Genomic DNA, 140,743 nt, shown 5'->3' with positions numbered 1-140,743 from the left:
TGAGAACCGATCTGAAACAAGAAACCGTGAAGGGTAAGCATAAGAGTCGATCTGGAAGAAAGTCGAAACTCCCCCGACTCACCGTCGAGTGGCCAGAAAATCTAGCAAAGAAATGAGCGGAATCGCAAATCAGCCATCTGCTCCCTGCACTTGCATCCAAGGCAATCAGGTTGCTAAGTGTGTGTACTGCCTTAGACTGGATGAAACTTGCAAGAACCCAGCAACACTTTCCTACTCTTCTGCGAATGTAATTGGCCGGGTGGGTGGGTGGGGGGCTGCATGCAGACACACCGTGCTGGTTGTGATTTCACTATCCGTCTGAAACCCGGATAGTTTAGAATTTCTTTACTGCGTTGCGATTGCTCCCGACAATGAGCCAATCAACGCGTATGTCCTGCCTCTAGATTGACGCCGAGTCGCCCACTACATGTACAGTATTCAATTATATTAGCTGGTCGCATTCAGCGGCGAATTATATAAGTGAAGGATCGGACTAGACGACCACAGAGGGTGAACAGGAGCCTTTAAATAATTCTCCAAAACAGCAAGGTTTATTTCAAATTTAATCCGACGACAGGTCTCTCGTCAAACCACCAGATGACACAAGCTAACTCGTGATTTGTATCGTTTGAAATCTTTAGGTTTGTGTGTATGCATGACACTGACAGCATGAGACTGCAAGAACATGCCAATGGCAGGTACGCTTTTGTTTGCTTTTGTTGGTACATGGTGACATGTCAACCGGGCCGATTGTCTCCGAATTAAGGCGTAGCGCGCAGTGCAGTACTTTGTTTGATTCCTAATTAAATTTGTGAGTTGTAACCATGTTAATTACTGAGCTACTAGAAGGTTGCAGATGGAGGGGCGGCAAACTGTCTGAACTGCTCGCACTCCTCGGCGCCGATGTCGACGAACGCCTCGACGAGCTGCGGCATGGTGCCGGCGAGCGCGAGCGCGAACCCCTTGGAGCACCGCCGCTCGCCGCTCCGTTCCGGCGGGGCGCGTGCCTCGCCGTCGAGCGAGCCGACGGGGCACCCTGTCCGCATGTACGCCGCGCAGGCCCGGAGCACCAGCCTCCCGCGGCGGCGGAAGTGGCCCTCGACGAGCGCCTCGAACCCCGCCGGCGGGCGGCGCAGCAGGTGCAGCATGGTCCGGAGCGTGAGGAGGTAGGCGTTCTCGGCGTAGGGGAGCGCGTTGCGCGCGCCCAGGGGCGTGCCGAGCAGCTGCTCGTAGCCGGCCTCGTTGTAGTAGGGCTGCGCCGTGAGCACCAGGCCCTGGATGGAGACCACCACCTGGAGGATGCTGGAGTTGGCCGGCGACCAGACCTCGGGGCCCTCGCCGTCGAAGGTGCCCAGCAGGCTCAGGCACACGGTGCCGGACTCGTCCAGGTTGGGGTTCACGCAGAGGCCGAAGGAGCGGTAGCACACCTGCGGCGGCGCGGCGGGGTACGACGGCGGCAGCTGCAGGTCGAAGAAGAAGAGGCCGTCCTGGTATGGCGTCCCCGCGGCGCACACCATTGCCGCCCGGAGGAGGTCCATGCGGTCCTCGAATGCCCGAACGTAGATAGTTTCTGAATATACACACATGATGAAAAGTTCAGGTATATCCAGCTTAATGCACCGACCACTTTTTGTGTACTGAAAAAAATTAAGAAGGTAGGGAGGAAATGGGCACTCAAAGCATGCTTAATTCATCATCAAAGTAAAACATCGTTAAGCACTCGAGGAAACCGTGGTTGAAATTTGTTTCCATCATGTTGTATTGTACTGTACCTGGTAAGTTGTTCTGCAGAATTTTCCACTCATTCTGCACTCTCTTTGTCCACTTTCTACCGACAGCAGCACCCTGCAGTTGATTGATTTAAAATAAAGAAAAACATCAATAATCAAGCTGTTATATATGTTCCCCAAATATCTATGGTTGGCAATTTGAGGACATATATAGTTAAACCTTTTGTTTTGATATCCTGTTGAGTTCCAAAAGCTTAAAGAGGTGGGCAATTCACTTATACTTTAACATATCACTCTAAGATGTATAGAGAAGATTATATTCTTCATGATATCTGCGTTCACTTTTATAAACTTGTGTCAAACATATTGCAGTAAATTGTAACTGCCGGATTGTGTTTTGTTGAGTTTTAAAGCCAAGACACTGTTTCAACCAAATTTTGTATGTAGTAGCTACCAGTTTTCCAAAATCAGCATCCTGCATATTACATACAAGTATGAATGAACATGCTTGTGTCACTATTAATTTGTCAAGGTGGAAGAAAGCCCCCCCCCCCCCCACCCCCCTAACAATTATTCTGGATCCGCCACAGATTATTTGTAGTGGTGGGTGTGCTGTGTGCATGTATATTTGTGAGCATTAGGGCGATATATTATTTTTCATAAAAAGATACCAACTAACCACGAACCTGCTCTATATCACTTAGGTAATGGTGATCCGAAGGACTTTGCACGACGTCAAACTGTAGGAAGCGAAGTAGGTCCTCGACACCGGAACCGGCGGCGGCATCAACAGCCACCTTTGCCTCCTCAACAGAGTCATGGTCTCCATCGTCCTCTTGTCCTTGGATTCCATCATCAGTAGAATCATGGTCTCCTTCCCGATTATTGTCAGTTTGGCGCTCAATGAGAAGAGTAGTGGTGGCACCGCCATCGGTGGAGGCAAGTTCTTGATCCCCCTTCTCATGTGGCTTGAGAAATTGCTTTTCCAGTTCGTCATGGAGCTCGTCGATATTTTGCCGATGGATGACAGCTATCTCGTGATCGTGAGGTAGAACCTGAAGTTGCACCCATGGAATTTGAATCAGAGGGTCAGTTATTAGTAGCTCATTTAACAATCAAGGAGTTTTTTTAAAAAAAATAGTGGATATATATAACTGAAGATGTAATGTAACCACTAGATATTTGAAACAGAATTTCCTTCGTTGCTAGAGTATTCTTTTTTTGTTGTTAATTGAGAGATGATTCCCTACCTTGGATGTGTTGGCGTCGAACCATGTGACTTGGACGTGTCCATCGCATAGATCACTAACATGCCCAACCCATGAAATATCACTGGCGATGGCGGCATCTCCCTTGCCGTATTGTGCCGGCGCACCACCGTCGTCCCCGCCGCCACCGGCTGATGATCCCGGCGGTGACGCGAGGCGTACGACAACACATCCGTAGAAAACATCGCAACAATCCGTCCTCAGATCGTACGCGCTCACGGTCTCGTCGCACTCGACCTCGCAGCTGGCGGGCTCCTCGCCCGAAGGCTTGAGCCACGACACGCGCACGGTGTGGTCGCGGCAGTCGTGGCTCCTTACGACGCCGACGCGCGCCTCACCGCCGGCATCATCGGCAACGACGACAAGCTCTCCCGGGAAGAAGTCGTGGTCGTTGAGCGCCGCGAATGGCTCCAGCGACACTGAGGGCACGCCACGCCGCCGCGTGCCGTCCTGCCACAGCACGTCGACGGTGGTGCGGACGTCGGCGACGCACATGGACCGCTCGAACACCCGGTCGTCATCTCGGCCATGGGGACGGGGGTTCCGGAAGAAGCAGTGGTCACCAACGCTGCGCTCGGCATCGGGGTAGAAGACGAGGCTGCCGACGTCGCGGTGGAGAGGAGGCGGCGCGGATGCCCGGACGAGGCGGCGGTCAGCGCCTAGGTGCGCCGACGCGAGCCAGTAGACGACCACGGCGGCCACGGTGACCTTGCAGACGGTGCCCTCGACGCGGCTAGGGTTCCAGCACCCATGGAGCCACTGGCAGGGCTCAAAGGTGGACGGCTGGTGGTCGGCGGCGACGACGCGCTGCCCAGGATAGTAGAGGCTGTTCCGGGAAGGGATGTAGAACGACGCCTTGGCTAGTACTAGATCAGCCATGGCGGCGGAGGCGCGGAGCCCCAGTCCACCCTGCAGACGGCGCCGTCGTCGAACAGCACGTCGACGTCGACCAACACCCTGACGACCACGCCGAGCCACGGCCCGAACACGACCCAGTCGCCGTAGCAAAGGTCCTGGACGCGCCGCAGCTCGCCCGGCGACACGCCCCTGGCGACCACCACCGGCGGCCCGGGCTCGGCGGCGGCTTCCTCTTCCCGGACCGCGCCGTTGAGCTGGATAAGGTCGAGCTCCGTGTGGACGCCCGTGACGACCCCGACCTGCCCCTCAGGATCTGACGCCGACGTGACGGTCTGGCCCCGGAACATGGAGCAGCCACGGTCGACGACGGTGAGGTCACGGAGCTCCCAGGTCACCAGGGTGCCGTCGGCGCACAGCACGCGCGCCGACGGCTCGCCGGCCGTGGGAAACGCCAGCCCGCGGTCGCCGTGCGCGCCTGCCGCCGGCTTGAACTTGACGAGGTCCGTTGTGTGAACTACGGACGCGCCGGCGGCGTGGCCTCGCCGCCGTCCATCGTGCCTTGCTTTTAATTTGCTTCTCGCCGAGCAATCGGGATGTTCCGATCCTCCCCCAGTCGTTGCTTTATTACCATAATCGAAGTGTTTCTTAATAAACCATCCAATTAAGCAAACTGCAGAACAATCCCGTTTCCTTTCGTTTTTTATACGGAAGAAAAAAAAAAACACAATCCCGATTCACTACTAGTACCTCGTTAGTATTTTATATTTCTTCCAGGTCCAATCGGATTCTTATTAATCTGGCTGAAGGGGAAGGAAGAGGATGATGTGTAGGACCCACGTGTCGGCATGTGTGGGGGTAGAGTTGGAGGAGCTGTTGGGAGATTTGAAGAACGGAAAATGGAGGGTCTGTTGGAGTAAGCGACTCAATATATATGGAGAGAAATCTTTTTTCACAGGAGAGTCAAATAGAGAGTGAAAATAGTTACTCTCTTGGAGATGTCCTACATTAGCAGTAATACATGCGATAAAATTCCTAAGTGAGGTTGTCTGGCTCAATTCCAAAATATTCCCTCCATTCCAAATTATAGGTTATTTGATCATTTTCTACCTCAAGTTTGACCACTTCTCTTATTCAAAAATTTGTGCAAAATATCACTTCTTTTGTTGTGGCTTTCTTTGTCAATACAAGTTCTTCAAAAATAACTTAAATTTAATTAGCACAAATTTTTTGAATAAGACAAGTGGTCAAACTTAAAGTTAGAAAGTCAAACAACCTATAATTTAGAACGAAGTGAGTAGCTGTTTGGCTTGCCCGGCTGCTGACTTTGCTCATTCACCTGCATTAACTCTGTTCTGCTGGCTGCGGCTGGTACTGGTTTGTTGTGAAAGAAAATTACTGTTGGTTGGTGCTGATTTGATGTGAGAGAAAAATATTATTAGTTGGCTGGAGAAGCAGCCAGCAGAACAGAGTGAATTATCAATTTGTCAGCTCGCTGGTTTTTGCTTGTTGGTTGCTTGGGCTCTCAGGGAGTCACGGTGGTGTTGGTCCATGACGGTGTTGATCAGGGGTAGGGATCAGAGCTGGGGGCGTCTATTTATCGCACGTGCGACTAGAAGCTATACTATCGCACATATCCATCAGAGATATAAAAATAGAAATTATTTCGGAATAAAATAAAATGTTCCAATAAAAATAAGTTCCGAAACAAATAAAAATATTCCAAAAAATATCTAAAGATAAAAATTGTTTTGAAACAAATAAAACTATTTTTAAAAAATATTATCTAAATATAATCAAGTTCGAAAGTATGACTTCTAATCGCACATGCGACGAATAAACGTCACGTCAGAGCCCCCTCCCCGCGCGTGCTCGCGACATATAGGACACCTGGTCGAGTCCAATCCGACTCGGTTTCTCCACGTACGTACGGCGGCCCAGGCTATAAATTAATTAACTAACAATAATAAAGGAGATCCCGATAGCTAGGCAGGCCAGAGTAGTCGGAACTCGGAAGTCGAAACTGTGCGGCGCCGGGATGGGAGGCGAGCAAGAAGCCGGCGGAGTCGTCGCGGAAGAGGCCGTACGAGTACAGCGAGCACGAGATGGACGTGACGATGGAGAAGCTCTACAAGTGCAACTACTGGGAGGACCCGGCACACGCCGCCAGGGTGCAGTACTACGGCCTCAAGCTTGCTCGCGCGGCCGCGCTCGACAACTTCATCGACCGCCTGGACAGGGAGTTTGAAGCATACGTGGCCGGACAACCCTTCAAACCGTAGCTAGCTAGCTAGTAGATGCAACCTTTTTTTTTACCAGATCATTAGGACTTATTACATACTTCCTCTATTTGTTATTGCTATTGCAAATAAGCATGTTGTACTACAATGTTTTCATACGCTCAAATTGCTCCAAAGTTCAAATTGCACGTTACTAGCTCCCATCAACTTGAGCTGTGCCGACTGAACAGCCACCGGTAGCTCTCACCATCACCGTCGCCGAGCTGTGCCGTTGGAGAGCACGTGCACGGCCTCCGACGCGTGCAGGGAGGCGGGGAAGAGCCGCCGTGCCACCGCGGTAGGCGTCGACGTCGAGGACGAGGAGCGGCTCTTGGGCGACGGGGTTGGTGGTGAGGCTGCCAGTGCTGCAGCTGGTGAGCGCTCCCTGGCAAACCTTCCTGATGCAGAGGCGGAGCCGAATGCCCTCCTCGCCGCTGTTGGTTGCTGCTGCTGGTGCTCCGGTGTGGATGGCTCCGACGACACTCCGGGCCTCCTCGGCGACGGCCTGCGCATGCTCCTGTCCGGCGTCTGCATCCCAAGCAGCAGAAACAGACAGTCTGAATATCATGACAGTCATTTGACACATTGCAATGTAATGTAGTACAGTATTACTAGATGTTCATCTGCAATTATAAAACCCTGTTCCAAAACACAGGATCAAACAGAGCAAAAGGGCAGGTTGACTGTCTGATTAGAATGTACGAATTTTATTGAAAACCAATTCAATTTCCTTGTTCTAAATGACGTCGAGTGAACTAGTAGTCGATAAAACAGGCCTAGCCTCTAGTTTTGGTGACAACCCTTTCAGGAGCGCCAGCTTCCTCTCGAATGAGTTACCTACCATCTGCATGTACAAGAACACAAACCAAACGAGTTAGTCAATGAGGAGTTCATGCACTGGTAAACTGGATAGCCCAGCACTTACAGATGATTGCTTTGAACTGTCCCACTTGAAGAAGTCAGTAAAAAATGCTGGTTCATCCCCTTCTGTGATAATATACACTGTTGTCTCAATTGACCTTCTGTCGTGAAGAATGCCATCCTGAAGGAACATCTGCAGAAATGTAGAAACAAACAGAAAACTGAAATTTCACAGGGTATTGTGCTTGAATGCAAAATAAATCAAATTCTGAACCGCTTCTAACCTTGCCAATATTAAGTGCTTGCTCCTTGGATGTAACATCTGAGTGGAGTCCAACCCAAACGTAGATTTCATTCTTGCAGTCCAGTATCAATGTCTCTTCAGTTGCCAGGTCATCCTGACAGAAGCTGAATACCTCCTTGACCTTCAAGATACGAACAAAAAAAAAATACTTGACATTTTCTTTGGATTCTGCAAGCTACTAGTTAGCTGTATGTTTCAGCGATTCGAGTGTTTGTTGCAAGGTAGCACTCACCTTGAGCAAACCTGCAGAGAGATCATACATTAAGCTTAGAGACCCATCTATACAAGTATAAAACAATACTGTATATTATATGAAATGTGCATACCTTGTTCAAATCTGCAAGCATACAGATGTGGATCTGTAGGCCAACTCTTGACACGCTTTTCTTTGGAGTATTCCGATCGTCCACCTAACGCTTTCCAGAAGTCATCCGGTTCAGAGCCTTCTCTGACTAGCAGGGACTGTTTGAATGGCTGCAGAAATAATGCTAGTATAGTTCAAAAGGGGGCATAATACATAATTTTCAATATTCATCACAATGAGAAGAACATAAAGGACTTGCTCGTAGTATTCTCCTTACACACAACTTGTTCATCATCCTGTCAAACATATTATGGTCGCTTGGCGAAGAGAGGCTTCCTAACCAGGTAAAGAAAGAACCGCCATCTTGCAAAATATAACAGTGCGAAGAATTAAGTGAACTCGCAACCTGCAGTTTAATCATGCAATCCATGCACAAGAAAAAGATTTAGAGCAGCACCAAATCAATATATGTATGATTCAGGCTATGAAGCTAATGCTCCTTATTTTTGTGCTCCTTATTTTTGTCAAACTCACCAGATCAACTTCAATGGCTTGCACACAATCATGTCTGAGCACTTGAACACGGAATAGGGCGACCTCATCCTTCTGATGACATCCATTTCTATCGCTTTTCTGTACAACATGATTCTTATGTCCAGCACTCCTGCCCCCCTGGAATGGAAACGAGATAACAAACACAAATATCAATAGCCAAACTATGCATTCACTTCACTCCTTACATTATATTCAAGTACTTGGAATGCAGAACAAAAACTTATGCATGTCTGTGTGTACCACGGTACCTTGAATATGATCAGCGACTTGAAGATTGAGAAGAACAGTTCTGGTTCTCTGCCGTCAAACACTTGTGCCTGCGATTACATTTTGCAAAGGAAGTGACGAAGGGAAGTGTGGTGACATGTGAATTTTTTGAGTGGTGTAGGGCTGAAGCAGCTGACCACAACTGGATGCCCTTTGACTGAATTGGCCAGGCTAGACATCAGTGACGCTGTGGCCACACTATCTTCCTGCAGGTAATGCACAGGCTAAGTTTAGAAACTTGCAAAACACTGAAAAATTGCACATGTATGTGCAAAAGAGCCAAGAAATAGCTCTAGGCCATACAGCTACTAATATGGTTGTTAACAGCCTTTCCTCTTATATATGAATAGGTTCTTTGCACAGAATCACAAAGAATTAACTTCAAAAAACAGAATTACAAAGAACGTACCTTTACACTGTCCTTACCATACCAAGCAAAGAACAAATGGTAGTCTTTTCCATCTTCAACATAGCTGTACTGTACAATATAACAGTCTCCACTGTACAGTTTCTCCTGCTCCTCAGTGCTAAGGAGGCTTGTACAACCACAGTCCACCAGCCAAACCTGCAATGCATTTATTCGTTTTAAGATGCCGCAGACAGATGTATATATATCAACACCTAGGCAGAGAATTTTACATTCAGAGTGCCATTATAACTGATGAGCTGCTGAGGTTTATCCTCTGGAATTTCTGTGACATCGTAGCCCTGATGCTTGAAAATAGCTGCACAATGAGTCAGCATAAGACCTTGTCAAGGTTTGTACCAAGTTCTAGATGGAATCACTTTATGGATAAAATCACCGTGGTCCTGGTCCTCACACCTGCCACTTTCTCTCGCCCAGCATCATATAACTTCATCTCAACAAGTGTGGGCCAATGCTGAAAATGAAGCTTAAAGTCAACAGTTTCATGACCTTCTGTCATTATAACTGTACGAACATTCGATGATCTGCCTTGGGAATGCACATAATCCTAACCAAAATTAAATAGAAATTGATTTTGCGTGGTAATTTGTTGGTAGAACAAGCTCTTCACTGCACTGGCCCCCTTCAGTCCTTCAGAGAGCAGAGGAGAGAGGAGGGAGGTGGAGGAGAAAGGCAGTGGTGGGCCGGGCCCCACCACCCAACGAGGTCACCTCTCCCATTGATGCCGTGTTTAGTTAACGCTCAAAAAAATTTTGCGTTGCAATTTTGCTAATTTTAAGTACTAAATGAAGTATATTTACAAAATTTTTTGTACAGATGACTTGTAAATCGCGAGACAAATCTAATAATGATAATTAATTCATAATTAATTAATAATTAGCGGATAGTTACTGTAGCATTACTGTTGCAAATCATAGATTAAGTAGGCTCATTAGATTCGTCTCACGATTTATAGCCCATCCATACAAAAAATTTTATAAATAGACTTCATTTAGTACTCCATGCATGTATCGAAATAATTGATGTAATTTTTTTGTGTTTACAAGATTTATGAGTAGGAACCCCTGAGTGCTAGAGGACAGAAAGGCCCTTCTTTGCATTCAAGGCTTGAGCGTGCTGGTGTGTGCCCTTTGACTCGTGTCGCCGACGAGCCAACCGATGCAGCGCTCGCCGCCTGTCCGTACGACACGCGCCGCCGCTCCATTGGCGGGGGAAGGTCTCGTGTTGCCATCGCCAGAGGCACCGTGCGCCTACCGAAAAGAAACTTGTTTTGTTTAAGCAGCTAGCGCGCCTACGAGAAAACTCGGGATATATAATTAGGCTCAGATCTCAAATTTTAACTATTAAAAATATCACATCGAATATTTAGACACATGCATGAAGAACTAAATAAAGTCTATTTATAAAACTTTTTGTACGGATGAGTTGTAAATCGCGAGACGAATCTAATGAGCCTACTTCATCCATGATTTCTAACAGTGATGCTACAGTAACAGTTTGCTAATTATGGCTTAATTATAGATTAAGTAGGCTCAGTGATGCTCCAGTAACCGTTTGTTAATTATGGCTTAATTATAGATTAAGTAGGCTCATTAAATTCGTCTCGCGATTTACAACTCATCCATACAAAAAATTTTGTAAATAGACTTTATTTAGTACTTCTAATGGCAAGATTTCATTTCCAAAAATTTTTGGAGGAGGAACTAAACACGGCCTTAGGCCTTCTCCGAAGGCTTAACTAATATTTTAATCAGTGAATAGGAGTAGTATATAACTTGTCTTGCTACCGCTCCATGCATCGCTAGCGGCAAAGCACTTCTCCCCTCACATGCAACATCCGCCCCGAACAACTGCTGTTTACTGTGCTGGCACTCTCTCCTCCGGGTTGCTGGTGATGTCGCTCGTCCCACCGGAGGAGGCATGTTCATCAGATCGAAAGCGAGTTTGGATCATTTCGTTTTGAGAAAAGATTGTCAGTTGGAAAGGATACCATGGCGAAGAATGCAGCAGGAGCAATATAGGCGTACACACACTTTGGTCGCTCGCGAAAGCATCTCGCTCGAGTAGCACACGTCAAACGATTTCGTTTGCATTTGCTTTTGCTAGCTGTAGTACGCACTGTTGGAGAAACGCTTATCGGTACCAGCACGTTAGTGCCGGTCACATGGGAGCCGGCACTAACGTGTATCTACAGTACACCACAGTCACTTTAGTACCGGCTATTCTCTACAGCCGGCACTAAAGTGTCACCCCCAACGGTCAGCAGCCTGCGCCCTAACGGTCAGAGCCAATTTAGTGCCGGCTGGAGCCTCCAGCCGGCACTAACTTGGCACGGTGCAGGTTAGTGCCGGCTGAAGGGTCCAGCCGGCACTAACTGTCTACAGTTTGTGCCGGCTGAATTCACTGGCCGGCACTAAGTTGCCCCGAATATACTGACACCTCCTTTCTTCCCCAGCCCGACCCATCCATGTGGCCGAGCTTCTCCTCTCAACCATGGCGTGTTAGAGGGGAGGTGCTGCCCATTTTCTCCAAAATTTATGAGGATTTCGTCCATCCAAGTGCATTAAAGGTTAGCAGCTTCTTCCACTCTTCTTTCACAGTGTTTATTCTTTTGTTTCATGCTTTCTAGGTAAAGAAAATAGTGATTTTAAGGTTGAGGAACAATGAGCATAATTTTTCAATTTGTTCATTAATTTGAACAAAATAGAATTGATTTATTGTGTTTTAGAGAAGGATTACTATATAGTTTGAGTATGACACATTTAGATTTTTTTTTTGAATTATTTCATGGGGACATGTCTATATGTTATTATGCAAAATTTTAAGGATGAGGGAAAATGAACATGATTTATCAATTTATTCATTAATTTGAGCAAGGTAGAATTATTTGTTGTTTTTTAGAGAAAGTTAACTATATAGTTTGACTATCACATATTTAGAATGATTTTTTCGAATTATTTCATGGTGACATGTGTATATGTTATTGTGTCAATTTATTTTGCTATTTACTTTAGGTTTACTAGATAGGTGGCCTATGACACATTTACAATTTGTTTTCGAAATACTTCATAGTAACTTGTTTTGATATATGTAGAATTGATTTTTGTTTTTATACGGTAATTAATTACAGATGGACCGGCAATGGATGCACGGCAGCCGGAGCACCTCGGCGTGGATTCAGGGTTTAGATTCTTTTCTCAAAGCGGCAATGGCAAATAGGTCGCCAAAGGGTTTAATGTGTTGTCCATGCAGTATTTGCGAAAATAAAAAGGAATTCCGGAAAAGAGATACTCTATGGAATCACCTGGCCTTGAATGGATTCATGAGTAACTATACCCTTTGGACCAAGCACGGCGAAGTTGGAGTTATGATGGAAGATAATGAAGAAAATGACGATGATGATAACAACCTTCCAGATTGGGCATGGGTTCATGAAGCAGGTGGCTTTCAAGATGAACCAATTGACGAGGGTGAAGCAAATGTTGCACAAGAGGAGCCACCTGACGAGCTAGGTCAGGCGTTGCTTGATGCACAGAAAGACAGTGAAACTGTGAAGGAGGCATTAAAGTTCGAGAAGATGTTGGAGGATCACAAAAGGCCGTTGTTCCCTAGTTGCAAACCGGAGCAGAAGAAGTTGGGTACCACGCTAGAAATGCTGAAATGGAAGGCAACTAATGGTGTCACCGATAAGGGATTTGGTGAGCTATTAAAGATTGTAAAGAACATGCTTCCTGAGGGTAATGAACTGCCGTCAACAACATACGAAGCTAAAAAGATGGTTTGCCCTCTTGGATTGGACGTGCAGAAGATTCACGCATGTCCTAACGACTGCATCCTGTATCGCGGCGAATACGAGAACTTGGAAGCTTGTCCTGTTTGTAGCGCATTGCGGTATAAGATCAGGCGAGATGATCCAGGTGATGTTGATGGGCAGCCGGTAAAGAAGAGAGTTCCCGCAAAGTTGGTGTGGTACTTCCCTATAATACCACGTCTGAAGCGCTTTTTCAAAAACAAGGATAACTCTAAGTTGATACGGTGGCACAAAGAAGACCGTAAGGAGGATCACATGATCAGACACCCAGCAGATGGGTCCCAGTGGAGAAACCTTAACCGAGAGTATCCTCAATTTGACAACGACCCAAGGAATATAAGATTTGCTCTAAGTGCGGATGGAATGAATCCGTACGGTGAGTTTGGCAGCGCTCATAGTACATGGCCCGTGACCCTATGTATGTTCAACCTTCCTCCTTGGTTGTGCCTGAAGCGTAAGTTCATCATGATGCCGGTGCTTATAGAAGGGCCAAAAGAACCTGGCAACGATATTGATGTGTTCCTGCAACCCTTGATGGATGATCTCTTACTGCTTTGGAAAGAAGAAGGTGTACATGTGTGGGATGAGTATAAACAGGAGTCTTTCAACCTCCGAGCTTTGCTTTTTGTATGCATCAATGATTGGCCTGCACTTGCAAAACTTTCGGGACAGTCGAACATGGGATACATGGCCTGCACCCACTGTTATGATGAGACCGATAGCATTTATTTGAAACACTGTAAGAAGTGCGTATACATGGGCCATCGCCGATTCCTTCCTACCGATCACCCTCTAAGAACCGAAGGGAAGCATTTCAAAGGAGAACCCGAAACTCGTCCTAAGCCTCTGTTCCGTAACGGAAAGCGTGTGTTCTCGATGATCAAGAATGTGAAGGTAGTATTTGGAAAGGGTCCCGGTAGCCAACCTGTTCCCAAGGATGACCAGGGACATGTTCCAATGTGGAAGAAGAAGTCTATATTGTGGAACCTACCTTATTGGCAAGTCTTACAAGTTCGCAATGCAATTGATGTGATGCATCTGTCGAAGAATCTTTGCGTGAACCTACTAGGCTTTCTGGGAGTGTATGGTAAGTCAAAAGACACATTGGAAGCAAGGCGCGACATGCAGCAGCTAGCTGGGCGACAAGGCTTGCAACCTGAGAAGAGAGACAAAGGAGGCCACTATTTAAAACCTGCCAGCTATAATCTGAGCAAAGAGGAGAAGGAAAGTATATTCGATTGCTTGAACAGTATCAAGGTCCCGTCTGGGTACTCCTCAAATATACAGGGCATAATAAATGTGAAAGAAAAGAAAATCCAAAACTTGAAGTCCCATGACTGCCACGTCCTGATGACACAATTACTTCTGGTTATACTGAGGGGTGTTCTACCAGAAAATGTGAGATTAGCAGTTGTAAAACTTTGTGCGTTCATGAATGAAATTTCGCAGAAAGCAATTAACCCAAATAATCTAATAAAGCTGCAGAAAGATATTGTCGAATGTCTTGTCAGCTTCGAGATGGTCTTCCCACCTTCCTTCTTCAACATTATGACACACCTTCTAGTTCATATTGTGACAGAAATAACTATCCTGGGTCCTGTTTTTCTACACAATATGTTCCCTTTCGAGAGGTTCATGGCAGTATTGAAGAAGTACGTGCGTAAACGTTCTCGTCCAGAAGGATGCATTGCTAAGGGCTATGGAACAGAGGAGGTCATTGAGTTTTGCGTTAACTATCTTCCTGATCTCAATCCGATTGGGCTCCCCGTGTCACACCATGAGGGGCGACTAAAGGGAAAAGGCACACTAGGAAAGAAATGTAATGTGAACATCCCTTGTAGTGAATTCAGCCAAGCGAACTTCACGGTTCTTCAGAATTCATCCAAGGTGGCTCCATATATTGACGAGCACATGAATATTATACGGTCCGAAAATCCACAGAAGAATCTTGCTTGGATTACACGCCAACATATAAAAAATTTTGACGGCTGGTTCAGACGAAAATTATTGGGCAACAACACAGTTGATCAGGAACTTCAATGGCTGGCTAGGGGACCATCAATCACCGTCCAGCAATACCAAGGTTACGAAATCAATGGGTATACATTTTACACGAGAGCTCAAGACAAAAAAAAGCACCAACCAAAACAGTGGTGTCCGTATGTGTATAGTAAACAGTAATGGAGAAAAGAACAACTACTATGGTGTCATAGAGGAGATATGGGAACTTGAATATGGACCCATAGTTGTCCCTCTGTTTCGTTGCGAATGGGTGGCTGGAGGAAGCGTAACGAAGGACCGATATGGGATGACCACAGTCGATTTTAAAAAGATTGGATATAAAGATGAACCATTCGTTCTAGCCAAAGATGTTACACAAGTATTCTATGTCAAGGACATGTCGAGCAAACCGAAGAAGAAGTCGGATAAGACACCTGAAGCAGACAAGGCTGGAAATGAGCCGAAACGGCACATAGTTCTTCCAGGAAAAAGAAAAGTTGTTGGAGTTGATGATATTTCGGACAATTCGGAAGATTATGACCAGATTGATGACCTTCCTCCATTCTCAGTTGACATTGACCCTAGCATCCTCTTATCCAAAGAGGACACACCTTATTTACGCCGTGATCACGCTCAAGGCACTTTCGTCAAAAAGAAGATTATCAATGTACCAGTAGATAATGATAATGAGTAGTAGTTTTATATAAGTTATATATTAATTGAATTCTCTGAATCAGTGATGTAATGTAACGCACCGCATCGTATTTATCTCAATTCTCGATACTATTTGTCCAATTATGACACAATATCATGTTCATATAATATTATATTTTTGCATGGTAGAAATATTTTTTACGCTACCTAATTTTGCATTACTAGAAAAATTGAAACATTAAATTACAAACAAATAATCAAGTAATATGCGAATTGATTAAATCATTGTATAGGGTACTATTGAAAAGCTTTTTGAATATTTTTGCATGGATCAAAATGAAATTTTTTCGATTTATTACGAATTAAAGAAACATATTCACATATAAACCTATAAGCTACACATAATTGATAATGGTTGCATATTCGTTAAATTACTTCGATTACTATTATTAGTGTGTAGATATAATTAACAATATGCTAAAAAAATTAAAGATATCAATTTTTGTTATATTATTGTAATTATTAAGCCTATTATGAATAGATTTTTGTTATATTATTGTAAATATTAAAAAATTAGGGTAAAATGGAATCGGCGCGGGCAATTTTGGTTTGGCGGCAGATTGGAACATGTTAGTGCCGGCTGGTAAATCTAGCCGGCACTAACTTCAGCACGTTAGTGCCGGCTGATATTTCCAGCCGGCACTAAACTACACCATCTGACGTCACGGGGTCAGGTTAGTGCCGGCTGGAAATGTCAGCCGGCACTAACGTGCTGCTCTGCCCCCAAAACAGAGGTCCGGCACCCACACTTAGTTATTTCTTCAGATCGACGTGGAGCGCCGCCGCCGCCCTCGGCTCGTCCTCGCCGCCGCCCCGGCCGCTTCCCCGACCTCGCGTGCCGTCGTCCTTGCGCGCCTGCGCCGCCCCGGCACCTCGTCCCCGGCGGCCTCCCCGACCCGACGCCTGCCCCCGCCGCCCCGGCTCCGCGAGGTCGTCCTCGCGCCCCCCCCTCCGCGCCGGCACCCCGGCCTCGTCGCCACCGTGCCCGGCAGCCCAGCTGCCCCCGTGCCGCCGCGCACCTCGTCGTCGTCCAGGCCCTGCGGCTACACGCCTCCTCGACCTCGTCCAGTCCGCGCTGCTGCCCCTCCTCGTCCCCGTCGACGTCCCGGCCAAGGTCCCCTCCTCATCTGAATAATAGTCCGATCCTAAATTCTGATCCTTTCGATCCCAAAGCACTGAACAATTAACGCTAACACAAGTTAAAGTTTTGCCCTGGTACTGATCCTTTCTTCTTACCGGGTTTGTGGTTGGGGAGCATAACTATTGTGTCCACTAAATATTTAGGGGAAATAGTCAATTCACATATTTATACTTGCATGATCACACGTGTAGTTTTAACTGAAACTTGTGTGAAATTAAATCCATATGTTCAATTTAGCATCTTCTAGCAGAGGTATGCAGAGCTGTACTTCTCTCTTTCCAATAGTTCAAAGTATCTACCTTACTGCTGTGTACCGGAATGCTGTCTTTGTTATTGAAGTACACTCACTGATTGTGGAAACTATGGTGCATATCAGCTCACTCAGACTTCAACCTGGGAATGGTTCGGTCCAAAACCAGTTTGCAAACATATTGTCAACAATTGCTAAATGTATGAGCATAAGCTGATATTTTCTTAGCACAATGTCATGATGACGCCTACTCATTGATTTGTGTAGAGAAACTTCTTTAGCAGCGGTGCTTGCAAGTCATAGCAGTATGGAAATTTGTTGGTGTGGTGCCCATCAATTGGCACAGGGAGACCACATTACCAATGTTTTAGGCAGCCATGGGCTTTGATTAGAGGTTCTGTGTTTATGTAGTACTCTATAGTAGCTCCTTGACAATATCTTGCAAGTGTTGCTGAGAAACTATGGTCAGTGTTTTACTGAAGGACTGAGAAATGTTTTAGATGATTTTTTTTCTGGTCAGCAAACAATATCTTGCACATAAGCCACACTATAACATTAAAGAATGGTAGTTTAATTGTGCAGGAGGCCTTGTGATATTTTTTTTCTCCGAAATTACAGACTCTGTCATTTTAGTTTATGGCTTATAGCTATGTGCAAAATAATATTTATCACAGGTATCAAAGAGTACTAGTACTAGTTGAGTCCGACCAATCGACAAACGTGGCCTGGCTGCTATATATGCTCCACGCTAGCACTGGCTTGCAGGCACTAGTTATTCAAAATCACCTAAACTATTATTAGTTGATTACATGGTGTGCGACGTCTGTCGAAAAAAACATACCTATTTCTAGTTGTTATTTTAATTTAAACTTGAAATGAAGCTCAGATCTGTTGGTAGCTTTGTACGGTATGGAATAAGATGCTTTCACATTTGCAAACCTAAAGGACAAAAAAAACAAGAGGAAAAATTCATGACCTGAACCTTGAAAATTAAGATGTGCAAATATACAAATACTGCTTGACTGAATTGAATCTAACTATCTGAGTGTTTTCTCTCTTATCTCTTCTATAATACAACACGACTATTCATTATATTATTTACTTGCTTTATGCTTAGTTTACTAAAATAGGAATCAAAAGGAAGAAACAGGATAACCTTTGATTCATTATATTATTTACTTGCTGTTTTTTTATTGTTTCAGTTACTGGAAATGAATCCTACGGACAACCAAGACGAGTTAATGCACGACCTCATTCGTGATAGTACTGCGTACGAAGCTCCAGAGTTTGATGAGGACGAGAACGATGGCAGCCAATTTTTAAACTTGCATTATCATGGCGACGAGGAGCAAGATATTAGTGGGGAGGAAGAAGGAAATGTCGAGGAAGCCGAGGTATAAAAGTTTAGTGATTCTTTCAGGCATCAGGATAAATGTTTTGTCAATATATATGTTAGGAGCAAGATATTATTTGTGACACATGCGGCCCAGCTGCGAACTATTTGTGTTATGTTGCTAGCTTTGTTGATGATTTCAGTCCTTGTGTAAGGAGTCGTGCTCCAGCTAAAAATTCTTATGAATGTTTCAGTCAATAAGTTACCTAATATCATGATAATTTTCGATCTGGAACCCTTGCTTGCGGGTTATGAAGGTTACGCATACCTGCCGCGACGTCCACTAGTTGCTAGCAACCAGGGTTAAAAAAACCGCTGGGAACCGGACCGGTTACCGCGGTTACCGGTGTAACCGGTCCGGCCCGGTTCCGGTTCCGGGCGGTTCAAACCGGGGCCAAATTCAAATTTTAAATTTGAATTCCAGGAAATGAAAAAATCCCAAAAAAAATCATAAAAATACTTCAAGTTGCGAGGAATGTAATGGTGTCAAATTTTTTGAAATATTCATTCATTTGATATATTTTGGGGGCATTTGAATTTAAAAAAAAAAAACAGGCGGCCCATTAAGGCCCACCGGCCCGTCACCGACACATAAGGCGCCCCCCCCCCCAGAACCTTCAGACCTGCGCCCCCCACCCCATTTCCGCCTCCCTCTCCCTCCAGGCGGCGCCAGGAGGCCCGACCGCCGGTGACCGCCGGCCAACCGCTCGGTTAGCGCGGCTAGCCGGCCGGCAGAACCGGTCAGCCGGCCTCGGGCCGGATCTAACCGGCCGCGCCGGTTAACCGGCCGGGCGCAGCGGTAAGCCGGCCGGAATAGGCGGTAAGCCGGCCTGGGAGGTAGGTAAGCCGTTTGTTTTTTTCCCTTTGAGTTTTTGCAAGTATTAGATGATTTGTTTTAGGATTTAGATGTATGATCTAGGTGTAGTTAGGATTTAGGTAAGATTTAAGTGTATGACGTAAGGATTTAGGTAGAATTGAATATTAAGGTGCATATATGTTTTTAGGATTTAGGTTGATTTAGGATTTATGTGATTGATATGTCTTTGTTGTCCATTTATGCAGATAGACAATGTCAGGTAGAGATAAAGATATTGTATGGGAACATGGTGAAAATTTTTATCCCGGATGGCGGTGCAAGTATTGTAATACGCAGAAAGCAGGAGGTGGTGCGACTAGATTGAAACAACATTTGGCTCACCGCGGGGCGGAGGTGGTCCATTGCAGGAATGTGCCGCCAGATGTGCGGGAGTATTTTCAGCGTGACATTGAGAAGGCTAGGAAGGCAACTGCTGAACGGGCTCGAGAGAGGTTGAGACGGGAGAAGGCTGCAGCGGAGGGAAACTATCCCGGTGAAGAAGAAGATGAGGAGACTCAGCTGCAGCGTGCCTTGGACCAATCGAGAGCGGAAGCAGTGTACCGACGGGGGGTGGAACAGAGAGGAGGTGTATACGAGCATGGAGGGGATAGTGGTTCGACGAGGGGGAATCCTTTGCAGAGGATGTTGCGTAGGGCAACTTCGCAGAGGGAGAGTCCTGCGGTGGAGGATTATAACGTGGCATCCGGTGGGAGAAGAGGAATGACCCAACAAAGAATTGATACAGGCTCCTGGACGCAGAAGGGTAGAAATGCAAAGGAAGCTATTGGTAAAGCTTGGTCAAAGTTTTTCCATTTTGCGGGAGTACCTGGAAGACAGGCTGACAATCCTTACTTTGTCAGCGCGGTCAGGGAGACACAGAAGTGGGGTATGTTTTCTTTCATTCGTATGACACCTATGAGCTTACATTTCTGTATCTCATGATTTTCATATATTTGTAGGTGAAGGTATCGCATCACCAACTGGACGGGATATTGATGGCAAGTACCTTGATCAGAACGAGCAAGACTTGAAGACGAGGTACGTAAAGTTTCGGAAAGACTGGCCCTTATTTGGCGTCACGTTGATGTGTGATTCATGGACTGGGCCGACGAGGATGAGTGTCATCAACTTTTTGATATACTGCAATGGAGTCATGTGGTTCCACAAGTCTATTGATGCGAGTGGAAGAACTCAAGATAGCACATATTTGCTTAGGGTAGGCCCTAAACATGTCCCATTCACTTTGAGTATATTTTGAAACTTACTAAAAAATCCTACCTATTTTGACAGGAGATTCGAAAGGTGGTGGACGAGATTGGACCGGAGAATGTCGTGCATATAGTCACCGATAATGGCTCGAATTACAAGAAAGCTTGCAAGGCACTAGGAGAGGTGTATGAACACATTCTTTGGACACCTTGTCTAGCACACACCGTCAATTTGATGTTGAAGGATATAGCTCGAAGGCCCGAACATTCTGGTACGATCAAGCAATGCAAGCGAATTTCTAATTGGTTACACAATCATGGTCAGTTGAATACAATGATGAGGAACGCAATCGGTGGTGAGTTGGTCAAGTGGAATGCCACTCGATTTGGAACCAATTACATGTTCTTAGAGAGCATATATCGGAAACGTGATCGTTTCATGCAGTGGATGGCATCTACTGAGTTTTTACAAAGCAAATGGGCAGATACCGAAGATGGTCGATTTACTCATTCCAGGTTTTCAAATTTGGAGTGGTGGGACGGATTGAAATATGTCATCGACACAGTTCAAGCAATATACAAGTTCCTTCGCTTCGCTGATCAGGACAAGCGGCCCAACATGTGCGAAGTCGTGATGTCGTACCAGAATACGAGACAGGAGCTGCAATCTTTCTTTGGAAATAATGTTTCCACTCGGGACGAGTATCTTAAGGTTATGGACGATAGGATGCGTGACCTTTTCATAGGCACGTATGTGGGTCCAGGTAAGACTATACGAGTCATCTATTTTGGAACTCTATGAAACTTATGCTTATTTGAAGTGATTTATATTTTGCAGCTGCTGTCCTAAATCCGAGGTATTCATACACGATGGAACCAACTCAAGAAATGTTCCGTGGACTCAAGGATACTTTTGAGCGCATGACGGATGTCCAGAGCGCCGTGCAGGCATTGCAGGAGCTTGAGGTGTTTCGGCAGAAGGTTGGCGAGTTTGGCAGTGAAATGGCAATGAGAAACTTAACAAGCTGGTCTATGTCAACTACAACCTTCGTCTGCGACTAGAGGAGGTCTCCGGCCCACCGATACGTGAAGAAGGTGATTTTATCGACCAGCTGGCCCATCTTTCATTTTATGATGAGAATAATCCGGTGCGGGAATGGATGGAATATGGTCGATCTAACCGCGCTCCAGTTCTGGACGAGGATGATGATGACGGAGACGTCCCTCTCCCGTCTCATATTGTCAGGGATCAAATAAACCTCTCAGATCTACGTGACACTACGGGGGATGCTTGCATCAGCGATTGGGCACGTAGACATGTGGGTGACACTCACCTAGGGAAGAGGAAATTCCAGAGGGGGCATACGAAGGGTGACTCGAAGCGTCAAAAACAAAAAGGAAAAGCAACAGCAAAATCAGTGAACAGCGACACGTCCACAGATGATGGCGATGGTGAGCGTAGTCCACCGTATCAAGAGACTGGGGATAGCAGCTCCGCTGGTGATGGTGACGGTAGTGACGGTGCAGATGCTGCTGCTGGTGGTGGTGGTGGTGGTAGTGGTGGTGGTATTCCCATTCGTTTCACAGGTATACATTGCACCTATATATGCACACTTGTTTCTGATTATGAGTACTAATTATTATATATGGTTAATTGCAGGGGAGACTCAGTTCACACATGCTACACAGGACCCCGATCATGGAGCACCGGAATCGCCGAGGAGAACGGTTGGACCGACGGACAACGATACTCCACAGTACTCTTCTTCCTCCTATAGCGATTCCAGGCACTCTTTTCACTATCCCATACCTGACATCAGCATGGAGCCACAGACGAGATGGGTGTACGAATGGGAAGACCCCCATTTTTACACTATGTTAGTTCAGGAATGGGAGACAACATCGGCGTGGACAGGGCAATCTTGGCAAGACTACAAGGCTGAACTGCTTAGAGTGCGAGGTTTGAATGTGATGTCCATCGCCGAATACCAAATGGCGTCCAGAATGGGGGTCTTCCCATTCTTACGTTGAACTATTATTAATGTGTATCAGTGAGAGTGACTACTGTATTTGTAGGCACGATTAGGACTATGGTATTTGTATGCACGCGCATTAATATTGTATATCTCTGCATAATTATAAATTGTTACTTTGGTGTGGTATTTTACATTAATATGTGCATAGTTCATACCAAAATTTCCTTTTATTTCACACCACGGAACCAATTTAAAACTGTCGGTTTATTTTGTTAAAAGGCCGGTAACCGGTGCAACCGGTCCGGTTTTACCAACAAACCGGCCGGCTAACCGGTCCTAACCATTAGAACGGCTACGTTTGAATTTGGTTTTGAATTTGGCCGGTCGGAACCGGTAACCGGTCCAACCGGTCCGGTTAACCGGAACCGGTGGCCGGCGGTTCGGGTGTACCGGTCGGATAAAAAAACCTTGCTAGCAACCCGCTTGATAAATTTGCGATTCTTTCAGGCATCAGGATCGACGAAGCCTAAACGGAAACGTGGCTCCAAGAGGAAGATGGTAGGATGTACGACCATCACGGAGATCAACGAAGCAACCGGCGAGCCACTAGCCCCTGGTCAAATTAAGACGACATTTGTAAATCAATTGGGATATCTTGTTAGGGAATCCGTCCCCATAAAGTATAAGCTTTGGAAGAGAAATAAAGTCTCTGATCGACCTGAAGATATCGTGCCAGATTCAGAGAAAGATTTATTATGGAAAGAGGTGTCGTTGCACTTCAACTTTCCCCCAGGCAAAGCTGACAAAATAAAGGGATGGGCATTTAAGAAGATGGCAATTCAGTTCGCCTCGTTCAAGAAAAAATTGGTGGCAAACTTTGTCAACAAGGGCCTCACACCAGATTTTGATAAAGTCTGGAAGAAGCAACGAGAGTGGTGGAATGAATTCGTGAATTACAAGCACAGTGCTGACAGCATGGCAGCCTCGATTCAAGGCAAAATGAATGCTAGCAAAAAGAAAAACTTCCATAGACTTGGGCCCGGAGGTTATAAGGTTGCCATTCCGAAATGGGAAAAGATGGAAAATGATTTAATTGTAAAAGGAATCGTACCGCAAACCTTGAGTTGGCCCAAACGAGCAAGGTATTACTTCTATGCTCATGGAGGCACACTAGACCCCGACACTGGAATGTTTGTGACTAGCGACGTACTAAGAGAGGCTGCCCAAAGACTCGAGGACGCAATGAGGCGTACCGAAGAAGGAACCTTCCAGCCCAACAGAGAGAATGACGAGCTGACTTACGCTCTTGGGAATACGGAACACACTGGACGGACCCGAGGCGTGGGCGTAGTTCCATGGAAATATGGCTTTTCCGGAGATCTCGAAACCTACCGAAGCCGATGCAGAAGCAAGGCAGTAGTGGCTGAGAAGATCCATAGCCTAGAAAACCGGATAATGTCACTTGAGGCAGCAGTTGGGCAACGCTCGGACCAACCAGCTGCCAATGTGGAGATCAGCCCCCCTTCTCAGCGTCGTAGCAGTGTTGCTTCCACGGAGCACCCTAATTTGGGTGCCGACAGGCCGAGGGACCCCATTGACAACATCACCGTTAGGACCCAATGTGAGCTTCTGGTTCTTTATGGGAAAAAGCTCAAAGTTTGTGCTGAGGGTTATGCGGAAGTCCAAGAAGAGGGCGGGACAATACATTGCCAGCCGATTCCTGAAGGATTCGCCAGAGTCTTTGTTGACCGAATTACTGAAGAACGCTGGGAAGACATGGACCTCCCGATCCCTATAAGTTCTGAAGAAACAGAACTACAACATGCCGTACACACATGGATCGCGTGGCCAAAGTGCGATATAAGATTGGTGCAAGCAGACACAGATTCCGCTCGGTGCTCAAGGCAAAGATCACCAACGCCAGCTGACAGGAATCCTAGTGTTGGCCCACCTTCTCCACCGCCTGCACGGGACCCCAGCATGGATCCGCCATCACCAGCCGCACAAAGCGAGCCAATTCCGGCATCATCACCAGCCGCACAACAGAATCAGAGTCAGCGACAGAAGGCTTACACGGTACCTTCGGTCCAGCCATCTCAAAAGCAGCAAAGAAAGAAGAAAAAGAAGGCTCCAGAAGAGGAAGAGGCAGAAGAATCGTTTCAAACCTTCTTGTTGAAGCGCAAGCTACTGAGGGAGGCTGCGAACAAGAAGCCAGAAATAGATCCGGTTGCAAAGGCACACTTTGTTAAACACTTCATTAAAGATCCCACCAAGGAGAAAGAAAGAGAGTCGGATTATGATCGGCAGATCAGAAAGTGCTACAGCAACCCCAAGAATCGGCTGATTAATGCAAAGACCGTTCCCCAGCTCGGAGAGCAGTCCAAACAATCGATCCCTCCGTTGATAGTGCCACATGAAGACTGTCCCGATGAATCAAGAGATCCGTTGACCATGGCTGGGATGATATTGCAAACTGATCTAACAAGGGCTCAATTGCTTGGGGAGGCCCTACAGAATGCCCGCGGCAGGAAAAAGTTTGTACTTGGTGAACCTTTGATATGGCCAGAGTTGCTACCATTCCTACCAACGAGAATGGCCGAGTTACACAAATGGTATGCCGTGCAATCTAAAGCTAGTAAATTAGAGATGTTCCCGGCTCGGATTAAAGATGAGCATTTCTGGCGGGGGGGCAGATGATGTATATATCGAGTTTGCATCACTCTACGATTTATACCATCAAGATGCCCTTCACAAGTCCCTCGTCAGTGTATGGTGCATGTAAGTATTGTCTCTCGTTTCATTATTTTAGCCTTGTGTGTTGACTGATCCCCGTTTTTCTTGTGTCCCGTAGGTCAAAAATTCAAATTTGCCGAAAGAAGAACTTCCATAACGTCGGGTTCTTCGACCCCGATATTATACACGAGAAATCGCTAGCGCTAAATCCTGGAGACATAGTCAATGTTATATACAGGGGGTTGCGTAAGAATAGCATGTGTCCTTTCATTCTCTTGCCATACAACCATCAGTGAGTCGTTCTTTGTTAGCCTTTTTTTTTCAATCCCTTCGTATTAATAATACTGTTTAATAACTATTATAATCAACATTAATTGGTTATGCGTATGTATATGCACAGCTTTCATTGGATATTGCTTTGTATTCGGATTGAGGAGCACAAGGTCTTGGTGTATGACTCGTTAAGGCAAGATAAATCAAAGTACCAAGATATCATCGAGGTGGTAAATACTGCATGGAGTCGTTACCTCCACAAACACATAGGCTTGCCCATAGGTGAAATCGAACCTCTTCATTGGGTGACTGATTTTCCGGTATGAATATACTCTCGCTACTAATGTCATTCGCAATAAACATCAGAGAAATTCTATATCGTAACTCACATTTGTCCATAGTGTTGGAGACAGGGCCAAGGAAACAACTTATGTGGATACTACGTATGCGAGTGGATCAACTCTTTTGCAAGTGAAAAAGGGCAAATGACAGTGGAGGCATTCAATGTACGTGAGCACAATCACATCTGCTCATTATTTTAATTCATTATTTTTTATTCTCATGTTTTTATCGAAAAATGTGACAGCGTTGGCGGATGAAAGAAGAACTCATTGAAATCGCTCGGATCAGGGCAATTCAAGAAGCTATATGCGGATTTCTACTCGATGAAGTCATAAATCCTAAGGGCGAATTTCATGGCGATCTCCGTCTAAGCGTCGCCCAAGAAGATCCGACGACGAGGAAGCTGATACGTTATTATAGTTGATGTGCGCAATAATTTGTAATATCTCATGTACTTTTGAACTCCTAAGTGTTCCATACATGACAAATATATATATATATAATATTAGTGTAATATGTTGTTCTAATAATACTGTGCAATGCAAATAGTACGACTATGTAGTCACATACGGTAGAAATACGCATAGCCATACGTATAAAAACGAAAAGAAAAGAAACATAAAGAAGAAAAAACATTTAGTGCCGGCTAGTTATACCAGCCGGCACTAACCTTGCTGTCAGGACTCAGGTGGGTTCGGGCACGTTAGTGCCGGCTAGTATTACGGACCGGCACTAACATACGCACGTTAGTGCCGGTCAGAGTAGCCGGCACTAACGTCTGTCACGTTAGTGCCGGCCATTTAGTGCCGGCCACAGGGACCGGCACTAACACGTCCTGTGACCGGCACTAATAAGCCGTTCTCCAACAGTGACGACCACAATTTGGATTCTGAGTTGCTGTACGCTCAAGGTTGTACTTGTACGTAGAGCAGTACTCAACTTACATCCTCGAGGCTGAAGTATTTTTGCTATAAAGCGTTAGTTAGTTGATTGTTTGTTGGTTCCAAGATGATGGAGAATCAAGTATAGTATATAGAAAGAAAATAAACAAGACTTTGCACCAAAATAGCTGAGTTGTCTAACAAAATCATAAAACTATCACTGGCAAAAACAATGTGTATAAAAGTCTAGCATGCTATATATTAACACGAGCCACCTTGCTAGTACAAAAGGAAAAGATGGGGAGACTGAACAAAGGGAGGTTAATTAATTAGTCCTCCAAACAAGCACTGTACCGACCGATCAAATTCTCTATTTTCCCTCAATCTACTCCGTTGTTGAAGGTTATAGATACCTATCCCTTCTTTGGCCTTAAACCACATTTTCAATGGTAGTTTCATGGAGAGTTTTATGGCATTAAGTTCTATGCTACATCATCAATATAATTTTACTGACATGCCAAGGAGAAAGAAGAAGGGAGTTTTATAGTATGTGAGAGAAGTTTCATCACTATAAAACTCATCTGGCACAGTTACCTAGTTTCTAGTCTTGGTAACTCGCCATAAAACTGTACAAGACTGACCTTAGGCCAATCTCAATGCACAGTGTCATCGCACAATTACCAAGAGTGCCATATCAACTTTGACACTGAAATGAAACCATCCCCCTTAATGGTGTCATTTAGGATAACGTGTGCTCACTTTCTACCACTATATACTGGCCCTCTTTATATATTGACCATCACAATATATATCTTGTTTGGACTTTACATCTTCATACATAATTATTAGACAAACCTCTTTTCTTTGAATGATTGAATATGATATACTTAGTGAAACTGGCAAATCTGAAAAATCCAACATTGTATTAATTGAAGCAATAATGACCAAACTATTTTTCTTTTGCGGGCCGGGGAATAACAGAGAACTATTTAAAGAAGCACTACCACAGCGAGCAGTGACAAACGACTAAAGCAAACATATAGTAGAATTAAAGACAATAACTTTGACCACCCCAAACCAATTTATTCACCAACACTTGGTGCATGTCGATCTGCATGACGATCGATCTGCTTGGTTACGATGAGTTGATGGCGATAACAACATTGACGTGAAGACCAGCGTCGTCGTGTCCACGAACACTCTTTGGGACGAAGAACTGGAAGGAGGCGCTGGGATCTGGCAGCGCGTCCGAGGGATCCATGGATGGGACCTCGAAGCGGGACATCAGGCAGTGCTCGCGTAGGAAACCCTTGTAGCGCCAGTACATGAGCTCGAGCTCGCATTTCGCGCCACTCGCCTCCGGCGCCGAGGAGCTGCCCGTGGAGGCCACCTGAGGGAGGACCCGTACCACGGAGATGGCGCGGCCGAACGGCGTGCTCGCCACGTTCAGCAGGAGCAGATTCTGGGCGCCGCCGCGGACGGCGGTGAGGAGGTTGAAGCCGTCGCGGAGGTCGACGCCGAAGGAGGCACCGGCGGCGGCCTCGGCGGCGCACGGCCAGCCGTGATCGGCGGCGGCGTGCTCAGCGAGCGCCGGCGCGGGGCCGACGAAGCCGCAGCCGCTGCCGCCGCCGGGGCAGCGGCAGGGCGCGTACGCGCACTCGCGGGCGTGGCGTCCCCGGTCGTGGTACGCCGGCCTGTCGGCGCAGCCGTGCGCGGCGTGCGGGCAAGCGACGCGGACCGAGTCCACCATCTGCTCCATGGCGTGGCACCGCCGGAAGCCGGTCGGGTCCCGGCAGACGTGGCACCGGCCGGCCGCCGCCAGCTTGTCGCGGCACGGCGAGCACACCACGTGCCCCACGTCGCACTGCACGCGTGCACATATAGCAAACAATGTTTAGGTCAGAGGTGGACCCAGATGGATTAATCTAGATCCACTCCACCAAGGGTCCAAGGTCGTCCATGGTGAAGATCGATCGATGGATCCGACGAGTTCAAGAACAGAATTAGGGGAAGAAAATCTAGTAATGTCGTTGATGCAGCATGTACCTGGAAGATGGGAGGCTTCAACGGGAGGAAGCAGATGCCGCAGTCGAGCGCGTGGGTGCGGTCCACCGTCATTTCCCCGACGACGACGACCGATGAACTCTCCGAGCGCAGCGACGGTGCGGGCGATGACGGCCGCGGCGCCGCCGCGAGGTCATCGTCCCCACCAGCAACAGCGACGGCGGCGACGTCCGCGCCATGTGCCTGCGGCGCCTCTTCTTCCTGCTGCTGTTCTTCTCCTACCTGCTGCTCGTCCTCCACGCCATTATCACCACCGGATCCATCACTTCGCTGCTGCTGCTCCTCCTCGCCGTGCGGCTGCGGCTGCGGTAGTTCCTCTTCGTCTTCCTGAATATCATGCGCCTGCTGCTCACCTTCCTCAGATCCATCCGAGTACTCCTGTTCTCCCTCGCTTTCATTCCGGTCCTCCTCCTCCTCCTGCCCATCTTCCGCTCCACCGTAACCGTCAGATCCATCCGAGAACTCCTGTTCCCTCTCGCGGCGAACCGGACCGTCCGAACCGTGCTCCTCATCTCCGGTCATCACATCCTCGTCATGCCGCTGCGGCCAATACTCCGGCGAAGGGGGCAGCGACGACGTCGGCGAGTAGGACGGGCAAGTCGGGGAGTACGACGACGGTGACGACGACGATTGGACTGGCGTCAGCGGCGAGGGCGGACGGTAACGAGACCTCTTCCTCCTCCGGCCGGACGAGGACGATGCTTCCCAATCCCCCGCCACAGACGCCGCCGGCCGTGGCTGTCGTCCATGATGGTACGACGAACGGGCCATGTCTACCATTCCCATGGCTTCTAGGATTTATATATACTATCGGCGCGGGGCTCCGATGAGTTCGCCTTCCAGAAAATAATAAAACCCTAGCTATTGTTGGGCCCAAAATCTTTTGTGTGTTTTTTTGGGTCTTTTTTATTTTTATATTTTTCGAAAACATTTTTTACAGAAATATATTTTCAATATCACAATTTACAATTTTGTACCCCTCCGCCCGGCAGGGGGGTGGCAGGGGGCCTGTCGCCCATCAGCGGGACGGCAGGGACTTATATGTAAATTAAAAAAAATTTATTTGCGCGGACGCCCTTGGCGGGAGCCTGCCGCCCCCCTGCCGGGCGTCAGGCCCCCTGCCGCCACTCCACTGGGCGGCAGGGGGGCGGCAGGCTCCCCCAACAAATTGCTATAGCCATTAGATGTGTTTTAGATATGGATACAAATAAAAACCATTAGTAAAGAATATGAATATGAAAAGTATAAGCTAGCAATTCACACACATACGCAAATGAGAACGAAATATGTGATGTATGAGAACGAAATAAGTATAACATGATGACATGTCTATAACAAAAATACAGAAACAGCTAGAAGCACATCCTAACCACCCCGGTCACCCCGGCCATGTCGACCTCTTTTACGCTGAGCGTGGACGTGGTCTGTAGAGTAGGTGTGTCGCTCTGGAGGCCCTACGTCTCTACCTGGACGTCCGGTGGGCACAGGTGTCTGGAAGGTAGTATCGGCCTGCGGGTTAGGTGTAGAAAATAACCGACTCCAATCTTCGAAGTTCGCCTCAAAGGTATCCTGTGTGGGCCATATACAGTAGCAATTAAGATATCTTAATCATCGTCTTATAAGTCATATATTTTGGTATATATTCATCATACGTACCTAGTGGTGGTGGATACGAGGAATGACCCATATCAGGAAGCTGGTGGTGCGATCCTGTAAACCGTTCAAATTATTTAAAATATTCATAGAGATAAGAAGCACATGATAAATTCGGGCTACAGATTAGGTATTTACCTTGCGTTCCTTCTGCTGTCGCCATAGGGTAATACGAAGAAGGTACAGCATCATATAACTGTTGTGATCCTATATGTAAATACAAAAGGAATTAGACTTGATACCACAATTAATTGAAATTAAGATATTGACTATATGTCTACCGAAAGGTCGTTGTGGTGCCTGTGTTGGTTGAAATGACATCCCTGCAGCTGGTGCCATGGTACTAAACTGAGTTCCTCCGTGAGGTTGGTAAGGTGGGTGTGCATCACCTGTATGGACTGAGAATTAATTGTTGGCTTCAAAGTAGGAAGTTAGTAAGTATCCTCACGTACCTGGATAATGCTGCTGAGACCAATAATGTGCTTGGAAAGACTGCTGCTGTGTGGGACCACAAGGAAACGAGGTCGAGGCTTGAGACGAACCGTACGAGTCATCGTACGATGTCCGGCTACCAAAGGCTTCAAGCATGGAATGAGCTCTTTGTGAAACTCGGGTCCAGGCCGACTCTTGCTCATTCCTATCCATCATAGACCCCCCTCGAATCCTCATCAAATTCGCCCTGTCATCTAAGTCCATCAACCTGCACATTTCAAACTGCAAGCAAGAAAAAAAAGGCATTAACACTATAATCCAAAGTATTTGAAAAGCGATGATAACTTTGACTCACCGCCCCAGCTAATGCTTCATCCCTATGTCGTGCGTACCCATCCTGTGCTGTCGCAACATGCGGCTGTGGTTGCATGTCAGCATATATCAAGCGGCAATGAGTCTGAGGCTGGTACCAGCTCAGGTACGCCCTATACGAAGCCTCCGTGTGTGCAGGGGTCGCAAGCGCCACGTTCTCCTCTGCCTGGTCCCAGCCATCGACCCAAGGCTGCACCCTTGTCACCCACATGTTGGAGAAGAGTTGCCCAGTCCTCGATAAACTAAATATTTAAAACAATTTAGTCAAATATGATTAGTTAACTATACAATGCATAATCACTGAAATAGTATATGAATTGTTACCTGTGGTCATGCCGTTCGACCCGATCCAATGCTGACGGCACAGGATACAACTGCCTTTGACCGAACTGTCTCCTGACTCTGTCCAGGCAGTGAGCCTCAATGTAAACGTCGTACACCAATGCTGTAGTTGTCATCCAAAAGGCCTGGTCCTGAAAGCAAACCGAAGATATCCCGATCGGTGCACGAGTGTTTATAGCCAACTCGGAGTAGGGCTCCCACACGACGTCTTCAGGTGTCAACCGATCAAACTCAGCCACAAAATCAGGATAGGCCCGACGAGACTGTACGTGGGCCCACCTCTTCTGCACAAAATTAATAATAATATGTACAAATAAGAAATAATATGTACAAATAAGAAATAATATGCACAGAATTGCCAACAGAATAGTACGAGTAGCAGTCATTTCTGTACCTGACGAGCGTACCAGAGAGTCCCCATGGTGGGCCTATCGTCCTCGGTGTCACCGTACATATCCAGCTCATACGGTGAGTGGTCGACAAGCGGGCGACCAATTGCTATCCTCTCGTACGACCAAAGCTGTAGCAGAATTGGACATCCTGTAAGAATTGCACTGTGCTTATTTTGCACCGATGCCTTGCAGAGGCCACGGTACGTGGCTGCAAGTACCGCTACACCCCAACTGTATTGAGGCATTTCCTCCACAGCTGCCTCTGCGATCTCCAGTGCGTAAGGCACAAGCACCCTATCCACATAGGCCCCGTGTGAGTTGTTGAACATTATGTATCCAAACAACCACAACAGGTATGCCTCAAGGGATCGAGTGACGCTATCATCATCAGCATCATGTGCCAAATTGTCGTGCTGCATAGAAAAGATGAACATTTATGAGTACGAGATCAATTATAAAATAAAACCATAACTGCACTAGTCAAAAGCATAACTCTAACATTAATCGTAACAAAACAAGATATGTACCTGGAACCGGAGGATCCATGCCTTGGCAGGGCCTGTTGCTTTTGGGTGCTCTTCTACATCAATCGCGATGTCAATATTTGCAAAACGCTCTTCTAGATCGTCCAACCACGTAGGCGGGACAACACGAGGCCCTACGACATCCCCACTGATAGGAAGACCCAGCAGCATCGCAACGTCCTGTAGGGTCGGTGTCATCTCCCCACAAGGGAGGTGGAAGGTGTTTGTCTCAGGCCTCCATCTATCAACTAGAGCCATCAGTAAGGACCTGTCCAGCTGTACTGAACCACTCTCAGCAAGACGACCTATAGTAAGAAGACCAGCCTCACACAACCTGAAAAATAGAACGATCAAAGGTAAGTACATTATGTACGAAACGTATACGAAACAAACGTATTTTTAAAAACATAATCCGATGACATATCACCTGGGCACCCATCGTGGGTCAACAGGAATAAACTCCGCTGGTGGACGTGGACGCAGCACGTTAAGTTTCACGCGCTGAACCACTACAAGAAAGGACCGGTGCGACGAGTCTATGACTCCGTCAAGTAGAGCTGGCGTATCTCCGGCCATACCTAACACAAAAAAAATATAAGTTTTCTGCATTTTCTACAATTTTTCTGCATTTTTCTACAATTTATCTTCAATTTTCATAAACTTTTCTAACATTTTCTTGCATTTCCTACAATTTTTGTACAATATATTTTTATAAATATATTTTACTAATATTTTCTAAAGTTTTCTGCATTTTCTACAATTTATCTTAAATTTTCATAAACTTTTCTAACATTTTCGTGCATTTCCTACAATTTTTTACAATATATTTTTATAAATATATTTTTCTAATATTTTCTAAATTTTTCTGCATTTTCTATAATTTATCTGAATGTTTCATATACTTTTCTAATATTTTCTACAATTTCTGACTATTTCTCGAAATTTTTCTCGTATTAAACAACTAATCAATACCACAAAATTTGTTGGTAAACCTAATTGGTTTTTCTAAAAACTAATCTTAATTCTATCTAAATTATATTAAAAACATTACCTAAATCGCTAAAATATCATTACTGCTGCAGACACTAATTATAGAATTAAACATACAATAAATTTAGATCGAGAAAGTTGAGAAATATTTATTACCTGCGGTTAGGATCCAAAATCCGGCAGGGCTTCGCCGTTACAACTCCCTCCCTCACCCCTCCTCTCTCCCTCCCGCTCTCTGGATGTCGTGGGAAGCAAATGAGGGGGGAGGGGGGAGGGGGAAGGAAACCCTTTTATATAGCATGGGGGAGCCTGCCGCCGCCCGGCACCCCCTGCCGGGCGGCAGGATCCCTGCCGCCCAGTGGAGTGGCGGCAGGGGGCCTGCCGCCCGGCAGGGGGGCGGCAGGCTCCCGCCAAAGGCGTCCGCGCAAATAAATTTTTTTTAATTTACATATAAGTCCCTGCCGCCCCGCTGATGGGCGGCAGGCCCCCTGCCGGGCGGTAGGCAGGGGCGGGCCTACATTGTATCAAAGGTATTCAAGTGAATACCCATTATTTTTTGGCAAAACCTTTTACATATATAGAGTGTAGCATATGTATATGAATTAAAACTATGAATACTGGACAATATAACTGGCTTCCAAACTTCTAGTTTCTGTTTGGTGCTGAAAATCGTAGCACCTCACGTCCCACCCCTCCCCACCCAACGGCCCACTGGCCCATTAGCGATCAGGCAGCCAGTCAGCCAGTTTGACCGACAAGCCAAGCGCATGTGTGTCCCCTCGGTCCCTCGATTCCCCAATGCCCAGCTGCAAGAGCGGAACTCTAGCTCCTCAAGTTGGCGATCTCGGCAGCAAGGGCGCAATCGATGAGGGCCAGACGAATAGACAGGCAGGGACTTGTCGGCCGCGAGGATGGACATTGGTAGGGGCTCTACGGCTGGGTAAATGATCAGCGCCACGGGCGTGGTAGCTAGGCGGGAGACGAGATACGAGTAGCGGCTAGGTCAGCTCCGCAGCCAGGCAGGAGCGCAGGGCTCTGTTGGCGCCTACCAGCGTCACCACCGGGAAGCAGCGATGACACCCGCAGACGCCAATTGGGATTGCAGGTATTTCAATGACTACTAAACTTCTCCTAAACTCCACTAAGCCTATAGACTCCACAAGATGGGCTTAAGAAGAGAGGTGAGTGTGTGTGTTCATTCTCTACCCCTCCCCTTGTAGTTATAGGAGGTGTCGGTACCCCAGGACTGGGGTACCCCCTCTTGCTGTGTCTACGAAAGGATCTTGTAGTTATCCTTAACTACATCCAAACAGCCGGACCCCTGCGGTCCGGAGTCCTGTTCTCCCAGCAACGGCCCGGACCGTTCCACAGTTGGGAAAGGTCCGGTGACACCACGTGTCCCGGAAGAGGCAGGAACTCATGCGCGAGCAGCCGGGGCTCCGGACCTCCCAAGGAGACCGGACCCCCGCAGGGTCCCGGACCCCTCGTGGGGTCCCGGACCCCCTGTATAGTAACCGGACCCCTCACTAAGGGAAGAAATCGGCACCCCGCGTCGGGGTGGTCTGGAGACGCCACGTGTCTGCAAGATATGGCCGTTTGGGTTTCCATACTAACGTTCACCCGCCATTGCATTCATTGCGGTAGGTGGACGTCTGCATTGATATGGCAGAAGCTGAGGCGTTTCATTGACCAGGGGACACTATTGATCGCGTATTACCAAGGCAGTGGAGCCGCTGGCGCCGCCCATACCGCATCTGCCAGCCTGCCGTAACAGATGGATACGACGGCTCGGCTTCGCCCATTATGACGCTACATAATAGCCTCAGCAGGCCACGCCGCAAGCTACGCTACTCCAACGGGCGCCTCGCTGACGGGACAAGAGAAGACCCCCCTGAGTCAGAGGAGCAGCAGTACGCATATCGGAGGAAAGATTCGCTACCACTGTAGCCACAGTCACGTTGGGCCCACCTGTCGGGGCATCAACGTCCTATGTATCCACTCCCCCTTGATCTATAAAAGGAGGGGGCGCCGCTAGAAGACCTCAGGTCGGGCAAGAGCCAAGGCCAGCAGAGGATAGGTTCATACACACCACCAAGAACAATACATCTCCCAGTGGACGTAGGGTATTACGCTCCGGCGGCCCGAACCACTCTAAATCGTGTGTTCTTGAGTCCTTGTCTCAGCGTAGATTCAGCCCCATCGCCTAGTACTTCCCCGAGTACTCCCTCACTGGGAATAGGCGGGTGCGTTCCGCCACCCGGCTGTGGGTACCCCTAGAACCCCCACAACATCCCAGCTGGGGGAGAGTTTGTGGAGCCCTGCTCGGTTCAGGATCCGTCTGAAGACGAGGTCGCCAGCCCGGAGCTCCCTACTGTGCACGAACCGTTGATGATAGCGCCGGAGCGCCTGGTTGTAGCATGCATTTCGGATTGCTGCTCGCCACCTTCGCTCGTCAACGAAGTCCACGTCGTCGCACCGCAGCTGCTCCTGCATGGATTCGTCAAAGGCCTGGACCCGTGGTGAGCCCAGGTGAATTTCTGGGGGAAGGCATGCTTCAGCCCCGTAGACCAGGAAGAACGGAGTCTCCCCGGTGGCTCGGCTGGGTGTGGTCCGGTTGCCCCATAGTACACACGGAAGCTCGTCAACCCATTTGGCACCATGCTTCTTCAAGCAGTTGTAGGTGCGGGTCTTGAGTCCCCTGAGGATCTCTGCATTCGCTCTCTCAACCTGTCCATTGCTGCGGGGATGTGCTACGGACGCAAAGCATAGCTGGATGCCGATGTCCTCACAGTACTCTTGGAAGAGTCTGCTTTTGAATTGGGTCCCGTTGTCCGCGATGATGCGGTTTGGGACGCCAAATTTGCACACAATGGACCTGAGGAATGCGACTGCTGACTTCTTAGTAATATTCACCACAGGAGTAACTTCCGGCCACTTGGTGAACTTGTCGATGGCGACATAGAGGAACCGGTATCCGCCGACAGCCCGGGGGAAAGGCCCCAGGATATCCACACCCCACACAGCGAATGGCCATGAGGGTGGAATCATCTGCAGAGCTTAAGCTGGGGTGTGTATTTGTTTTGCATGGAACTGGCATGCTTTGCAGGACCTTACCAGCTCAGCCGCTTCCTGGAGTGCTGTTGGCCAGTAGAAGCCATGCCGAAAGGCCTTGCCAACAAGCGTGCGAGAGGAGGAATGACTTCCGCACTCGCCTCCATGGATCTCCGCGAGCAACTCACGGCCCTCTCCCTGGGAAATGCATCGCATGAGGACACCGTTGGCGCCACGGCGGTAGAGGTCCCCTTCTACCACCGCGTAACGTTTAGCCAATCGGACTACGCGCTCAGTGGACACATCATCATCAGGGAGGATGTTGTCCTTCAGGTAGTCCCGGATCTCGGAGATCCATGCATCGGGAGCTCGTAGAGCAGGTGGGGTGGCTCTGTGAGGTCACCAGGTTCCTCAACAGAACACACAGCCCTGGCCGGGCACCATAGGTGGAATGCTGCCGGGACCGCTAGCTTCGAGGTGCCAGCTTGATCCCCCTCACCCGGCTCAGCAGGCTGGGCGGTAGGTTTCAGCAGCCGTCTTTCAAAGACACCCTCGGGCACAGATGCCCAGGTAGATGCTCTCGCAGAGAGATCATCTGCTGCTGAGTTGTGCTCGCGGGGAACGTGTTGCAGTTCCAAGGCGTCGAAGTCCTTCTCGAGCTTCCTCACGTGTATGAGGTATGCCGCGAGCTGGGGATTGTTGCAGTTGCAATCCCCTCGGACCTGCTTGATGATTAGCTGGGAGTCCCCCTTCACCAGAAGCTGCCGGACCCCCAATGAGAGGGCTTGCGTCAGGCCGAAGATCAGAGCTTCGTATTCCGCCATGTTGTTGGTGGCCTTGAACTCAAGGTGCACCATGTACTTCAGCTGATCTCCGTTTGGGTCGATGAGGACCACACCAGCCCCGGCCCACTTCTCGCGGGCGGACCCATCAAAGAAGAGTGTCCAGTGAGGCTCGGTGAAGACTGGTGTCCTGATTTCCGGCTCCGGGGGTCCAGCATTTATGACTGGACCCCCAGGGTTGCTTGGGAAAGGAGTCCACTCCGCTATGAAATCAGCCAGGATCTGGCTCTTGACCGCATGGCGTGGCTGGAAATCCAGTTGGAATTCTGCCAGCTCTGCTGCCAACTTGGCGATATTGCCTGTGGCGTTGGAGTTGTGTAGGATCGCTCTTAATGGGTAAGAGGTCACTACAACAACTCGGTGTGCTTGAAAGTAGTGGCGCAGTTTCCTGGACGCAATAAGTATTGCGTAGATAAGCTTATGCGTCTCAAGATACCTGGCCTTTGCCTCGTGGAGGACTTCACTAACGTAGTAGACTGGCTTCTGGACGGTCCGGACCCTAGCTCCCGGGTCCAGCTCGCCCTTGTCCACCACATCTGTCCCTTGGGCCCCCAGTGGTTCTGGGTTCCCACTAGGACGAGGCTCCCCCGGACCTGCCTGTGCAGGATCCGGACCTTCAAGCTGGGGTGAGGCTGACGGGCCCCCGTGTCCGGGGTCCGGCTCACCATCCTTGGCCAACAGGACCTTGGAGCTCCCCTGGCGAGTTTGCTCCATCCTTTCGGCGACCAGCACCATGCTGACCGCCTCCGCAGATGCAGCAAGATACAGAAACAACGGCTCACCGGGTTCTGGAGCCACCAATACTGGCAGCGAGGTGAGGTGCTGCTTCAGCTCCTGGAAGGCCTGTTCAGCCTCTTCGGTCCAAGAAAATGGACCGGACCTCCTTAATAGCTTGAAGAAGGGAAGGGCCCTCTCGGCCAGCCTCGATATGAAGCGGCTAAGAGCAGCGAGAGATCCAGTAAGCTTCTGGACGTCCTTGATGCGGCCAGGAGGCCTCATTGCTTCGATCGCCTTGATCTTGGCTGGGTTTGCCTCGATGCCTCGATGCGAGACCAGGAAACCCAGCAGCTTCCCTGCTGAGACGCCGAAGATGCACTTCTCTGGGTTCAGCTTCGTGCGCGTGGAGCGAAGACGTGGGACAGGTCCTCCACTAGTGTTGACCCTACCTTAGTCTTGACCACAATGTCATCGACATAAACCTCAACAATATCTCTAATTAGATTACAGAAGGTTTTGTTCATAGCTCGCACAAACGTGGGTAAGGCATTCCTTAGACCATACGGCATGACAATGTAGCAATAAAGCCCATCTACTGTTACAAAGGCAGTATGCTTCCTATCCTCTCTAGACATCTGAATCTGGTGGAAACCAGAGTATGCATCTAGGAAAGACAAAAGGTCACACCCTGAGGTGGAGTCCACGATCTGATCGATACGCGGAAGAGGATAGGGGTCTCTTGGACATGCCTTGTTGAGGCTGGTGTAGTCGATGCACATCCGAAGCTTCCCGTTGGCCTTTGGGACGACGACCGGATTGGCCAACCACTCGGGGTGGTGGACCTCCTCGACGAAGCCGGCGTGTAGGAGCTTACGGACTTCTTCGCGGATGAAGTTCTGCCGCTCCACGGACTGCTTCCGAGGCTTCTGGCGCACCGGCGTGGCGTCGGGGTAGATCCTCAATTTGTGCTCGATCACTTCCCTGGGGATCCCGGGCATCTGTGACGGTTCCCAGGCGAACACGTCGACATTTGCCCGGAGGAAAGCGATGAGCGCGTCTTCCTATTTCTCCTCCAGGTTCCCCGCGATGCGGGTGGTCCTGGTGGAGTCTGCTCCAATCTGTACCGTCTTCACGGGAACTTGGTCCGGATCAGATGGTTGGACCTTGGGAGCCTTTGCAGGCGCCCTGGGTTGCGAGGTGGACGGATCCTCCTCGGAGCATGCAGCCTCTGCCGCCAGAGTATGCAGTCTCTCAACTGCAGCGACGGCAGCGGTGCGGTCGCCCTGCACGGTGAGGACTCCGGCAGGGGAAGGCATCTTCAAGACCAAATACCCATAGTGGGCAATGGCCATGAAGCGGTAGAGTGCCGGTCGGCCAATGATGGCGTTGAACGGGAGGTTCACCTCCGCAACATCGAACATGACGCTCTCTGTGCGGAAGTTCTCCTCGGTCCCGAACGTGACCGGCAATGTGATGCTCCCCAGAGGGAACACCGGGTGTGGGTCCACTCCGGAGAATGGGCGAGAGGGAGTCAGCTTGGACTCTGGGATCTGCAGCTGCTTAAACGCTGCATAACTGATGACGTTGAGGCCAGCCCCACCGTCAATCAGCACGTGGTAGAGCCTCACGTTGGATATGACAGGAGCGGTGACTAAAGGTAGCACACCAGCTCTGGCCATATTCTCCGGGCAGTCGGATGGCCCGAAAGAGATGGTGGTGTTCATCCACCTCTGGTGCGGCGCCGCCCTCGGGACCCCCGGCTTCACTGAAAGGACCTCCCGGCGAAGGGTCTTCACGTCCCGCCGGGAGACGAGCTCCCAGCTCCCGCCATACATTACGTACAGCTTCTTGCGGCGGTCGCCGTTGTCGGAACCGGAGTCGTCGTCGTGATAGACGCCCTTCAGCTCTCGAGCGGGGGATTGGTACCCCAGCTCCTTCTCCCCGGCCGCGGCCATGCTGTCAGAGGCCTTCTCCTTGCCGGCCCGCTGGCGAGGAGGGGATGAGCCATCCTTAGAGGACTGCTCATGCTGCCCACTGACCCGCTTCGCGAGCTTTTGGATCTCGCGGCAGTCAGCGGCGCTGTGGCGAGCGGTGGGATGCACTGGGCATGAACCTCCGCTTCCACCTTGCAGGCGAGGGCGTTTGCCGTGTGCATTCTGGCCTCCAGCCGCTGCCGTCGCAGCTGGCGCCGCTGCTGGCGCTGCTGCTGCAACGACTGGTCCGCCAGAATGCGGCTCCCCGCGAACCCGGTTCTTCTTCTTCTTCTTGCCACCGCCCGGAGCGGTAGCACTGGAGCCACCATTCTTGGTGTCTCCGTCTTGGGGGGCTGAGTGCCATGCACGGCCCTCAGCGGCCCTGGCACACTTGTCTGCCAGGGAGAAAAGCGTAGTGACGCTTTCCACCTCGTGCGTCGCCAGCTTCTCTAGCATCTTCTCATCACGTACCCCCTGGCGGAAAGCAGTAATAATAGATGCATCTGAGATACGAGGAATGGTTCCCCGTACCTTGGTGAAGCGCGAGATGAAGGCCCGAAGCGTTTCCCCGGGTTTTTGCCTCACGGCGTGAAGGTGTGCCTCCACACCATGCTGCTGGTAGGCGCTGGCGAAGTTCGCTGTGAACCTCGCACAGAGCTCTTCCCAGGACTGGATCGTCCCAGGTGTGAGATTCATGAGCCAAGTCCGGGCTGGCCCAGACAAGGCTACATGAAAGTAGCTTGCCATTACGGCGCCGTTACCACCAGCCGCTGTGATGGCGGTAACATACACCTGCAGGAATTCTGACGGGTTAGTAGTACCGTCGTACTTTTCCGGCAAGTGGGGGCGGAACTTGGGTGGCCACGCCACGGCGCGGAGGTGCTCCGCAAGTGCAGCACAACCCACCCCGGCCACCGGTGCGCCTGACTGAATCCGGGCGTTCACCGGAGGCCTGGGTGCCGCCGCATCCAGATCAACATTGAGGTTGCGTCCCTCAATGTTGAGACGGCGCTCTCGCGCCCTCTCGACAGCGATGCGGGCATCCTCCCCCGCGCGCCGGCGGTTGAGCTCCGCCCGCAAGTCTTCTGTTCGTGCACCCCTCACGGTAGGGGAGCGCACAGATGCCGACGCACCGCCCTGACGCTGGTGGTAAGGTACCACCGCGTTGCCAGGCGGAGGTCGTTGCCCAGTCTTTGCAGAACTGGGGGAGGCCTGAGCCAGGTGGAGGAGACGGTCGACGTCGTCCCGCCACTGCTTCAGGGCGTCTGGCGAGGCTGCCTCAGCCGGGGGGTTGCGAAGCAACTCCCTAGCCGCTGCCAGCGCCCCGCCGCTCGCAGCCTGTGAGGGGGCCCTTGATGGTTACAGAGGTATGCCGGCCCGGATGCGTTCGCCTCGCCACAGAAGACGGAGAGCCGCTGCCCAACCCATGGAACATAGAGCATCTGCGTAAGTTTTACACCTAGGCAGAGCAGGGAAATAACTTTTCCTTTGTAATAAGATAGAGTTAGCGTGCGGTCCAGAGCGGTTGGGGGCTACCCTCGTAAACCCGACCTCTGGCATCCATCGCACTAGCGGCTAACACGCGGCTCAGAGCGGTAGAGGTCCGACCTCGTAAACCCGGCCTCTGGCATCCATCGCGCAAGCCATGTACATCGAGATTGCAAAGGAAAGATTTTCTCCTAGTTCTGTCTTTGTGTCAAGGTTAAATTACGCATTTCGATTCTCGGAATTTTCGCTTTTTCTAACCCCCGCGGGACCTCTACTCTTGTTGCTGCAACTAAGATCTGCATTGAGCTGCTGGACTGCCGTACAGATCCGGACCCTCTTGCTGCTGGAGAGGGGTCCGGATCCCTAGGGACCTACTCTGGGGAGCGGGTACTTGTTTCCTGGGGTGGTTCGGAGCCCAGTGTAGCCGCTTAGCTGGTTCCGCACCCAAAAGCCTGCACACTCCACCACCCTGTAACGAGTGCTCTAGTACCTGGAGCCGGGTAATTAGGGGCCCGGACCTCGTCCCAGCTCAAGAGCTGGCTTCCTAAATCCAACACGGCATGTCCAGCACTATATCTCAAAGGATCGAGCACAGCAAAGTGACCTCACCCACTGCTGCGAAGGGTCTGGGACGGTGAAGCCAGGTCCGGAAAGATCATGCTGTTTCCTGGAGTGGTCCGGAGCCCTGCGTAGCGCCTTAGCCTGGTTCCGACCCTAAGCCTACGCACTCCTCCACTCTGTAACAAGCACAGAGCTACCCGGACCTGTGCATCTAGAGCCCTGGACCTGGTACCAGCCTGGGATTGGTCAGGAAAGAGCCCCGCGGGTCTGTTACTAAGCTATAACTTTGAAGTGGTACACAGGTTAAAACCTGGCTGGTGGTGGTCAGTCTCAAACCATTGAGCCTACCTACCAAGGGGTCCGAGTATCTGCTTCAAAGCTTTCATGCAGGATAAGAGCCAGTCTCGATGGTAGAAAGACTCATAGCAACCGAGTCTCTCTCCCAGGGGGCCCAGGGCATCCACTTTGTCCCAGACATCATGGATGAATTCTGCATGCGTCAAATAGCTAAGTTGCAGCATCGTTGCCACTATATAAGCAAACTTGATTCTTCTATCTGTACTCCTGTATACTACACAGGGAACAAGGCGCTTGATCGTCTTGCAGGCTATGCAGCCCTATGCCAAGGAGGTCTGGAGTATCTTCTACGGCTCAGATGGCAGACAGGTCGAAGCAACTGAACCTATCTGCCAGGGGGCCAGGGCGCCGGGGTGCTGCATATTGCAAATCAACAACTGACAAACAGCTAAGTTGAAGTTTTTTCTGCTTCAAAAATTTCAGCTAGTACAAGTTTGTTACATAATGCAAAAGAAAAAAGATACAATGCCCAGCTCAAGGGTCTGCAGGCTCTCGCTTGAAGTAGGCGGCGACGAAGTCAACGACCTCCTGCACGCTGTCCCGAGCGGCGGCCTCCGTCTCCGCTACAGGGCCATCCACCACGGGCGCCAGAGAGATGGTCGGATCGTGGCTCCGGAGGCAGGTCAGGATGTGCTCCGCCACCAGCCGGATCAGCTCGCGGCCCTCAGTTTCAAGCTGTCCGGCAAGGACTGGCCCCAGGCGCTGGAGCCTATCCGAAGCAGAACTCAGCACCGGGAGGGCGTCAGCTATTGAAGCTGGCGGCTCCGCCACCTGGATTGGGCTCAGACCAAGTGGCACCAACGCCAGGCTCGCCTCGGTTGCCCAGTCAGCAATCCGCTGGGACTCAGCGCGCTGGTCTTCCTGGTGCTTCCGGACCGCCTCCCGGACCGCCTCTTGCACCCGGGTGTCCAGGGCCGCCTTGGCCACCTCCACCTCGCGGGACCTCTCCTCGAGCTCACGGGACCTCTCCTCGAGTTCGCGGGACCTCTCCTCCAGCTTGGTCTCCCTCTGCTCAGCCCATGCCTTCAGCTTCTTGAGCGAGTCTCGCTGGCGCCCGAGCTCCTTCTCTATGCCGGTGGCGTGAGCCTCCCGCTTGGCGAGGGACTTCCGGTCCTCCTCCAAATCCCCCTCGTCGGCAGTCAGCTGGCGGGCCCTCTCCTGCAGTTGTTCACGCCATCCCTGCAGAGTCGCAGAGAAGACGTCGAGCTCCTGCCTCCGGACCTCGAGGTCCTCGCTGCGAGTATCCAGCTCTGACTGTTGGGCTGCGAGGTGGGCCTCGAGGTCAGACCGTTGAGCAGCAAAGCCAACAACCTCCAGGGTGAAGTCCCGCTCCCGCTGCGCCAGGGATTTTTCTCGGTTTGACACATCGAACTCTCGGTCAAACACCTTTTTAAGGTTGGCTCGGTAGGCCTCTTGGTCCACCTTGAGCTTTGACCGAGTTTCCGCGGCGTGGGAGGCTTCAGCCTTCGTATGCGCCTCCAGACGGGTGTGCCAATCGGAGAGGCGCTGACGCTTGCTCTCCAGAGCAGACCACTCCCGACGGAAGGCCACCTCGGCAGAGGAGGTTGCCTCCTCGATCGAACGCCGAACTCGCAACAGCACCTGAGGAAGCGGAGTCGCATCCTCCTCCGGAAGTTGAAGCTGCAGGAGCCGCCTGCCAAAAACCACCTCCAACTCCTCCTCTGCGGCAGGACCGGAGCTGGAGGTAGGGGCTTCTGCCGCGGCACTTGTCTCCGGCGCCTCTGCTACCACCGAGTCGGGCGCGGCCGGGCTCAGCTCCGGCGCCTCCGCTGTCGCCGAGTCGGGCGCCGCCGGACCCAGCTCCGGCGCCCCCGCTGCCGCCGAGTCGGGCGCGGTCGGGCTCAGCTCCGGCGCCTCCGCTGTCGCCGAGTCGGGCGCCGCCGGGCCCATCTCCGGCGCCCCCGCTGCCGCCGAGTCGGGCGCGGCCGGGCCCAGCTCTGGCGCCCCCGCTGCCGCCGTGGCGGACGCGGCCGCGTCGGGTGCGGCTGCGCCCTGCACCGGCACCTCCACCACCGTGTCGGGTGCGGCTCCGCCCAGCACTCGCGCCTCCGCCGCTGCGGCGTCGGGGGCCGTGGCGCCCAGAGCCGGCTTTTCAGCCACCACGGCATCGGGCGCGGCTGCACTCAGTACCGCCGTTTCCTCCACCGTTGTGTCGGGTGCGGCTGCGTTCAGTATCGGCGCCTCCACCGTCGCCGCGTCGGGCGCGGCTGCACCCAGCACCGGCGCCACCACCGCCGCCGCACTGAGCACTGCGGAGTCTAAAAATGGCACGCTAGTCAGCTCTATGCCACGCACCATGGGGTTGGCACAGGACGCCGTACCTGAAGGTCCCGCACCTGCTGCCATCGTCGCTGTCGACGCCAGGGCCGCCGCCGCCTGGGCACCTGCCAATGTGCCAGCGACGGTAGAGGAACCGCTGGGGCGGGAAGCCCTGGTTGCAAAGCAGAAAAGCCATCAGAAAAAAAAGAGCACCGGCACAAAGGAGGAGAGTAGAATGACACTAACCCGGAAGTACCGGGGACCCAGCGTCCCCGGAGCCCGGGCCTCTTCTCCTGCGGCTGCTCCTGATGCTGCTGCTGCCCCTGCAGCTGCGATGCAGGCGCAACCCGGGCCTGCTCCCGCTGCTGCTGTCCCTGTGGCTGTGGCATGGGCGCAACCCGAGATCGCACCAGTTGCTGCTGTTGCCGCCCGCGTGCCTGCTGCCGCTGCACTTGCGGCTGCTCTTGTTGCTGCTGCTCTTGCTGCCGGCGGGAAGAACCCCTTGGCGGCGATGGTGGTGGTCCAGTTGCGCCAGAGGACCCATGGGGGCCAGCAGCCCGGGAGCTACCTTGGCCAGCGCCCTCAGAAGACCTCTGGCGCTTCGCGGCGGGCTCCGAGACCAGGGTCCCGTCGCCCCGGAGTAGCCTCCGCCGGCCTGCGTCTCCCAACGATGCGCCGGAGCTGCTCTGTGCCCGGCTGGAGCCGGCCGCAACCGCACTGCTAGCCGCGGCCTGCTTCCCCTTCGTGGTGGCACCGGACCCCGCAGCGCTCAGCGTAGCCTGATCCCCGGACGTGCCAGGGATCCGGAGCCCACGGTTCGGGTCACCTCCGGTCTGCCGTGGGGCCAGTCCCCCGTCGTCCAGGGTTGGCAGGGTAGCCAGCACCGCCACCCTCGCCGGGTCCTCGCAGAGGAGGACTATGCTCTGCGGAAGGATCAGGTTCTCCGGGATGAAGGTGTCTCCCGTCACGTTCCGCACCAGGACCTCCAAGGCCTCCTGGGTCAGGTCGCTTCCCTCCCCGCGGTGGGTCCTGCTGCAATCGTTGAGGCCGGTGAAGCTCCACGCCGGTCGCGGCCGCGGCTTCAGGGGGGCGATCCGCCGCTTCACGAAGTCGCCGAGCACGTGCCATGAGGTGAGGCCGCTCTCCGCCAGCGACCTGATCTTGTCCAGCACGGAGTCGAACTCCGGCTGCAGCGATGGCTTGGCCCTCCAGGATGCTTTGTCGGAGGCGGGCCCCGCGGTCGGCAGGGCAAGGCGCTCGTTGGCTTCGGTGGTGGCGATCAACCAATCCCTGCGCCACTCCTCCCACCTTCCGCCAGCAAGGCCGGGAATGTAAGGAGTCGGCAGGTCGCTCCTTATCTGGAAGTTAACCGCCCAGTCCATGACGTGGGGGCCCAGGCCCACCTGTCAGGGAGAGCGGGTAATCAACGGAGGTGTGAAAAGGCGGGATCCGAACCGTCGCCCGCGCGCGTGGAGCAAGGCGGAAGCTGAGCTGACGTGCGCGCATTAATCGCAGGTGTGGCCGAGCTTTTCGGGAGCTGCGCCGGTGGTAAATGATCCGTTTACTCCGGCCGCAACAGTGCCGAACGTCGCGCGTATGACTAGGTGAACCACTGATCGTGGGGCCCAAAGTCAGTAAGCCGTTGCGATGTGATGAGGCAGCAACCAACCCGACGGGTAGTCAAAGCCGGTCAAGACCCCCGCAGAAAGGAACTTCGAGCTATATAGAGCCAAATCGCAGAAGTGGCCCCACCTGTGGGTTCGTACCTCCCCCAAGGTGGGCCCGGGGGCCACTATCGGTACCCTGTAACAGGGATACCCACTCTTACTGCAGCAAGGCAGGACCCGCGTAGTTATCCGTAGCTGCGCGGGAAAGACGGAGTAGCCAGGCCCCACAGGCCAGGCTTTTCCCACACCAGGCCAACGGCCCCGGACCGTTCCCCGCCTGAGGATGGGTCCGGTGACGCCACGTGTCTCTAAGGAAGGGAAGCTCCGAGCTGACCGCCGAGGCCTAGGACCCCCAGAGGGGTCCGGGACCTCCTGCGCCCGTCCGGACTCCCCTCACCGTGTAGGGGTCCGGAGCCGCCACATGTCCCGGAGACGTGGGATCGTGCGCAAGTCTTCCGCAGGAAGACTCGCCCACCTACCGCATTTAATGCGATGGACAAGGCGTGCTCTGCCGCCGCGGTACACGAGACAGCCTTTTGACAGGCCCCGCTGTGCCCCGCGTATTACCAAGGAGCACAGTGGAGCCGCCTGTGCCGCAACCGCGCAGAGCCCGCTTGCAGCATTAAATGGATACGACAGCACGACGCTTTTCCATCATGCCGCCTACGCCGCAAGCTACACCGCCCGCTTAAGCAACGTGGCGGGCGATGCCACTAGCTACGACAGGCCCGACCTGACAAGACAACGCCAGGACATGATGGACGAAGGGCTCCGGGAGCAGGCAAGAGAATCCAAGAGAGAGATCTCCTTTGCCTGCGACGCCATAATGTATGAACAGTACGTTATTTTATACTGCATCGTTGGACCCACCTGTCGGGGATCCAACGGCTGTGTACGCGCCCCCTTGAGATATAAAAGGGAGGCGCTCGCTATGCACAGGACAATCCAGACTGACTCAAGCTCTCGTAACCTTCTCACTCTCGTGGGAAGGCAATACAACACACAGTGGACGTAGGGTATTACGCTCCGGCGGCCCGAACCACTCTAAATCCTGCTGTGTTCCTCGTGTTCTTGAGTGAGATCGATCTAAGACTAGCTACCCCCTGAGTACACACCCTCTGGGCTAGGGCGGGTGCCTTCCGCCACCCGGCTGTGGTTTGCAGCACCACGACAGAAGGGATCCACGGGCTAAAACCCTTGAAACCGACCTAAGGGACCAATGGTGAAGCACCATGTGGCAAAGCAGATGCGGTGGGGCCCATGGGCCTGGTCGGCCGACCAGCCCGGGGCGCCAACAGCCCCCAACTCTCTTCTAGTGGGCTTTTCTGGCCTCCCTTGTCCGATCCATGCTGGTCTCGGCCTGTCTTGAGTGGTTTGAACTGGGTTCTTGGGCTACACTTGGTCCATTTGAGCCTGAATCGGTGCTCTGGTATTTTCTGTAATTTTATACTGGGCCAAAGTGTGCTTGCAACCTGCATATTAGCTCAAAAACACATCTTGCATTTTCTACAAGGTGAAGTGTGGTTTAGGAATTTATTTGGATAAAGATGCGTGTAAGAAATGCAAACTCTCATGATTTTTTGATCAAATTGACACCTAGAAATGGTCGTTAGTGGGCGTCAACAAGCTCGAGCATGCACGGCATGGAGCATCTTGGGGCTGCCGCTTTGCGCAGTGTGGTAGGGCCTCCACTGCTCCGCCGCTCCAACAATTGTGCCCATGTCTTGGGCGAGCAAGTAAAAGCAGGTCTGAGTGAAATTAAGCCTGAGCACAAGGTGAACTGACTAGTGATAAATTTGATCTTTATTTTGAAATTTAGCATTGTAATTTATAAATTTGGAGCTATTAAAAAATTACACCTTTTGAAATTTTGAATACCCAACTCTCAAATCCTGGGCCCGCCCCTGGCGGTAGGGGTACGAAACTGTAAATTGTGATATTGAAAATATATTTCTGTAAAAAATGTTTTCGAAAAATATAAAAATAAAAAAGACGCTGTTTTTTTCCTAAGCGAGGCACTGGCCCACACTCTTGGGCTGTTGGCCCACGTAGACACCCATGCATGTACCCATTTGCAGTCCAAATATGAAATACTCCCAGGTATTTAAGCTCGTGCCATTAGAAAGGAGGAGTATTCTACTTCAAATTTGAAAATGTTTTATGCGTAACTGGCCTGTTCGGTCTAACTTTTGTAGTATGGCACGTTTGATTTGGCAGAGATTTGATCACGGCACAGATAAGTCTCAACAAATGCAATCAGACTACTCCAGGGGGGGGGGGGGGGGGAATTATAGGGAATCGTCAGGGTCCGCTGAAGTGAAATTCAAATTTTAAGACGAATAATTGGTACGAACTGAAATTGGGCTTCAAACATCAACCTTATCATCGCATGTTTTAGCTTTTAGCCAGCACCATGTGATCTGTTCCGCAATTATTAGAACTTATCCATGCAAGTTTTTGCTTTTAAATTGAGTCACATTATGGACATAATTCAGTTAAACACCCCTGCAGCATCTCGGCAAACCCTAAATAAAACCAAAATGGTCATAGTTCAATCATGAAGCCAGGAATCATGGCTGCAGCAAAAGTTAGATGTACTGTTACATCCTTTTAAACTCTGCACTTCAGTATAATTAACAAATAATCTAAAATATCAAATGAAACGCTTGCAACAAAAAAATCAGTTAGCATACCTCCTTATGTGGCAAAACTAGGTAGTTCTAAACATAATGATGATTATATATATTTGGGAAATTTATTAGTATACCAACCAGTTTCCAACAATGCATTATAATTCGTCCACAGACGGAGAGTTACAAGAGTCAAACTTAACTATAAGAAATTAGCACATTGTAATAAATACTTCACATGACTAAATATGCTGATGGTCTACTGGCTGGGTGCTTGAGTGATAACAACATTGACCTTGGTAAACTCCTCGTCATCTCTGCAGGCAGATCTCGGCACGATGAACAGGAAGCACTCACTGGGATCGGGTAGCCCATTGGAGAGATCTGTGCAGGCCACCTTGAATTCCGATGACTGGTGATGCGTGCTGCACGTGTCAAAGCTCCTGTAGCACTCATAGGTAAGCTTGAGCATGGCAGTGGAGGTATGGAAAGGGTGTATGCAGAACGCAGTGATGGTGCGGCCGAACGGCGCCCGCTCCATGTTCAGCAGGAACAGGTGCTGATTCATGGTGACTTGGTCTGTAGCAGCACGGACGGCGGTGATAAAATTGAAACCGTCACGGAGTTCAATGTCGAAGCCAACAGCAGCCTCATCCTCGGTTGTGCAGGGCCATCTGTGCACGGCAGCGAAATGGCGCAGTAGCGCCGCCATGGAGCCAACAAAGCCGCAGGCCTGGCCAGGGCAGCGGCACGGCATGTGGGGGCACACCTGGGCGTGGCCTTCACGGTTGTGATACACCCGGCCTGTCAGTGCAGCCATGGCCAGCGTGCGGGCACGGAACACGGATGGAGTCCACCAGCTGCTCCATGGCGTGGCACCTGTGGTCAGGGTTAAAAAAACCGGCCGGAACCGGTCCGGTTATCGCGGTTACCGGTCTAACCGGCCCGGACCGGTTCCGGCCGGTTTCAAACCGGGCCAAATTCAAATTTTAAATTTGAATTCCAAAAAATGGAAAAATTCCAAAAAAAATCTTAAAAATACTTTAAATTGCGACGAATCTAATGGTGTCAAATTTTTTCAAATATTCATTCATTTAGTATACTTTGCGAGCATTTGAAGTTAAACAAAAAAAACGTGCATACAAAAGTATACAAATACAATGTAAAAATAGTACAAAAAAGGGTTGGAGGGTTCATTTAGGCTAAAACATATTATACAAACATTCATTTAGTATACTTTGCGGGCATTTGAATTTAAACTAAAAAAGAAAAAAAATTTGAATTTAACCTAAACCGACCGGTTACCGGTCAAACCGACCGGTAAACCGGTCTAACCGGACGGTTAGCCGTTCGAAACCGGTATAATTGCAGGTTTTAAATTCAAATTTGAGTTTGACCGGTTTTTACCGGTAACCGGTCAAACCAAACCGGTTAACCGGAACCGGTGGCCGGCGGTTCGGTGGAATCGGTCGGATAAAAAAACATTGCCTGTGGTAGCCACCTGGGGTCCGGGCAGAACAAACGTGGCAGCTGCTCGGCACACCCAGCTTGTCATGGCATGGAGAGCACACCACATGGCCGACGTTGCACTACATATGTGCATGTACATACTTAGCTCAATGAATTATAAACTCAGCGAAGATCTGAGTTTAAGATGAAAAGAGAAAGATAAACATGATTAAATCCATGGATGGATCAAAGCATAAGGTGAGGGTGTACCTGGAAGATGGGAGGCTTGAGCGGTAGGAAGCAGATGCCACAATCAAGGGCACTGGAGTCCGCCGTCACATCCCTGACCACTGAGCTTTCTAAGCAGGACGATGATGACGGCGGAGGCACTGGAGGTGTAGTGGAGCCTTGAATGACAGTGCATTCATCGTCATTATTATCAACCACCACCACCACCTGTGGCTGCGGCGGGTGATCTTCTCCTACCCCATCTTGCTGTGATTGCTGCTCATTGTGCTGATCCTCTGCAATATCACCACCATCAGATCCATCAGAGTACTCATGTTCGCTTTCGCTTTCACTTTGCTCCTCCTCATCCTCTTCCTCCTCTTGTTCTAGCTCCAGCTCCTCCTAATGTATTGGACATCATTGTAGGCCTCAGAAACAAGCTCTTCTTCAGTCTCATCCTCCAGATCTTGCAGCACCGGCAATAAACGAGCCCGCTTCCTGCTGTTGGACGAGGAGTCCCTAGCCTCCCCCACCACCTGCTGTGGCCGCCGGCTGGTCCCTTCGACTTCCATGCCTCCCAATATGTTCTATGCAGTCTTCCAATTCATTTTGACAGCCTTAAAATTCTACATTCACAATTGGACATGTAAACTAATGTTAATGGCAATTGTCATGGTCATGGCTTCTATAGTACGAGTGTACAAAATTCGGGAGGAAAATGCTAATCCTGGAAAAGGACAGTCATTTCAAACTCAAGACGAGCTGCCATGCTGCAGAACAACACATGAAAGAGAACAGAGATCAGCCATAAAAATGACAGAGTACCGGAGCTCGAGTTAAATAAAAATAAGCCAATGGCCACGATTTCCCATCATAGCAAGACCCGCGGCGAAATTGTTGACCCTGAGTCCTCATCAGCTAGAGAAGGCACTAAATAAATGATCTGCGAAAGAACGAGGATCTCCTCGGAACGGACCTCGGAGAAGGCGTTGGGGACGGCGACGAGGAAGGTCGACCGAATGGCGCCTGTACTGTACCCGTGACGGCGCACCTCCGGCCTCTGGCTTGCTCCCGCGCGGCCGCTGCTGGACTCGATCAGGCGCCGCTGGGGTGAGGGATTGGCATTTGGCATGGGGGGATGGGGGATTGGGGAATTTAGGGTTGGTGAAGGGAGGGATTGGGAGGATCAGAGGAGGAGAACACTGTTCCTGCGCGGCGAGGCGCCGGCTGCAGGCCTGGGTGCGGCGGGCAGTGGCGGCCTGGGGGCTGGGGGCCGGCGGGCGCGGCGGCAGCTTGGCCACCTGGACGCCCCTCTGCCTGGGGGCGGCGGCGGCTGAGAGAGGCGAGAGTGAGATGAGAGACGGAGAGACCGAGAGGGAGAGGCTGGATGAGGCTAGGGTTCGGGAGAGCTGGAGTTTGGGGGGGGGGGGGGGGGGGGGGGGGGAGGCGGTGGCGGTGGCGGTGCGGTCTGGGTGTATGCAGAAGACCGTGATGACGCGGCCGAACAGCCGCGCCGGCACCACGTTCAGCAGGAACAGGAACTTGCTCGTGGCGGCGCCATGGCTGGGGGAGGTAGCAGCAGCAGCAGCTCGGGAGGCGGTGACGGTGAGGAAGTTGAAGCCGTCGCGGAGGATGAGGGAGGTGCCGGGCCCGTCCGCGTCCACGGCGGTGCAGGGCCAGCCGTGTTCGGCGGCGACGTGGTCGGCGAGCGCCGCCGCCGGGCCGGCGAAGCCGCAGGCCTCGCCGGGGCAGCGGCACGGCGCGGCGTGCGGGCACGCCAGGGCGTGGGCGTCGCGATCGTGGTACGCCGGCCGGTGCGCGCAGCCGCGGGCGGCGTTCGGGCACGGGACTCGGATGGCGCCCAGCAGGGTCTCCATGTCGTAGCTCCGGCGGTAGCCGCCCGGCGTCGGGGCGCGGCACTTGTGGCACTGGGTCGCCGGCCTCAGCTTGTCGTTGCACCGGCAGCACACCACGTGCCCGACGTGGCACTGCACACACACGCGTGCGTCAACATATTAACCTACCTGATCTCTTGAACAAATCGAATTCGAATCTGAGTTTGAGATCACAAGGAAGAGGAGTAAGCTCCATGGATTATTGATCCATGGCCGGGTACCTGGAAGATTGGAGGCTTGAGCGGGAGGTAGAAGATGCTACAATCAAGGGCGCTGTGGTCCTCCACCGTAGCGTCCCAGATCACCGAGGAGCTATTGTTCGAGCACGATGACGACGGTGACGGTTCTGGTGCCGTCGCCACCGTTGCCGGTGCCTGCGACGGCGGTCCGGCGGTGGAGCCTCGACGACGAACGAAACGTATAGGTCTCTCGTCATCGCTGTCCTCCTCCTCCTCCTCCTCCTCTGCCCTCGGCCGCGGCAGCAGATCTTCTCCTGCTCTTCCTCCACCTCGTCGCGACTGATCCTCCGCCACAGCATCGCCACCGCCATAGTCCATACGACTCCGCTTCCTTCTGAACGAGAACGACGAGGCGTCCCCGGCGTCGAACACAACCGGCGATCGCCGACGACGACGACCATGGTACGAGCTGACCCTCTCGACTTCCATGTTTTTTTTTTCTGACAGCAAATTCGTCGATCTATATGTATCTGTGCCCAGCTGGCTGCGTCGTCCCTAGCTACCTTTTTCCCCCCAAAACTAAAACCCTATTGCTTCCCTTGCACGTATAAGGACGACTATGAGTTCAACCCCTTAACGATTTGAACCGGAAGGAATATAAAATACTAACGAGATAGGTACTAGTCCTGAATCGGGATTGTGTGTCTTTTTCCTCCGTAAAAAACGAAAGGAAACGGGATTATTCTGCAGTTTGCTTTACTTGGATGGTTTATTTATACGAAAAACAAACATCCCTATTGCTCGGCCGGCGAGAAGCAAATTAAAAGCAAGACACGATGGACGGCGGTGAGGCCACGCCGGCGCGTCCTGTAACAGTAGTTCACACAACGGACCTCGTCAAGTTCGAGCCGGCGGCAGGAGCGCACGGCGACCGCGGGCTGGCGTTTCCCACAGCCGGCGAGCCGTCGGCGCTCGTGCTGTGCGCCGACGGCACCCTGGTGACCCGGGAGCTCCGTGACCTCACCGTCGTCACCGGGGCTGCTCCATGTTCCGGGGCCAGAACGTCACGTCGGCGTCGGACCCCGGGGGGCAGGTCGGGGTCGTCACGGCCGTCTACTACACGGAGCTCGACCTTATCCAGCTGAACGGCGCGGTCCGGGAAGAGGAAGCCGCCGCCGCCGAGGCCAGGCCGCCGGTGGTGGTCGCCAGGGGCGTGTCGCCGGGCGAGCTGCGGCGCGTCCGGGAGCTTTGCTACGGCGACTGGGTCGTGTCCGGGCCGTGGCTCGGCGTGGTCGTCACGGTGTTCGTCAACGTCGACGTGCTGTTCGACGACGGCGCCGTCTGCAGGGTGGACTGGGGCTCCGCCGCCATGGCTAATCTAGCAGCCAAGGCGCCTGACCGCGCATACGTCCCGTACCGGAACAGCCGCTACTATCCTGGGAAGCGCGTCGTCGCCGGCGACCACCAGCCGTCCACGTTCGAGCCCTGCCAGTGGCTCAACGGGTGCTGAAACCCTAGCCGCGTCGAGGGCACCGTCTGCAAGGTGACCACGGCCGCCGTGCTCGTATACTGGCTCGCGTCGGCGCACCTGGGCGCCGACCGCGGCCGCGTCCGGGCGTCCGCGCCGCCGCCTGCTGTCCACTACCGCGACGTCGGCAGCCTGGCCCTCTTCCCCGATGCCGAGTGGGGGCGTCGGTGACCACTGCTTCTTCCGGAACCCCCGTCCCCATGGCTGCCGAGACGACGACCAGACGACGCGCGCGGAGTTCGAGCGGTCCGTGTGCGTCGCCGAAGTCCGCACCACCGTCGACGTGCTGTGGCAGGACGGCACGCGGCGGCGCGGCGTGCCCTCGGCGTCGCTGGAGCCATTCGCGGGGCTCAACGACTACGACTTCTTCCCGGGAGAGCGTGTCGTCGTTGCCGGTGCCGGCGAAGCAGGTGACGTCGACGGCGGCGGCGAGGCGCGCGTCGGCGTCGTGAGGAGCCACGACTGCCGTGACCACACCGTGCGCTGGTCGTGGCTCAAGCCTTCGTCGCCGTCGCCCGCCAGCTGCGAGGTCGAGTGCGGCGATGAGACCGTGAGCGCGTACGATATTCTGAGGACGGATAACGATATTTTCTACGGATGTGTTGTCGTGCGCCTCCCGTCGCCGCCGGGATCATCAGCCGCCGCCGGCACAAGACGGCAGCGGAGTTGCTGCTCCCGCCACCGGTGGCGCCGGCGCCATTGCCAGAGATATTTCATGGGTTGGATATGTTAGTGATCTATGTGACGGACACGTCCAAGTCAGATGGCTCGACGGCAACACATCCAAGGTATCACTATCATCTCTCAATTAACGAAAAAAAAAACTCTAGCAACAAAGGAAATTCTGTTTCAAATATCTAGTGGTTACATCTTCAATTATTTCAACTATTTAAAAAAACTCCGTGATTGTTAAATGAGCTAATAATTGGCCCTCTGATTCAAATTCAATGGGTGCCAACTTCAGGTTCTGCCTCACGAGATAGCTGTCATCCAACGGCAAAATATCGACGAGCTCGATGACGAACTGAAGCAGCAATTTATCAAGCCACATGAGAAGGAGGATCATCAAGAACTTGCCACCACCGATGGCGGTGTCACCACTACTCTTCTCATTGAGCGCCAAGCTGACAATAATAGGGAAGGAGACCATGATTCTACTGATGATGGAATCCAAGGACAAGAGGACGATGGAGGTGGTGGAGGTGACCCTGCTGAGGAGGCAAAGGTGGCTGTTGATGCTGCTGGTGCCAGTGTCGAGGACCTGCTTCGCTTCCTACAGTTCGACGTCGTGCAAAGCCCTTCGGATCACCATTACCCAAGTGATATGGAGCAGGTGCGTGCGGTTAATTTGGTATATTTTTTTACGAAAAATAATTTACAGCCTAACGCTCACATATACGCATGCACACTCACCACTGCAAATAATGTACACGATAAACAATGACCGACATACATACAGAGAACCATTTTCATGAACATAGGTTATTTGAAAAAATTAACAGTGATGCAGTCATGTTCATTCCATACTTGTATGTAATATGCAGGATGCTGATTTTGGAAAACTAGGTAGCTACTACAACATTTGTTGAAACAGTTGTCTTGGCTTTAAACTCAACAAAATGCAATCCGACAGTTACAATTTGCTGCAATATGTTTGACACAAGTTTATAAAAGCAAATGCGGATATCATGAAAAATGTAATCATCACTATGCATCTTATATGGACATATCAAAACAAAAGGTTTAACTGCATAGTTATCCTTGTCAACCACAGCTATTTGGGGAACATATATAACGGCTTGATTGATGCTTGACTTTATTAAATTTGATCAACTGCAGGGTGCTGCCGTCGGTAGAAAGTGGACAAAGAGAGTGCAAAATGAGTGGAAAATTCTGCAGAACAACTTACCCGGTACAATACAGTACAAACATTTTTTTAGGGGACAGTACAGTACAAACATGACAGAAAAAAAATTCTACCACGATTTCCTTGAGTGATTAACGATGTTTTACTTTGATGAATTAAGCATGCTTGAGTGCCCATTTCCTTCCCATGTGATTAGTTTTTTTTTGTACAAAAAAAGTGGTTAAGCGGTATACCTGCTACATATAGTAAGGTCCTAACTGAACTTTTCATGTGATTATTCAGAAACTATCTACGTTCGGGCATTCGAGGACCGCATGGACCTCCTCCGGGCGGCAATGGTGGGCGCCGCGGGGACGCCATACCAGGACGGCCTCTTCTTCTTCGACCTGCAGCTGCCGCCGTCGTACCCGGCCGCGCCGCCGCAGGTGTGCTACCGCTCCTTCGGCCTCTGCGTGAACCCCAACCTGGACAAGTCCGGCACCGTGTGCCTGAGCCTGCTCGACACCTTCGACGGCGAGGGCCCCGAGGTCTGGTCGCCGGCCAACTCCAGCATCCTCCAGGTGGTCGTCTCCATCCAGGGCCTGGTGCTCACGGAGCAGCCCTACTACAACGAGGCCGGCTACGAGGAGCTGCTCGGCACGCCCCAGGGCGCGCGCAACGCGCTCCCCTACGCCGAGAACGCCTACCTCCTCACGCTCCGGACCATGCTGCACCTGCTGCGCCGCCCGCCGGCGGGGTTCGAGGCGTTCGTCGAGGGCCACTTCCGCCGCCGCGGGAGGCTCGTGCTCCGGGCCTGCGCGGCGTACATGCGGACAGGGTGCCGCGTCGGCTCGCTCGACGGCGAGGCACGCGCCCCGCCGGCGCGGAGCGGCGAGCGGCGGTGCTCCAAGGGGTTCGCGCTCGCGCTCGCCGGCACCATGCCTCAGCTCATCGAGGCGTTCGTCGACATCGGCGCCGAGGAGTGCGAGCAGTTCAGACAGTTTGCCGTCCCTGCATCTGCAACCCTCTAGCTAGTAGCTCAGTAATTTCGTCATTGGCTCTTGATGAGTAACATGGTTAAAACTCACAAGTTTAATTAGGAATCAAACAAAGTGCTGCACTGCGTAACGCCTTAATTAGGAGACAATATAATTGGCTTGGTTGACATGTCACCATGTAGCCCGTTACAGGACCAACAAAAGCATACCTGCCATTAGATTGCCATGTCCTTGCAGTCTCATGCTGTCATGCATACATACAAACCTAACCTAGGATTTCAACCAGCTAGTGGTGACAAGTGACTGGTGAACGTAGACAAACAGCAGGTCCTAATCAACTACCTAGATCGATGCAACTAAGACAGACATGGATCAATGCGGACGGCCACCTGTATTGCGTCGTCCTCGTCATCTCATCCAGCACCTCAAACTGGAACCGGCCGTCAGGGCTGGGCAGCCCGTTTGCAGGATCAGCGCGTGCAACTCTGAACGAGGAGCTCTGGTAATAGCTGATGAACTCACCGGCCTCCTCGGGACAGCTGCTGCTGCGCGCGTACCGCGAGTTCATGTCCTCTGAGGAGGCTCCGCGCTCATCCATGGCGATGCGAGGCACGGAGATGGCTCGGCCAAACGGCTGCCGCACCACGTTCAGCAGAAACAGGTACCGTCTGTTTGTGGTGGCGGCGGCACAGTCGGCGAGGAGGAAGTTGAAGCCGTAGCGGAGGCGCAAGGAGCACGTCTGGTAGTTACCAGCCCTCGTCTTCTTAAGCATGCTAAATTTAATCTTGGCTCGCCAAAATTAAGGCATGCTAAATTGTTGGCAAGAAATTTAGGTATTCACTAGGTGTATGCCCGTGCGTTGCTACAGGTGCAAGCATAAGAATCATTTTCAGGAATTCCTACTCCTTAGTTTGTGAATTAACTCTACACATAATCTTAACTCCTTTATTCAATTAATACCATGTTGATATGCTAGGAATTTTTGTTTATTCCTTGCCAAACGAAGGAATTCTATCAGTTGCATACTATGGTATAGTTCATTACTACATTACATGATTGCATAAAGAATGCATCTGAGAGACCGGATATCTATCCTCTCATCAATATCAGCATTGTCTGGGTAGTCCAAAAAATCAAGGGCACGATAACATGCAGAACAATGCTCAGCACCCTGCAATATCTTTAGTCCGTAATCATAAATGCAGTAACCAGCAATCCATACAACTTTTTTGAGAAAATCTTTAGCTTAGATAGTAGTAGTGAAAATCTTTAGCTTAGATAGTTGTAGTAAATAATCAGACATCTACCCATTATCCACTGGTTGCCATTAAGCTAAAAGTAGTAGAAGAATCGAGGCCTAAATAATCACATGGATAATGAGTTGATCATGGTGCCGTGATAACATATAGCAGGATGCACAATGTGACTGGTCAACTATGTCTACATGACATAATCACTGAAAAGCTTTCCACATACCTTGATCACATCAAGCTGGGTCCACTAACACCGCAGCAGTCCACATCGTGCAGAAACTCAAAATCCTCAGCACAATATAATGCAACCGGAGCTGATAAAATAAAACCAATTCAAGATTCAGAATTCAGATAAACCTAGATACACACCAATCCGGTGGATGGCAAGCACTTATAAGATGAATTAGGTAGCAAACGACTGAAGTCTAAAAACATAGTAAGATTGCAGAAGCACCTAACCTAGCACCACAAACGAACACTATGACTATTCAAAGTTCAAAACACTGAGATGTTAAGCACCAACATCACAAATGCAGCTGCATCGAACACATGCACACCAGAGCAATGAAACTAAGCCCTCTCGCCGCGAATCCTCCTAGCCAGCTGAATGTCCTTGGGCATGATTGTCACGCGCTTGGCGTGGATGGCACACAGGTTGGTGTCCTCGAACAGACCCACCAGGTATGCTTCCGCAGCCTCCTGCTGGGCAACCACTGCATGGCTCTGGAAACACATATCAGTCTGCACAAATACACAGGAAGAGGTTAAGGGAAGTTTCTAGTTATACTTCAGAACTGTGGCACCACATGACTGATCACAATATAGCAATATGAATACAAATCTCACCTCGAAATCTTGGGCAATCTCCCTAACAAGCCTCTGGGATGGAAGCTTCCTTATGAGCAGGTTAGTGCTCTTCTGGTACTTGCAGATTTCACTGCAGAATCAGGCATAAGTTTAGAAATTGCCAATTTGGCAGAGAATCATTTCAGTTAGTACAATAGTAAACCAAATGAATAATATTTCAGTATTTCACACACCGAAGAGCAACAATCCCAGGGCGGTAACGGTGAGCCTTCTTCACTCCCCCAGTTGTGGGCGCAGACTTACGGAGAGCCTGTCAAAAAACAAAGTCACATAGTAAATAACCATTTTGCAAATAAAACTAATAGAACCAACGCATTGAAGTCAGATATCTATAAGTAGACAACAGATAACTTTTCCACCCTAAAACAGAGTAGCCAGAGTTGGGCAGCATAGTTGAAGACAGTAACAAAAAAATGGCATAAGAATAAATTTACAAACCTTGGTGGCTAGTTGCTTCCTAGGAGCCTTTCCTCCAGTGGACTTGCGAGCGGTTTGTTTAGTACGAGACATGTGTCCCAAAGGTCTGGTTTACCTGAAAACAGAAAAATTGTAATCAGTAAATTGTTAGGCAAACTTTAGATTGTTCCTGACAAATCAGTAAATTCAGTATGCAGGAAATTTAAAATCCCATAGAACCATAGAATTATTCAGAAAATGTTGATACGATTATAATCTATATTCTATATCCAAACATGATCATTCCTTTTACAACTATGAATAATAAACGGCTAATAGCCCAATACCTCAAAATATAATGATCTCCCAGTAAAAACATGAAAAGCACAAAAAATTTCAATCAAATTAGACGGACAATGTAGCCAGACTGCCTATTACCACAAATACAAAAACCTACCCATCTTCAGGTCTTCACTACAACATATGAGCATTAATAAACTGATGGTTCTTCTTAATATCCTAATTGGAGCCACACCAGAAGCCAAACTATAGATTGTTCCTGACAAAATAATTAACAGAGTGCATCAGCCTCACTACGATTCATGCAAATAACAAACTGTTGCTCAAATCACATTTCAATTACAGAACCAACGCTAGTTTAAGTGTACCCAACATTAGTAGAAGCATTGATGCATCATTTAAGGATAGATGAGTAGTTAATCATTTTCGACAAACAATCAAAATCATACATCCATAACATTCTCTCAATCGAAAGTTCAGGCATGACATGGTTGTTTCATTTAAGCCACATCTTTAGGTAGCATGCTGGTCCTAACATGCGCAGAAAGAAGGACCCTAAAAAAATATTGTCTCTACTGCTAGAACATTCACATGACATGGTGGACTGCAGATATATAGCACAATAGGAGAAGCTAAATAAATAGAAACCTTGAACTTTCAGCTTTAAAAATAAAGGCATGGCATGTATCCTACACTGATTCTTCAGCTATCAGAAACTTCTCGGAGAGCAAAACACGCATATAGGATGGCAAGATTCACAGTATAGCAGATAAATGTGAACAAATCACTTGAAAAACTCTCCCAAACAGAATTTAAATTATCCAATCATTTGCATCAAAATAACCTTCATCCTGCCTGCCGTAATGAATTCAACTGAAACAATAGGAGAAGCTAAATAAACAGAAACACTGAGGTTTCAGTTTTAGGGAATAAAGGTACAACACCAATGCTACAATGAAGCTAACAGAAATATGTCATAGTGCAAAACATGCATATGCGATGGCAAGACAAGCAGCAGAGCAGATCACATGAAAAACTCTATCGAACTCAATCTAAACTATCCATCCATTTGCATCAAAATCACACTGAAATGCTGCCTGACAAATAAATTCAACTGAAACACTGACTTATCAGACTGCAGAAAAATAAGTCTTGCTATCATATCTAATTAATTCAACAATTTGTTGATCCCGATTAATTCACCCCTAATCCAAAGATTAATCACTACACATAAACACCTGATGAGATTAACCACTACTGACGAGACTTCCTGATAATATGTACACTCAACATTGTGACACCTGATGCTAATATGTACATGGTAACTGTAGATCGCTGAATTTGTTACTTGCTAGTTCACAACATGGGCTAACATGCTCTGCTTGATATTTGGCAATTCTGAATGTGTTACATATAAACAACGATAGATCAATCAGGGAGTAAGGAGCAGGAAGAAGGACTGTTTTGAGAGTTGTAAACCTAGGTCTATTGTTTAAACTAACTCGCCTTCTATCAATCTTGCACCGCTCAAGCCATGAACCGGCAAGGTGATCACCACGACCAAGAGGATGAGATGGGATCAGATCAGATCAGATCACAAACAAAGATAGAACAGAAGGCTAGGAAGTCGCTCGCGGACACGAGACGACCAGAGAAACAAAGGTAGAACAACAATCCGAGGATGGCATAAATATATTGAATCAGATCAGATGGCTTACCTAGACCACCATGAGGAAGAAGACGCAGGGCAGGTAAGTGGCGCCACCAATCGAGTCCAATCTCGTTGATGATAGCGGCGTACGGCACGGCATGTGAGGAAGGGCTGGGCGAGGGCGACAGGGTGAGGAGGGATTGGTGTTTCGTTCAGTAAGGGATCGGCGTCGCGAGGGGAACGGGCAGCCGGGCGCGAGTGGCAGGGCGTCGGTCGTGCTGGTGCGTGTGCGAGGGGGAGGGGGAGGGCGCTGGGCGAGGGCAGGGCGGAGGCGGCGGGAGCGGCCGGAGGGGGCAGAGACGCGGAGGCGGCGGCTGTGCCGTGTGCGGGGTGGGGGATAGGGGCACATCGCAGGAGGCAGGCCCATCGCGATTCGCGGGTGGGGCTGCAGTACCCAAGGAGACATTACTGGATCGAATCAATTGCTGGCCTTCGATGCGGAGGATTTAGAAACGGACGGTGCAAATCAGACTGCGGACGGACGACGGTGGAGGAGGTGACGTACGAAGCCGACGAAAGACGTAGGAAAAAAATATCACCTTTAGACTGAAAATAATTGAAAATCTTTTTCACTTATATTGGGTTCACCGTACCCCTCACAATAGACCCGCGTGTCAAGACGGAGGGAGGTGGGAAGAGGTGGAGACCCATAAAAACTGCGAGTTAGAGAACGTTTGTGCCAAAATCGAATTTTTTTCTCACCTCTTCGGCACCTACCCGCCGCGTACGCGCTGCTGGTCGCTGACAGGTGGGTCCACTCAACCTCCGCCCCTCCGGTCCCTGTTCCCGTATAGTCGCCTTCGATCGGGACTCGACCGCGCAGCTCCTCCGTGGCTCCGCCCACGTCGTCTTCAACTAGAACTCGGCCGTGCGCAGCTCCTTCATTCATGTCAGTTGTCACGGCGGCCCGACTCGGTCCTGCGCAGCGCCGGCGCTACGTACTCTCTCCTTGGCGCCCATGCCTGATTCTCTGTGCACGCCCCTATCGCCGCTCCTCGCCTTTGCCATGCACCGCAATCGCGACACGAGCATGATGATGGAGTAGCGCTGCCACTGTTTTCCTCTGCCGGATTCGCCGCAGGTGCCGCCTGCCGGCCAAATATGCCACCGCGAGCATCCACGCGACTAGCCTCCATCGCTTCGGGAGCGCCGCCGCAACGTGGAGCCTGAACCACCTCCGTCTTCTTCAAGGTCAAGCAGCCTCACTCTCCACCGTTCGCTACTGGTGCGCACCATCACGCTCTCCCGGCCTCTTCTTCAGCTGTCCATCGTAGCTCTCTTCCTGCCGGAGTGCTGGCGTGCCGCGATGCTACCCAACGAATCGAGCATGGTGAGCGCGAATCAAGGGTAATGCCACCCACCAGCACAGCGCTGCTCCTACGACGCTGTTAGCGAGCAGATTGATCGCCGCCATGTGACCGCGCGAGTCCATTGCCGGCTATCAGCTTGCTAAAGAAATTCCACACAATATTGCTTGCCTGCAAGGATTCAGGTGGCTAAGTTATACGTGTCTATATATGTGATACTAATTCTTTATATCTTATCAAGATTTCCATTTTATAGTATCACTGTTCATTTGTGCAGCATGAACTGAAGGACCCGTACTTAACCGCTGAATTAGGATCTTCCAATAAGCATCCAACAAACTATTTTTTGCAAACATTAACTGCAAGTGACACAAGTACACATAGTGGATTCTCTATTATTCCCGGTCGAGCAGATGAGAAAGTGTTTCCTCCATTGGTTTGCCTGTGCAGCTTTTGTCAAGTTTCAGTTCATTATTGGAACTGATCTTGTTACACAAAGTGAACTTAAATATTTATTGTTATGATTCCCCAATAACTATGTAGGGTTTCACCCAGTAGCCTCATTTTCCAGGAGTTGATTGTAGAAGTTCTTGATGGCATTGAGCGGAAATTTCGTCACGTCTTCTACGATGAGCAATTCTACCCTTAGAAAGAGGTGTGTCTTGATGCTATTATCTTTCATTTGGAATTTACACATATTGTTGTCTTGAACCAACAAAATAAGCATTGTTGTCTTGTGCTATGGAAAATCTTCTTTGTAGATCTTTTCGTAGTGCTCTGATCTGAACTAGATAGACCCTTCAAACGTGTAAATGTTTTTATTTAATATAATCATGCCCAACTATTAGGATTTCTATTGCAATTATTTTCTTTCTGATGGATATGGCCAAACATGTGTGCAGTGCTGAATGGCCTGACGAGAAAAATGTAACTATACTAGCAAAAAGGTGTTATGGGTGGAATTTCAGTATGCTGCATGGGGAAGCAGCAGAAGGTGATTTTGGTGGCATCAATGATATTTTAGCCTGGACCAACCATAGCTCTTTGCTGCAATAGCAAAAATAACTAATAATATATTTATACGATATTAGTCCGTAGCAACGTACGGGCATTTTTGCTAGAAAATTGAAACAATTGAAAACGTTTCTCATCTAAATCGGGCCCACTTTACCCCTCACGTTGGACCCACCAGTCAAGGTGGAGTAAGGTGAAAAGAGGTGTAGACTCATAAAAGCTACGAGTTAGAGAGCGTTTCTACCAAAATCTAATTGTTTTTCTCACCAATCCCTCGCTTACCCAACCGCCCCTCTCTTGACTCTTGCTATCCGCGCACATGGAAGAACTCGGACTCTCCTCGCTCATACCCACCCGCACCAGGACTCTCTTCGATCCCAATAGCCAACACCAGTAGATGTTCCTATATATATATATATATATATATATATATATATATATATATCTAAATTATTTCTTCTTGCACAATGTGGTTGATTATCTCAATACACTTTAAATTAAATCTAATTAGTTTCTTAAATTACATGTATGTCACACGTGCGTGTCGCAAGTGCGTCTATACTAGTTAGTAGTAATAGATAATAGATTTGATTTAGTGCCAATTAATATTTTTTTCTCTTGTAAGGTTTGAAAAGTTTATAATAACTTACCACGATTTTTGTTAAAATGATCAATTTTTAGACACAAACCAATTGGTAGCCAAACGGCAAAAATTGGTAGCAAATCAACCAGCCCTATAGTCACAATTTCCATTCTTAAGCTCAAAACCCAAATAGACAATCCAACCTATAAATAAATCCTGCTCCCACTAGACTAGCTTCGGCCCACAAATCACGGTCTACAAAAGGCTACAAGTCACCAAGAGACAACAACCCACCGGCTTGCTTTGTTCTCTCTTATTTTCTCTATGTTCCGAGTCTCTATCCCTCCTCTTATAGTTCCGTTCGCCGTTCCATTTACGGTTCTCCAAAATCCAAAGCATCAAAAGGCGAAAATTCTAGATGGGCAAGTGGACGGAGGCCGGAACCGGGAGCCGCGTCCAACGACCACGAGCGCGGGCAGATGAGAGGCTTTACTGTTTATGTAAACTTTTTAACTTGTTGGAAGTTGACAATACCCTACTCTAGAATTCTAGCTCCGCCGCTGCCTTCCGGCCTCTAATACCTCCGAACTTCAGTTTTTTTTTAAAGTATCCAGAAGCACTGCCCTATCATGTAAGGGGTTAGGCATCGGGACGCGCCTCAATAAGTCGCTCACACCATACCCATCTACGCACCCGCGCACCTCAACACCCGGTGGGAAAATCACAACGCCGGGTTGGTGGCCTCCGCAGCTCGAGCGCTCGCCAACCGAGCTAGGCTCGGCCCCCCGGACTTCAGTTCAGACTGGCGACTTCTTGGCTTCTTGCCACCCCATTGCCACCGTACGAACTACGGAGCAAGAAGCCAACAAAATATACCCTACCTCAAGTGATTACGTATACCAACTTTACGACATTTAGAAGTGGCAATGCTCGACGGTGTACCTACCCCTACCCCTTGTTTAGTTACAAAATTCAATATTCTAAATCTATCACATCGAACAGGAATTTTATAAAAACTAATTGCATAGTTTGCTTGTAAATTACGAGACGAATCTAATGAGTCTAATTAGACTATGATTAGATACTAAATTACTACAATAACTGCTACAGTACCATGTGCTAATGATGGCTTAATTAGTCTTAATAAATTCGTCTCGAAGTTTATAGACAAGTTCTGTAATTAGTTTTATAATTAGTCTATGTTTAATACTTCAAATGTGAAAAAATTTTATTTCAAAAAATTTACGGCGGAAACTAAACAAGGCCTAGTCCATTTCATGTACTTGAACCTCTTATATTAACAACTTGGATCGTTAATGGTCTTTTTAAGGAATCGATAGTGATTTGTCAGCCACTGATTTGTCAGCCATGGTGCCTGACCATATCATGAAGACATTGGACGATCAATTGAAGATGAAGCAAGATGCCTCCATGGAAGATCCAAACAAAGATCAGTAAGGTTACATCTTCTCGTTCATGCATTTAACCTAAGATACATAAACTATCTTGCATCAGTAAGGTACACCAGCTATCTAACTTGCATCTTCTAATTTGCAGGGAGACTAGCAATTGCTTCGGCTAGCAAGGAAGCTTCACAAGACATTTGCAATGGCAACCGATCTTCTCTTTCCAGTCTCTGTTTTTGCATGTGAGGAATCTTAATCTTGTTGCATCCTTTAATCTTCATGGCTTCCTTCAAAACACTCTATAGTGTTACAAAGATCCTATTTGCTTTGCATGGATAATACTCTTGGAATGCCTACAAAACATGTGTTCAAGTAATGAGTCAATGAGTACTCCATTTAGTTGTTAAAGAAACAATATAACAAGTGAACAAGTGATCTATTTACCTGCTGCATGGCTGGAACTAGATCTTTTATTGTTTTTGCATCCTTCTTGTATTGAATAGCTTGAATTGCTCGAAAAAACCCCAAGTCTAGAATGTTAAAATCCGGAGAATTGGGTGGTTGCCAAATAAGCCGAATGTCAAACTCATCTTGCTTAGCAGCCTCACATCTCTTGTGATTGAAGTTATTGGCTTGATAACTTGTTCACCAAGAAGACGGTTTTCACTTCTTCTAACAGCCCTTTCATAAGTGACAAGTGGAAAATAACCGATTTTCCTATCAAAAGTACACTCTCCATTCCTAAACCTTGGCCGAGCACAAACACACAAAAACATGATCCTGTGGATGTAATTCTTGTTCTTGCAAGTGCGGTGTGGTTCATCTTCCTCGGGTAGAAAGTAGTATTTCTCAGATTTTTGAGAGAGATAGAACCATTTTTCATCAATGAACACACATTCAAAAAAATTCTTAAACTTTGGATCACCAACCAAACCTTGCTCAATCATGTCAATACACCACTTCAACCGAGTCTTCTTATTAGCATCAGTGAGGTAAGGTTTGATGCTACTAGAGTGGAGCCTAAGCAAACCTTTTTTCAAATACCTTTGTATCCTAGATTTGCTAATACCAAGTCCACTAGATACATCTTCTATGGTCATTCTTCGCTTGAGAGGAATGTTGTGCAATTGTTCTAAATCAAGAGGGATTGCCTTACGACCACATCTACCTTTCTTTTGACTAGCAACCACGACCGGAATGTTATGAGCAAGTTGGGTTTTATCTTGCTTCCATAAGCGCTGAACTGATCTAATGTGCACTTCAAATTGATGAGCAACAATTGTTGTATCTTTCTTGCCTAGTTTGCCATTCTTGCTTCTATCCAACAATGCTTGGTACACTTGTTTTCTAACTTCTTCAGGCATGTCATGCTTTGGATGGTTTACTTGAATGGGAGCCGCAACATCTTGTTCTAGCAAAAGAAAAAAAACAAGCACATTCATCGTAATAATTAGCCACGGCATGTTCTAGCTATAGGAAAAAAACAAACACATTCATAAAACTTACCGGGTAGGTTTTGCACATAATCGAAATCAACGGCATCAATCTCGTCTAGTGGCAAGTTCAAATCAAACCGTGTCCAAAAAAGAAGAAAGAAAATAAGAAACAAAACTACACGTTGTTGCTTTGAATATCAAAAAAGAAAAGAACAAAATGGGAAGAAGGAAACAAATTACCATTGCCATTGCCGTTGTCCAATATTGCGTCGTTCAGATCAAAGGCAAGATTGCCGTTCTCATCTTCTTCTAATCTAACGTTGAGATCAAAGCCCACAACTCTTGGTTCAGCCATTGCATGAGGTAGATGGAAAGAGAATACGAGGAAAGTGAGGAGGCCAAGGAAACGCAATCCTGCGTGCGCGACGCAGCGGCTAAAAGTGCCATGCAAAAAAAAAAAAAAAAAAAACAGCACGCGTCGCAGCGGAGCCAGGTTTCGAACTAAGCAAATCAACACTCGCGCCTTGTTGTGCTAGCCAGGTCAGCTGGGGAATTTTCTCGTAAGTAATGCACCTGCAGTACTATTTAATATGGGCAGATATGGTAAAATACCCCATAATTAATTACTCTTGGTAACCACAATTCTGTCTTAAACGATAACTAATTCAGGTATGGAGGGAGTATAATGCAAATATACGAAGCAGACAGACACATCCGCGAGGAATATGTAATAAATCCATTATTGTGGTGTGTGGTTGAGCACAGGTCTCAAGAAAACCCAGCGTTGGTGTACACGTAACTGGTGCATAAAATCTATAAATCTTATTTGACTGAATATCTAACAAACAAGCTGAATAGTAGGCCGAACACATATTGCCATCCAACCTACAATCATATTTATTTGGCACCGCTGACCAGCAGGTCACCTCGTCAGCTGATCAGTCTTCCAATGGCTCCAGCACATGAACGGCACCATCGCTCATGCCGACTGTGATCAGGTTAGGATACCAGGGATTCGCAGCAACATCCATGGGATACACGATTCCACCACCGCTGGATATAAGATGCAACCAGAGGGCAGCGGTAACATATAAGATATTAGATGTTGGTCACCAGAAATAAGATTTCTCCAGACTCAAACAGAAGCTATTGGAGACTACACATACCTAGGTACTGAAGAAGTTACGTAGGCAGAAGGTGCAATCCTGCATCGTAACCTAAGAGATTCTGCTTCGAATATTCCAATTGCTCCATCACGGAATCCAGCGTAGACCATGAGACCATCAGATGAGTATACTGCGCTTGAAATTGCAGAAGAGAGTGTTTCTTTTGGGGACCACTGCATTATGAAGTAATGGTGACTTAGCATCATTGCAATGATCTCAATATGCACATTTTTAGGAATAGAATGATCATAAGTATTTATTTCTAACACTTCTAGCACGATGTAAGATGGTACGTTAAGAGTCAATGCAAGATTGCATGTATGCTAATAATAAGTAATAAATGCAAACATGTAACAAAATTTTCATGAATAAATAACTAACCAAGTGTAGGCATTCAAGATTCCCATCGTAGATCGTCAACTGGCTCTCATGAACTACTAAAAGATGTGTTTGGTTATAATGAAACTGCACCATTGTATCACCAACTAAAGCAGAACCATTAGATGGAGGTCGGATGTATCTCGATTTCTTCTTCTCCCAATTGCCAGTGCTCCAAACACATAACTGCGAAATTTCATATATTAAAAAAAAATTTGAAACAAGTATAATGTACATAATTGTCTGTGCAATCAAGATTCTATCTTTAGTTTTCTTTGGAAAATGGATAAAGGATTGACTGAAACGGTACTAATGTGAAATAGTTATGCTCACATGCACAAAGCTTACATTTAACTCAACCTCCATTTTAATAAACAACCCCAAAATAATATTTGGTAACATTAGAATTCGCACCTGAGCATCAGCACCAGAAGATACAAGCACATTCATCGACTGCAAAAATGTCAACCCAGTTATCTTTTTCTGATGGCCCGTGAGCACCTTTCGAACCTGTGCAATTCAGTCATATTATGTCAATATTTGGCATGTTGATGTTAAATATAAACCTAAGGAATATGGTGTGACGCAAGAATATAGTGCATTTGATGTTCTATAGAAAAGAACACATCTTTAACTAGTAACTAAGTAAAAAGAGAAAAGGAGGTACATAGTCTAAAATGAGAGCATAGTATTTCACGAGGGGGGGGGGGGGGGGGTACAAGTAACTTCTAGTGAGAATCATAATACAGGTAGCCAATTCATTGAGGTCATGCAAAGCAAGGGATGAAGAGATTGACCGTTAACACTCACCTTACTTTTGATATCATAGATTTGAATTGAAGAGTCCTCCATTCCAATAGCAATGATGTTTTTGTTTTGTGGGTGGACTGTGATGAAAGTTGTGGATCGTGGAGGTGCCATGAAAGTAGTAATGACCTTTGAGAGATTCACAAAATTAGAGCTTGATTCATCGGATGCCAATTTTTGCCAAGCCAAAATGAGGGTGTGCCAATAAAATTTCGCTAGCAATAGGTTCATATCTAAAAGTTGGCACTTTAATATTTGTGACCAAAACAATAGCAAGTTACTAGAACTTAATAAACCTTAAACCTTACAAAAGGATATAATATCGGTTTCCATGTTTTGGCACTAAACCAAATGAACACCTAAATTTTTTTGCCAACACTTTGGCATGCCCTGATTTTGTAAGCCAATATCTTGACTTACCAAGATTTTGGTTTGGAAGAAATTACCATCCAACCAATCAGACTCTTAGTGCACTCAAGGAAAGGTAATGTCCCAATTATGAAATAAAAATTAAATTTTATGAAAGTAGTCATATATAGTCTGCGAAGTTAAATCATGAAAGTAACCGCTTATTGGTGATGTTGACGTACCTTGAATGTATTTGTGTCGAACAGTGAGACTTTGCCACCTGATGAAGAAATTATATACCGCTCCTTTTTATGTAGGGCAATGCAGCCAGCTGCTTCACCTAGGTTGGCTTTGGTAGTGTCATTTTTCATTAGAATGCCTTCTTCCGGTTGCCACAGTAGAGGTGGAACAGATGTGGTGGGCTAACAAAAAGTTTGTGATAGCTTTTAGAAAACAACTAAAAAGAACTACAGTGTCAAAATAAAAATAACTCAGATCTCCCATGCATCTAACCCTGCCACGAGGATTTTTTTCACTGGGCCCCCATTTCCACAGCTTAAGAATAGCATTGGAGCTGAGAGTCAAAAGGTGTCTCCCCTTATTTGCATACAGAAGACGGAGAACCTATGAAGGAGAAAAGAAATAAAAACAATACTTTATCAGAATTTCAAAGTATACTACTCTGAATCTGACCATAATCTCTTTAATGTTGTAGCACAAAAATGAGTATCACATCAAAAGACAATATCAACAAGAAAGACAAATTAGACATTTGTGAAGTACGTGCAGACATCAATTGGTATTGTGACCTTCCCTGGCTTAAATAGAATATGTGCTCATATGTTGTTGGATGCTAAATATTTGTAACTTAACAAGGGCATACTAATACCAAAAAAAATAGATGTAAAAAATTGGTGAACATACTTTGGTGGGAGATGCTTCTGGATCTGGTGGAATATGCAGTGCTCGAATATGTCCGGTGTCAACAATGTCCGCTGACTTCCATGTCTTCATTACGAAGTCAGGGGTTTTGCTGACATCCATACATGCCTACCGTTTGTTCGATATAGTTAGCACATAAGCATATTAAGCAGCAAATAAACAAAGAAAAAAAATCGTGGAAGCGTAGCTGGCCACTCATGTGTCATGAGTTTTCTGCTATAGAACTGCAGTACACACTATCCAAATAGAACAAGGGCGTTCACAATGGCTGGTTTCATCAATTGTAAACAAAAATGGGGATATTTTCCTTCAATTTTTTACGGTCCTTGAGGAGTTATCACACTTTTTTCTATTTGGAAGTGCCGAAGCTTCAAAAATAAGGGAGATGTTTAAAGTTGTACTAACTACCGTGGGATTAAACTGATGAGCCATACGATAAAGCTCTGGGAGAGGGTTATCGAGCACCGCCTAAGAAGAGTGACGAGGGTGACCCAAAACCAGTTTGGGTTCCAACCTAGGTCAGCGAGAATAGCTATGGACCAGCTCTCTCGAAGCAGAAGACCCAGATCGCAGCACGGAAGCAAAGGCGAGAGAAACTTCACAAATCGCAGCACAGCACACACAGACCGGTCTGACCGGTGTACTGGACCGGTCTAACCGGTCGGGCTGGGAAATTCAAACTGCAGACCGGTCAGACCGGTTGCACAGACCGGTCACTCCCAGACAGCCCGCCAACAAAGCTCCAAATATCAAATCTCGAGCAAACGAAGTCCAAATCCAATCAAACTTTATGGAAAGCTTCGTTACTACTCCGTAAACATACCCCCAAAAGATCTCACCCAAAAGATTCACGGATCAAGAGAAATCGAGGAAAGATCAAAGAGGATTGGGGTTTTCTCAAGAACACAAAATCTCCAATTCGTGAGAACTCTCGATTCCAGTAGGTTTAGCACTTGGCTAGAAGGATTAGAATCATCACAAAGAGTTCATCAAACCACGAATTCAAGGGTTGGTCTCCTCCAAACAAGAAACGCACCAAAAGAGGAGAATTGAACCCAAAACGCAAGAGAGAAGGGGAGGACGAGATGCTCAGCACACACAAGTGAATCACAAACAAATTTTATCCATTAATTCTCAGAGGAATTCACCTATACAACAGCTAGAGTCATCCGCCCATCATCCACCCACTAGGTTGAAGAGAATAGCTATAATCTAAACTCTCTTTGCGTTGGAGTCCTTGGCCCTAACCTAGAATAGGGGCAGGGAGAAGGAAAAACGAAGAGAAAACAAAAGACTCAAGAGACTCTCCCAGCCATGGGCTGGTGGGGGTATTTATACCCGGCTGCTGCGGCCAGACCGGTCAGACCGGTCGGGTCAGCAGCACCCTGCTGCACAGCTTCGATCGACGGCGGAGCTTCTTTCTTCGACTCGAAGTCTTTGCTGCGATGCCGCCACGTCAACGAAGATCCGGTCCGCGGTTTTAGAGGGTCCGCGAAACCCGGGTAGGTGGCCGGTTTTGAGAAAACCGCCAAAACCTCACGCGCGGGAAGATTCCCGCCTCCACGCCGTGGCCCTAGACGCCGTTCCCGCCTCGGCCTCCTGACGGCCCTAGATGCCGCCCGACGCCCGTCACCTCCTCGCCCGCCTGTCCGAGCTCCTGTCCCGGCTGCCCTTCACCGCCGTCCACCGCACGGTCCATCGGCCACAGCACCTCCACGGCAGCTCCCCGTCGACACTCGACGGCCGTGTACCTGCAATCCAAAGACCAAGCGCACGATCACACCGCACGGTTGACAATTCACTCATCACAGGTAGGGTAGAGTACTCACATTCCTCAATCTCCCCCTTGATGAGTGCATTGTCAACACACCACAAACAAACCAAGAGAAGTGAAACCAGAGAAGAACAAGGAAGCACGAAAGAGAAGAACTCAAGCAAGTGACGAAAAGCTCAGAAAGGCAAGAACAGCCACTTACTCAAGCAAAGATCGATCCCCTAAGACAAGGGCAAAGGCTCGACGCAATCGATCAAAAGCCAAAACATGACTCCTCAAAGACAGAGGTAACGCTCGACGCAGTCATGCAAGAAGCAGAGGGAAAACGAGGAAACTAGGAGCCAAAACCAAAGCAGAAACTCCCCAAGCAAAGCTTTTCCCTCTCACAAGTGCATCTCTCCCAAAATGATGCACTCTCAAAGCACTGTGCCCAACAAGTTTTTCAAAAATCAAACAAGTCTCCCCTTGTTCGATCACTTCTCTCAAAATTCTCCCCCTTGTTGGCACATGCACACATCAAGCCTAAAAAAAAACCTAAAGCTCCCCCTGAAGCTGAGACTCCCCCAGAACAGATGCTATGCCATGAATGCAATGCAGGAGGTGTAAGTGAAAGCATTCAGGGATACAATGATATGAGCAATATCTAGTCACAAGCACGTGTGCATCCAAAAACAAGACCTGCATCTAGCTCAACAGGGTATATCAAATCAGTCTAGAGCTAGGCAAGTTCAGGTTTAGGAGAAATAAAAGCATCACCCATGATCTAGCACTAACAAGTAGGGAATGAAAAGCAGTGCTACACCTACTCATACAGGTGAGCCAAACCAGTCAAAACAAGTTGCCAACATCCATTTTTCAATTAAATTTATAGCAATCAATTCTTAATGCCAGGGGTTGAAAGTTTGTCATGCTTTACTTAGCAACGAGGCAAAGCCTATGTCAAAGACAATCAGAAGCTTAAAGCACTCATTTCAGTCATGCACAGCCTTGCCCGGGTTCTCACAAGTGCAAAGTGAGCCGTCCCGAAAGCTCGATCAGTGCGACAAGCAATCCCACCTGGATCTTTTCAATCCATTTCAAAAATGGTTCAAGCAATTTTATCAGATTTAGATCATTTCAAGTATGAATTGCTGAACGAAAAACCACACTAGCATGAATAAGATAGCAAAGCATATCAACATGCCATAACATGCTAGTAGCCAAGACAGGGTGATCATGTTTTCAGATTTTCAAATCAAAATAGCTTAACTCAGATGATGTCATATACACAGTGGAGCAAGCTATACATGATCAAGTTTATCAACTCACACTAGCAGGCACTAGAAGATCATAGCAATGTATACAAGAATGCTAGTGCAAGTGAGACAATGCAAAATGCAAACATGTACAATGCATATGCACAATGCAACTAACCAAGCTAAAACTAAGAGAAAGACAAAGACAAGCCAAAAACTAAGCAAATGAAGCACTCAGCAAATACATAGGCTCAAGGACACACAGGATTAGACCAGAGAGGATCCAACTGAGTACCATGAAAAGGTAACAATTAGAAAACCACAAGTCTATCCTAGGAAGAAAGCGTACAAGCCGAACGCTCACATACCTTGATGAAGATCCCGCTGGACCTAGAGCATAGCAAGCTCGAGGTCACCTCCCCTGCGTCCTCAGCGGGTCCACCTTCTGCTTGAACAGGTTCTTGTAGAGGTGAACGATCGATGTGGAAGAAGTGGTACTGGATCGTCCTCCTGAGCTGAGGTAGTCGAAGCAGAAGGGGCCGGAGCCTGCTGCCGGCGCAGTAACTCCAGACCATCATCAGCACCTGAGGTAGATCTCCCCCTCAACAAGTGATTCCTAGCACAAGAGAAACTAGGACACAAGAAGATAGCAACCGCCAAAGATCCAGAGCAAAACTCAAGCAAATGGTTATGTGTTAGTCAAGCCACATGCAAGGGTATACCAAAAGACACTCTAGAACATATCAAGACAAAAGATATTCCTAGAATAATCTAAAGGCACTCAACAACATGAACCAAGGAAGCAAGACTATATGAAGAAGATACTTGAGCTAGCAACCAGAACTAAGGAGCAAAAACTACACAAGCATGAGGGGACTGGACAAAGCACACACCCTGAGCTAGCAAGAGTCAAGACAAAATAAAAATCACAAAAACTAGCATACATAGTGGCTAGTCCACCAAAGCACAGACCTAGCAAGCAAAATAAGTAGAGATGTAGAATCTACAACATGTCACACGCAGAAAAAGTACAAAGAACTCAAAAGACAAACTCAAATGTACATAGGATACAACAGCCACCATGGGCTATCCATCAGCCTTGGAGAACCATCAAGTCTTGATCAAACCTGCATAAGACCAAGATCCATGGAGCACTTGTTCTCCAGGCCTCCAACCTGCATCACCATCGAGACATAGGAGGAGCAAACGTCTCGACACTGGGGTTAGCAAAGTGAGAAGCAAACCAGTGATGAGCCATTTGCTCTACAGAAGGGTAACCAAAGTCAGGTAAAGCGTATCCCCTGTCCCATCTACTACGAGGCTGATGATCACCACCGCGAGGAAAGTGTGGAGCATCGAAACCTCCTCCAAAGCCTCGGTCCCGTGGTACATAGCCGTACTGAAAACGACCAGGAGCACGACCAGCAAAGCGACCACCCGCTGGAGCACGGTAACCACCACCGTCTCCCTGACCTCCACCTACACGGCGCGCCCTAGCATCTCGCCTATCACCACGCCGAAAAGGACCATGCACCCGAGCAGAGTACATGTCCGCATTCCGTCTCTCCTGCTCTCTGCTCACAGCCCGCTTCCTCCTGAAGCAAAACTCCTCCAGGTGACCTTCCCTGTCACAGAACTCGCAGTGGTACCTCACCTCACGCTTGGGAGGTGGAGGCCTAGCCTGCGGACGGGGAGGAGCAGCCCTCTTCTTCTGGGCAACCTGGGCTGTGGCAGCAGGGAGCGTGTTGAGGGGGTTCCTCAGTGCATTGGGCTTTGGAACCCAAACCTGCTTTCTACGGAGGTGCTTTCGGTGGTTTTTTAAGCACACCATCCGCGGGGTCAACAAGCGAAGGCTGCGTGCTCGTGCTAGCAGTGTTTGCAGCAGCCTTGCCAATCTTACCATACAACCTGTCAAAGTCTGACTTCGTGTATGTGTAACCGACCCCAAACCCATCACCACGCTTGAACTGCTTAATCATCATGCCCAACTGCGGCTCACTGCTAGAAACCCAACTCAGAATTGCCCTAAGATAGGTATTCTCATTCTCTAAGTTGGCTTTCTCTACCGCAAGACTATCTAAATCAGCAATCAAACCAGGGCAAACGGAGCAGTCAATAGGTGGGCTAGACTCTACGACCTTAGTCTTTCCAAAAGACTTGATCAAAGCGTTCTTCTCCTCTAGCTCCAACCTAAGCGTGGGACAAAGCTTACAAGCGCCAAGCAAAGCAGGCCTAGATCTAAGCTCCTCTAGTTCACAAACAACAGTAGCAAACTTGGACTGCGAAGAAGCTAGATCAGACTAGGACACTCATCGCATTCAAGCACATCACTAACAATGGGAGCATCCTTGACAAGTTCAAACTCATGCTTGGTCTTGGCTAGCTCGTGAGACACGTCAGAAAGCGAAGTCTTAGCAACATCTAAGTTCGCGATGTTCTCATCATGCTTGGCACGGAGAGCAACAAGATCATTCATGTGAGATATGCAGCCAGCGCACTCATCCTCACTAGATTTCTCCCTAGCACAAGCCAGCTCAGCCCTAAGCTTTCTACGCTCTCTAACTGCTTCCTTAAGCAGCCTATTCTGGTTGTCGAGAGCGGCGTACAACTCCCTAACCTCTGTATCAAGCAGGTCGATCGTGGAGTTTACCTCTGAATCGCTCTCGGATCCAGGAGAAGAGCCGGAGTGCATCGGTGTAGCATGTCCACCTGAAGACGCACGAGCACCATCGGCTTCGCCCGCCATGGTGCAGAAGCTCTTGCGCCGATCGGCCGCCAAGCAAAGGCCGATGAAGCCGGTGGCTTCCTTGTCCCGCTTCTTCTTCTTCTTGTCGTCGTCGTCGGAGGTCGGTGAAGAAGAGCTGTCGGTGTCGGAGCTCTTGTCGAGGTCGCTGAGCTGCGCCAGGAAGGCCTTCTCACGCTTCTTGGCCTTGTACTGGAAGCGCTTCTTGAGCGACTCCTTGTCGAAGTGTCCTCCCCGGTCACGACTGCGGTGCTTGTGGCGCCGACGCTCCTTGTTGGAGCCTCCCTCGTCGCGGTCGCGGTGGTGGTAGTAGTCGAAGGAGTTGTTCTGGCCACCGCCGGACTTCTTGGGGCAATCGGCGATGAAATGGTTCAGATCGCCGCAGTTGTAGCACCCGGGGTTCTTCTTCCTCTGCCTGTTGTGGTAGACACACTGGAACTTGCTGATGAGGAGGCACAAGTCATCGTCGCCCAGCGTCTCCAGCTGCTCATCTGAAACAGAAGGCAAAGAGGCAAGAGAAAAGCCAAGAGCAGAGTTAGCGTTAGAGCTCGATCCACCTGGGCCAATCACAAGAGCGACGCTCTTGGAAGGAGGGGCACCATTGAGCTTGGCTCGTGTCTGGTTATCCTCCTCCGTGGCCTTGAGCTTGCTGAAAAGCTTGTTCACGGTCAGAGTCTCATAGCCTGCAGACTCAATGATCGTGTTCACCTTGAGATCCCACACAGAGCAATCAAGTGCGTAAAGCAACTTGAGGGCCTTCTCGTGCTCTGTGTACTCAAGGGCACCAGCAGATCTGTTCGCATTGACTTTGTTCACAATCGACTGAAAACGATTGAACATCAAGTCAATGCTTTCACCCGGCTCCTGTGTGAAGTTCTCGTACTCACGCCGGTGAGTCTCGAACAGTCTGGTCTTCACCTGAGATGTACCCTCGTGGTAGTTCTCAAGGCACGTCCAAATCTTGTGGGCTTCCTGAAAACCCTGGACGCGTGAGAACTCCGCACGAGAAATGCCAGCGAACAAGGCATTGATGGCCTTGGCGTTAGCCTCGTGCTGGGTCACCTGGAGAGGCGTGGTCCGAACAGCCAGCACTTCGTAAATCTGGTTCGTGGTAATTTCCCAGACCTCGGCTCCCATGCTCTATAAGAAGGCTCTCATGCGAACCTTCCAGTAGGCATAGTCCTCGCCGGAAAACACCGGGGTCTTACCAAGACTCGCCATGGTCGCCGAGTGGTTTTCGAACCGGTTAAGGTACTGAAAACCTCAACCAAATTCTGATACCAATTGAGGGACCGAAACTGGCGACCAGAGGGGGGGGGGTGAATGGGAGCCAATCAAAATTTCTTCCGAAATCTGAATCGTCGGCCTATGTCTCAAAATCACCGCAAGCCCTTCAACCTAGGTCAACGAGAATAGCTATGGACCAGCTATCTCGAAGCAGAAGACCCAGATCGCAGCGCGAAAGCAAAGGCGAGAGAAACTTCACAAATCGCAGCACATCACACACAGACCGGTCTGACCGGTGTACTGGACCGGTCTGACCGGTCGGGCTGGGAAATTCAAACTGCAGACCGGTCAGACCGGTCACTCCCAGACAGCCCGCCAACAAAGCTCCAAAAGTCAAATCTCGAGCAAACGAAGTCCAAATCCAATCAAACTTTATGGAAAGCTTCGTTACTACTCCGTGAACATACCCCCAAAAGATCTCACCCAAAAGATTCACTGATCAAGAGAAATCGAGGAAAAATCAAAGAGGATTGGGGTTTTCTCAAGAACACAAAATCTCCAATTCGTGAGAACTCTCGATTCCAGTAGTTTTAGCACTTGGCTAGAAGGATTAGAATCATCACAAAGAGTCCATCAAAGCTCGAATTCAAGGGTTGGTCTCCTCCAAACAAGAAACACACCAAAAGAGGAGAATTGAACCCAAAACTCAAGAGAGAAGGGGAGGACGAGATGCTCAGCACACACAAGTGAATCACAAATAAATTTTATCCATTAATTCTCAGAGGAATTCACCTATACAATAACTAGAGCCATCCGTCCATCATCCACCCACTAGATTGAAGAGAATAGCTATAATCTAAACTCTCTTTGCGTTGGAGTCCTTGGCCCTAACCTAGAACAGGGGCAGGGAGAAGGAAAAACGAAGAGAAAATAAAAGACTCAAGAGACTCTCCTAGCCACGGGCTGGTGGGGGTATTTATACCCGGCTGCTGCGGCCAGACCGGTCAGACCGGTCGGGTCAGCAGCACCCTACTGTACAGCTTCGATCGACGGCGGAGCTTCTTTCTTCGACTCGAAGTCTTTGCTGCGATGCCGCCACGTCGACGAAGATCCGGTCCGTGGTTTTGGAGGGTCCGCGAAACCCGGGTAGGTGGCCGGTTTTGAGAAAACCACAAAAACCTCACGCACGGGAAGATTTCCGCCTCCACGCCGTGGCCCTAGATGCCGTTCCTGCCTCGGCCTCCTGACGGCCCTAGATGCCGCCCGACGCCCGTCACCTCCTCGCCCGCAGCGAGGCTCTAGACGCCGTCGACGCCCGTCGCCTCTGTCAGTCCCGACACCGACGCACGTGCCTCCACGACTTGGCGTCTTCAACCGCCGTCCGCCTCCTTGGTTTTGTGGCGCAAACCAAGAAACCCTCCTTCCGTCGCCGCTTGCGCCCTCGATCCAGGAGTGGACGCCACAGCTGCCGCCCGGTCCGAGCTCCTGTCCCGGCTGCCCTTCACCGCCGTCCACCGCACGGTCCATCGGCCACAGCACCTCCACGGCAGCTCCCCGTCGACACTCGACGCCCGTGTACCTGCAATCCAAAGACCAAGCGCACGATCACACCGCACGGTTGACAATTCACTCATCACAGGCAGGGTAGAGTACTCACATTCCTCACACGTAGGCAAACCAGTTGTGTTAGCAGTCCCACCTCCTCGGGCAGCTCATTTATGCCGAATTTCCAAAAATCCAGTGTCTGCAGAAACTTGAGATATCTCACTTCCCTAGGCAGTTCGATATTACTAACTGTAGTTGATGATTCTTCTATACGGAGGTACCTCAGGTGAAGTAAACTCCCAAGACTCTCCAGCATACCTTCGTGTATCTTTTCTCCAGTATGACAATTTTGCATATCTAATACACGCAAAACTGAAGTGCGTGGGCATGATGCTGACGAGCTAAAATTGCACTCACTGGCAATAAAAGATCTGACTTTATCCACAGCGATATTAGCTAGTAGTTGACCGCCGCTGTGCTCTTTGATACGCTGCAAGACTAGCCTGCGAGCAATGCTTCCCAGAAGTTTCAGTCGCTTGTCATCACCGTCCAATACTGTGACGAAATTTTCTTGGCTCGATAATGAACGGACCAAATCAAAAACCATATCATGAAGACGGCAACCCTCTACATACCCTTTATCATACATCTCCACTGGTTGGATCATGCTTCTGTTTATCAACTCATTGAAGTACCTCTCACCGAGCTCATATAATCCGATGCCTGCTGCTTGTTCCTCATGGACGAAACCTTCAGCTATCCACTTCCATATCAAACTATATATCTCTATCACTTGATCTTCTGAAAATATGCTTAGGTATAATAAGCAAGGCTTGAGATGTGATGGCAGATCATAATAGCTAAACAACAATATCTTCCTAGTATTTTCTACCTCATCATTGTCTCCATGCCCAAAACCAATAGAGTTGTAGACCTCAGACCAGTCCTCCCATGGTTTACTGGCTAACAAACTGGCTATTGTAATGATTGCTAATGGCACACCACCACATTTCTTCAAAAAAATTTCACATGCCTCAACGGATGGACTATCAAAACACTCCCCTTTACCATCAGCTATTCTTTCATACAATAATTTTTCAGAGTTCTCACGAGAAAGTGGTTGTATTTTGTAAACTTCATCTGCATGTGCAGCCACTTCAGAAATACGAGTGGTCACCACTACTCTACTTCCACAATTACTGTCTTGAAGAGCACATCTGATTAAATTCCATGATTCCTTGTCCCATATGTCATCAATAACAATGAAGCACCTATATTCACATGACAGCAAAAGAGCCATGAGAAAGTAATTCAAAGTATAGAAACTCATATGAAAGCGAGCATGGCCGCATGCCAGCCACGGAAAACGAGATGATACTTCCTATATTAATCACCGAGAAGTACGAAGGAAGAAAAATTAGCAAGAAGAAAAAAGATGAATCACCTTATATATGTTTGGGCATAAGGAAAATATTGTGGTTCGCCACCGCATGAGTAATTTTAATAATTAGCTTTTATTATTTTAAGCAAAAGATGCTACAAAATGGCAAACAATATCAATTTATATCGGAAAAATGTTTGTATTTATTTTACACAACAATTTGTATCTTCTTGTTGAAAATTCAAAGTTACTTCACTAACGACCATTTTAAATCAACCATGTTTAACATACTAATTAATTTCTAGACTCGAGAGGGCACGTTCTAGGCCCTTTCGGACTGGCCTGGTTCAATATGCGACTAGAAATAGAAAAAAATAAAAGTCACTATATATGTTAAGCGATGAAAAGCATTGGTTTGGGATTATACTCGTATAAGTCGTACCTCTTTTCCTTGACGAACTCCTTAAGTTCATCCATGAGCTGCTTTTCATCCAACACCATAAAATCTGAATTGGCATACTTTCCCTTGTCAAGATCAATGAGAATGTCTCTAAGAACTTTCTTCACGTCAGGGTTCCGACCCACTGGAACAAAAGCACTACGCTCGAAAGGTGATTTAATGTGGTCATATACAGCTTTGGCAAGAGTGGTCTTTCCTAGTCCTCCAAATCCAACGACAGAGACGACCTTCATCTTCTTATCACGCAAATCAACATCATCCTCTAGGGACAACAAGCTTATGAGCTCATCCCTTGGCCCCTCGATGCCAACAAGCTCCGTTGCCCTTTTGTATAGATTCATGATGCGAGGATCGATGGTTGCCGCAGCTGCAGACTTGGCGACAATGCTGTCGACGGTGAACCTTCCACGCCTCACTGCCACCTCGTCAAGCTTCTCGTAGATCTCCTGGATCAGGCAAGAAATATTTCGGCGAGCCTTGCTCCTCTTGAACAGACCGCTCACCTTCTTCCGGAGGCGCCTGAGCATGTGTGGGTCGGCAGGCTCATCGACGCGCACCAGGAAGGTGTCGACGATGTCCTCCATGTCGTAGGATGCCTCCCTGACGTCGCGCACCCAGAGCCTGACCAGCTCGTCGAGCTGCTCCGGTGGCACGTCGCCGATCTTGCGGAGGACGTCGTGCACGGCCTCGAGCTCCCGCGAGAGGGACTGGATCTTCTTCCTGACGCCCTTCTGCAGGCCGTACTCCTCCTTGAGCAGCTCGCCCAGTTTGGGAAGCAGGCTCCCCATCGCCCCCGTCACCAGCTCCATGCTTGCAAGTTCGGCGGATGGCTCCTGAGCTACTCCTAAGCGCAGCAGCTTGGGAATTGGAATTTGGAAGCAGCTGCTCTGTGCTCGCCGTATCCTATTCTCCGGTCCCTGCAGATCGCTTGGCTTTCGGTCTGTGGGGTTCGCTCTGTAAGCTCCTAGTCCTAGTGGACATGTCTATTTTGCATCGGCAGCATCATTAGCTTGTCACAAACGCATATGCTAATCAATAATATAATATTTGGAACTCCAGTGAAATAATTAGCAGTTTTAGATATTTAAACATGCAAATTAATAGTTCGGGGACCATCTAATATTTTGAACAATGTTTTAAATAGCGGGCTAAGCCATTTAGCTATTTTTGTCCAAAAATAGGCTAAAGCGGCAGGTAAGAGCTAAATTGTACATGAAAAAATTAGCTAAATCTTTCTCAAATAACTATAGCCGGAGATTAAAAACTTTGATTTTTAATTATGCTAAAGGCTATATATGTTTAAAAAGTTTGTCCACAAAAGTGTAAAATCTCATCCTAGAAACTTCCCCGGGCCGCCGGGAATAACAAAATAATTTGCCTCAGGTGAAATATGCCTTTTGCAACCAGATAAGAAACGCATCAACTAAAGAGGTGGCATAATTCACTAATAAAGCCGAGATGCTCTTATAGTGCTCCCCACGTGAGAGCTGACGCGCTCAAAAGCATAAGAGAGATGAGTGCAAAATCTGAAACTTTTGCCTTTCTTCACATCTTTGTGATTAATTGAATGGAATAGCTAAATTTCAAACCGAGCATAATCAACGTGAGAGGCGGGCCAACCGCGATGATGAATCTACGGGTGATCGGACAGTGGGAAACTTACGGTCGACTCCACCTACTCCACCACATAGTGGACCCCACCACTCCTCCTTCCCCTTCTTTTTTTCTCAAGCGCTCCCGGCTCCTTTCCCTTCCCCTTTCTTCCTCTTCCTTCGTCCTCCCCAGATCCGGCGCAAGGGATCCTTGTCCCTCCTCCTTCCGGCCTCCCCCTTCCCTTTCCCTTCCTTTTCCACAGGCCAGATCCATGGCGCGGCGGGGCGGAGGCAGGCTAGTGGTGGGCGGAGGCAGGCCGGTGGCGGGGAGGCGGCAGGGCGGAGCGGCGGCGGGGAGGTGGCAGGGCGGAGAGGCGGCGGGGAGGCGCGGCGGGGCGGAGCGGCAGCAGGGCGGCGCGGCGGGGTGGAGCGGCAGCTGGGCGGAGCGGCAGCGGGGAGGCGCGGCGGGGCGGAGCGGCAGCGGGGCGGCGCGGCGGGGCGGAGAGGCAGCAGGGCGGAGCGGCGCGCGGGGAGGCGCGGCGGGGCGGAGCGGCGGCGGGGAGGCGGCAGGGCGGGGAGGCGGCAGGGCGGAGCGGCGGCGGGGAGGTGCGGTGGCGTGCTAGCGGCGGGGCGGCGCTGCGACTGGGAGCGGCGGTGGCGCCCAGTTAGCATTTTTTTTCTTTTTTATTTTTTTGGATGCAAAATTTTTTTTTGTCAATTTTTTTTATTTGTTTTTTTAGTTTAGGTTGTAAAAGTTTTTTCCCCAAACTTTTTTTCGTTTGGATGCAAATATTTTTTCAATTTTTTCTCGTCAATTTTTTCTATCTCGCCAATTTTTTTCTTAGAAAAATTTTTATATCTCTCGCCAAAAATTTTTTCTCTAAAATTTTTCTTTGAAAAAATTTCTTGAAATCAGAAAACGACAAAAAACTTACTAAAATAGGAAAAAACCGAATGGTCGGAAAATTGACCGTACGGAGGGGTTCCGTACGGTTGACCGTAAATTAGCGGCCCCCCGGGCCAACGGGCCAACCACGGTAGAACATGCAGGGAAAACGAGCAAAATATCGTCAGAGCTATATATATCACGCGCGTGATAGGAAGTTCATCCATCACCTGAGGGAATTTTAGGTGGGCCGCACCACGAATTAGCCCAACATCATATTGCAGTGTCCATGCATATCAACGCCACCCTCCTCTGTTCCTTTGCAGAAAGTACCGCTCCTCGTCGCCGACTGCATGCATGCAAAGATAGATCATCTTTTTTTTTCTTTTTTTCTCTTTCAGACTCTTTTCTTTCCATTTTTTCTCTTTCCGTTCCTCACTTTTTTCCTATTTTCTTTCCTTTCCTTTTTTTTATAGATTCTTTAATAGAAAATTATATAATGTTTCAACCATTGCCGTCACAACTAATGCAACAAAATAATTCTTTTCTATTTAATTTTTCTTTCCTTCTATTTTTATTTCCCTTTCTTTCTCCAATCCTTAGTATCTATTTATTTATTCTCATGTACACAATCTATGTTTAATAATAAACTATTTGTTCACATTTTTGAGTGAGTCGTGCTTAATGTATACCAATTTATTTGTACAGTAGACTCATAAGTTTGGTGTGAAACAATTTTTTTCCTTTATATGCTAACTTGTTTAGCATGTGTATATATGCTTATAAAAATAAATTTACGTTGTAGATTCATTTTTTGTCATACAAATTTATTTGTATGTAATTAATTTGTTCACAGTGCCAAATTATTTGTTCACTTTGCAAACTAAATTGTTCAATGTGAATGACTCATTTGTTCGTGATATGTATTTTTTATTATTTACCTGCACAATCAAATATTCGCAATGTTTAGTATTTTGTTTGTAGTACATTATTATTTGTTCGCCATGTTTTAGTTTTGCTCTCATAAAATAATCATTTCTTTGTGTTGTTGAAATATTTATTCCCAGTAGCTGAAAATAATTATTTAATATTAAAAAATTTATTTTTAGTATAAACTTCCTTGCATATGGGTGACATTATCAGTTTTGTATTCACCTGCATGTATGCACGTATGTGGGAAAGGCGTCCACGCGCGGAAATAGTGAGAACAAACTTTAGTAAAATTCATCTAGCCTAATAATACGTGCGCTCTCTCGAGTATAAAGAAATTAATTCCGCTTCAACGGTTGGTGCGAACATTGCCTGAAGCAACGTCTAACCGCGCTCGCAAAATACTACTGTAGTACATTACACGAGCTTTTTTTTAGGGGTAGTACTGTACATGACTACACGAGCTGAGCAGTAGCGCAGGCCAGCAGGGAAAGATGCCAAACCGCGCAACAGCCAACAGCCCACGAAACAAGCGCTCCAAGCCCAAATGCCAAACCGCCCCAGCCCAACATTGATCTCCCCCTCGCTCCCTCCTGCTCAGCAAAGTCTAGCATCACATTCGGAAAAGAAAAAAAAGAAGCAAAAGTCTAGCATACATACCAGAAGTCCAGAACCAAAATCCAAACCCCAGACCAAGTTGAATCCGTCGCGGCAAATTAAACGGGTGGCGGCTCACGTACGTTGAGCAGGATCGGAAGATCGAGGTCGTCCTGCTCATCAGTCCTCACTTAATTTCATCAACGGAGAGGCGGGAGACGACCAATTAAGTAAGTTGAAGCCGCCGTCTCGGAGGCTCACGGTGAAGTACCTCTGCAAGTCCGGCCGGGGGCTCGCATTTTTGCACGGTCAGCCGCGCCGGCGACGTGGCCGAGGACCCCTCGAAGCCGCATGCCGCGCCGGGGCAGTACGTGGCACGACGCGCGTGGGCACGCCTGGACGCGTGCTCCTATCTCGCGCGCGGCCGACCGTACGTGTGTTACAACATGCATGTACACAATCAATCAGCAATGAAGCTGGAGTCAAGCAAATCCTCCTAGACGTTTATTTGCCAACATGCATGATTTCTTTAATTTGCAAGCAACATAGACAGATATAGGTCTGACTAATGATAAGCCGGCCTCCGGCCTCCATCGTCGTGTAGCCCATGCGGTTGCCGCGTCATCATCGTTGGCGGCAGCCCCTGATGACCATGGATCGAGCCACGCGGCCAGCCATGCAGACATGGCACTAGCCGGTGGTGGCATCCACTTATTTGACTGAATATCTAACAAACAAACCAATTAATTATTAACTAAATATGTACGTAATCATAGCCTGAGAACATATATATGTTGCCATCCAGCTTCCAGCACAACCAGATCACTGGTTGGTTAGCCAACCAGCCAACAATATTTTTCTCTCGCACTAAGGCAGCGCCAGCCACCAGTTCTTTTCTTTCACAACAAATCAGCACTAGCCACCGGCCACAGCCAGCTGAACAGAGTGGGCACTGCTGACCAGGTCACCGCATCAGTTAATCAATCTTCCAATAATGGCTCCAGCACATGAATGGCACCATCGCTCATGCCTACTGCGATCTGGTTAGGATACCAGGGATTCGCAGCAACATCCATGGGATAAACAGTTTCATCACCGCTGCATATGAAGATGCATCCAGAGGGGCAGCAGTAACACATATAAGATGCTGGTCACTAGAATTAAGATTGCCCCATACTCAAATAGAAGCTGTTGGAGGCTACACACATACCTAGGTACTGAAGAAGGTATGTAGGCAGAAGGTGCAATCCTGCATTGTAACCTAAGAGATTCCGCCTCGAATATTCCAATTGCTCCATCGCAAAATCCAGCATAGACCATGAGGCCATCAGATGAGTATACTGCTCTTGAAATTGGAGAAGGGAGTGCATCTCTTGGGGACCACTGCATTATTATCAAATAATGGTTTCTAAGCATAAGTGTGATGATCGCAATATGTGCATTTTTTTAACATTAGGATCATCATAAATATTTATATCTAACACTTCTAGCACAATGTAATACGGTATGTTACCAGTCAATGCAAGATTGCATATATGCTAATAATAAGCAATAAATGCAAACGTGTTACAAAAAATTGTCATGAATAACTAACCGAGTGTAGGCATTCAAGCTTCCCGTCGTAGATCGCCAGCTGGCTCTCATGAACTACTAAAAGATGTGTCTGGTTGTAGTGAAACTGCACCATTATATCACCAACTAAAGCTGAACCACTGGATGGAGGTCGGATGTATCTTGATTTCTTGTTCTCCCAGTTGTCTGTGCTCCAAATACATAGCTGCGAAATTTCATATATTAAAAAATTATTAAAAAAACTAGTATAGTTTTAAATCTCATGTATAATTTCATATAAAAATACATAGTTGTCCTTGCAATCAAAATTCTATCTTTAATTTTCTTTGTAAAATGGATAGAACGATGGCCTAAAATGGTACTGATATGAAAAATGGAGGTTGAGGCTATGCTCATATGCACAAAGCTTACAACTCAGCCTTCATTTTAATAAATAACCCAAAATAATACTTGGTAACATTAGAATTCACACCTGAGCATCAGCACCTGAAGATACAAGCACATTCTTCGATTGCGAGAATGTCAGTCCAGTTACTTTTTTCTGATGGCCCATGAGCACCCTTTGAACCTATGCAATTCAGTCGTACTATGTCAATATTTAGCATGGTGATGTTAAACATAAACCTAAGAAATATGGGTGTAACACAAGAATACAATGTATTTGATGTTCTATAGCAAAGCACACATCATTAACTAGTAATTAAGTAAAAAGAGAAAAGGAGGTACATAGTCTAAAATGAGAGCATAGTATTTCACAAGGGGGTACACGTAACTTCTAGTGAGAATCATAATATAGGTAGCCAATTCATTGAGGTCATGCAAAGCAGGGATGATGAGATTGACCTTTAAGACTCACCTCATTATTGTTGGTATCATAGATTTGAATTGAAGAGTCCTCCATTCCAATAGCAATGATGTTATCGTCTTGTGGGTGGACTGTAAGGAAAGTTGTGGAAGGTGGAGGTGCCATGAAAGTGGTAATGACCTGTGAGAGATTCACAAAATTAGAGCTTGATTCGCCGGATGCAAATTTTTGCCATGCCAAAATCAGGGTGAACCAATACAATTTGGCTACCAATAGGTTCATATCTAAAAGTTGGCACATTAATATTTGTGACCAAAACAAAAGCAAGTTACTAGAAACTTAATAAACCTTAAACCTTACAAAAGGAGAAAATTTCGGTTTCCATGTTTTGACACTAAACCGAATGAACACCTAAATATTTTTTGCCAACACTTTGGCATGCCCTGATTTTGTAAGTCAATATCTTGACTTACCAAGATTTAACTTTGGCATGCCCTGATTTTGTAAGTCAATATCTTGACTTACCAAGATTTTGGTTTGGAAAAAGTTGCCATCCAACCAATCAGACACTTAGTGCAGTCAAGGAATGGTCATGTCCCAATTATGAAATAAAAAATATTTTATGAAAGTAGTTATATATGGTCTGTGAAGTTAAATCATGAAAGTAACCGCATATTGGTGATGTTGAAGAAACATACCTTGAATTTATTTGCATTGAACAGTGAGACTTTACCACCTGATGAAGAAATTATACGCCACTCATTTTTGCATAGGGCAATGCAGCCAGCTGCTTCCCTTGGGTTGGCTTCGGTAGTGTCATTTTTCATTAGAATGCCTTCTTCGGGTTGCCATAGTAGAGGTGGAACAGATGTGGCGGGCTAACAAAAAGTTATGATAGCTTTTAGAAAACAACTAAGAAGAACTAAAGTGTTGAATTAAAAATAGTTGAGTTCTCCCATGCATCTAACCTTGCCACGAGAATTTTTTTCACTGGGCCCCCATTTCCACAGCTTAAGAATAGCATTGGAGCTGAGTGTCAAAAGGCATTTCCCCTTAATTGCATACAGAAGACGGAGAACCTATGAAGGAGAAAAGAAATAAAACTATGTTTTATTATAATTTTATACTACTAGCCTATCAACCCGCACTGGCTAATTAGAATTAATATAAAAATAAATTAATAGTTATAATTATCTATATCACACCCTCTTTCACGTATTAAAATATTCTAACACATACTCTAAAATACATATTTATCATTATCTAGTTGCAATATATTTTATTTTGCATCACACCTCGATGTGTGTTTGATATTTATTTAATTGAAATATTTTATGTGAACTATTATTCTTATCTCTTCCATCATACATGAATATATGGTGATAAATATCATGGGTAGTATTTTTATATAAATAATGTATTAATAATGATAGAAATAGTAATTTAAATTTTATATTGGTGCACTTTAATATTTTGTTGTAATTATATAATTTAGATTCGAATTTATAGGTTATTTTTACTTTTAATAATAATATAATTGGATAATCTATATGAAAATTTAGGGGGTTATTTGCATTATTTTTATAATAGCATAGGTGGGTTAGTTTAGATTTTCTTTATAATGGCATAGGTGTGTAATTTAGATACATGTTTAGGGGATTATTATAGTCTATTTTTATAATGGTGGAGGTAGGTAATTTATTAGGAATGATAATAGATGACTATTATATTTTTTGTGAGAAATTTTAAAATTTCTCTATTTTTTTAGAGTGTCCATCTTGGATCCTAGGTAGCTTTATGTGGAGGCTTCAAAAAAAACCTCCAATTAGTAATAGTAAGATACTGCTCTGAATCTAATCATAATCTCTTTAATGGTGTAGCACAAAATATGAGTATATCTTATTAAAAGACAATTTCAAGAAGAAAGACAAACTAGACATTTAAGAAGTAAATACATGCAGACATCGATTGATATCGTGACCTTCCCTGGCTTAAATACAATATGAGCTCATAGGTTTTAGGTTGATGTTGGATGCTAAATATTTATACAAAAAAATTATGGGAACATATTAGGTACAAACCACTCCCTTTGTGCAAACCGTGCAAACTTCAATCTGGGCCACCGGATCAACATCCAAGGGGTATGGGGGATTAGGTAATTTTACACTTAACCGCCTGCCCTAATCACATAGATGTTGATCCGGTGGCCCAGATTGAAGTTTGCATGGTTTGCATGAAAGGATTGGTTTGCACCTCATATATTCTCAAAAATTATATGCAAAAATTGGTGAACATACTTTGGTGGAAGATGCTTCTGGATCTTGTAGAATACGCAGTGCTCGAATATGTCCAGAGTCAATGATGTCCGCCGACTTCCATGCCTTCATTACGAAGTCAGGGGTTCTGCTGACATCCATACGTGCCTACCGTTTGTTTGATATAGTTAGCACATAAACATATTAATCAACAAATAAACAATGAAAAAAGAACAAGGGCGTTTACAATGGCTGGTTTCATCAAAAGTAAACAAAAGTGGGATTGTTTTCCTTCAAATTTTTATGGTCCTTGAGGAGTTATCACACACTTTTTTCTATTGGGAGGTTCCGAAAAACTTAATCGAGATCTTATAGTAACAAACTGCAATTAATGGAGGGCAGCTAAGCCATTTGCCTTCTTTACTAGGCTGTCTAAAAAAAATCCTTACAATAGTTTCATATTTGTCATATAGATGGAGTACAATAGAAGGGAAGAAGGAACGGAGTCAATTCTCCAATTTTAGGGTAGCTTGACTCAACTTGAAGCTAGGAGCCTTTGCAGTTTACCAATAAATTAATCTGATGGAAATTTTTTGAGATCATCACAAGGCAGGAGAGAAGCAATAAAAGAAGCAATAATTACTTAAGTAGAGCCATCAGCTTCTGAAAACATAAAATTTCTCAGTCAATCAATGTGCATGCATGATGATCAGTTCGTACCTCTTGGTAGGGTGAGAGCATTTCTTCTTCCTGCCATGTTGTTCGAAGATTGGGACGTTTGGGATGGACGGCGGCCGTGCGCTCCAACGCATCCTCCACATCATCCACGTCCAAAATACGAGCACCTTTACAGTTCACTGTCACGGTGACTACTTGGAGCGATGTTCTTCCGAGGCTCTCGAAACCAAGCAACTTGTCAAAACTATGCAGGGCCGCATCTTTTAAGAGCCGCACACAGACTTTAAACTCAAGGGATTCAAGACTTGGCATGGTAGCAGGTGCTACTACACTAGTGTGGCAGTCACAGCCACCCAGATCAAACCAGATTGGTGCACCGTGTATTTTCAAGATTCTCAACTTCCGAAAGTAGTAGCCAACATCTTGAGACGTGCAGGGAATCTTTATATTAACTATTTCGGTTTCGTCACACGATTTCAGTGTGAGGCTACGGAGCTCTGGCAACCTCGCAAGGGTTTCTATGTCCTGCCCTTTGACAACTTGCACTCGTACATACAGATAGGAGAGGTTTGGAGCAAGCGATGACTTTATCCACTTAGGCAGTCTAGAGAACACGAAGCAGTTCAAATGCAGATATTGGAGATGACGACAGGTGATGAATCCTTCATGACTCGTCGCGCTGTTACCATTTTGTGGCGTTGAGCCGTTAATATGCATCATTCGAATATTGTGCAGATTTCCTAGGGACTCCAGCAAAGCTCTCTCCATGCTCTCGCTCGTAACATTAATCTGAGTCCAGAGAACCCCCAGTTCCCTAAGCATGCCCAGCTCCTTCACAAACTGCATTGTTCTAGCAACATTAGCATCAACATTAGTAGGAAACCATACCAGCTCTTGCAACAAGGTCAATTTACCGATCAAACCAGCGGGAACCCTTGTTTCTAAATTAAGACGTAGGCAAACCAGTTGTGTCAGCAGTCCCACCTCCTCGGGCAGCTCATTTATGCCGAATTCCCACAAATCCAGTGTCTGCAGAAACTTGAGATATCTCACTTCCCTAGGCAGTTCGATATTACTAACTGAAGTTGATGGTGCTCCTAGACGGAGGTACCTCAGGTGAAGTAAACTCCCAAGACGCTCCAGCATACCTTCGTGTATCTTTTCTGCAGTATAACAATTTTGCATATCTAATACACGCAAAACTGGAGTGCGTGGGCATGATGCTGACGAGCTAAAATTGCACTCACTGGCAATAAAAGATCTGACTTTATCCACAGCGATATTAGCTAGTAGTTGACCGCCGCTGTGCTCTTTGATACGCTGCAAGACTAGCCTGCGAGCAATGCTTCCCGGAAGTTTCAGTCGCTCGTCATCACCGTCCAATACAGTGACAAAATTTTCTTGGCTCGATAATGAACGGACCAAATCAAAAACCATATCGTGAAGACGGCAACCCTCTACATACCCTTTAACATACATCTCCACTGGTTGGATCATGCTTCTGTTTATCAACTCATTGAAGTACCTCTCACCGAGCTCATATAATCCGATGCCTGCTGCTTGTTCCTCATGGACGAAACCTTCAGCTATCCACTTCCATATCAAACTATATATCTCTATCCCTTGATCTTCTGAAAATATGCTTAGGTATAATAAGCAAGGCTTTAGATGTGATGGCAGATCATAATAGCTAAACAACAATATCTTTCTAGTATTTTCTACCTCATCGTTGCCTCCATGCCCAAAACCAATAGAGTTGTAGACCTCAGACCAGTCCTCCCATGGTTTACTGGCTAACAAACTGGCTATTGTAATGATTGCTAATGGCACACCACCACATTTCTTTAAAATTCTTTCACATGCCTCAACAGATGGACTATCAAAACACTTCCCTTTACCATCAGCTATTCTTTCATACAATAATTTTTCAGAGTTCTCACTAGAAAGTGGTTGTATTTTGTAAACTTCGTCTGCATGTGCAGCCACTTCAGAAATTCGAGTAGTCACCACTACTCTACTTCCACAATTACTATCTTGAAGTGCACATCTGATTAAATTCCATGATTCCTTGTCCCATATGTCATCAATAACAATGAAGCACCTATATTCACATGACAGCAAAAGAGCCATGAGAAGGTAATTTTTTTGAAGTATTAAAACTCATATGAAAGCAGGCATGGCGACAAGCCAGGCACAGAAAACGATATGATGCTTCTTAGTTCCTATATTAATCACCAAGAAGTACGAAGGAAGAAAAATTAGCAAGAACAAAAAGATGAACACCTTATGTTTGGTAAAAAATTGTTAGCAACGTAAAAAATATAGCAGGTGTCGTTTGACACCGCATGAGCAATTGTAATAATTAGCTTTTATTATTTTAAGTAAAAATGCTACGAAATGGCAGACAATATATAATATGTATTTGAAAGTAGATTTGTATTTTACACAACCACTTGTATTTTCTTGTTGAAATAAAAATTTAATTCATTAACGTCCATTTTATATCAGTTTCATCAACTAATTAATAGCTAATACAGTAATTTCTAGTCTACAGATCAAACGTGCTAGCCCCTTTCAGACTTGGCTTAATACAGAATAAAATAAAGAAACAATATGCGGCTACAAAAATTGTGTAAGCAATGAAAAGCATTGGTCCCGTGATAATACTTGTACCTCTTTTCCTTGACGAACTCCTCAAGTTCATCAATTAGCTGCTTTTCATCCAACACCATCAAATCTGAATTGGCATACTTCCCCTTATCAAGATCAATTAGAATGTCTCTAAGAACTTTCTTCACGTCAGGGTTTCGACCCACTGGAACAAATGCGCCACGCTCAAAATGCAGTTTAATGTGGTCGTAGACAGCTTTGGCAAGGGTGGTCTTGCCCAATCCTCCGAATCCAACGACAGAAACAATCTTCATCTTCTTATCGGGCACATCAACATCATCTCCTAGGGACAGCATGCTTATGAGCTCATCCTTTGGCCCCTCCATGCCAACAAGCTGTGTTGCCCGTTTGTACAGATTAAGAATTCGAGGATCGATGGTCGTGGCAGCTGCAGGCTTAGCGACGATGCTGTCAGCCGTGTACCTGCCACGCCTTGCTGCCACCTCCTCGAGCTTCTGGGTGATGTCCTGGATCAGGCAAGAGATCTTTCGGCGAGCCTTGCTCTTCTTGAAGAGGCCGCCCACCTTCTTGCGGAGGCGCCTGAGCCTGTGTGCGTCGGCAGAATCGGTGCCGTCATCGACGCGCACCAGGAACGTGTCGACGATGTCCTCCATGTCGTAGGATGCCTCCCTGACATCGCGCGCCCAGAGCCTGACCAGCTCGTCGAGCTCCTCCGGTGGCACGTCGCCGATCTTGCGGAGGACGGCGTGCGCGGCCTCGAGCTCCCGGGAGAGGGACTGGATCTTCTTCCTCACGCCCTTCTGCAGGCCGTACTCCTCCTTGAGCAGCTCCCCCAGCTTGGGAAGCAGGCTCCCCATCGCACCCGTCACCAGCTCCATGCTGCAAGCAGCAAGTTCAGGAGGTGTCTCCTGCACTCACAGCAGCTTGTTGGTACTTGGTAGTAAGTGTGTGGATGATCTATCTGTATTTGGTAACCTAAGTCTGCCACCAGTTCTTAGCCGGAGGATGATCCACAGTGAGCCAGTGGGGAAAGTGCTCCTGGGTCTCCGTCCAGATCCAGAGCTAGCTGGTAGGGGAGGGGAAGGGGTCGGTCTCTGCGAACACGGAGTGGACTGCCAGTGGATGAGGATGACTGTATGAGGACGACGAGCCAACAGCCAAGGACAATACTTTTACGCGAGGGCCTACAAATTATTTAAGTTGCAAACACTTTACACGTTAAACAAGTTCATTTGGCACCCGTTTAATAATAGCCTTAATAATACATATTATATTATTAGGTAATGATTTCTTTGCAGCCGGCCTTACGTATTCTTGTTGATTAGAATGGCCAGCTGCATCCGTCCATCATCCAACAAAATATTTAATTGGATTCAATTCCCTACTGGCGCTGGCATTCATGACTCCGCCCCACCCACCGATACTTCTCCATCCCCCTTCCTCTTTTTCAAAATGGGAGGGGCAATAGGCCTTCTCTGTAGCAAGCCGCATTCTTGTTGATTAGAATAGGCGCCCGCATCCGTTTATCGTCCAACGAAATATTTACTTAGATTCAATCCCCTAATGGCATCCGCGGCATTCCTGACTCGGCTCCACCCACCTACGCTTCTCCATAACCCCTTCCTCTTTTCCAAAAGGGAGGGGTTACGGCCAGCCGATCGAGTCCATATTATTATCCGTCGAGGTTCGTTTTATTTATATGGTATACTTAGATTCCAGCATTTTAAGGACAAGTTAAAAAAATATAAAAATCACTTGTTCTGTGAACATATGAAGTGATTACCCTAGGAAGCAATTTTCTGGCGTTCGATTTCGATCTATCGCGTGGGATCGGATGGTGGACCTGCCTTGGCCAGCGCTCGCAGCCCAAAGCAGTCTTCAAAGACATGAGAAAAGGAGACGTGGCGCGCGATTAATATATACAGGGATAATAGTCCATTAAATTTATTTTGAGCCATGCATATGATTCCTTGTTTACTCTGGAAGACCTCGAATCCAGCACAGATTCCTTGTGCTTCCCACGTGATAGAGATACCAGCCACAGAGACGTGCTTCAAGGCAGAGAAGTTGAGGATGAAATCATAGATTTTTTTTTTTTTGGTTGACACGGCTCATGAAATCAAAGAATTGGATGGCCACCTTGAAATGGAAACAGCCCAAGTCGGCCCATCAGCAGCTGAGAGCTCAACGGCCTAGAAACGGCAATGGCCGGCCCGGACCTGCTTCAACTTTTGTAATTACTAGTTGAACACCCGTGCGTTGTTACGGCAGTTGACTTTTTCAACGCAAACAAAATGAGTATACAGAGACAAATCATGATGCAAATCAAACAACCAAGTAGATATCCATATCAAAGTATTCAACCAAAATACAACATAGAGATTGCTATCGACATAGACATTTAGATTTGTGCTAGGATTGCTAAGGCATTCTAGATAAGCGATACGTTTGGCATGATAGATGAGAATGCATCTTTCTACAAATGACTTCCTCGCTGCTTCCCCACCATTCAGCATGACTGTTGAGGGAGGACATTGTACTTTCCGTCCAAAAGACCTAGCACAACACAAGATCCTTTATTAGTAGAAAAAAAGACAACTTAAACAAGCTTTATATGGCTGAAGCAACAAGTAATGCAACACGTTTTCCAGCTAACCTGAAAATAAGATTTTAAACGAACAAGTATGGTTAAGCTCAAGGTAAACAAGCAAAATTTCCAAATTGCACTTCTTAGAAACTATTATGATTATTTCTTGACAAGAAAACTCTTAGTGCTCCCATTAAGCTACACATAATTCCCAGGAGTACAGCATCCCGTAGTGTGAGATATTCACGCAAAATTGATTCATTGATTTAATGACAAGTGTTACAAGTATGTCACAGCTGAGCAAAGCTTTATCTTATTAGATTTATATATAGAATAATATAAGTGAAAAACAGGCACAATCTGATCAGTGATCACTGAAGTCAAGCACTCTTCGCCATTGTCTTGAAATCCTCAGCACCATATCCAATGTCAAATCAGTTTTAAAGCAGCACGATAAGTAGCTCTAAAGAGCAATTAAAAACCATTGGCTATATTACATAGTGTCAGACATTATAATAGGCTATCTGTAAATTATCATATTATCTACTACTAAGGAGAGCAATGGAAGCATTACATTGTACAAATTGTTTCAGTTTTTATTGGTTCTCCTTTCGGAATAACAGAGATTACTTGCTAATCTCACATCAGGTTCTAATGAAAAGAAGGTACTTGATCAGATATCACAAGGACTGGAGCAAGTATAGCTTGCTAATTCACAATTAACTAACTGAATCGAGTATTGCTAGAACCAGCACCAAGATTTCTGAGATGATGGCAGGCTTGACTGTATGCAAACCACAAACTATACAGGTTTGTTTTGCCAAATTTTTTTTGAAGTTGAGTATATGTACCTGATACACAGAGCTACATCCTGCCGGCAGCTTGGCAATAGACTCATGAATAACCTCATCTTTACTGAAATGGAATAATCAGCAAGCTTGGCAGAACAATGGCCACAAAATCTCATTCGCAGAACCACTTCCATGGCTAACTGCACCCAAAACTCCCAAACAAAAATCCAAAAGGTGTAAAGAAGCATCATATATCGCAGAACCACTATTGAAACAACAAATTATTGATCATATATGATACAAAACATATCGAGAAGATTACTGGAAACCCATTAAAACACATAACCAGTTAACCAATATCAGCAGGCGATAGCTTACTCACCATGCTTATCACTGGAGATGTGTTACAATGGTCACCATGACTTATGAACTGTTGTATACTCAACCAATTTTTTTTCATATTTCCATCAATATTCACCACTCAGGACAGAAAAGACGTGAATAAAGCATGCCATGCAAATATTAGATGCAATGGAGAAGCATTCAAGCATATAAGTAGGAATACCTGCGTCAGCACACAAGCATCATCATCACTTGTCTTCATCTGCAGCTACAGATCGCTGTAACGAAATGTGTAGAATGATTCTTCAGTGATCAACAAAATGTGTAGGGCTGCTTGCATGTAAGATTGAAATTTCAGAATCAAGAACGCATCACTTAGTATGTTTTTGAGTGGGTATAAATTTTGAGCCATCAATGCTTCCACCATGGGTACTGATCCGTGAGGATACAATACTTCCACCATAAAAAGAGAGTGGTATCTGGTTGTTTATAAGCCTATCTAGTTGGAATTGAAACCCTAAAAAGAGTAGCGATGCCGTGCAGGTTACTCTATAGCCTGGACAACGAATATTGCTCAGCCTCATGCCTTTTACCAAGTTGTGGCTTTTCTTTATTTTTGTCCCTAGCAAGATGATATGCAACATTGCTACTCATCAAAGTGGTTGTATTAGGATTCAAGCAATTTTATTAATTCGACCCACTCCCAAACCAACAGGTTGCCTAACAATGGTTAACTCAATATTTTTTTCTTTGAACCACTCACATCCTGTTAATAGACAAACTAATCAGTTTAGTACTGGAATGATTAGAAATAATTACACCAAACAGGTAGCATTTGTGACAAAATACATGTATCACAAATCTATTTTATTGGAAGAAAGAAAAGAATCGGTGAGACACACATAATTAATGGTAGATAATAAGGCTCAAGCACTCTGTGCATCTGGCAATGGCAGCACTTCTTTTATCAACCATCATCATGATTCGTTCCATTGTCTTGATGAATACAGAGATTTTCTCGTGCTAAGTTTTCACATTAATGATAAATTCACCATATAAACCAAAGGTGCATAATTATAACCAAGAACCTGATCTCACCTTTTATATTATATGGCATGCATGCTTCCCCACCAACTCTATTATTAGAATTCTGAACTCATAATTAAGGACCCATATAAAAGATTCATGAATCTAAACGGAAGAGGATGACAATGCAAAGAACTCACTTCTAATCCCGTGGTTGTTGGGCACAGCTATGATGTCCTCGGAGGTGTCCTATATATACATACGATCATTAGCTTTACTTGGCTAAACAATGTTAGCACGGTGACCTGTGTATGCTTAAAAGATTTTTGGCAATGTGAACTACCTAATTTTTTGGTATGAAAACTGTCAGCTGGTCTGAAATTTTGCTCTGAAAAAATGAATGTCCTGACCAAACTGAACATTATTGTCAACAAAAACAGAGGGTTATAGCCTCAAGTTCCTGACAGGTTTATCACTGGTAAAACCATTTGAATGTGCGCAAGAGCACAAACCTAGTGAAGAATCAAAAGGATGGCCGCGCGCTCTATTATGCTATGGAAAAGCTAAATATATGACTCTGCATATTGATGATTATTAAGGGAATTCATTTCACCGACGGTCCAGGGAAGTAAGGTAGCAGGAACATGCAGTTACCTTGTTGTCCTGGCGATGTGGATGCCAAGCTGAGATGAGAGGCGGCAGAGGGGACGGACGCGGGGGAGGGGGCGCGACCGCAGCGCAACGGGGAGGGAGAGAGCGGCGCCGCGCCCTCAGTTCCTCCTCGTTCCCGGTGAGCGGGATGGGCAGAATGGATGGAAGCAGGGCGCCACAGGATTGAAGGAGCAGGCGGCAGCGCGGATGCCCAGCTCCCTAGCTGCTAATTGATCTTTACGTGTGCCGGCACTCACGCGAGGCGGGGGCGAGGCGGGCGCGACGGAAGGCGGCCGAGCTTCGGGGACGACGACCGCGCGCACCACGCTTGGTGGATCCGCGCCGGGAGGACGACCGCGCTGCGAGGTCGGCGAGGACGGCTGCAGGGGCGGAGGCGGTGCGAGTGGTGGATCCGCGCCGGGAGGATGGCCGCGCGGCGAGGTCGGCGAGGACGGCTGCAGGGGCGGAGGCGGTGCGAGTGGTGGATCCGCGCCGGGAGGATGGCCGCGCGGCGAGGTCGGCGAGGACGGCTGCAGGGGCGGAGGCGAGGGACGGCGGCCGCGCGGACCGCGCCTCGCTTGGTCCGCGTCGGGAGACCGAGGGGGCGGGCGCAGGGGAGGGGGCCGTTCCCGGTGAGCGGGATGGGGCGGAGAGGGCGTGGCGGCGGCGCCGGCGAACGAGAAGGGGAGGCGAGGGCAGCGCGTGCGGGACGGCGGCCCGGCGAGGCCGTCGAGCGAGACGCGGAGGGCGAGGGCAGCGTCGGCAAGCGAGACAGGGAGGCGAGTGCGGCGGCGACGCCAAGGGAGAGGACCGCGCGAGAAGGCAGGTGGGAGGCGAGGGAGAGGAGGCGGGGCGGGGCGAGGCAGGGAAGCCAAGCAGAGGAACCGTCGAATTGTGAGATCTGATGAGCGGACGGGGAAGGAAAGCAGACCCACGGAAGGAACCGCTGAGCGCGGCGAGAGCGAGGCGAAGGGCGGACACGACGACCTCAACAACTTGAATCAATCCTTCCCTGAGCACTGCTCGTCGCACCTGTGAAGCATGGCGCCACGACTATTCCGTTGCGGGAGTTAAAAATTTTAGATGTGGATGATGATCAAATTTCACCTTGCAGTATCATGCCCGAATTGATCACCAAAGTTCCAGATTTGACCATCAACAACTTCCTTTTTCACAGAGTAAATAAAAGGGAAAAACATCTGCAATCAAATTTGCTGCGACTCCTTGATTTCCTGCTGCTTTTTCTTTTTTTGTTTCTCCGTGAGGGCCAAGTTATCCGACAGATCCTTGATTTCCATCTTCTCCAAGACCGAATTTTAATTACGTGTCCCGGCTGGCATGGGGAGTCAATATATACGGGGAACCGCTTCATGCAACTGGCACGGCACGTACAATTTTACCAGCGCGCCCGGGGGCGGCGATTGACGGCAGAGATGTCGACGCCGCCGGCACCGGGCGGAGGCCAGCAGGGCATCCACGCGCTGTGCGAGGACGCCCTCATGGAGATCCTCACGCGCCTCCCCTCCAAGTCGGTGCTCCGCTGCCGCGCCGTCTGCCGGACCTGGCGCCGCCTCACCACCGACCGCTCCTTCCTCGCCGCCCACCGCCCGCTCCAGATGATCACCCTCTCCTTATACGGCGCCCGCGCCCCCCCCTCTCCGAAGACCCGAGGCCGGCGGAAAGCCGCTCGTTCCTCCTCCGCACAGCAAGCTCCGTTAGCTCCCGGCCGCTCCACTCCCTCGACGGGCTGCTCGTGCTGTCCGCATGCCCCGGGCTGTTCGTCGTCTGCAACCCCACCACCAGGCAGTGGACCGACCTGCCGGCGCGGCGCCCCGAGCCACGCGGCTTCACCGCCTTCGCGTGCGGCTTCTACCTGCACGGCGGGTCCGGCGAGTACCGCCTCCTGTGCCACATCGCGTACCGGAGGAAGCGCTACTACTACATCCTGTCGGCCGGCGGCGCCCAGGCCCGCCGGCTCGGGCGGGCTCCTCCTCCTCCGGCAAGCCAGATGTACGACGCCCCCTGGCTCGCCGCGGGACCCTCCACTGGCTCGCCTCGCACTCCGAGGCCAGGACCGGCAAGATGCTGGGGTTCGACACGGCCTCCGAGGCGTTCCGGCTCATGTCGCGGCCGCCAGTGCCGGAGCGAGCCGGCGGCGGCGCGCCGACTGCGACGGCGCTGCTGGACCTGGACGGCGGCGGGGAGCTCAGCGTGGCGGCCATGCAGGACGCGACGTCGCTGGCCGTCTGGGCCCTGCAGGACTACGAGACGGAGACCTGGACGCTGCGGTGCCGTGTGGTGGTGCCGCTGTGCTGCCGAGACCCTGCTTCGTCGGACTTGCACACGATGATGTTTCTCTCGGTTGGGGGCGGCGCCATCCTGATTGGAAACCGCTCCCACTACAGTACCACGGCTAGGTTATACGATCTCAAGGAGAAGAGGATGCGAGGGGAAATTTCTTTCTTCCACCAGATTCCTACATTCCAAGGGTTCAGGGAGAGCCTCGTCTCGCACGCCTTCTTCGACGTGCCTCGCAGCTCTGAGGTAGCCTACAAGTACATAAAACGTGTGTTTAGTTGGTGAAAAAGTTTAGATTTTGGTACTGTAGCGCATTTCGTTGTTATTTAATAAATAATATTTAATTATGAACTAATTAGACTTAAAAGATTCATCTCGTGCTAATCAGTTGGACTGTGTAATTAGTTATTTTTTAACTACATTTAATGCTCCATGCATATCTAAAGATTCGATGTAATTAGTTGGACTGTGTACATTTTTAATCAGTTGGACATTTAATGCTCCATGAGTACTGTAGAATTTTTTTTAGAACTAAACAGAGCCTCCGATTAAAAATCTATGCACATCAGTTACTTGGGTTAGGATCTTTATAAGAGAAGCATGCGGTTTGTTTGGTACAAGCATAATCTGATGTCTGAACAAATTGTTTTGTTTCCTTAATGATTGTGTCATTGTGTGTGTACGACAGGATTCTGGCATTTCTGAGAGAGGGGCACGCACTAATAGAAGCATTATTATATATTCTAACAACTCCGATCCACATGCATGGTTATTTATTAGGCCATTCTCAATGGGGATTTTATAGGAGTTTCATGTACATTAATTAACATGCTATATAGAATTATATGATAACATGACATAGAATTTAAGAAGAAAGAGAATAAACCAGTTTCATCTAGATGAAACTCTCTCTACATAAATATCAATACTCTATGAGTCTTGAAATTAAACGCAACATAGACCCTAGGAAACCACAACATGAAACTATGCATTGGGAGTGGTAGTTTCAACTATTTTTTCATAGTCTTCTTGCTTACGTGGCTATCTTGGAAACATCAACATAAAATCTTGCACTGGGATTAGCCTTTGAAATTAGGCATGTTTTAAGTCCACAGTTTGATCAACTCCCACAGCAAACATCCAAGCACTAGAAAATAGCAAAATTAAATGCCTCGATCACCAAGTCAAGGGAATCTTTGAATGCAGAACTCAACGCTGATAGGAGCATTCTCGCCGTTATCAAGAACGCAATCCGGCACGACGACCTGGAACCGCTCGTCCGGGTTGTGCCGCCGCCCGCCGGAGAGATCCGCGCACGTTACCACGAACTTGGTCTGCAGCCAGTCGTCCATAGAGTTGGTGATGAGCTCGCAAGTCATCTTCTTCAAGCAGCACGGGCGCTGGTCGTCGACGGCGGCGGCGCGGGGGTGGAGGAGCACGGAGACGGCGCGGCTCTGCGGCTGGCGCACCACGTCCATCAGGAACAGGCACTGCCTGTCGGCCCTGCCATGGTCGTTGTCGAGGCGCGCGGACCAAGTTGAAGCCGTCCTTGAGGCGGATGCGGCTCGACATCTCGCAGGTCCTGACCCTGGCGGAGCACGGCCACCCGTGGACGCCGGCGTCGGCGAGGTGGACCAGGAGCACCTCCATCCGGCCGACGACGAAACTGCAGGCGTCGCCGGGGCTCCGCCAGGGCGCGTGTGGGCACTGCTGGCGGTGGGCCTGCTGGCCGTGCAGCCGTAGGCCGCGTTCGGGCACGCGACGCGGGCGGACTCCACCACGCTTTCCATGGCGTGGCACCGGCGGAAGCCACCGGTGGTGCGGCCACGGCACACATGGCACCTGCGCTTGTCCTTGAGCCTGTCACGGCACGGCGAGCACAGTACATGCCCCACGTCACACTGCATGCAGGCAGGAAGGGATCATCAACATTCGCCCAGGATCCGATCAACTATTTAGGAAATTAATGGATCGTTTTTGTATATGTGCAAAGATTGTTCAGAGCTAGGTTGGAAAAATTAGATTTGTTCGATCCTTGATGATCTAAGGAGAATAAGCAACGATCTATGGATTCAATCGATTAGGATTCCTACAACCCGTAAGCATACCTGGAAGATGGGGGGGGGGGGGGGGGGGGGGGGCTTGAGCGGAAGATAGCAGACACCGCAGTCGAGGGCATCCGTGTCCACCATCGCCACGATGACACCTGCCGCCGCCGCGCGGAATCCAATCGCGCCATCGCGCGCTACTTATGTTGCTAGCAATCGATCCGACAAGTTGCACGTGGGCCTTTCCTTCTCTTTATATTCTCTTTGCCCATTATTGCGCGGCACCGGGCCTTCTCGTTAGGGCGGCCCGTTTACTGGGGGGCCCGCACGGAGTTTTATCGTAGGCCCACATAGTCAACACGAACGCCACAAAATTTGAAGGATATTTTTTAGAAATTGTAAATATGTAGAGCCCACAAATATCAAGCGCCCCAATCCACCACCGCGGTGCGCCTTGGAATTTGAAAAATCCCCGTCCCCCCTCTCCTCTTTATCATCTTGCCTTTTTCGTTTTTTCCTTTTTGCTAAAAATTTGTGATTTTTAGCAACATCACAAAGTAATATTATAACATAATATTAACATTCATGATTGCAAACATCACCAGGTAATTTTTTCAAGGTGTTCAACTTGTTAGCAACATCATAAGGTAATATTAACATTCATGATTGCAAACGTATATAAGCCATCAATTATTTTTTTCTAGCACTATTTTTTTTCTCACCATACAATTTGAGCTTTATAAGTCATACAGTTTTTTTGTAGTTCAAAACTTTGTCATACAACTTTTAAATAAGTTATGTATGATGACATAAATTATATACATAAGGTTCCAGACAACTCGCGCATCAAAAGTTGCCTATCACAAGTTATGCATCATAAGTTCCACAAGTTATGCATCATAAGTCCGGCATCACAAGTTATGCATCATAAGTTGTGTATCACAAGTTATGCATCATAAGTTATACAATTTAGAAACAAGTTATGCGGATATAAGTTATGAACGCACGGCATCAAGTTCAGGTTCACGTAATAAGTTAGGCATAAGCAATATGTCATACAAGTTTTCAATAATTTTTTTTCCAGACCACAACTTGTGCTTCACAAGTTATATGATATGTAGTATGACATAAATTAAGTTATAAAGTTTTTTCGCTCGACAACTTGTGCATCATAAGTTATAAAACTTATAAATAATGCCAAGGACCACCACATAAATTATGCATTAAGTGACATGTGCATATATTTATATTTTTATCTTTTTTTCATTTTTTGTGCTTCTGAATGTAACTTTTATTTGACTTCCCCCACCCGATATACTCCCTACATCCCTAACGGTCCCCAAAAAAAATATATGCGTTCTGAAATAGAATTATTTCGGTGATATTTCAAAAACAAGCCCACCTGACATGATTCTTTCCGTCGGGCCATATCGGCATTTAGTGTGGGCGGCCTAAAAAAAAAGAAAATGTCCCCTAAGCTCGCGGGCCGTCATGTAGTGCGGGGGCGGCCCAAAAAGGAAAGAAAATGACCCTGAAGACGGAAATGGAATATGTCAATGTTGTCGGAAATCGTTTGCTACTTCCCGTCCTAGGGCGCGCGCGAACTAGCAACGCCCCGCCGACGCCCTCTCCGTTCTTGAGGAGTGTCAGTTTTGAATTGAATGAAATAGGAATCGATTCGATTTTCGGAAAACCAATTTGACTTTCGCTTTGACATGGGTTTTGTGGATCACTTCCGGTGACGTGCTAGGGTCCTGAATTTCGAAGACAGGGCAAGCATGCAATGCAGTGCAGGTGGTGAAGGAGGAGCTCGGGCGACTGTGGGGGTGTTTGGATTGTAGCCACAACTTGCCACGCCTAACGTGCGGCTCGCCACAGCAGCACTGGCCAGCGTTTGGTCTATGACACACGAGCCACACCTAAGGTTTGGCTCGCCACCGCAGCATTGGCCAACGTTTGGTCTCTGACTAGACTGCGGCAGCCACAGGGAATCCAGTACAAAATCACGCCACACCCAGTACAAAATCACGCCAACACTGTGGCGTTGTTTTTCTCCGCCTCCGCCACACTCTGCCACAGTTTGGCGTGGCGACCACTCTCATGTTCGCGCTATCTCCACCTCTGCCACACTCTGCCGCAGTTTGGCGTGGCTGGTGGTGGCCATGAACCAAACACCCCCTGTGTCTCACATGTTGCGTGTGCATATCATTAAAGAAGACTTGCTAAAGCTGTTCCAAAGCTTTTATGATGGGGAGCTAGATATTTTTAGAGTCAATTTTGCTAATATCACACTTATCCCAAAAGAACCCAATGCTTGTACCATGAACAAGTTTAGACCCATTAGCCTGCTGAATTGTAGCTATAAGATCTTTACTAAGGTGCTTACTAATAGGATCAATTTAGTTGCAGATAGGCTTACTAGTGGTAATCAAACTGCTTTCATAAAGGGCAGATACATTCTTGAAAGTGTTGTCAATCCACAGTGTACACCAATCTGAAGGAGCTGGTGGTATACTGAAGTTGGACTATGAGAAGGCTTATGATAAAGTAAATCAGGAGTTTCTTTTAGAAATCCTTTCTAAGAGAAATTTTGGTGATAGATGGATAGGCTGGATTAAGCAGCATCTTTATAATGGCTCTGTAGGAGTCCAAGTGAATGAAAAGGTAGGGAACTTCTTTGAAACTGGTAAAGGTTTGAGACAAGGTGATCCTCTGTCTCCCATCCTTTTCAACTTGGTGGTAGATGTACTTACCAGGATGTTCCAAAAAGCCCAAGATCATGAATTAATTAAAGGCCTTGGGTGTGAGCTAATTCCTCAAGGGGTTATCAGTCTGCAATATGCAGATGATACTATCCTCTTCCTTTCTGACAATGTCGAAAAAGCTAGAAACATGAAGTACATTTTAGCTTGTTTTGAGAATATCTCTGGTATGAGAATAAACTATACCAAAAGTGAGATCATTCCATTAAATCTAGGGGATCAAGTTAAGCTTAGTCTTGTGGAGATTTTTGGTTGCCCTGTGGGGCCTTTTCCCATCAAATATCTGGGTATCCCCCTCCATTTTGAGAAATTAAAAAGAGAGGACCTCCAACCTCTAGTGGATAAAATTGTCAAGAGAATAGCTGGTTGGAGGGGGAAACTCCTGTCCTATGCTGGTAGGTTAGTCTTGATCAAAACATGTTTGACTAGTATACCTATCTATTTGATGTCCTTTTTCAAATTTCCTAATTGGGCCCTAGATCTTATTAACTCTCTTATGGCCCATTGCCTCTGGAACAATTTCGAGGAACATGGAAAACTGCACTTAGCAAACTGTTAACTAGTTAACATGAAAAAAGATTATGGTGGTTTGGGTGTGCCTGATTTGAAAGACCTCAATTTGGTCCTGTTGGGATCTTGGGTTAAGAGGTTCATTCTAGATGAAGGGAAACTTTGGCACCAAATCATGGGAACATATCAAGTGCAAACCAATCTCTTCGTGCAAACTATGGAAACTTCAATCTGGGCCATCAGATCAACATCCAAGGGGAGGGGCGCAGAGAGGTGGGAGGGGGAATTTGTAAAAGTGTGATTATCCAATTCAAGGGCGGGTCCAGATTGTAAAATTATCCAATCCGCCATACCCCTTGGATGTTGATCCAAGGACTTAGATTGAAGTTTTCATAGTTTGCACGGAGAAGTTAGTTTGCACCTGATACGTTGCCCCAAATCATTTAGAGGAAGTATGTGAGGGATGCCCATAATAACTTTTGCCCCCCCCCCCCACTCCCAACCCTCAACCTTTTGGAAGGGGGTTTTATGGGCTGCCCAAGCTCTAAAATTCGGTTATAGATGGAAAGTTGGCGATGGTAGGAAAATTAGATTCTGGGAAGATACTTGGTTTGGAACTGCCCCTTTAGCTGTGCAGTTTTGGGATTTGTTTAGCATTTGTAATCAAACTGGGGTTACTCTAGCTAGTGTTTGGGATGGTGCTGAAATTAAGCTGAACTTCAGGAGAACTTTTTCTGAAGCTATGTTGGAAAGGTGGTATGAGCTGGAGGCTGTGGTGATGGACGTGCACTACTCTGAAGAGGGTGATGCTCTTGTATGGCAGTATGATAGCAAAGGGCTATACACCACACAATCTCTGTATGCAGTGATTAATTTCAGGGGTGTGAAGCCGGTTTACATTCCTTCTGTCTGAAAGATTCAAAGCCCTCCTAGGATTCAAGTTTTCTTGTGGTTACTTGCAAATAATAAACTTATGACAAAGGACAATCTGATTAAAAGAAACATTTTCAAACCTGTTCAGTGTCAGTTTTGTGATGAACATGAATCAATTCCCCAACTGTTTTTTGAATGCATTGTGGCCAAGAATATTTGGGACTATGTGGAGAACTTTTCTAACATCAAAGTCCAATCCTTTCAGGATATGGCTTGTAAATGGCCTTGTAGAGGCAACTTTGATACTTTTAACTGCATCTCTGCTAGAGTATGCTGGGGGATTTGGCTAACTAGAAATGATATGATCTTTCATGGACAGATCTGGAGGAGCATAAAAATTGTACTGCGACGAATCTGAAAATGCATGGTAAGCTGGAAACCTGTGTTCAAGGACCAGATGGCGTGTGGAGTCGACCTATGGTGCGGCTCTCTGGAGGCGGCTTTATCAAGACCTTTGGCGCTGGCAGTCTGAAAAAAGTTCAAGTTGGGACTTGAATAGCTGATCGCCTGAGCTTCTGCGCGCCTGGTTAGATACTTAGATGTCACTTGTCTGTTGCTTTTCCATGTGGACGTATTTCTTTCTTTTTGCGTTATCTGCTTCAGTAGGCCCGAGGGTCTATGACTGTTGGTTTTGCCTCTCGGTTTCCTGACGCTTATTGTGCCACCTAAATTTCTGCCTTGTTAATGCAATGGGGCGGGGCGAGTTTCGCCTGTCTCCTCTAAAAAAACATGTTGCGTGTGCGTGTGCCTGATCTCGTGTTCTTGTCTGCAACTCAATCGCAAAATTTTGGAAGCAAGCAACTCAACTCAGTCGCGTGCAGCTCCAAATCAGCGTGCCGGACGCTGTTCCTCCCGGAGTCCTCGCCGCGCGCGCGATCGACACACGGGGGCATCGTACTTCTCGCTCGCCGGAGGAGGAGGAGCCCGCCGGAGCCGGCGGGGCTGGGCGCCGCCGGCCGACAGGACGTAGTAGTAGTGCTTCCTCCGGTACGCGATGTGGCGCAGGAGGCGGTACTCGCCGGACTCGCCGTGCAGGTAGAAGCCGCACGCGACGGCGGTAAAGCGGCGCGGCTCGGGCCCCAGCGCCGGCAGGTTGGTCCACGGCCTGGTGGTGGGGTTGCAGACGACGAAGAGCCCGCAGCGTGCGGACAGCACGAGCAGCCCGTCGAGGGAGTAGAGCACATTGGAGCTCCAGTAGCTTGTGCGGAGGAGGAACGAGCGGCTTTCCGCCGGCCTCGGGTCTTCGGAGAGTGGGGGCCGCCGAAAAAGGAGAGGGTGATCATCTGCAGCGGGCGGCAGGCGGCGTGTGGCCGGCGAGGAAGGAGCGGTCGGTGGTGACGCGGCGCCAGGTCCGGCAGACGGCGCGGCAGCGGAGCACGGACTTGGAGGGGAGGCGCGCGAGGATCTCCATCAGGGCGTCGATGCCCTGCTGGCCTGCGCCCGGTGCCGGCGGCGTCGACATCGCCGCCGTCAATGGCCGCCGGAGCCGGGGCTCCTGGGCGCGCTGGAAATCTCGTACGTGCCGTGCCAGCTGAATGAAGCTATTATTCCCCGGCCCGTATATGGACTCCCCGCCGGCCGGAACACGTAAAATATGCAAAAAAAAAATTGTTACAGATTTTTTTTTGCCTTTTATTTACTCACTGGAAATCAAGGGATCGGATAACTTGGTGATTAGTTCGGGCATGATACATTGATACTGCATGGTGAAACTTATTCTATTTTGAATCATCGTCAATATCTAAAATTTTTAACTCCCGCAACCGACTAATCGTGGCGCCATGCTTCACAGCTCACAGGGGTGACGGCTCCAGCGAAGGATTGATTACAAGTTGCTGAGGTCGCCCAAGTCAGAGAAGAACTTGGACGCAGTCCGTTCTATCTCCAACCTCGACTCACCTTAATTACAAAAGTTGAAGCAGGTCCGGGCCGGCCGTTGCCGCTTCTGGGCCGTTGAGCTCTCAGCTGCTGCTTTTGGGAGCCGTACTCCTGCCAAATAGGCCCTCGGTCACGTGCAGCTCCAAAGCAGCATGCCGGACGCCAGACGCGGTGTCCGTCTTTCGAGGACCGACGGTCGTTCACGACGCGTTCCGAAGATGCGCTTGGCACCAAGGCTGGTGATCGCAGACTTGCCTGCCACGTCAATCAATTCCAGCGCGAGCAGCTTCTCGTCGCCATGGTCGGTCCTGGCGGCGCGTCCAGCGCGCGCGGCGCCGGGAGTAGCCTTGCCGGAAGCCGGAGCGGACGTAGCACCTCGACGAGCACGTCCGTCCGTGGTCGCGCCACCACTGGCCACCCGCCACCATCGCCGGCCAAGTGAGCAAGTCGCCGGCTCGCTGCTTCTCCTGAGCCACCGGCTGCCGCGACCCTCAGGAGAAGCCTCCAATCTGGACCGCAAAGGTCGGATGAGCTCGTGAAGGGCGAGCTCGAGAGCGCTCCGGGTCCGCCAGGTACTCGCTCGCACTTGTACTCCTCCTTGGGCATGTCCAAGATGGCGTAGGCGCAGGCCCGGCCGGGGGGGGGGGCGCCCCGGGCCCCCAATACCAAGGGGCCCTACCCCATATGTATAGTATACGTATTACTGTATTAGACTAGCAGAATTCAATAGACGTTTTTTTTTCTCCGCTTTCCGCAGCCGCAGCGCAGTTCCGCGCCGGAGCCCGAAGGGCCGGACGCCGCCCGCCCGGCGGCCGATCGCCGACGGCGCCCTGCGCCCCACGCCCGAGACCCGAATGCCTGAGCAGCCCGACGCCTCGACGGCAAGCCAGAAGCAAATCAAGCAATCGGCGAGGGCTAGCTGGGCGCATCACGACATCACGCATGTGTGCTTACTGCTGATGCACGCAGCACGTCAGCACGCAAGGCAAGTCACGTATTCATTGACATCTATTCATAACCATTTAAATTAACCATCTCTCTCCTAACTTATTTTAACTTTAATTTCAGCACAAAGTACTATCATGTCATCTAGAAAATATCCATCCGGCAGCGAGAAAAGGAAGAGGAAACAAGCTGATGTGTTTCTTGAAACACAGAGAGGGGCTCTTGATAAATTTTTTAGAACTAATTCAAGCACTTCAAGAAATCCGGATGAGTTGGCTTTGGCTATAGTCCCTGTGGAGGAACATCCAAACATTGATCTAGGAGATCATCAGAGCCCTACACCGGAAGAAAATATTGATATCAACACAGATGATAACATTGTGAATGATCATGAGCCAATATTTAATTCATCTCCCACAGAGGGTGCTAATCTTGATGATGAACCGGTTTTTACTGAAGATATCTATGATCCAGTAAATTGGAATAATATTGATAGCAAGGCAAGGAATATAATAGTAGAGAAGGGGCCTATAAGAGAAGAAAATGTTGTGTTTCCTTTGGATGCCAATGGGAGACATTTTTCATACACTCATTACTCTGAAAAAATACGCAATGGGGAGATTCGTGATAGAAAGTGGTTAGTCTATTCAAAATATATTGGTAAAGTGTTTTGCTTTTGTTGTAAACTTTTCAATTCAGAAAACTGCAAGAGTTCATTGGCACATGATGGGTTCAAAGATTGGAGGCACATCAACGAGAGGTTACAAGAACATGAAGGTAGTATCGAGCATATTACCAACATGAACTCAGCAAGAATGAAACAATTGACAAAGAATTGCAGCATCAAATCGCACAGGAGAAAGAGCGTATTAGGCAAGTTTTATTTAAAATAATTGCTGTTGTGAAATTCCTTGGTAAACGGAATTTGGCTTTTAGAGGATCAAATGAGCAACTTTACGATGACCAGACTGGTAATTTCTTAGCTTGAGTTGAGATGTATTAGAGTATATTTGGTAGTTGTAGATATATGTATCGTAGACTGCCATATGTATCCCGGGGAGTCTTGCCCCCCAAGTCATGTACTCTTATATATACCGGCCGAAGCCTCAATGCAATACAACAATCCATCAATTACACCAATTCTATTATTCTACATGGTATCAGAGCATCTGCAGCGCCCTGACCGTTGTGACTGCGGGGGATGTCAGTTTACCGACTTCTCTCCAGTCTCACCGTCTGCGATGCTCCCGTTGTGACTGTGGGGGGATGTTAGAGTATATTAGGGATATCTCTATATTAGGTAGATTAGGATTGTATCCGTATCCTACCAGATCTGTAGGAGAGGCTCCTTGCCCTCCAGGTCATGTACCCCTATATATTCAGCCCCAAGGCTCAGGCTAATACAATCCACAACACTACACCAATTCCATTCTCCTACATGGTATCACGAGTTTAGGGTTTCAGATCCTAGGCAACCTTCCGCTGCCCTAACCCTAGCGCTGCCAGCGCCCCTCCTCTCGCGCCGCTGCCTTCCGCCTGTTTCCCACGGCGCCCCTCTAGGGCGCCCCCTCGCCTGCCTTCTAGCCCCCCCGGCGAGGTCGCCCATGACCTCCACCGGGGGCAGCGCCCTCCATCGCGGCGGATCGAGTTAATGCGCCGCCTTTAGAGCCTCCGGTAGCAGTACATCGTCACGTACCTCTCCATCCGCCGTGGAAACCGTCGACGGCGACCTCGACCAGCGCTGCCGTGGTGGTAGCTGCGGTCAACCGCGGCGCACGCATCCTTCCCTGCACTGCCGTGGTGGCAGATCGGGCTTCCGCGCGCGCCCACCACCAGTCATCGACAGGTCCCATGGCAGCGCCGACCCTCCATCCCGTTGATCACGGCGGGGATCCGCCCGCCTCCGCATCCGCGGCCGTGGAGCCACCCGGCACCAACCTAGCGGACTCCGCTTGCACCCGTCGGGCACCGCGCCGCCCGCCACCGTCGCCGGCCGGGACCCGCGACCCCGACCGCTAGACACCTCCGCCGCCCCGGTGCAGATCCCCGCCGCCCAATCCATCGCCGTCGCTGGGCGCCTACCCATCGAGCCTCTGCCTTCTCTCCTCTATTTCGGTCCCTCTGACCGACGGGTGAGAGAAGGACAGAGATAGGAGGGGTGAGGTGCCTGTGCTACGCGCACCCGGAGGTCCTACACGAGATGTTGCAGCTGATTTCTTTTTGGTAATTTCTCTGAATTTTTACTCGATCACTGATCGAGATTGCGTCGCCCAACGCCCGTCGACCGCATGCCTCTTCTTCGACATCGTCACCGGCCGTTCTTCTTCAACACCCGTGTCGCCCGGGCTGGCGTGCGGTGAGTGTCGGTGCACCACCTGCAGCGCCGCCAGGCCCCTCCGCGACACGGTCTCCAAGCCAATCGTCCCCGACTTCTCCGCCATGTTTTTGATCTGCGCAGCATTGTCGTCCGTCGTCTCGTGTGTGCACCCTCGGTCTGATCAGCCGATCAGCATACACGCACGGATCTGGGACGGGTGTTCTCAGTACGCGTGCATCTTCCCCGAGCATGGAGGGTTGCCGCTGTGTCGTCTCTTCGAGCAGTAGCGGTTCCACACGTGGTCTCCTCCGTCGTTGCATCTACACCGCCGCCAACCACGTCCACGACCTCATCGTCGACTCGTCGCTGCGCGCTTCACGCATGGTCTTCGTCAAGCTGTACGAGTTCTTCGCCGTCTCCTTCGAGCACCGCCGCCGCGTCATCCGGATCACTCGGCCTTGTGCTAGAAAGTCTGGATTCCCCTCATCGCTTCGTCTGGCACAACCACATCGCCAGCATCGCCATCTCGTCCCCGACTACTTCGTCTACTCCAGCAACAGCAGGCGTTGGCACCTTCTACCTCGCCTTCTTCTGTGCCTGCGACCGCCATGGAGGCCTTCTCTGCTGGTCCCCCCGGCGACGGCATCTGGTTGTGCATCCTCCCTTGCACGTCCGGTATTGGCAACACCAGTGCATGCCCATCGTCCCCGATGCGTTCCCGAGCCTGGCAAACTCGGGTATGTGTCGCCCGATGGCCTGACTGCATCGACTTCGGCATCGCTCCCTCTACGACTGCCTCGACGCGTCGCCATCTTCCTCTCCGGCGTTTTCTCCATTACGCCACCACCATGGCACCTCCTCGTGCGCCCGCGGCTTCATGTGCGGCTACCTCATCTTCGGCAACCTCGACAGCTCTACGTCGACCACAGCTATCCTATGCACGGCATCTTCAACCATGGCACCTCGCCCTCCAACTCGGCTACCTCGACATCGGCACAAAGGGCTACCATCCGCATGAGTTACTTGCCGGTTTTCTCTCCAGTCGCAGAATCCGCACCAAACCGACGTTATGAATGCGGGGGGATGTTAGTCCGTTGGCTACTGCTTTCGGCTTCTTCTCCAGTCTCACCATTTGCGGTGCTCCCGCTGTGACTGCGGGGGAGTATTAGAGTATATTTGGTAGTTGTAGATATATGTATCGTAGACTGCCATATGTATCTCGGGGAGTCTTGCCTCCCAAGTCATGTACTCTTATATATATATATATATACCGGCCGAAGCCTCAATGCAATACAACAATCCATCAATTACACCAATCCTATTATTCTACAAGATGATTAGAGAATTTGATTTGGTAATGTAAGACCACCTTAGACGTATTCAAAGGAAGGAGATCCAGTATCATTATCTCAGTCATAAAATTCAGAATGAGTTGATTTCTCTTTTGGCTTCCGAGATTACGAGTTCAATCATAAAGATTGTTAAAGAGGCCAAATATTTTTCTGTTATTCTTGATTGTACCCTAGATGTCAGTCATCAAGAATAAATGAGTTTATTGGTTCGATGTGTTAATATGTCTACTGGAAAAAGTGAGGAGTATTTTTTGGGTTTCTTGAAGGTAGATGACAGATCTGGTAAGGAGCTTTTCAATTCAATGGTTGATTCCATTAAGTCCTTTGGTCTCGATGTTGATGATATCAGGGGTCAAGGTTATGATAATGGCTCCAACATGAAGGGAGCCCATAAGGGAGTGCAAAGACGATTGCTTGATATAAATTCAAGAGCTATGTACATGCCATGTGCTTGCTATAGTCTTAATTTGACTCTTTGTGATATGGCTAAATCTTGCAGTAAAGCTGTTTCATTTTTTTGGAATTGTTCAACGGATATATGTACTGTTTTCCACTTCTACCAAGAGATGGAATGTTTTGCTTGAATATGTTGAAAGTTTAACTGTGAAATCATTGTGCAATACTCGTTGGGAGAGTCGGATCAAAAGTGTCAAAGCAATTAGATTTCAAGCACCTGAGTTAAGATCTGCTTTGCTTCACTTAAGTAAAGATAAGGATGTTGAGGCAAAGGATAGGAGTGATGCAAAGAATTTATTTAATGTGCTTGGTACTTTTGAGTTCATACTTGGTATGGTTATTTGGCATGACATTTTATTTACAGTGAACAGTGTAAGCAAGAAGTTGAAGTCACCATCCATGTGCATTGGTGCTACCTTACAACACATAGAAGGTACCGTGAATTTCTTTGAAAACTATAGAAATGAAGGCTTTGCTTCTAGTTTGGTCACTGCTAAATAAATTGCATCAAAAATGGGTATGCAGCCATCATTCCCAATAAAGCGACGTGCTTCTAGAAAGAAACAATATGATGAAACTGATTGTGAGAAAGTAATTCTAGAAGCCCAGAAAGCTTTTGAAGTCAATTATTTTTTAGTTATGGTTGATATGACAATTAGCTCACTGGAATCCAGATTTGAAGAACTACAATCATTTAAAAGTATATTTGGGTTTTTGATGAGTTCGGCTACCTTAAAATCATTGGATAGTATTAAGCTAAGAGAGTGTTGCACTACTTTTGCAAGCACTTTCTCTTTTGAGGGTTCATGTGATGTTGATTTAAATGATCTAATTTCAGAACTATGTGTTCTTCAGTTGAGTTTAACAGATAACCCAATGACTGCTATGGAGATTTTTGAGTATGTTAGAGAAGTGGACTGTCCTAATATTTTTATTGCTTATCGGATCTTATTTTCCGTGCCAGTCACTGTAGCATCAGCTGAAAGGTCATTTTCAAAGCTGAAGCTATTGAGGAATTATTTGAGGTCCACAATGTCTCAAAAAAAGTTAAATGGTTTGACAATTTTATACATCGGGAAGAAATTATTGGATGAAATCAATATTGATACTATGGTCACCAACTTCGCATCTAAAAATATTAGAAGAAATTTTTAAGGTAATATATAGATTGTTTGATGTCAATATTCTTTATACAATTTAAGTGTTTGGTGGTACTATTTGTTCATATATTATTTATTAGTATATATTATTATTAATATAATAATAATAATATTATTGTTATTAAAGGGCTTCCTAATATAAATCTCGCTCCGGGCCCCTAAAATCTCAGGGTCAGGCCTGCGTAGGCGCCGCCGGCCGCTCTCCTCCGCCGCCACCAACTCTAACTCGGCGGGCTCCAGCTCCCTCTTCTTCTTATTTCTATATGTTATTCCCCCACGGCTCCGTGGCCTCTCAGCATGACCACGTCGTCCTAAAAAATGTGGTCCTTTGGATTTGCTTTGTGCGGCTCTGATCTGAGGGGTTGTTTGGTTTGAGGGGCTAAACTTTAGTCTATGTCACATAAAAAAAAATAGTATTTAAAAGTATTGAATAAAAGTTAATTATAAAACTAACTGTAGAACCCTGGGGCTAAACTGCGAGACGAATATAATGAGATATATTAATTCACAATTAGTGGATAGTTACTGGAGCATCACTGTAGCAAATTATGGATTAAGTAGGCTCATTAGATTCGTCTTGCGAATTAGCACTCAGCTGTCAAAAAACATTTATAAATAGATTTTATTTGATACTCGAAAATAGTAAAAAAAATTATGTGACAGACTAAAAAAATTTCCGAGAAACCAAACACCACCTCAAGTTCACACACTGTATCTTGGTCCAGTCCTCCGAAGTCCAAGATTCACATGCTGTGCTCTCTGCATCACGCGTAAAGTTACTGGTTTCGTTCCTTCCACGAAATTTCCCAACGTCCTCTTTTCCATGTTGCCGCTCTGACGCGCAGGCGAGGAGCGCGTCTCATCTCCACAGCTGCTATGTCGCTGTCGCCGTCGTCGCGCCGCGATACCGCTGCTCGGGTACCCCGAGGCCGCCTGCCTTTTGCTGCTCCCCGACCGCGGATGGTCCGGCCAGGCGAACGCGCGCGGCCGGGCCGGTTTCGCCGCTCCTCGCCCACGGCTGGTCCGGGGCCGCCGCTCCCTGCGCGCAGCCTGCCTTGCGCCTTGGCTCGTCGCTCGCGACCGGCCAGCGGCGACTGTCGCTCCCCGCCCGTGGCTTCGCCGCTCCTCGCCCACGGCCGGTCCGGCGTCGATGCTTCCTGCCCGTGGCCAGCCCTTCGCTCCGGCTCCTTGCTCGCGGCTGGCCAGGCGGCGGCCTTCGCTCCCGCCCACGGCTTCGCCGCTCCTCACCCACGGCCGGTCCGGCGCTGCCTGCCCTGCGTCTAGTCTCCTCGCTTGCAGAAGGCCAGGCGACGGCCATCACTCCCCGCCTGCTGCTACGACCGTGGCGCTCCCGTGCTGCTGCGATGTCGATCGTGGAGCTCGCTTTCGGCGTCAGATTTTCGGCGGGTGAGTATAGCAAAATCATTTTCTCAATTTGTTTCCATTATTATCATCATCCAGCAATCTCCATTTCTTTAGGCCGTCGATGCTCGTGGTGTGCCTTCTTACTCTGGCCAAGCTACAGCTTGGGTCCGTGGCCGCTTCGCAGTTCGCGGTGTGCCTTCTTACTCCGGCCAAGCCACAGCTCGGCTCCGCGGCCGCTTCGCAGCGCAGACCCCGAAAAGTCTGCCACGTCCCCTCCCTACCGAGTCGCTGTCAGGGTTTCCAAACCGACCGTTTGGACCGAACCGGAGGTTACCGGTCAAATTCAAAATTTAAATTCAAATGCGCAGTTCAACCGGTATAACCGGTCCGGTTTGACCGTTACCGGTGGAATGAACAAAAAAATCGCCAGTTTAAAATTGGTTCCCCGGTGCGAAATAAATGAAAATTTTGGCATGAGTTATGCACATATTTGGTCGGTACCCTACAACTGGGGTACGCCACTCCTACTGTGCCAAGACTCACGCGTAGTTATCCGTAACTACGGCCGCTAAGGGAGGCTGAGCAAGCCGGACTCCTGGGTTACGACTTACCATCTCACCGGACCAACGGTCCCGGACCACGCTTCCGTTTGGGAACGGGCCGGTGTCACCAACGTGTCCGCAGAGGTGGAAATGCTCAGCACCTGTGGCCGCGGACCCGGACCCCCGCAGCGGTTCCGGGAACCTCCACTTGCCATCCGGACTCCCGCAGGCAGGTCGGGACCTCCACGTGCCTACCCCGGACCCCCGTGAGCTCTTCGGCTCAGCAAGCTGCTCGGGTGGGGTCCGGAGCCGCCACGTGTCACGCAGACGCGGGCGCGGGCGCCAGCCTTCCGCTGGAAGCTCCCTCACCCACCCGCATTAAGTGCGAGTGGTTGAGGCGGGATCTGCTGCCTCTGGGCACGGGGCAGCTTTTGTCAGTCCACACTGTGGATCGCCAGATACCGAGACAAGCATTAAAGACTCAGCGCTGCGCGCATGAGCGACGAGTCATGATGACCAGCTACTGACTGAAGCAACAGTGCACGCTGCTACAGTAGACTGAGTCAGTAGTTCGGCGCTTCATCGTGACCTCGACGCGCGACTGCAAAGGCTAGACTCTACTCTGACAGGACAACTCAAGACCATCCCTGGTCAGAAGCTACGCACAGAAGCCGACGACAAGATCTCCGGATCTGAGCCATTGAAGGCCAAAGTGTAGTTTATAATACATCGCCGGGTCCACATGTCGGGGCCCCGCTCAGTGTACGTGCTCCCCTTGGACATATAAAAGGGAGAGCACGCCCGCTAGAACGGGGGGGAGGTTCACACATCATCTCCACGATCCATACAGACTCAAGCTCTCGCACCTCCTCACGCTTGTGGGAAGGCAATACAACACACAGTGGATGTAGGGTATTACGCTCCGGCGGCCCGAACCACTCTAAATCCTGCTGTGTTTCTTGTGTTCTGAAGGGAGATCGATCTAAGACTAGCTACCCCCTGAGTACACACCCTCTGGGCTAGGGCGGGTGCCTTCCGCCACCCGGCCGTGGTTTGCAGCACCGCGACATTTGGCGCGCCAGGTAGGGGCGCTAGCTGGTCGCATTTCATCATCTTCTTCGTCCCCATGGTTCGCGTGGACGACGTGGAGATGACGGAGGGGGTGGCGTCCTCCACGCCACATGCCTCTCGCGTTCCTGCTCCAGGGGCAACTGTGCCTGTGGAGCAGCCACCGTTGGCGGCGGCGCGCGCCGCCCGCCGGCAAGAGTCAGGGCACCCGTCAAGGGCCCCCTCACAAGCTGCGAGCGGCGGAGCGACAAATCCCAGCTCACAGCATACCTCACTCATGAGAGGAAGCCCGCTCCGGCGGAAAGCCGACTCCGGTCGCACCAAGCCCGCTCCGGCGGACTGCCGACTCCGGTCGCACCAAGCCCGCTCCGGCGGAAAGCCGACTCCGGTCGCACCAAGCCCGCTCCGGCGGACTGCCGACTCCGGTCGCACCAAGCCCGCTCCGGCGGAAAGCCGACTCCGGTCGCACCAAAGCCGCTCCGGCGGAAAGCCGACTCCGGTCGCACCAAGCCCGCTCCGGCGGAAAGCCGGCTCTAGTGGCTCTCTCCGCCGGAAAGCCGACTCCGGTCGTACCCCCGACTCTACATCTCTGTAAGTCCTACTCTTAGAGGCCCAGCAGGGAATAAAATCTTTTCCTTTGTAACTATGTAGTACTTCCGTGTGGTCCAGTCCGGTGAGCCTCCCCCGTGGAGGGGTCCGGACCTCTGCGAACCAGGTTCAGGGAAGCGTATTCACCCTCCGGGGAGGTCCGGAGCCGTGTAGCCGCTTAGCCTGGTTCCGTACCCTAAGCCTGCATGCTCTACCTCCCTAGGGTGAGTACCGTAGTACCTAAGACTGGGGGCCCGGAGGTCCGGACAGCTCCGGCCTCATAAACCCGTGTTCTGGCTTACATCGCACATCTCATGTACATCTAGTTATAAAGGAAAAGTTTATTCTCAGTTCGCCTCTAAGGATGTTACATTCCAATTTCGATCTACGCATTCTGTTTGCGCTAACCCCCACGTGGCTTCTTACTCTTGTGCGGTGATTGTGGTCCGAATTGAGTTGGCTAGTTAGTGACTTAGCTCGAGACCCCTCATGGAAGAGAGGGGTTCGGACCCCTGGGAACCTGCAGGTTCAGGGAAGCGCACTCATTCTCCGGGGAGGTCCGGAGCCGTGTAGCCGCTTAGCCTGGTTCCGTACCCTAAGCCTGCACGCACCACCTCCTGTGAATGAGTGCCGTAGTACCTAGGACTGGGAACCTGGAGGTCCGGACTTTCTCTTAACCTAAAGGCCGGCCCCTTGAGCTTCGTTCACTGAACCTAGCTATCCATCTCAAAGGATTACAGCCAACAGGATTTGGGACCCGTGGGCACGCTACTAAGCATCTACCTTGAGTCATGTGCAGGTCCAAACGTGATGATGCAGCAGGTGACCCAAGGGATGGACGATGCAGGGCAAGACCCTTGCGGCGCGCACCGCTGGGTGCCAGAAGCAGCCAAGTTGCTCACAGTAGTGGCCCCACCTGCGGGTTCGTTGCCTCTCCCGAGGCGGGCCCGGGGGCCACTGTCGGTACCCTACAACTGGGGTACCCACTCCTACTGTGCCAAGACTCGCGTAGTTATCCGTAACTACGCCCTAAGGAGCTGAGCAGCCGGACTCCTGGGTTCCGACTCCATCTCACCGGACCAACGGTCCCGGACCCGCTTCCCGTTTGGGGACGGGTCCGGTGTCACCACGTGTCCCAGAGGTGGAAATGCTCAGCACCTGTGGCCGCGGACCCGGACCCCCGCAGGCGGGTCCGGGACCTCCACGTGCCATCCGGACTCCCGCAGGCAGGTCCGGGACCTCCACGTGCCTACCCGGACCCCCGTGAGCTCTCGGCTCAGCAAGCTGCTCGGGTGGGGTCCGGAGCCGCCACGTGTCACGCAGACGCGGGCGCGGGCGCCAGCCTTCCGCTGGAAGCTCCCTCACCCACCCGCATTAAGTGCGAGTGGTTGAGGCGGGATCTGCTGCCTCTGGGCACGGGGCAGCTTTTGTCAGTCCACACTGTGGATCGCCAGATACCGAGACAAGCATTAAAGACTCAGCGCTGCGCGCATGAGCGACGAGTCATGATGACCAGCTACTGACTGAAGCAACAGTGCACGCTGCTACAGTAGACTGAGTCAGTAGTTCGGCGCTTCATCGTGACCTCGACGCGCGACTGCAAAGGCTAGACTCTACTCTGACAGGACAACTCAAGACCATCCCTGGTCAGAAGCTACGCACAGAAGCCGACGACAAGATCTCCGGATCTGAGCCATTGAAGGCCAAAGTGTAGTTTATAATACATCGCCGGGTCCACATGTCGGGGCCCCGCTCAGTGTACGTGCTCCCCTTGGACATATAAAAGGGAGAGCACGCCCGCTAGAACGGAGGAGGAGGTTCACACATCATCTCCACAATCCATACAGACTCAAGCTCTCGCACCTCCTCACGCTTGTGGGAAGGCAATACAACACACAGTGGATGTAGGGTATTACGCTCCGGCGGCCCGAACCACTCTAAATCCTGCTGTGTTTCTTGTGTTCTGAAGGGAGATCGATCTAAGACTAGCTACCCCCTGAGTACACACCCTCTGGGCTAGGGCGGGTGCCTTCCGCCACCCGGCCGTGGTTTGCAGCACCGCGACAATATTAATATCAAAGACCACACCAAATCAACAATTTATAATCATGCATACGAATACAATAGTAATAACCGTGCATACAATAATCGTAATTGTGCATACACTGATAAACATACACATCACTAAAAGTTCAACTAAGAATGAGAAGACCCCCATTTGGGACGTCATTTGGTATTCGGTGGTGGACATCACATTCAAACCTCGCACTCTAAGCAGCTCAGCCTTGTAGTCTTGCCAAGATTGCTCTGTCCACGCCGCTGTTGTCTCCCATTCCTGAACTAACATAGCGTAAAAATAGGCGTCTTCCCATTTGTATACCCATCTCGTAGGTGGCTGCATGCTGATGTCAGGTATGGGATAGTGAAAAGACTGCGAGGTATCCCTGTAGGACGAAGAAGAGTACTGTGGAGTGTCGTAGTCCGTCGGTTCAACCGTTCTCCTCTGCCATTGCGGTGCTCCATGGTCGTGGTCCTGAGTAGCATGTGTGAACTGAGTCTCCCCTGCAATCAACTATATATCATAATTAGTACTCGTAGTCAGAAATATGTGTGCATATGTAAGTGCAATGTCTACCTGTGAAACGAACACTACCACCACCATTACCACCAGCACCAGCACCACCGCTACCACCACCACCACCAGCATCAGCACCGTCACTATCATCAGCATCATCAGTCGAGCTGCTATCCCCAGTCTTCTGATACGGTGGACTACGCTCACCATCGCCATCATTAGTGGAGGTGTCGCTACTCAAAGGTTTTGTTTCTGGTTTGTCTTTTCGTTTTTGACGCTTCGGGTCACCCTTCGTAGCCCCCTTCTAGAACTTCCTCTTCCCTAGGTGAGTGTCACCCATATGCTTACGTGCCCAATCACTTATGCAATCATCCTCCGTAGTCTCACGTAGATCTGAGAGGTTTATTTGATCCGTCACAATATGGGACGGGAGAGGGACGTCTCCGTCATCATCATCCTCATCCAGAACTGGAGCCCGGTTAGATCTACCATATTCCATCCATTCTCGCACCGGATTATTCTCATCATAAAATGAAAGATGGACGAGCTGATCAATGAAATCACCTTCTTCACGCATCGGTGGGCCGGAGACCTCCTCAAGTCGTAGACGAAGGTTGTAGTTGACATAGACAAGCTTGTTAAGTTTCTTATGCGGCAACCGATTGCGAACCTTTGTATGCAGCAAGGCAAAAGTACTCCAGTTTCGCTCGCATCCACTGGACGAACAACATTGTGAAACAAGCCACATGGCAAGATACTGCAGCTTTGGAGTGCTTGATCCGAACATCATCCATCAGGACGCTGCATGTGGAACCGAGTTTGTAAGCAATATATTCAAATAGAGAAAACAACAATGTCGTACGGAATAACTCTTACATGGGGATGTCTTTGGGTCCATCGCCATTTTCATTGCCATTTCACTGCCAAACTCGCCAACCTTCGTCCGAAACACCTCAAACTCCTGCAATGCCTGCACGGCACTCTGGACATCCGTCATGCGCTGAAATGTATCCTTGAGTCCACGAAACATTTCTTGAGTTGGATCCATCGTATATGAATACCTCGGATTTAGGACAGCAGTTGCAAAATATAAATCACTTCAAATAAGCATAAGGTCAATAGAGCTTCAAAATAGATGCATCGTATAGTCGTACCTAGACCCACATACGTGCCTATGAACACATAACGCATCCTACCGTCCACAACACTAAGATACTCCGTCCGAGTGGAAACATTGTTTCCAAAGAAAGACGCCAGCACTTGTCTCATATTCTGGTAGGCCATTACGACTTCACACATATTGGGCCACTTGTCATGATCTGCGAAGCGAAAGAACTTGTATATTGGTTGAACTATGTCGATGATATATTTCAATCCCTCCCACCACTCCATACTTGAAAACCTGACATGAGTAAATCTACCATCTTCGGTATCCGCCCATTTGCTTTGTTAAAACTCAGTAGATGCCATCCATTGCATGAAACGATCACGTTTCCGATAGATGCTCTCTAGAAACATGTAGTTGGTTCCAAATCTAGTTGCATTCCACTTGACTAACTCACCACCGATTGCGTTCCTCATCATTGCATTCAACTTACCATGATTGTGTAACCAATTTGAAATTACCTTGCAATGCTTGATCGTACCAATATGTTCGGGCCTTTGAGCTATATCCTTAAACATCAAATTGACAGTGTGTGCTAGACAAGGTGTCCAAGCAATGTGTTCATACACCTCTCCTAGTGCCTTGCATGCTTTCTTGTAGTTCGAGCCGTTGTCGGTGACTATATGCACGACATGCTCCGGTCCAATCTCGCCCACCACCTTTCGAATCTCCTATCAAAATAGACAAAATCTTTAGTAACCTTCAAAACATACTCAATGTCAATGGATCATATTTAGGGGCTATCTTCATCAATTATGTGGCATCTTGAGTTCTTCCACTCGCATCAATAGACTTGTGGAACCACATGACCCCATTGCAATATATTAAAAAGTTCATGACACTCATCCTCGTCGGGCCAGTCCATGAATCACATTAACGTGATGCCAAATAAGGGCCAGTATTTCTGAAACTTTACGTACCTCGTCTTCAAGTCTTGCTCGTTCTGATCAAGGTACTTGCCATCAATATCCCGTCTAGTGGGTGATGCGATACCTTCACCTGTAACCATATGGAAATCATGAGATACAAGAATGTAAGCTCATTAGTGTCATTCTAATAAAAGAAAATTTACCCCACTTCTGTGTCTCCCTGACCGCGCTGACAAAGTATGGATTGTCAGTCAGTCTTCCAGGTACTCCCGCAATATGGAAAAACTTTGACCAAGCTTTACCAATAGCTTCCTTTGCATTTCTACCCTTCTGTGTCCAGGAGCCTGTATCAATCCTTGGTTACGTCATTCTTCTTCTCCCACCGGATGCCAAGTTGTAGTCCTCCACCGCAGGACTCTCCCTCTGCGAAGTTGCCCTTCGAAACATTCTCTGCATAGGATTTCCTCTGGTCGAACCACTACCCTCTCTATGCTCGTATGCACCTCCTCTCTGTTCCACCCCCCGTCGGTACTCAGCTTCCGCTCTTGATAGGTCCATGGCACGCTGCAGTTGAGACTCCTCATCTTCTTCTTCACCGGGATAGTTTCCCTCCGCTGCAGCTTTCTTCCGTCTCAACCTCTCTCGAGCCCGGTCAGCAGTTGCCTTTTTAGCCCTCTCAATCTCACGCTGAAAGTACTCCCGCACATTTGGTGGCACATTCCTGCAATGGACCACCTCCACCCCGCGCCCAGCCAAATGTTGTTTCAATCTAATCGCACCACCTCCTGCTGAAAGTACTCCCGCACATCTGGAATAAAGATTTTCACCATGTTCCCATACAACATCTTTATATCTGGCTGACATTGTCTATCTGCATAAATGGACAACAAAAATATATCAATGACATAAATAAAATCTACATAAATAAAAAACATATCAATCATAAAAATAAAATCTACGTAAATCAAATATACACTTAAATCAAACCTACCTAAGTGGCTAAGTCATATACACACCTAAATCATACACCTAAATCATACACCTAAATCCTAACTACACCTAAGTCATACACCTAAATCTTACCTAAACACTAAAACAAATCATATATATTCTAAGTCAACTCCTAAGAAAAAAAACTTACCTTCCGGCGGCTGACCGCCGCCCGGGCCGGCTTACCGGCGCTCCTGGCCGGTATACCGGGCGCGGGAGCCGGCAAACCGGCACGGCCCGGAAGATCCGACGCCTGGCCGGTATACCGGTGCTTCCGACCGGTTAGCACGAAACGCGGGCGCCTGGACGGTGGTGCGCGCCGGTCGGGGCGCGGCGGCGGCGGACCAGGCAGGGGAAGGGGCAAGGGCGGAGCATGCGTGAAGGTTCTGGAGGGGGTCACGTACGCGTCACTTATATGCCGGCGCGATGGGCCAAAGTGGGCTTTAATGGGCCGGTTCAATTTTTTTTCTTTTTTGTTTAAATTCAAATGCCCGCAAAGTATACTAAATGAACGAATATTTAAAAAAATTTGACACTATTAGATTCATCGCAACTTGAAGTATTTTTAAGAATTTTTTGAGATTTTTCATTTTTTTTAATTTAAATTTAAATTTTAAATTTGGGCCGGTTCCTAACCGGCCGGACCCGGAATCGGACCGGACGGGTTGGTTCCGGCCGGTTAGGAAAACCCTGGTCGCTGTACCGCCGCCTCTCCCCATCCTGGCCTTTCCTGCATGCGCTGCCCGCCCAAACAAATCGACGGAAGCAGACAGGAATTCATTTTGCTTCTGCTTGGAGCTGGTCCGTGTAGGGAGATGGGACCGGTGAGAGGAATCGGTTTCGCTGCTGCCTGTTGCCGTTGCATGATCAATTTTGTTTGTGGGAGGGAAATTGGTGTTGCGGCTTGGTGCTTGCCCGTGGGAGCGGGAACAGAGACCAGAAAGATGTGCTTGCGGGAGAAAGAGCAGAATGGAGGAGACAGAGAGCAAAAATGGAGAGACAAAGAGCAATTTTGCTCAAATTTTCAATTACTTCCATAAAAAAAATTCAATTACTTTTTCTTTGATATCGTTGATACCTGATTTGATTTTCCAAATAGGAAAATGAGTCGTCTCTTCCTCCTAGACTCCAAGCCAACTCGAGATGTCGCTACGCGGTGGCCTGGGCAGCGTGTGACGGCAAGCGCACAGCTGGAGCGAGGGAATGATGTGGTTGTCCATCAAAGTCAACCTGAACTTGCTCGGTGAGTTGTTTATTGCTTAAATATAGTATTCTCTTTGAGATGCACAACTTTTCAAAGAAAGTCCTCTTGCTTTGCTTTGATCCTTCGTGCCAGTGCCAGTGGTTAATTGCTGCTTGATTTGGGTTGTTGCCTTTCTGTAGAAGGTAGAGACGATGAGCAGCATCAACGATGGGGAAATAGCTCTGCTCAATCATATACTAGAAATGAGTTTTTGCCGCCGGCTATCAAGGGCAACAGGTGCCGATCAATCAACAATGATGCGTGGTCAGTTAACCTTGATTCTTTGGTGTTAACTTTGTTGTTCGCGTCCAAAACATCATAATTGAATATTAGCATTGGTAATTGCAGAATAATTAGTCAGTCTCGGTAAAAGAGATGGCATATCCAATAACTGTAATAAATAGTGTGCCCAGTCAATCTTGTTATTTTTTGTGTTAACTTCACATTTCATTAAATTTGTAATACAATGCGGGCAGCCACATTGTCTCTGAAGTCTGAACTGATCTGGGGCTCTTGCATAATAAACAAGATTATAGACTAAATTTAATGAACATGTCGATCTGACAAAGGAAGAAGACTGCTTGGCCATGTGTCCATCCTGGAGCTTGTGAATCTGGAAATTAATTTTTTCCTTGTGTTTATACATAGATTGGACCTTTATAGGACAAGAGCAAGTACATTTTGTTTTCTTCATGGTCACATTTCGATCAATGAATAAGTATAGTTGTTTTCTCCATGTTACGTTGGCTAGTGTATATAAAAGGCAGGAAGAAATGAAACCATTTTACCATTTTTAATTGTAAATGGCTTTACTAGCAGTTTTAAAGTAGAACATCATGACAGTCACTTCAGGTACGTTAATTTGGATATTGATATTTCGAAAATGTATGCCAAGCACCAGAGGCTCAGTACATGATAACTGGTCAGTCCCTATGCTTGGTTTTGCATTGAGCCTTGTAGCTTCACTGCCTATTGAAGAATGCATAAAGCAACAGTTTGTACAAAAACAGCACTAGCTGTAACAAGCCATGATTAAGGATCACCAATAGCACTAGGAGTGCCTTAGTAAGAACTAATAGTTCTGAGAACTAAACCTCTAGCTAATGCATATTAAGTTCTTTGTTCCATAATAGAACTGATTGTTTAATTTTGCGCAGCATTTTGAAAACAATCCAATGCCGTATGTCTGTATGGCCAACTAGACAATTGCCATTGTAAATATTTAGCATCTTGCTACCTTACCCAAATGTGACTAACCTGGCTATTTCAGCAAAATTATCCTCGAACTATTGGAATACTAATCTGTATGGACCATTTAGTTATTTTACCCATATTATGACAATGATAACTCTACTACATCTTTAATCAAACAGTTATCGCTCTTTCTGAAACAAAAAAGGTAATCATCTAACTCTTTAATGACGAAAAATGCTTCTTGCCCTCACCGAACAGCTTATACTATCATACATGTACTCCTTAATACTTGGGCTACATCTGCTACCTAGGCTGTTTTGCATAAACTGGGGCCGTTACGATCTTATTTTATTACATCTGGAAAAAAAATTAAATTTTCTAACACTTTAACTTTAACTCCGATCTTCCTGTTTCTCTTTTCCCGCTAGATCTTATAAAAAACGTACATACCATTTTCATAAATATACATTCCCGTATAAATGAAACATCTTCACTAGTTCTTCTCTCCACCCGCCCTGCCGCCGCCGCCGTCAATCAAGAGTTGCGCGCGGGCGCGGCGGCGCGGGTCATCGGCACGTCGTAGGCAGCCGCACCTGTGTGCTTCTTGGGCATCTCCAGGGGGACGTGGTAGGCGCCGTCCTCCCTCGCCAGCCGGCCTCCTCATGCAAAGGCAGCTGGTGTTGACTCATGTAACAGCTCGTCTCCCGATGGGTCCTCATGTGTCAGACTACTAGATCGAGGCTCAGGTCAGCTCCACCGTACCCGTACGGACTACGGAGGACGACACGGCCGCCTTTTTTTTGCCTTGTGCAGTTGTGCTGACGCCATCGTCTCCATGCACTGCATGTGGGTTTTGTCCTGAGCGGGGGCCTGCTAGATCGGGCCCACCACGTCAGTCTCACGATCACGGTTACCTAATCCGGAGCCAAACCGGCATGATGCAAATTTGTGCAAGTACTGTACAAAACACATAATACAAAACGCTCGTCACTACGGTAATGACGGCACTGCATCATACTCCATCCATAATACAAAACACACACGTACTTTGAGGTTCAAGCTTTAAAAATCGTAACCTGTAATCAATTATGTACATTTTTTTGAAACTTTGTAGTGAAAAATACTATCATTTGATCTTATGTTTAAATCTACAACTTTCATATGGCTAGCTTTTTTGTTGCTATAAATCTTATGTTAGGGAGATACTAAAAGTTACTCCCTCTGTTTCAAATTATAGATTGTTTGACTTTTTTTACATCAAGTTTGACCACTTATCCTATTCAAAAAAATTTATGCAAACAAAGTCAAGTTTAAATCATTCTTGAAGAACATGTATTTGTAAAGAAATACAGAATAAAAGAAATAATGCAACAACACTAATTCATTTTTTTTCGAAAAAAAGTAACAACAATGCTATTCGAGAATAACTAATATTTAGAAAAGATCAGACATTGAGTGATTCATCTAATAATCAGAAATTTTACTCCATGTATAAACTTGCATTCGGAACTTGATTGTTTTAGAGATGAACGGTCTCCAAAAGGGGCCCATTAAGGTCATCTCGCTACAAGATCAGATGGATCAACTGTTGACCCATGCATGATCTGAATCTGATCAGTTGCAACGTGTGGCGACAGTCTTGGCTTTGAGTGTCCGCAGATACTTGCTGGACACGCTCAACATGCGGAACATCATGACGAACGAGCGCGCATCATCGGCGTCGAGAACATTGATGAAGGGCGAGCTGGAGCGCTCCGGGTCCGCCATTTACTCGCACTTGTACTTCTTGGGCATGTCCATGACGTGGTAGGCACCGCCGCTCTCCTCCGCCACGAAGAACTCCGGCTTGTCGAGCTCCAGCTCCCTCTTATTACCCGTCGTGCCATCGTCATCGTTTTTTTTAAATAACTATGAAATTCTAGGATTCCCATCCAACTAAGTTATCGTTTCAACATCATACTGCTCAGCGTTCTCCATCTTGATCTTCTTCATGAAGTTATGATCCCCAAAGGAGCCTTTAGGACACTGATATTTACACAATCATATCATCTCTCTAAAGACATCATATCTCCACGCCGATGAGGACGGCATCGGCATCTTCCTTCGGCCTCACTGCGCATCCGCGAACGCGGAGTGGGAGGTGCAGCAGGTCTAGCACGACAGAGCCGACAACGTCCTTCTCCACAGCGCCACCTCCGGACACTACCTCGCGCGAAAGCGTTTAGCGTGGGTTGTGGCGGCGGTCTCGTCTTCCTGCGGAACATGCACTTCAACCAAAACCTCCGGCCCGCGGGCTGGCACCGCTCGGGACACAATGACGTCGCCGCTGACTGCAAGAAGGGCCCGATGGCGCACTGGTTCATTGAGGCAGCCCTTTCCCTCAACCCGGCGCCGCATGTACACCTGACTCAGGTGAGTTCTGCATCCTTTCCTACCTCCCTCACGCTACCTTGGTCAGGGCTGGGTTTCTTGCAGCTAGCGATTCAATCTTTCCCCTGGGCATGATGTTACTCTGGGTTTTCCTCGGTGCAATCTCTCCCTAAATCTGAAGGGGTTCGCAACCGCAGCTTCTGCCGACGGAGATTGTCCCCATCCGGGTCCCAAGATTGGCAACGGAGAGTGTTAGCGCCGCCATGCTGTCAGTGCTCGGCAAGTGAAACAGATTCATCGGCTACATCGGCGTTGGCTCCGTCCTCGGCCTGGTCGAGGTGCTGGACGGAAGCGGATAGCTTCTGTGGGCGACGAGCGCGCGCTCAAGGATGCGCTCAGAGGCGGTCTGCTCCCACATGAGCTGACCGCACTCGCCTTGCTTGTCGGGAGGGGTGGCGGTGTGAAGATGTTGCCCCTGCTCGTCATTGTGAACGAAGCCCACGGTAACGACAGCGATGGCGACACAGCTGGTGTGGACGACATGGCCACGAGCGCTGATGCAGACCAGGGCGGTGACATCGTCGACGAGGACGAGCCCAACCCGGACCAGGGTGGTGACGGCGCCGACGCCGAGGCCAAGGAGGTCGACAATGCTGATACGAACTAGGGCGATGAGTGCTCGAGGACGATCTCGCCGGCACCGTCGTGGGTGCCGGCGCGAGGTCCTGCAGGGTGCTGAAGTGCCCGAGGACAATAAAAACATCTCGCTACAAGATCAGATGGATCAACTGTTGACCCATGCATGATCTGAATCTGATCAGTTGCAACGTGTGGCGACAGTCTTGGCTTTGAGTGTCCGCAGATACTTGCTGGACACGCTCAACATGCGGAACATCATGACGAACGAGCGCGCATCATCGGCGTCGAGAACATTGATGAAGGGCGAGCTAGAGCGCTCCGGGTCCGCCATTTACTCGCACTTGTACTTCTTGGGCATGTCCATGACGTGGTAGGCACCGCCGCTCTCCTCCGCCACGAAGAACTCCGGCTTGTCGAGCTCCAGCTCCCTCTTATTACCCGTCGTGCCATCGTCATCGTTTTTTTTAAATAACTATGAAATTCTAGGATTCCCATCCAACTAAGTTATCGTTTCAACATCATACTGCTCAGCGTTCTCCATCTTGATCTTCTTCATGAAGTTATGATCCCCAAAGGAGCCTTTAGGACACTGATATTTACACAATCATATAATCTCTCTAAAGATACTAATCCTCCTTTTCATTTCTCTTTCACCAATCAAAATATCCATCATTGTACTTAGCATATTCCCCATTGGGGGAAAGCTAAACCTCACCCGAGTGATTTGGAGGCTCTCCTCACTCGAATTTTCTTCTTCCCCATCTACACCTCCTTCTCCAACTCCGGCGAGCATCGCCGCCGAGGTTAGGGTTCGGGTTCTGGGTTGCTGGGGGGCTGCTGCTCACCGCCAGCCTTAGAAGGAGGGCTGGCGGCGGCAGGCGGCCCGGCGGTGGTGGTGGGCGCCGGGCGGTGGAGGACGGCGGTTGGGCTGTGCCGCGGGGGGGTGGCGGTGGCGGGAAGAGGCGGGAGAGGCTGGTGCAGTGGCCGACGTGGGCGGGCTAGGGCGGCGGTGGTGGCCGGCGCAAGGAAGAAGAAGGTGGGGAGGGGTTGTGGCGGGAGGTAGAAGATGAAGGAGAGTTGTTGGATTATAATCCAAGGGTCCAAAAAATCGAGTGAGAAGAGGTGTTATTTCACTCTCGTGAGGGATAGACACTCGCATCTGGACAAGAGGGGAGGAGAGCATCTCTATATAGGTGCTCATGTTTATTGTGGTGTTACCATGTGGCAACTTCCACACTCTTCTTTACAAAATATCTAACTCTAGAATTTTCACTCATCCTTATCCAACCATGCGTCCATGCCAAATAACTCATTCAAGAAAATTCCTACCTTTCCATAAAGCATGACAACTTCTCACTCCTATGATTTCCAAATTCTTCTAGAATCTTTTCAAGTATGCACTATTATTTTCAACAAAAATCTTACCACAGTCACCTTTAAGGTTTCACAAATATATTAATTGACCACAATTTTATCTACAATTAATAAAGAAAATAGTTGATGAGAATGCAGAGAGAAAACTTAATTGTATCAATAAACAATTAAAATATTCACAGTACAAGTTCAGATGAAATCGACAGTTGATCCATGCATGATCTGAATATGATCAGTTGCGACGGGCAGCGGCCATGGTTTGCCGGAGACCCTCAAGGCCTCAATATGCGGAATAGCATGGCGAGCCAGCCTGCCTCGTCAGCGTCGAGAGCGTTCGTGCGGGGCGAGACCGAGCGCTCCGGGTCCGCCATGTACTCGCACTTGTACTTCTTGGGCATGTTGGTAGGCGCCGCCACTCTCCTCCGCCGCGAAGAACTCCGGCTTGTCGGCCCCAGCCCCCTCTTATTCCCCGCCGTGCCGCCGCCGTCATCAGTCAAGAGGTGCAAGCGGGCACAGTAGCGCGGGTTCGCTGCCACGCCGTTGTAGCCGCACCTGTGCTTCTTAGGCATCTCCACGTCGTGGTAGGCGCCGTCCTCCCTCGCAACGAACGCCGGCCGGCCCAGCTCCAGCGCTCTCTTCTTCCTGCTAGGGTCCCCGTGCGCCGCCGGTGTCGGTGTCGAGGCCTCCATCTCTCCACGTGATCGGTAAATAAAACCCCATTCTGGTAAGGGAGCTCATATAGACGGCGGCGGCGGCGGATCCGAGCGTGGGACGAGTCGGATTCAAACTCTAGGAAGTAGAACTAATTCGGCCTCCTCACACAAAAGGCAGGCGTTGATCAACGAGCGAGTGTTCAGAGGAAGACGAGGAGCCAGGCCAGCCCGAGTTGATTCCTCTGCTCCATCATCACTCACAGGGGGCGGGCACACTAAAAACAACAGACCGCCATAACGAGCAGAGGATGGCATGCTGGTCATCAGTTGCTGCAAAGCAGGGCTTTGCATTGCAGGAGGACAAGTCAGTGCAGGAGGTTCTCTACAAGTAGCCTCACATCACAACTCACTGAGCACATGAAATCGACAAACACCAACGGCACAACAGAGTACTCCAATTGTTACATGCGTGGCTATCTGCTGCTGTGCAGAAGAAAAAGACATATAGTTTTACTGTAACAAACACATGGACAAATGTACCTTGCTGCTGTTACATGCGTGCAGATCAGGAGCCAACAGCATCAGCATGCAGTTCTTCACACTTCAAATTGATTTGCAGGTAATTCGGGTTGGAGAACTGCACGTTTGGAAGTGATTTGCAATTCATGAGCTATTGAGGTTCAGGAATTTCACTCAAGGCAGGCAGGCAGGTAGTAGCACCAAGCGTCCAAGCCACCAAGCCAGGCAGGATACTTTTCAACTGCAGGTTTCTGATAAGATGCCGAGCTCGCATGCTCTTCGATGGCCGACGGGAAGTGAGCGAGACCAATCGGTCATTCAATTCCAAACCCACTTCGTAACCGGCGGACTACCATGGCATCAGCCTGCTACTGGCTTGCTGCAGCAGTGTGCCACGGACACCCAACGCGGTCACCACCCCTCCTCCGTCTTCGGAGCGCCGGCCCTGAAAAGAACCGACGACCAGACGCCCGCGCTCGTCTCGTCCGCGACGCGCTCTTTGCTGGTGCGGCGCCAAGGTCGGTGACTGCCAATTCCAGCGCGAGCAGCTTCTGCCATGTAATCGCCATGACCGGTCGTGGCCGCGCGTCCAGTGCGCGCGGTGCGCGCTCGAAGTAGCCTCGCCGGAAGCCGGAGCGGACGCAGCACCTCGACGAACACGTCCGATCACGATCACGCCACCGCCGCACACAGTCACCGGCGAAGTCTCCAGAGCCACCTCGGTCACCGGCTTTGCCGGCCTGCCGCGCCGCGCGGGCCTGGCGAGGAAGACGCACTCCAGCTGCCCCAATCTGGACCGCAAAGGTCGGATCGGACAGCCTGTAGGCACCCCAGGGGTGGACGGTATTTGAAATACCGTCCAACCCGGTCGGTATCCGTCCAGGGTCCACCCTTGGGTCGCCGCCGGCCACTGCGCGCTGGTCTCGACGCCGAACTCGGGCTGTGCTGGGCGCGGCGGGCGGCGGACACGGCGAGCACACACACAGAGCTCTGCCGAGACGGCGGCCATGCCGGAGAGAGTCGCATCCGCCTCACCGCCGCTAGCTTTACTTTGTCGCCTTGCCTGCTCTTCCTCCCGGAGTCCTCGCCGCGCGCCGCGACAGGGAGCGAAGCGATGACCAAGACCATCCAATCCTCATCGTCTTCCAAGCCATGCGGCAGCCCACCATGGCCTCCGGGCTCTGGCTGCTGATGCCGCAGTGTGGCGCGGAGGTTGGTTGCCGGCGCTGGCTCACAGGATCCCCGCCCCTACCGCGCGTTCCGGACACCGTCATGGCTGGTGCCTGCCGCACCGAATTCAAGCGCAAGAAGGTCTCCAATCGGCGCCGGGACAAGCCTCGCCAGAGCCCCAGATGCCTAAGCGGGCGAGGCGCTTCCGCAACCACGTCGTCTGGTCATGTCGGCGCGGCGGCGCCACGGCTGGTCACCATCTTTGCGCCTGACGACGAAGACGTGCTCTACGGTGCGCCTAATCTGGACCGCCGAATCCCGATCGCACAGCCTATAGCCACACAGGGGTGGACGGTATTTCAAATACCGTCCAGCCCTGGGGTCCAACTCCGCGCCCGTGCGGCTTCACGCCGCGGCTTGCCGGAGCGGAAGAGCACCCAGGCCGTACATAGCTTCCGATGCCGGCGATATCTACGCTTGATTCACTGTCGTATTCCGGCAGGCCGCGAGTGTTCCCTCCAACAAGCGCGAGCAGCTTCTAATCACCATGGTCGGTCCTGGTGGCGCGTCCAGTGCGCGCGGCGCCGGGAGTAGAGCCGCCTCGCCGGAAGCCGAAGCGGACGCAGCACCTCGACGAGCACATCCGTCCGTGATCTCGCCAGTCGCACAGCTGGCCACCGTCGCCGGCCAAGTGAGCAAGTGGCCGGCTCGCCGCTTCTCCTCAGCCACCGCGGCCACTGACTGCCGCGCCGCGCGTGCCGGGCGAAGAAGACGCTCATGAGATGCCCCCATTATGGACCGGACGGCCAGTAGGCACCTTGGGGTGGACGGTATTTCAAATACCGTCCACCCCGTCGTTATCTGACATACCGTCCAGCGTCCAGCGTTGGAAGCCTGCGGCATGCCCAGTCACCACGGCGCCGAACTCGGACCGACGGGCTGCGCTGGGCGTGACGGGTGGCACGGTGCGAACACAAAGCTCCGCTTGAACGGCGGCGGCCGGCTGCTCGGCTTCCGTCGATCCTATGCCACGCCGGAGAGAGTCACTTCCGCGGTCCGCCTCACTGTCGCTGGCCTTACTGCACCCCCTGCTCTTCATCTCGGAGTCCCCGCCGCGCGCGTGACGCGACAAGAGCGCGACACGCGGCTCTGACGCGGCCTTGCTGAAGACGCAGAAGCAAGTTGCAGCAGAGCTCGTGTGAGCATGGCGAGAACGATGGTGGACGCGAGGTCTCCGCCATTTTGGTGGGCGGCGAGGATGGCCGATGGCGCCGTCGTTAGTATGGAGAAGATTTTTCATAAACTGCATGCCCAGTTTGCATGCTGAACTAGTCTGACAGATGATGTAGCGACAACCGGGTAAATCGCATTTGAGGCAGGAGTTGACATGGCCGGAGTTGGCCATCCGAATAATTCCGGAGCTCATTGCTGGCAGCTTTTATGCCTGGAGGCTAGAGCCCTGGATGAATCCGAACACCCGCCATGAGCACCGCTCGGGACGTTGGCCGGCACCGTTGCAGCCGCAGCGGGGGCAGGGACAAGCCTCGCCGGAGCCCCGGGATGGCGAATTGGGCGAAGCGCTTCCGTTGTCCGCAAGTCGTGCTCGCGCTTGCCGAGGAAGACGTTCTCCGCGGTCGGGCTAATATGGACCGCCGAATCCCGATCGCACGGCTTGCAACCACCCAAGGGGTGGACGGTATTTGAAACACCGTCCACCCTTGGGGTCCAATTCCGCGCTGGCGCTGCTCGCTTCAACGCCGCGGCTCACCGGAGCGCGCGGCAGAGCACCCAGGCCGTCCCTTGATTCCCGGCGCCGGCATTCTAGCCGCTCCTCCGTATTCCGGCACGCCGCCTGCGGCTCCACCAAGCGCGCATCTTAGGCCTGACGGCCGGCGGCGTCGTCCAGCAGGTGGTCGGGCTGTCCATGACGCCGGCGGCCTGAGCGCACAGGGCGGTCTCGTCGGAGGTGAGTGCGCGGTGACTGCTTCGATGCCGATGCCGTTACTCATGGTCGATGATCTTCGAGGACCCTCTCGTCGTGGCCTCGTGTGTGCTCATCGGGAAGGACTGTTGCAGTCGCAGCTAACGAACAAGGATGTCGTTCCTACTGCAAAATCAGCTCACTGAAGCATTACGAGTAGAGGAAGACGAAGAGCCAGAGCAGAGGAAGACGAGGAGCCAGCCACAGTTGATTCCCCTGTTCCATCTGTTTCCGAGCAGAGGATGGCAATTGTTCTTCATACTACTAACCAATTCTTCATAAACTAGGAGCAAGGCAAGCAGCATGAAATAAACCTCATCACAAATATGACGGATTCAAGTAGCCCAGGTAATGCACACATGATTTTGCAATTTATGAGGTTCAAGTATTTCACCGAATACATACAAACAAGTAGTAGCACCAAGCCAGGCAGGATACATCGAACCAAAGAATCCAAGAATATTTAATCCTTCCTGGTTGTGTGGAGGAACTAGCTGTTCAAAGGTCCTCTCAATATTGATCACATCCACTTCAGAATAATGGCTCGTTTGTGTCTTCAGTGCAACCTAGATTAATTTTTGTTCTCAGATTCTTTTTCTTTATTAGCAACGAATCTGTAACATTTTCATCTGCTACAGCATGATTGTTAGATTCAGTGTTACAACAAATCACTAGCGTTATGAAATTTGTACACACTAACCAGCAAGAGGCTGCTGCTGGCTTCCAAGAACCTGACAAGAACAGACACCCAGACGACGCCCGCATTCGTCTCCTCCGCGACAACGTCCTGCCTCGCAGTCGCAGGAGCACCGCCGCCGGGACGCGTTCTGGACGTGTTCTTCGCTGTTGGCGCGCCAGTTCCAGCGCGCGCAGCTGCCGGTCTCCTCCAGTCCCGCCATCCGCTCGTCCAGTGCGCGCGGCACCGGGACGAGCGAGCCTCGCCGGAACCCCGAGCTGGTGCAGCATGCCCCCGGAATCACGGACCCGTATGATCGCGATGGCGCCACCGCTGGACGCCGTCGTCGCCGGCGAAGTGAGCAAGTTTCCGCTTCTCCCGAGCGGCCGAGCCACCGGACCACCGCCGCGGACACCGGCTGCCGGGCCGCGCGCGCCTGCGTGGAAGACGCTCTTGAGATGGCCCCTAATCCGCAGATCCAGACCGCACATGTCCAATCGGACGGCTTTTAAGCACCCAGGGGTCGACGGTATTTCAAATACCGTCCACCCGATCGGCATCTCAAATACCGTCCGCGCTTTTGGGGTCCTGCCGTCCCACGGCGAGCCGTGGCGCCGCCGAACTCAGGCTGTCCGTAGCCTCCACCCCCTACCTCGTAGGCACCTGGGCGGCTTTCCATCTTGCATCTGACCAGCCATGGAGGCGAGGGGGCCGACGGGGATGCTGACCGGCTGGACGGGCGCTATGGAGCGGCATGTGCCAGACACAGGGCGCCGGCAATGCTCTGCCGAGACGCCGGCGTCGGCGGCCAGCTCAGCCCAGATGTTCAGACGGCTGTGACTCTCTCCGGCGGGGCTCGGCGACGTGGAGGAGGCGACCGCCGGCGAGTCGCCGGAGCTTGGTCCGAGCGCCATGCGTCCGCTGGCTAGATGCGTCCGTCCAGCACCCCCACCCCGTCGATCCCTTAGCATGTCACTGGCTAGATGCGAAGACGCCATGACTCCGAGGTGTCGGAAGTCGGAACCGGAGGGGATTAGGGATAGAAGCTAAGGAGACCTGCAGAGTGCTGCGCCGCTCCGGCGAGCCGCGGCGTCGAGGCGCGCGGGCGTTTCGTTGGACCCCAAGGGTGGACGGTATTTGAAATACCGTCCATCCCTGGGCATCTACCGTCCGCCGGATCGATATTGTGCGGCCCAGATCGGCGTACGGAAGGAGTCTCCCTTCCTCGTGGCCTCGTCTGGCTCACCGACCCAAGGCCGTGGTGCTCTGCTGGGCGCCGGCTGAAGACTTGCTTGCTTTGCCAGCTAGGTGGGCTGGCATCAGCAGCCGCCGGAAGCCATGCGTGGTGGGCTGGCTGCTGCCGTCTCAGAACTCTGAAGAGGAGGGTTGGATGCGCGGGCTGGGTCCCATGGCCGTCGGCGAGCGGCGCGACCCGAGACGCGCGCTTGTGCAGACTGGAGACATGGTGCGGCTGCACCGACGCCGCCCACGCCGTGCCCTGGACGCCGCCCCATCCAGATTCCAGACTCCATGCTTGTGTGGTTACATACATCAGTCTATATTTCTCATGCTTTATTGTGCAAAATATCGGTCGAGACTTCTTCAAGTGTCCATACTTGAGGGAACATCAATCAGCTGATTTTGCAGGTGCAATGGCAAGCCAAGGCTAGCATCAGACCATTCCTGGGATCATGATTACTGTCATCCCTGCTACGATTATATTGGTCTGAATTCTGAACTGATTTTTCTTTCTGATGAATACCCGAACTGATTTTTCTTTCTGATGAATACCCGAACTGATTTTTCATGCCGTCTGTTAGTCAACAGGAAAGTAGAATTCCTAACCATATGGCAGGTCCAGTTCAGTGCAGCACTGATCTTTGCTATGTTCAGTTAAGCGATCGCTGGATTGTTGATGGGATTGGCCTCTGATGGCCTGTCCAGCGAAATTCAGAGGTAGAACCAACCAACCAATTCACCAGGCCAACGCATGCGGCGAGGCGAGGGATGCAGAGTTCGCGAAACTGCAGACGTGGATCGCCGGAACGCGACGGTTCTCCGGCGAGCCGCAGCGTGCCGCGGGAGCAGCTACGGCGCTGGCACAGGTGCGCGGGAGACCAGAGTTGCAGCTGCATGGACATGAGAGTTGCGTGGTATGGCTGGCGGCGTTGCTTGCATTGCAGCGATCGCGCCTCCAGTGGCCGCCGTCGCCGGCGAATCGAAGCGAGCAAGTTGCCGCTTCTCCCGAGCGGCCGAACCACCGGACCACCGCCGCGGGCACCGGCTGCCGGGCCGCGCGCCTGCGGGGCAGACGCTTTTGTGATGGGGATGTCCTCTAATCCGCCAATCTGGATCGCACATGTCCAATCGGACGGCGTTTAGTAAACAGGGGTGGACGGTATTTGAAATACCGTCCGCCCGTCGGCATCTCAAATAGACAAATACCGTCAGCGCCTGGTATCTTGCCGTCCCACGGCGAGCCGGGGCGCCGCCGGCCGAACTCAGGCTGTCCCTAGCCTCCACCCCCTTCGGCCTTTCCTCGTTGGCACTCGGGAGCCTTTCCTTTCCATCTTGCATCTGACCAGGCATGGAGGCGAAGGGGACCGACGGGGATGCTGGCCGGGCGCGGCGGGACGTCATGTGGAGGACACGGGCGCGGACAGTGCTCTGCCGGGACGTCGGCGTCGGCGGCCGTTTGACGAGTGACGACCAATCGACCATCGCTGGCCTCCGTCGCGGCTCTCCCTCTCGGAGTCCTCGCCGCGCGCGCGGCCAGGGGCGCGACGCGGCTCTGTGCCCGGCCTGTTGAAGACGCGGACGCTGGTTGCGGAAACAGATCGAGGTCGCACGGCGAGGACTCGCCGATGGTGGACGCCACAGGCAGGCAGTAACAAAGTCGGGCGGTGGCGATGATGGCGCCGTCGTATGCAGCTGCCGCAGCCGCCATGTTCGCCTCCAATCCAGGTGCCGCGTGGGCCACATCAGTGAAGAAACACTCTGCACTGTCCGGCTTGACATCAGTTATTCAGTTGCCGAATAAGCATGCTCTGAGCCTTTGGTGAATTCAGATCAGGGCACTGTAGCACTGATGTCCGCCTTTGGGACTGATCAAAGCACTCGCACTCCATGAGCTAGAAAGATTCTATTCCAAATTATACTTGTCTTTATCTTCTGCGTGTTGAGAGTTCTTGTGAGCTTGTCCTATGGGTTTAGTCTTCAGTCTCAGTCTCAGACTTTTTGCTTTTTGTGGCAAAACCTCTTGCCTTTGAGAACGAAGTGCTAACATTCTGGGTTCCTGGTACTGATTACATTGCTTTGGTCGCTTGAATCACGACCCCCACGACGGCCGGCGGCGCCCAGGCCCGCCGGCTCGGGCGGGCTCCTCCTCCTCCGGCAAGCCAGATGTACGACGCCCCCTGGCTCGCCGCGGGACCCTCCACTGGCTCGCCTCGCACTCCGAGGCCAGGACCGGCAAGATGCTGGGGTTCGACACGGCCTCCGAGGCGTTCCGGCTCATGTCGCGGCCGCCAGTGCCGGAGCGAGCCGGCGGCGGCGCGCCGACTGCGACGGCGCTGCTGGACCTGGACGGCGGCGGGGAGCTCAGCGTGGCGGCCATGCAGGACGCGACGTCGCTGGCCGTCTGGGCCCTGCAGGACTACGAGACGGAGACCTGGACGCTGCGGTGCCGTGTGGTGGTGCCGCTGTGCTGCCGAGACCCTGCTTCGTCGGACTTGCACACGATGATGTTTCTCTCGGTTGGGGGCGGCGCCATCCTGATTGGAAACCGCTCCCACTACAGTACCACGGCTAGGTTATACGATCTCAAGGAGAAGAGGATGCGAGGGGAAATTTCTTTCTTCCACCAGATTCCTACATTCCTAGGGTTCAGGGAGAGCCTCGTCTCGCACGCCTTCTTCGACGTGCCTCGCAGCTCTGAGGTAGCCTACAAGTACATAAAACGTGTGTTTAGTTGATGAAAAAGTTTAGATTTTGGTACTGTAGCGCATTTCGTTGTTATTTAATAAATAATATCTAATTATGAACTAATTAGGCTTAAAAGATTCATCTCGTGCTAATCAGTTGGACTGTGTAATTAGTTATTTTTTAACTACATTTAATGCTCCATGCATGTCTAAAGATTCGATGTAATTAGTTGGACTGTGTACATTTTTAATCAGTTGGACATTTAATGCTCCATGAGTACTGTAGAATTTTTTTTTAGAACTAAACAGAGCCTCCGATTAAAAATCTATGCACATCAGTTACTTGGGTTAGGATCTTTATAAGAGAAGCATGCGGTTTGTTTGGTACAAGCATAATCTGATGTATGAACAAATTGTTTTGTTTCCTTAATGTGTCATTGTGTGTGTACGACAGGATTCTGGCATTTCTGAGAGAGGGGCACGCACTAATAGAAGCATTATTATATATTCTAACAACTCCGATCCACATGCATGGTTATTTATTAGGCCATTCTCAATGGGGATTTTATAGGAGTTTCATGTACATTAATTAACATGCTATATAGAATTATATGATAACATGACATAGAATTTAAGAAGAAAGAGAATAAACCAGTTTCATCTAGATGAAA

The 140,743-nt window shown here is 49.2% G+C and overlaps 9 protein-coding genes and 3 pseudogenes across 42 annotated transcripts; 3 read left to right on the top strand and 9 right to left on the bottom strand.

Annotated features, from left to right (window-relative positions):
- Positions 1–670: 670 nt before the first annotated feature.
- LOC120700587 lies at positions 671–5,198 on the bottom strand (annotated as a pseudogene).
- A 949-nt stretch (positions 5,199–6,147) lies between these two features.
- Positions 6,148–9,419, bottom strand: LOC120697470 (villin-1-like). Its single transcript, XM_039980722.1, has 13 exons — positions 9,247–9,419; positions 9,063–9,148; positions 8,833–8,988; positions 8,561–8,629; positions 8,405–8,473; positions 8,136–8,273; positions 7,879–8,007; positions 7,624–7,771; positions 7,530–7,540; positions 7,278–7,418; positions 7,058–7,186; positions 6,914–6,976; positions 6,148–6,660 (listed from the first exon to the last, which is right to left on the bottom strand). The coding sequence occupies exons 1-13, from the start codon at positions 9,347–9,349 to the stop codon at positions 6,343–6,345; spliced, it is 1,560 nt and encodes a 519-aa protein (XP_039836656.1). The 5' UTR covers positions 9,350–9,419; the 3' UTR covers positions 6,148–6,342.
- Positions 9,420–19,044: 9,625 nt separating this feature from the next.
- LOC120700586 lies at positions 19,045–21,286 on the top strand. Its single transcript, XM_039984837.1, has 4 exons — positions 19,045–19,902; positions 19,976–20,232; positions 20,307–20,988; positions 21,063–21,286. Exons 1-4 carry the CDS (start codon positions 19,230–19,232, stop codon positions 21,284–21,286), a joined length of 1,836 nt encoding a protein of 611 aa, XP_039840771.1. The 5' UTR covers positions 19,045–19,229.
- Positions 21,287–27,443: 6,157 nt separating this feature from the next.
- Positions 27,444–29,252, bottom strand: LOC120701215 (E3 ubiquitin-protein ligase SINA-like 10). Its single transcript, XM_039985351.1, has 2 exons — positions 28,476–29,252; positions 27,444–28,293 (listed from the first exon to the last, which is right to left on the bottom strand). Exons 1-2 carry the CDS (start codon positions 29,013–29,015, stop codon positions 27,565–27,567), a joined length of 1,269 nt encoding a protein of 422 aa, XP_039841285.1. The 5' UTR covers positions 29,016–29,252; the 3' UTR covers positions 27,444–27,564.
- Positions 29,253–48,888: 19,636 nt separating this feature from the next.
- Positions 48,889–52,893, bottom strand: LOC120700585 (annotated as a pseudogene). The gene is made up of 5 exons (XR_005685932.1): positions 52,558–52,893; positions 51,929–52,429; positions 50,484–50,843; positions 50,253–50,353; positions 48,889–49,643 (listed from the first exon to the last, which is right to left on the bottom strand). The product of XR_005685932.1 is annotated as an uncharacterized LOC120700585 (transcript).
- A 458-nt stretch (positions 52,894–53,351) lies between these two features.
- Positions 53,352–56,934, top strand: LOC120700584 (annotated as a pseudogene).
- A 1,521-nt stretch (positions 56,935–58,455) lies between these two features.
- LOC120697469 (histone H3.3-like) lies at positions 58,456–61,729 on the bottom strand. The gene is made up of 5 exons (XM_039980721.1): positions 61,422–61,729; positions 59,446–59,539; positions 59,181–59,257; positions 58,987–59,077; positions 58,456–58,881 (listed from the first exon to the last, which is right to left on the bottom strand). The coding sequence occupies exons 2-5, from the start codon at positions 59,515–59,517 to the stop codon at positions 58,711–58,713; spliced, it is 411 nt and encodes a 136-aa protein (XP_039836655.1). The 5' UTR covers positions 59,518–59,539; positions 61,422–61,729; the 3' UTR covers positions 58,456–58,710.
- Positions 61,730–67,867: 6,138 nt separating this feature from the next.
- LOC120697467 (disease resistance protein Pik-2-like) lies at positions 67,868–94,274 on the bottom strand. Of its 8 annotated transcripts, none has more exons than XM_039980715.1 (10): positions 93,155–94,258; positions 90,524–92,582; positions 70,784–70,909; positions 70,373–70,483; positions 70,102–70,281; positions 69,515–69,640; positions 69,119–69,214; positions 68,708–68,890; positions 68,327–68,499; positions 67,868–68,213 (listed from the first exon to the last, which is right to left on the bottom strand). In XM_039980715.1, exons 1-10 carry the CDS (start codon positions 93,988–93,990, stop codon positions 68,099–68,101), a joined length of 4,005 nt encoding a protein of 1,334 aa, XP_039836649.1. In that variant the 5' UTR covers positions 93,991–94,258; the 3' UTR covers positions 67,868–68,098. The 8 variants fall into 8 exon arrangements, with proteins under 8 accessions (XP_039836649.1, XP_039836647.1, XP_039836648.1 ...); XM_039980713.1 differs by lacking the exons at positions 70,373–70,483; positions 70,784–70,909 and adding exons at positions 88,517–88,627; positions 89,846–89,971 and having other exon boundaries at positions 93,155–94,257; XM_039980714.1 differs by lacking the exon at positions 70,784–70,909 and adding an exon at positions 89,846–89,971 and having other exon boundaries at positions 93,155–94,257.
- Positions 79,329–82,120, bottom strand: LOC120697468 (putative disease resistance protein At1g50180). 4 transcript variants are annotated; one of them, XM_039980718.1, is made up of 3 exons: positions 81,149–82,119; positions 79,607–80,596; positions 79,377–79,524 (listed from the first exon to the last, which is right to left on the bottom strand). In XM_039980718.1, the coding sequence occupies exons 1-3, from the start codon at positions 81,973–81,975 to the stop codon at positions 79,497–79,499; spliced, it is 1,845 nt and encodes a 614-aa protein (XP_039836652.1). In that variant the 5' UTR covers positions 81,976–82,119; the 3' UTR covers positions 79,377–79,496. The 4 variants fall into 4 exon arrangements, with proteins under 4 accessions (XP_039836651.1, XP_039836652.1, XP_039836653.1 ...); XM_039980719.1 differs by lacking the exon at positions 79,377–79,524 and having other exon boundaries at positions 79,952–80,137; positions 80,218–80,596; positions 81,149–82,118; XM_039980720.1 differs by lacking the exon at positions 79,377–79,524 and having other exon boundaries at positions 79,971–80,126; positions 80,218–80,596; positions 81,149–82,118.
- Positions 94,275–95,335: 1,061 nt separating the features above from the next.
- Positions 95,336–99,503, bottom strand: LOC120697465. 23 transcript variants are annotated; one of them, XR_005684498.1, is made up of 5 exons: positions 98,513–99,502; positions 98,059–98,107; positions 97,056–97,110; positions 96,551–96,702; positions 95,414–95,668 (listed from the first exon to the last, which is right to left on the bottom strand). XR_005684498.1 is itself a non-coding variant. In XM_039980708.1 (3 exons), exons 1-3 carry the CDS (start codon positions 97,092–97,094, stop codon positions 95,353–95,355), a joined length of 495 nt encoding a protein of 164 aa, XP_039836642.1. In that variant the 5' UTR covers positions 97,095–97,162; the 3' UTR covers positions 95,336–95,352. The 23 variants fall into 23 exon arrangements, 1 of the variants encoding a protein (XP_039836642.1); XR_005684494.1 differs by having other exon boundaries at positions 96,551–96,690; positions 98,513–99,499; XR_005684497.1 differs by lacking the exon at positions 98,513–99,502 and adding an exon at positions 98,202–98,506 and having other exon boundaries at positions 96,551–96,690.
- A 2,346-nt stretch (positions 99,504–101,849) lies between these two features.
- On the bottom strand, positions 101,850–102,887 carry LOC120701214. The gene has a single exon (XM_039985350.1). It carries the CDS (start codon positions 102,712–102,714, stop codon positions 101,992–101,994), a length of 723 nt encoding a protein of 240 aa, XP_039841284.1. The 5' UTR covers positions 102,715–102,887; the 3' UTR covers positions 101,850–101,991.
- Positions 102,888–116,021: 13,134 nt separating this feature from the next.
- LOC120697464 lies at positions 116,022–126,068 on the top strand. Its single transcript, XM_039980707.1, has 3 exons — positions 116,022–116,575; positions 125,430–125,573; positions 125,714–126,068. Exons 1-3 carry the CDS (start codon positions 116,319–116,321, stop codon positions 125,718–125,720), a joined length of 408 nt encoding a protein of 135 aa, XP_039836641.1. The 5' UTR covers positions 116,022–116,318; the 3' UTR covers positions 125,721–126,068.
- Positions 126,069–140,743: the final 14,675 nt, after the last annotated feature.

Source organism: Panicum virgatum, chromosome 3K, assembly GCF_016808335.1.
Source record: "Panicum virgatum strain AP13 chromosome 3K, P.virgatum_v5, whole genome shotgun sequence".
NCBI lineage: Eukaryota > Viridiplantae > Streptophyta > Magnoliopsida > Poales > Poaceae > Panicum > Panicum virgatum.
Note: the sequence above shows the minus strand (reverse complement) of the source record. Positions and strands in the feature narration are given on the sequence as shown.

What these genes read in the sequence shown, in the direction of transcription:
- LOC120697470 (XM_039980722.1), bottom strand. Translation starts at nt 9,349, where the DNA reads ATGACAGAAGGTCATGAAACTGTTGACTTTAAGCTTCATTTTCAGCAT. An exon ending in GGATGATGAACAAGTTGTGT is followed by an intron (nt 7,772 to 7,878) that starts GTAAGGAGAATA and finishes TTATTTCTGCAG; the next exon opens with CCATTCAAACAGTCCCTGCT. An exon ending in ACAGTTCAAAGCAATCATCT is followed by an intron (nt 6,977 to 7,057) that starts GTAAGTGCTGGG and finishes TTGTACATGCAG; the next exon opens with ATGGTAGGTAACTCATTCGA.
- LOC120700586 (XM_039984837.1), top strand. Translation starts at nt 19,230, where the DNA reads ATGTCAGGTAGAGATAAAGATATTGTATGGGAACATGGTGAAAATTTT. An exon ending in CAGGGAGACACAGAAGTGGG is followed by an intron (nt 19,903 to 19,975) that starts GTATGTTTTCTT and finishes ATATATTTGTAG; the next exon opens with GTGAAGGTATCGCATCACCA. An exon ending in AGGCACGTATGTGGGTCCAG is followed by an intron (nt 20,989 to 21,062) that starts GTAAGACTATAC and finishes TATATTTTGCAG; the next exon opens with CTGCTGTCCTAAATCCGAGG.
- LOC120701215 (XM_039985351.1), bottom strand. Translation starts at nt 29,015, where the DNA reads ATGACCGGAGATGAGGAGCACGGTTCGGACGGTCCGGTTCGCCGCGAG. An exon ending in TGAAGCCTCCCATCTTCCAG is followed by an intron (nt 28,294 to 28,475) that starts GTACATGCTGCA and finishes GCACGCGTGCAG; the next exon opens with TGCGACGTGGGGCACGTGGT.
- LOC120697469 (XM_039980721.1), bottom strand. Translation starts at nt 59,517, where the DNA reads ATGTCTCGTACTAAACAAACCGCTCGCAAGTCCACTGGAGGAAAGGCT. An exon ending in GGAAGCAACTAGCCACCAAG is followed by an intron (nt 59,258 to 59,445) that starts GTTTGTAAATTT and finishes GTTTTTTGACAG; the next exon opens with GCTCTCCGTAAGTCTGCGCC. An exon ending in CCTGGGATTGTTGCTCTTCG is followed by an intron (nt 59,078 to 59,180) that starts GTGTGTGAAATA and finishes CTGATTCTGCAG; the next exon opens with TGAAATCTGCAAGTACCAGA.
- LOC120697468 (XM_039980717.1), bottom strand. Translation starts at nt 81,975, where the DNA reads ATGGAGCTGGTGACGGGGGCGATGGGGAGCCTGCTTCCCAAACTGGGC. An exon ending in GAGTTCGTCAAGGAAAAGAG is followed by an intron (nt 80,597 to 81,148) that starts GTACGACTTATA and finishes ATGTGAATATAG; the next exon opens with GTGCTTCATTGTTATTGATG.
- LOC120697467 (XM_039980716.1), bottom strand. Translation starts at nt 93,990, where the DNA reads ATGGAGCTGGTGACGGGTGCGATGGGGAGCCTGCTTCCCAAGCTGGGG. An exon ending in ATGATACCAACAATAATGAG is followed by an intron (nt 87,312 to 87,599) that starts GTGAGTCTTAAA and finishes TGAATTGCATAG; the next exon opens with GTTCAAAGGGTGCTCATGGG. An exon ending in ATACCTTCTTCAGTACCTAG is followed by an intron (nt 86,270 to 86,381) that starts GTATGTGTGTAG and finishes CTTCATATGCAG; the next exon opens with CGGTGATGAAACTGTTTATC.
- LOC120697465 (XM_039980708.1), bottom strand. Translation starts at nt 97,094, where the DNA reads ATGAAGACAAGTGATGATGATGCTTGTGTGCTGACGCAG. An exon ending in ATGCTTGTGTGCTGACGCAG is followed by an intron (nt 96,691 to 97,055) that starts GTATTCCTACTT and finishes TTTTGGGTGCAG; the next exon opens with TTAGCCATGGAAGTGGTTCT. An exon ending in GATGTAGCTCTGTGTATCAG is followed by an intron (nt 95,669 to 96,550) that starts GTACATATACTC and finishes GTGTTGTGCTAG; the next exon opens with GTCTTTTGGACGGAAAGTAC.
- LOC120701214 (XM_039985350.1), bottom strand. Translation starts at nt 102,714, where the DNA reads ATGCAGTGTGACGTGGGGCATGTACTGTGCTCGCCGTGCCGTGACAGG.
- LOC120697464 (XM_039980707.1), top strand. Translation starts at nt 116,319, where the DNA reads ATGCTTCCTGCCCGTGGCCAGCCCTTCGCTCCGGCTCCTTGCTCGCGG. An exon ending in CGGCGTCAGATTTTCGGCGG is followed by an intron (nt 116,576 to 125,429) that starts GTGAGTATAGCA and finishes TTTTCCAAATAG; the next exon opens with GAAAATGAGTCGTCTCTTCC.